This window comes from Oncorhynchus nerka, linkage group LG3, assembly GCF_034236695.1.
Source record: "Oncorhynchus nerka isolate Pitt River linkage group LG3, Oner_Uvic_2.0, whole genome shotgun sequence".
Classification (NCBI taxonomy): domain Eukaryota; kingdom Metazoa; phylum Chordata; class Actinopteri; order Salmoniformes; family Salmonidae; genus Oncorhynchus; species Oncorhynchus nerka.
This window is the reverse complement of record NC_088398.1, coordinates 63,699,922-63,844,100: the sequence shown is the minus strand read 5'-3', so window position 1 is coordinate 63,844,100 and position 144,179 is coordinate 63,699,922. Positions and strand designations below refer to the sequence as shown.

Sequence of the window (144,179 nt, the reverse complement as noted above, 5' to 3'; positions counted from 1 at the left end):
GCTAGCAGACAGCATCGCTATCCCATGTCCTGACCCTCGTGGAACAACTGTGTCAGGATGGGAAAGGAAACTTAACTGGAATACTAACACAAGCGATGTACCATTGGTTCTCAACTCCTGTCCTAAAGCTCGTAAAGGTTGCATGTGTTTTTGTTGTAGACCAGCACTAACACCCAACTCATCATCAAGTTCTGCTTTAAATGTTGGTCTGCTGTTTTGTCTTTAATTCCAAACGAATGTGAGAGTTATCTGTCAGTTTATGGGCACCACTAAGAAATTGAGTTGTGAAGCGTTTTGTGGACAAAACATCATAGACAACTGTCACGTGGTGGGACATGAACGGAGAGAAAGTGTGATCGCAGAAGCAAGACTACTCAGTGAACTTGACCATATAGATAGATAGAGGACTCTAGTGCCCACAATCTTGTTTTATCAAGGGCAGCACCATTGAGGACTTTCATCATTTTGAAGTAGTCAACTAGGTGGGACTTTCTATGCGTTAAGGAAGGATTACATAATTCCATATGGGTCATCAGGATGGATCAGCCAATGATTTATACTCCTGAGCAAACGTTCCACACCTGCAGGTGGCAGTAAATCACCAAACTTGGCTTTATACCTGTTGGCAGTATGCACCCTTTCAGTTTGTTTACTAACTCATAGCATAGTAGAAGAAGAAAATTGACTACATGAAAATGGAGATGCCTCAATGGCGCTGCCCATGCGCTCACCAGTAGCAGTAAGTGGGTAAAATCAGCAGGAAAACAAGCCAGGGAAATAAAGCCATATTACAACCTATGCGTTGTGATAATTGCTTTGTTTGCTCTATAACCTGTTAGTTCATATGCCTTGACACAATGATATGTAGGCCTAAGGCCGAGACAATAAGAAGACACAGTGCCAAAATAAAATCAACCACACCGTTGTTTCATCACAAAACAAGACAGCTACATCTGTCTGAGGAAGTCCACAAAACGTATTGCATGTAATAAACAGTTACATGACCTACAGCATGGTCAAGCAAGTTAAATGTTAGTGTGGATTAGTGTGTGTGTGTGTGTGTGTGTGTGTGTGTGTGTGTGTGTGTGTGCGTGCGTGCGTGCGTGTGTGTGTGTGTGTGTGTGTGTGTGTGTGTGTGTGTGTGTGTGTGTGTGTAGAAAAAAACATGTTGACTCACCCTACTTGTAGAGAAACGCCAATGCCATCCTCCTCTTTCATGTTACCGAAACGGTCATACACACTTTTAATTTTTGTTGTCCTAGGCTACCTGGGTAAAATGCTTGCTCGCTAGCCTAACTTCCTTTCATGGGCAACTATGTGCCAGGCCAGCTAGTTAACATTAGCCTAACGTTTACTACATCTAGCTCCATGTTAAATTTCCATCCTCTCAGGCCAGGAGCACAATTTTTTCCAGTTTTTTTCAGGAGCACAACATATGAATTTATGGTTGGATCAGAATCACCGTTATAATCATTGGCCAATACGGAGAATTAAGTAAAGCCACAAGTCCAAATCTCTATCTCCATCCATAGCTAATTCAGGAAAGGGACGATTTCAGTTAGCTAGCGACTGGAGAACAACGACACAATGGGATGCAACAACTCAAGTTTTCTGTCAATGACGTTTGGCTTCTAATCCAAACTGGCTTCCCTTGAGACTTTTTTGGGGTGTGCCAGGACAATTCACAGCTAAGCTTACTCAGTTTAGGTAAATGCTTATTGGCTATTATTATTGAATTGTTTTTATCAAGGGAACACAAATGCTCGCTGGTTTCCCTTAAATCCAATGCTCAGGTGGCAAAAATGTCATACTCTTTTTGACCAGACAGCATAGATGGGCGACACATACAGAGACCGAGGGGAGCTGTTTCGTTCGCTTGGATGCTTTCTCCGGTGAAATATATTCAGCCTCTTGCAAATGGAAGGACATTTATGAAACACAGCAAGACAAAAGATAAATTAATTTGAATGTTTTTTGGTCATTTTTGGTCTGGCTTCCCTTGGCATCCATGAATGCATGCCACTGGCACTCAGACACCATAATGGGACAGATGAAAAGAGTCCTCTATCGTTCTCTATGGTACACACGCATGGATGCATGCATGCATGCAGGCACACACACACCCTTGTTTTTTAGAAAAAGGCAACAGAATGTAAACATTTCCTTGAATTCAACACCTCCGATTTGCTATTGATAATTCATTAATGTGTGAATGTTCTGTGTGTATTTGTTACTGTAGAGAGTAGTGAAAATCACCTATACTCACTGAGCTTGTCTGATGCTGTAAGATTACGGTTTGATGAAATAAGACAACTGCCTCAAGAGGGCACCAGAGATCAAAATAACCAGAAGAAAACCTAACCTGACCCAACTATTCTCCTCCCGCTCCTGCTGGCTTTTGCAGATTCTGCCATTACTCTCCTGAAGTTGCCGGTAATGGGTTACACGAGGAGTCAGAAACCTTTCTCATGCTGAATGACAATTTATCTTACCGTTTCTAGGGAAGCAGTTTAATTTAATTTATAATAACATCTTCATATCTCAAAATCTGTGTGGTTATGTGGTTAATCAAAATTCTATACAAATCTAAATTAAAATGATGCAATCCTAAAAAGTAACTTCTATTGCCATTGCCAACTATGTAAAAATAGCCTACATAAAGCCAACAAATAAAAACATTGCAGCCTGCAGGAAGAAATTATCCTGAGAAAAATAAATATCCTATTAATCACATTGGCTACATATTGGCTGTCTGCAACGAACTTGAAATATTGTATCAACTATTAACTTGGGTCCAGCCTGAATCTTGCACTAGCGAACTAAAATATTCCAGGCCCTCAGAGTTTCCTGTGCCAGTGAGCTCGGTAATGTTTAGATTTGTATAATTGTGATTTACTGTAGATAGAATATAGATTAACCAGACAATGATTTTGAGATACAAAGACTTATACACTGAACAAAAATATAAAAGCAACATGTAAAGTGTTGGTCCCATGTTTCATGAGCTGAAAAGATCCCAGAAATGTTCCTTAAGCACAAAAATCGTGTTTCTCTCAAATGTTGCACACACATTTGTTTACATCACTGTTAGTGAGATTTTCTTATTTGCCAAGATGATCCACCCACCTGACAGGTCTGGCATATCAAGAATATGATTAAACAGCATGATCATAACATGGGTGCACCTTGTTCTGGGGACAACAAAAGGCCACTCTGAAATGTGCAGTTTTGTCACACAACACAATGCCAAAGATGTCTCAAGTTTTGAGGGAGCGTGCGGGAGCGTGCAATTCGCATGCTGACTGCTGACATGATAACTGCAGGAATGGCCACCAGAGTTGTTTCCAGATAATTTAATGTTCCTTTCTCTACCATAAGCCACCTCCAACATATTTTTTTTTAAATTTGGCAGCAAGTCCAACCGGCCTCACAACCACAGACCACATGTACCCACGTCAGCCCAGGACCTCCACATCCAGCTTCTTCACCTGCGGTATCGTCTGAGGCAGTGTTGAGGAGTATTTCTGTCTGTAATATACGTTGAAAAATGTTTACCAATCAATTGAAGCTATTAATTATGTATCTAGTTAAAAGAATACTCTTGGTGGACCAAGATTTGCTTTAGTCGGGGACGGCCCTAGTAGAAATGCAGGTAATGAGCTTAGATGCCCAAAGAAATTCTGAGGGAGGACCCTCTGCCAGGTTATGTCCCCCCCCCACTTCTAGAACCAAAGTTGAGACCCTGATATATTGTGTCGTTTTAATAACATATTTTCTCTAGTTATTTTTACCACAACTCCAGTATTTTTCCTTCAAAACTTTCTTTTTAAATAGAGAGCCAATTTATTTTCAGTTTTTTATTTCCATGACTGATCAAAACAGACATATGGTGAGCAATATGTTTGGAATATCGAATCGCAATGAAATCACTATCAAATCGCAATACGTAAAGAATCAGGATAATCCTGAGAATCGCAATACATATCATATTTGCACCTAAGTATCGTGATAATATCGTATCGTGAGGTCATTGGCATTTCCCAGTTCTAGTAGAGGTGTGGAGATATCTTCAAGGCAGAGTATCTTCATGGCTATCCTGACCATAGACACCGTGATTATCAAGGACCTCCAGTCAGAGTTCAAGTGTGTGGCTCTCCTCTTCCGTGGAGAGTAATAAACAGTAATAAACTGTTAAAAACATAAACTTCTTCCACTTCTCTGTTGTGTACCCAGACTGGGGGTATATGCAGGAGGCTGATGGTCATTTTCGTGATGTTGTATTGATTAATGTGACGACTGCTGCTCATCAAATGATTAACGGTTCATAATTACGTGATTAAATGAATTAGGTAATTATTAACTCATTAACCTGGGGAACCATGGGAAAGTTTGGTTTTATTGAGTTTCTATTTCCCAAATTAACTCAAAGACTATCAGAATATCGATTTTACAACAGTCGGTAATTAATCCATTTCCTCTACAGTCTCATTCTGAATGTCGCATAATCCGTAGTTCTGCACAAACCCGAGTCTCACCAATGAGTCCGTACCACACCAGTTGAGTTGATTATTTATTTACAAACAAGCTAAAATTATAATATAAGATACACATACACAAACATACAGTCTATTCTATTGATTAGAACCTAGTACAACAAAACAGCTCCCTAGTGGGCCAACACAATATGACACGTGTTACATAACATGGTGATTTAAAAGAGAGAACGAGAGAGAGTACACGAGAGAAAAATACACTTGGGTGCATTTGTCAGCTATGCTTATTTTAACCCTAACCTCTTATGGGTCAGAAAATAATGATGTAATTACGTGTTGAAGGTCTCTGATGGGGGTTTCTGCTTCTCTGATGACGCACTTCTCTGGTGTAACTCTCTGGTTGTCCTCACGGTGTCAATGTCCTTTGTCTTAGTGGTCTATATTCCTTGCCCTTGATCTGAAAGGGGTCTTTTGAGAACAGCCAGCCCTGTAGCTCAGGGCTCACAGCGTAGGGATGAAAGCAATGAAGGCACACGAGTCGATGGAGAGTGGTGACCGGGTGGTCCTGCTTGAATTCACCCTCTACTCATCAGTAAAATAGATAGATAAAAGGTTCCTTTGTCTTCAACCTCGCGTTGCGTTTTGGGGTTGCTGACTACTCAGACCTTGGCTGCAGCTCAGGTCACTTAGTCTGGTTGTAAAATTCTTAACTCACAAGTTGTATACCCTCGGATCAGAAATGGGCATTTTCACCTTTTAGGGCAATTCTCTGGGCGTACCAAGCACCAGGCAAGGTCTGGATTTTACTCAGATCCAATTTAGACAACTAGCTTCACATTTCATCTTTACAAAAACATTCTCTTTGATCTGGACATTTTCCACACAACGTACAATATGCAAACATCCAGCATATACTAGGACAACTCTTAAAGTTACAATGTTTTCGCTTTAACGCCATCCTTTAACTTTTAATAACTTAACAAAAACGAAATTAATTTTCATATTCCATTTATCAATGTGGTTGATGAAACCTATCGTCCCAAAGTCCATTTATAGCATGTTAATGATCTGAGGCTGGTTCTCCATAGTGAGAGGACAAAGGAATTTTGTCTGCTGCATGAGGGAAGGCGGGGTATCACATGCTCTACATTTTTCGGACCTCTGAGAAACCTGCCTGTCTACTTACATAAAAAAGGGTTGACTATTATGAAAATAAAATAAAAGCACAAGATGGTCTACTGTAGGTTGCCTTTGAGTTTGTAAAGAGCTGCCTATCATTTACTCATGACATGCAATAAAGAGAAAAACGATCATGTTTCTGTCCTTTCTGTCAGTATTTATTGAGGTCTGTGTGAATGGTTTGGCTGCACTGATGTTGGTTTGCCAAATGTTGCTGCTACTGCTGTATCTAATCATCTCCCAACCATCTGTTCTCATGACATTTAGACTCTTCTCTGGCACACACCTTCTCATGTTACACAGCTACACACACACACCTGGGGACAAGGTGAGCACGCAGACACACACACACACACCTGGGGACAAGGTGAGCAAGCAGACACCTACACACACACACCTGGGGACAAGGTGAGCACGCAGACACACACACACACACCTGGGGACAAGGTGAGCAAGCAGACACCTACACACACACACCTGGGGACAAGGTGAGCACGCAGACACACACACACACACCTGGGGACAAGGTGAGCAAGCAGACACCTACACACACACCTGGGGACAAGGTGAGCATGCAGACACACACACACACACACACACACACACACACACGAACAGCTTCTAATTAGTTGTTAAACATTTTATTAAAAAGGATGTTTCAAGTGTCAAACTCAACCTGTCCACTGGGAGGCTACAGGCTGCACTTACACTCTGTGACCCCTCAACTACACTAATCGACTGAGTGCAAAGGCAGTTTGTAGTTATATCTACTATAGGCCTACATACAATGTAGATAGTACTGTACCTTTCACTCATGAAAATTATTTATCAACCTTTCAAAAGTCATCATCATTATTCAGTCATTCATAGTCATGCGTTGTTACGGGTGCTTATCTCGAAACAACTATCCTATTTAAATATATGGCTCTGTCTCTCAAACCATGTGAGACATCCACGTTTTGTGTTTGTTTATGGATAGCCTGTCTTCGGATAAATAGCATATTATTTTAATATTAATATTTAATATTAATAGTATATTAATATTAAAAGTTAATATTTTGGGGGGAATGTGCCCACTAGGAACAGATGTCAGTTAAACGCCTAATTTTGATTTACATTTGGTTAAGTTATCAACTAACGTGAATTCAACGCGAAATCAACAAAACATTTCACCATGTTATTGGATTTTGGTTAAAAGTCTGGTGATAAAAAAGGAGGCAGTGACTTTTTCTAAATCAACTCAGTTTTCCACGTTGATTCAGTGTCATCGCATTGATCTTTTTTATTGAAATAACTCGGAAACAACGTTGATTCAATCAGTTGTTGCCCAGTGTGTAACGGTTTCGTCGGGTGAAGGAGAAGAGGACCAAGGTGCAGCGTCGTAAGTGTTCATTTTAATAAACAAAATAAACTGAACACTGAAATGACAAAAATAATAAAGAGCGAGAACGAAAACGAAACAGTTCATTAAGGAATACGCACAAAACAGAAAACAATCACCCACAACCAAAATGGGGAAAACAGGCTACCTAAGTATGACTCTCAATCAGAGACAACGATCGACAGCTGTCTCTGATTGAGAACCATACCAGGCCAAACACACAAATACAACATAGAAAAAAGAACATAGACTACCCCCCCAACTCAAGCCCTGACCAAACTAACACAAAGATATAAAAAAGGAACTAAGGTCAAAACGTGACAGTACCCCCACCAAAGGTGCAGACTCCGGCCGCAAAACCTGAACCTATAGGGGAGGGTCTGGGTGGGCGTCTGTCCGCGGTGGCGGCTCTGGCGCAGGACGTGGACCCCACTCCACCATAGTCTTGGCCAACTTAAGTGGCGCCTTTGGAGCGGCGACCCTCGCCCCCGACCTCATACTGGGGACCCTAACAGCAGGCCCTGAATAGACGGGAGACTCCGTCAGCACCGTAGTGAAGGGCGACTCCGGCAGCGCCGTAGTGAAGGACAACTCCGGCAGCGGCGTAGTGAAGGACGACTCCGGCAGCGTCGGAGTGAAGGGCGACTCCGGCAGCGCCATAGTGAAGGGCGACTCCGGCAGTGCCGTAGTAAAGGGAGACTCCGGCAGCGGCGTAGTGAAGGGCGACTACGGCAGCGCCGTAGTGAAGGGCGACTCCGGCAGCGCCGTAGTGAAGGGTGACTCTGGCAGCGGCGTAGTGAAGGACAACTCCGACAGCGTCGGAGTGAAGGGCGGCTCCGGCAGCTCCTGACGGGCGGCTCTGGCAGCCTCTGACTGACGGGCGGCTCTGGCAGCTCCTGACTGACGGGCGGCTCTGGCAGCTCAGGACAGACGGGCGGCTCTGGCAACTCAGGACAGACTGGCGACTCTGGCAGCTCAGTGCAGACGGTTGGCTCTGTCCGCGGTGGCGGCTCTGGCGCAGGACGTGGACCCCACTCCACCATAGTCTTGGCCAACTTAAGTGGCGCCTTTGGAGCGGCGACCCTCGCCTCCGACCTCATACTGGGGACCCTAACAGCAGGCCCTGAATAGACGGGAGACTCCGGCAGCACCGCAGTGAAGGGTGACTCCGGCAGCGCTGTAGTGAAGGGTGACTCCGGCAGCGCCGTAGTGAAGGGCGACTCCGGCAGCACCGTAGTGAAGGGCGACTCCGGCAGCGCCGTAGTGAAGGACGACTCCGGCAGCGGCGTAGTGAAGGACGACTCCGGCAGCGTCGGAGTGAAGGGCGACTCCGGCAGCACCGTAGTGAAGGGCGACTCCGGCAGCGCCGTAGTAAAGGGAGACTCCGGCAGCGGCGTAGTGAAGGGCGACTACGGCAGCGCCGTAGTGAAGGGCGACTCCGGCAGCGCAGTAGTGAAGGGTGACTCTGGCAGCGGCGTAGTGAAGGACAACTCCGACAGCATCGGAGTGAAGGGCGGCTCCGGCAGCCTCTGACTGACGGGCGGCTCTGGCAGCTCCTGACTGACGGGCGGCTCTGGCAGCTCAGGACAGACGGGCGGCTCTGGCAACTCAGGACAGACTGGCGACTCTGGCAGCTCAGTGCAGACGGTTGGCTCTGGCAGCTCAAGACAGATAGGCGGCTCTGGCCTGGAGAGAGAACCTAGAGGGAGGAGACGGAGAGACAGCCTGGTGAGTGTGGCTGCCACAGGACCCACCAGGCTGGGGAGACCTACAGGAGGCCTGGTGCGTGGAGGAGGCACCGGATGGACCGGGCTGTGGGGGAGCACTGGAGATCTGGTGCGCAGCCTTGGCACCACTCCTCCAGGCTGGATGACCACTTTAGCCCGGACCATCCAGAATGCAGGCACAGGTTGAACTGAGCTGTGGGTGAGCACTGGAGATCTGGTGCATACTACTCGCACCTCCTTTCAATCGCTCCTTTCAACCACACCAGCCAACGCTTGACAATGCGCATGGTGATCTTAGGCTTGTGTGCGGCTGCTCGGCCATGAAAACTCCTTTCATGGAGCTCCCGATTAACAGTTATTGTGCTGACATTTTTTCCAGAGGCAGTTTGGAACTCGGTAATGAGTGTTGCAACCAAGGACAGAGGATTTTTACGAGTTACACACGTCATCTCTCAGCAATCCCGTTCTGTGAGCTTGTGTGGCCTACCACTTCGCTGTTGCTCCTAGACATTTCCACTTCACAATACTGGCACTTACGGTTGACCGGGGCAGCTCTAGCAGAGCAGAAATTTGACAAACTGATTTGTTGGAAAGGTGGCATCCTATGACGGTGCCAACTTGAATGTCACTGAGCAATTCAGTCAGGCCATTCTACTGTTAATGTTTGTCTACAGAGATTGCATGGATGTGTGCTCAATTGTATACGCCTGTCAATAACGGTGTGGTTGAATAAGACAAATCCACTAATTTGAAGAGGTGTCCACATACTTTTGTGTGTAAATAGTGTATATTTAGACCTGTTGTGACACAATATATTGCGTTATTTTATGACTGGTTATGACCCCTACATAAGAGTGTGAAAACCCACAAAACCTACCACACAAGGCAAACATTCTATTACACCATAGCCTAATTGTCAACAGTATGTTTATGTTCTAACTTTTTTTGAAATTGACCATGATAAATCATCATTGTAATTGCGCACACATTGATGTCAGACATGCACCGACCCCAATGCTTTGTTTCTGATGACTGGTGTCATGATGTTGGCCTGGGGGGTTGGTTTATGACAGTCATAAATACCTCTTCCCCCGCTTTGTCCTCTCTCTACACTACTGAGGTTACATTTGCAAAACCCTTGGTTAACATAGAGATTCTGGGAACATCAGTAGGTGGGGGGAAATGAACTATATTCTGGTAATCCGACCAATTGAACATATGCGGTGGTACTTAATGAATATGATGTCAGTTCGGTTGTCATCTGAGACATTCTCATCAATGATAGGATGACAAACTCTACAGTGGAAAATCTACACATCAACGTTATCGGATTCACATGGAATTGTTGTTCAATTTAAATGTTTGAATAGGAAATTATTTGTGATGGGATGAAATGTGATTTTAGCTTCTAAAATGTGAGATTTGGGTTTTCATAAGATAGGCCTCTGCTCAATCAGTGGCACATTTTTGTAAATATTTGAGTATATCTTTTCATGTGACAACACTGAAGAAATGACACTTTGCTACAATGTAAAGTAGTGAGTGTACAGCTGGTATAACAGTGTACATTTGCTGTCCCCTCAAAATAACTCAACACACAGCCATTAATGTCTAAACCGCTGGCAACAAAAGTGAATACACCCCTAAGTGAAAATGGATCACTCTTCCAGAAACTTTAAAATGAGGGCCAGGTTGTCAGGATGGGTAATGTACTGTATAAGTACACATTCATCACATGCAAGTTCCCCTCAAGATGCACTTCATTTTAACTAGCTATATGCTGTGTAACAACTAGTAATTACATTGTACTTAGGCAAACATCACATGTGCTTTGAAATGGTGTGTGATGACACTCGCATTAAATCTGTTTTCGTTAGCTCAACCAAGTTGACCCAGATGGTATGCTTTATTTTATGGGCAAGTGCTAGCAACAACATTGACTGGAGATATATTTTGAACAATGCACATTAATGTTTAAGTAATTAGTGTCTATTGAGCATAGGCTATAATATCTTAGACACCCAGTACATCCACAAGGGATCGCAACCTTTGTCAAAGTTGTTCATGAATCAGATGCAGCTCAGATGAAGCAAAAACACTAAGTTGGTGAATTAGTGTAAACTTGCACCAGGCACAAGTTTTTATTACATTATAACTATAAGTAGTTACAGTTAACTACAAAAGTTGTTACAGTATAAATGCACATGTAATTAAGCATCCTATACCTAGGACCTAGGATCCTAGACCTAGGATGCTAAATTATGATGTACTAGTGTGTTTATTCTCCCACATGATTCTTAGTCACACCACACGGGGAAAGTCTAAATAGGGCCCACTCATTGTGCAGTGCAGTATGCCTATAGTCTGCAGTAGGCCTATCTGCTCAAAGCCTATCTGCTCAAAGTAAAATTATGCTAATTTTGCTCAAATTAAAGAATTGAAATAATAAATCATTGGCCTTTTAAGATAAAATAACGACATTTCAGTTCAAATAGAATTTCATTTAATCTCTAGAATCCACTCTTCATTTTTTTTATTTTTTTTATTGAACCTTTATTCAACTAGGCAAGCCAGATAAGAACTAATTATTATTTACAATGACGGCCTACATGCAGAGGTTAGACAAAAAACTCTTTATCTGTGTTTTCAGATCAAAAGGTCTAGGATGCTTAAAGTTGTCTACCAGATGGTTGGTGTAGACCAAGGCATGCAGGAGAAAGTGTCACTTTGTGAGAAACTGTCCTGCAGCAGAAGTGAGGCTTAAGACTTTTCATCCACAGCAGAAACAACTTACCTGGAGAAGGTAAATTATTTTAGACAGTTCCCTTCCATCTAAGAGGCTAATTTAACAGTAATAAACTGTTAAAAACGTAAACTTCTTCCACTCCTCTGTTGTGTCCCCAGACTGTTGGAGGCTGATGTATTCAGCCGAGCAGGAGGCTGAAGGTCATCCTGACCCCCAGCTCAAGCTCAGGGTCAGGCTCAGGGTCGGGAGGTCAAGGGTCAGGGGGCCAGTGGGCTACTCGTCCTCACTGACCCCTGCAGAAGACTGACTGTCTGTCAGGTGGGGCTCCACCAGGCTCTGGTCCACAGTGAGATGAGTGTCATCCTCATCCAGCTGGGGGATATGGGGGAGGGGGGCTACACAGACCTGCCCCCCAGCCTGCAGCACCTGTTCTGCAAGAGCTCCCCCTTAAGGTGGCATGAGGGAAGGAGGGGTTCAATGTTGCTTAACTCAAATTTTGAGAAGAGGCATTGCGCATGGTGATCTTAGGGTTGTGTGCGGCTGCTCGGCCATGGAAACCCAATTCATGAAGCTCCCAACTAACAGCTTTTGTGTTGACATTGCTTCCAAAGGCAGTTTGGAACTCGGTAGTGAGTATTGCAACCGAGGACAGATTATTTTTACGAGTTACGCACGTCAGCACTCGGCGATCCCGTTCTTGTGAGCTTGTGTGGTCTACCACTTCGCAGCTGAGCTGTTGTTGCTCCTAGATGTTTCCCACTTCACAATAACAACACTTACAGTTGACCGGGCTGCTCTAGCAGTGCAGAAATTGGACAAACTGGCTTTTTGGAAAGGTGGCATCCTATGACGGTGCCACATTGAAAGTCACTGACCTCTTCGGAAAGGCCATTCTACTGCCAATGTTTGTCTATGGAGATTGCATGGTTGTGTGCACCTCTCAGCAACGGGTGTGGCTGAAATTGCCAAATCCACAAATTTAAAGGGGTGTCCATATACTTTTGTATATACTAGTCAAAAGTTTGGACACAACTTCCAGGGTTTTTCTTTATTTCTTACTATTTTCTACATTGTACATCAAAACTATGAAATAACACACAGAAATTTAGAACCAGGAACAGATATAGCCCTTGGTTCTCCCCAGACCTGACTGCCCTTAACCAACACAAAAACATCCTATGGCGTTCTGCATTAGCATCGAACAGCCCCCGTGATATGCAGCTGTTCAGGGAAGCTAGAAACCATTATACACAGGCAGTTAGAAAAGCCAAGGCTTGCTTTTTCAAGCAGAAATTTGCTTCCCGCAACACTAACTCAAAAAAGTTCTGGGACACTGTAAAGTCCAAGGAGAATAAGAACACCTGCTCCCAGCTGCCCACTGCACTGAAGATAGGAAACACTGTCACCACTGATAAATCCACCATAATTGAGAATTTCAATAAGCATTTTTCTACGGCCGGCCATGCTTTCCACCTGGCTACTCCTACCCCGGTCAACAGCACTGCACCCCCAACAGCAACTCGCCCAAGCCTTCCCCATTTCTCCTTCTCCCAAATCCGTTCAGCTGATGTTCTGATAGAGCTGCAAAATCTGGACCCCTACAAATCAGCCGGGCTAGACAATCTGGACCCTTTCTTTCTAAAATTATCTGCTGAAATTGTTGCCACCCCTATTACTAGCCTGTTCAACCTCTCTTTCGTGTCGTCTGAGATTCCCAAAGATTGGAAAGCAGCTGCGGTCATCCCCCTCTTCAAAGGGGGGGACACTCTTGACCCAAACTGCTACAGACCTATATCTATCCTACCATGCCTTTCTAAGGTCTTCGAAAGCCAAGTCAACAAACAGATTACCGACCATTTCGAATCTCACCATACCTTCTCTGCTATACAATCTGGTTTCAGAGCTGGTCATGGGTGCACCTCAGCCACGCTCAAGGTCCTAAACGATATCTTAACCGCCATCGATAAGAAACATTACTGTGCAGCCGTATTCATTGATCTGGCCAAGGCTTTCGACTCTGTCAATCACCACATCCTCATCGGCAGACTCGACAGCCTTGGTTTCTCAAATGATTGCCTCGCCTGGTTCACCAACTACTTCTCTGATAGAGTTCAGTGTGTCAAATCGGAGGGTCTGCTGTCCGGACCTCTGGCAGTCTCTATGGGTGTACCACAGGGTTAAATTCTCGGGCCGACTCTGTTTTCTGTATACATCAATGATGTTGCTCTTGCTGCTGGTGATTCTCTGATCCACCTCTACGCAGATGACACCATTCTGTATACTTCTGGCCCTTCTTTGGACACTGTGTTAACAACCCTCCAGGCAAGCTTCAATGCCATACAACTCTCCTTCCGTGGCCTCCAATTGCTCTTAAATACAAGTAAAACTAAATGCATGCTCTTCAACCGATCGCTACCTGCACCTACCCACCTGTAGGCTCTGACTTAGAATACGTGGACAACTACAAATACTTAGATGTCTGGTTAGACTGTAAACTCTCCTTCCAGACCCATATCAAACATCTCCAATCCAAAGTTAAATCTAGAATTGGCTTCCTATTTCGCAACAAAGAATCCTTCACTCATGCTGCCAAACATACCCTTGTAAAACTGACCATCCTACCAATCCTCGACTTTGGCGATGTCATTTACAAAATAGCCTCCAATACCCTACTCAACAAATTGGATGCAGTCTATCACAGTGCAATCCGTTTTGTCACCAAAGCCCCATATACTACCCACCATTGCGACCTGTACGCTCTCGTTGGCTGGCCCTCGCTTCATACTCGTCGCCAAACCCACTGGCTCCATGTCATCTACAAGACCCTGCTAGGTAAAGTCCCCCCTTATCTCAGCTCGCTGGTCACCATAGCATCTCAAACCTGTAGCACGTGCTCCAGCAGGTATATCTCTCTAGTCACCCCCAAAACCAATTCTTTCTTTGGCCGCCTCTCCTTCCAGTTCTCTGCTGCCAATGACTGGAACGAACTACAAAAATCTCTGAAACTGGTAACATTTATCTCCCTCACTAGCTTTAAGCACCAACTGTCAGAGCAGCTCACAGATTACTGCACCTGTACATAGCCCACCTATAATTTAGCCCAAACAACTACCTCTTTCCCAACTGTATTTAATTAATTTATTTATTTTGCTCCTTTGCACCCCATTATTTTTATTTCTACTTTGCACATTCTTACATTGCAAAACTACCATTCCAGTGTTTTACTTGCTATATTGTATTTACTTTGCCACCATGGCCTTTTTTGCCTTTACCTCCCTTCTCACCTCATTTGCTCACATTGTATATAGACTTGTTTATACTGCATTATTGACTGTATGTTTGTTTTACTCCATGTGTAACTCTGTGTCGTTGTATCTGTCGAACTGCTTTGCTTTATCTTGGCCAGGTCGCAATTGTAAATGAGAACTTGTTCTCAACTTGCCTACCTGGTTAAATAAAGATGAAATAAATAAATTATGTCAAACTTGATCTCTTGGATATATTACGAGAGGACATCAATGCATTATTTGACCGTCTAGAATTCAGCCAATGTCAGATTGATGATCTAAGGAAAGAGAACAGAGCTGAAAGGTGCTGTTGTCGTGTCTTTGGCATCATTAAAAGTGAAGACTTATTTTATCCAAATCAATTCTTTGTAATTATTATTACATGAATAAACTAATCATGTAAATGTAATTAACTAGGAAGTTGGGGCACCAAGGAAAATCTTATTTCAGATATTTTAATATCTGATCAATTAGTCTTCTAATCAATGAATTATTCTTTACCTCGCTTAGTCTCATTATAAACGTTGTAAATTGTTGGTTATCTGCACGAATCCAGCCTTTACTATGAATCATCCATACACCAATTGGCTTAATCATTTATTTATTAACTAACTAAATAATCACAGAAATGCATAAACAAACAACAGTAGATATGGTTACAAGGAAATGAAATAGGAGGTTCCCTTTTGGGCTAAGCTGATATGACTGCTTGGTGTACAAAGTGAAATGGGTGTGGACTGAGAACATGTGGGAAAGACAAAAGGAATCTGTCACGACTTTCGCCGAAGTCGGCTCCCCTCCTTGTTCGGGCGGCATTCGGCGATCGACGTCACCGGCTTTCTAGCCATCGCTGCTCCATTTTTCATATTTCCATTTGTTTTGTCTTATTCCATACACACCTGGTTTTCATTCCCTAATCATACTGCATGTATTTAGTCCTCTGTACCCCTCCATGTCTTTGTGTGAAATTGTTTCGTGTTACGTGGTTATCGTTACGCGCCAGACTGAGTTTTCATGTTTCCATGTCTTTTGCACACAGGTTGTTTATTTTGTACTGCAGTGTCTTGTATTGTACATTTATCGCGCCTTACACTTTTGCCTTGTGGGCTGGAGGTTTTCAAGAAGCTGTGTTCTTCTGTTTTTTTCTCTACTGTCATAATAAATTGTGTGCTTGTTCAATACTCCCTGCTCTCCTGCATCTGACCTCAACCAGCAGCGCACAGCCATAACAGAATTTCACACGAAACTATGGAGTCAGCAGGAGCAGGTACCCCGGTTAGAGGAGTCGAGGAGTGCGTCCAGGAACATTTGGCAATGTTACATCATCTTGGTGCCATGATGGATTGTGTTGTTCAGTCCATGGACCACTGGGAGATACAGGAAGTCTCTCCAGTGCTTCGACCAGCGCAACTGGGGTTACCTCTACCAGTCCCAGTGGGATGCGTCTCTCCCTTCCCAGGGAGTATGATGGGACGGCAGCACAGACTTCTAGGGATTCCTGTTACCACTGGACCTCTACCTGGCTACTGCTCACCCAGCTTCCTCGGGAAGGGATAGAGTGTCTGCCCTCGTCTCATACCTCTCAGGGAGAGCTCTGGAGTGGGCAAACGCCATGTGGGGAGAAGGAGACGCGGTGTTGGACCACTTCGAGGAGTTCACCTGTCGCTTCCAAGCTGTCTTTGACCATCCGCCCAAAGGTAGAGCGGCAGGGGAACAGCTCTTCCATTTGAGGCAGGGGATGAGGAACGCCCAGGAATTCGCCCTGGAATTCCGGACCTTGGCCGCCGGAGCAGGCTGGAACGACAGGGCCTTCATCGACCACTACTGGTGCAGCCTGCGTGAGGACGTCCAACATGTGTTGGCCTGCAGGGATGCCACCATCTCCTTTGAGCAACTGGTGGATTTATCCATCACCCGTGTCCAGAGGGGCTCTGTCGGTGCCATCTTCCAACACCCCCGCTCCCGTGCCCATGGAGTTGGGAGGGGCTGTGCGTAGGGAGGCTGGAGGAGGGGCCATCATGTGCACCATCTGTGGCCGCAGAGGTCCCACTGTCGGTCGGTGCCGGGTGGGTCCCTCTGGGAGTCGAGGCAACAGGCAGGGCACTCTGGCGTCACCCCAGTTGAGTCTGCACCACACTCATCCAGAGTCCCCTGTTGACCACCTGTTTGTTTCCCTGAGTTTTCCCTGCATTCCCAGCATAAGGTGCTCGTCGATTCAGGCGCAGCTGGGAGTTTTATCAAAAGAGCGTTAGTCCTTAGTTTAGGGATCCCCATTATTCCTGTAGTTAGACCTTGCCCGGTTCATGCTCTGGATAGTCGACCATTAGGTTCCGGGCTAATCAGGGAAGCCACCATCTCCCTGGCCATGGAGACGCAGGGGGTCGCAAGGAGAAAATCAGTCTCTTCCTCATTGACTGTCCTGTGCTTCCTGTGGTACTAGGCCTTCCCTGGTTGGCTCATCATAACCCCACTATTTTCTGGCAACAGAAGGCTCTCACGGGGTGCTCGCGAGAGTGCTCGGAGTGGTGTTTAGGGGTTTCCGTTGGTGTTACCACAGTGGAAAGTCCAGACCAGGTCTCCACCATGCGCACCCCCCCCCCCCCCCCCCCAGAATATGTTGATTTGGCTCAGAAGGCGACTCAATTACCACCTCATTGACGGGGGTATTGTGCGATAACTCTTCTGGCAGACGCTGCGCTTCCCAGGAGTCACGTGTATCCCCTGTCGCAAGCAGAGACGGTGGCTATAGAGACACATGTCTCTGAATCCCTGCGTCGGGGGTACATTCGGTCCTCTACTTCACACGCCATGTTCTTTACCCGTTTTGTGTTTACCCTGTCCTACAGACCAGGTTCCCAGAATACGAAGGCAGACGCACTGTCCCGGCTGTATGACACAGAGGAGCGGCCCATGGATCAGACTCCCATACTCCCGGCCTCTTGCCTGGTAGCGCCGGTCATATGGAAACTGGACGCGGACATTGAGCAGGTGTTGCGTACCGAGCCCGCTCCTCTCCAGTGTCCCGTCATGCGTCTGTACGTTCCGTCTGCTGTCCGTAACCAGTTGATCTATTGGGTCCACACGTCACCCTCCTCTGGTCACCCGGGGATCGGTCGGACGGTGTGCTGTCTGACTGGGAAGTACTGGTGGCCCACCTTGGCTAAGGACGTGAGGGTTTCCTCCTGCTCAGTGTGTGCCCATTGTAAGGCTCCGAGACACCTGCCCAGTGGTAAACTACACCCCTTACCCGTTCCACAACGACCTTGGTCACACCTGTCTGTGGATTTTTTAACCAATCTACCTCTTTCACAGGGAAACACTACGATCCTGGTTGTTGTGGATTGTTTATTTAAGTCCTGTCGTCTCCTCCCTCTGCCCGGTCTTCCTACGGCCCTACATACTGCGGAAGCCCTGTTTACTCACGTCTTCCGGCACTACGGGGTGCCTGAGCAAATAGTGTCTGATCGGGGTCCCCAGTCCACGTCGAGATTCTGGAATGCGTTCATGGAATGTCTGGGGGTCTCGATCAGCCTTACCTCGGGTTTTGACCTCGAGAGTAACGGGCAGGTAGAGAGAGTCAACCAGGATGTGGGCAGGTTTCTTCGGTCCTATTGCCAGGAACGGCCGGGGGAGTGGGCGGTGTTCGTGCCCTGGGCCGAGATGGCGCAGAACTCGCTTCGCCACTCCTCCACTAACCTCTCCCCCTTTCAGTGCGAATTGGGGGACCAGCCGTAGAATCAGGGTCAGACCGAGGCTCCTTCGGTGGACGACTGATTCAGGCGCGCGGAGGACACATGGGAGGCTGCCCGTATTCACCTCCAGCGAGCCGCACTTCGCCAAAAGACCAGCGCGGACCATCACCGCAGTGAGACCCCGGTGTTTGCACCAGGGGGCCGGGTCTGACTCTCAACCTGAAACCTGCCCCTTCGCCTGCCCTGCTGGAAGCAGGGTCCGCGGTTTGTGGGCCCATTCAAAGTCCTGAGGAGGGTGAAAGAGGTGTGTTACAGATTACAGCTTCCCTCTGATTACCTCATTCCATGTGTCTCTCCTCAGGCCTGTGGTGGCTGGTCCGCTCCTGGAATCTGAGGTGCGGGAGGTTCCTCCGCCCCCTTTGGACATCGAGGGGGCCCCGGTGTACTCCATTCGTTCCATCCTGGATTCGAGGTGTCTTCAGTACCTCGTGGAGTGGGGGGGGTACGGTCCGAAGGAGAGGTGCTGGGTCCCGGTTGTTTTGGACCCTGAACTGCTGCGGGAGTTTCATCGTCGCTGGCCGGAATGCCCTGCCGCTGGAGCCGCGCGTCAAAGGTGTGAAATTGTTTCATGTTATGTGGTTATCATTACGTGCCAGACTGAGTTTTCATGTTTCCATGTCTTTTGCACACAGTTTGTTTATTTTGTATTGCAGTGTCTTGTATTGTACATTTATCGCGCCTTACACTTTTGCCTTGTGGGCTGGAGGTTTTCAAGAAGCTGCGTTCTTCTGTTATTTTCTCTACTGCCATAATAAAGTGTGCAGTTGTTCAATACTCCCTGCTCTCCTGCACCTGACTTCTCCATTAGCAGCGCACAGCCATAACAGTCAGGATCAATGGTCTCAGGGTTTAACCATTTCCAGCCGTGTAGCCAATGCTCCACATGGTATGGTTAGGAATTCAACAATCATTGCAACCTCAGTGTCCACCGAGGTACGCGTGGTCTAAAGAGGATTTCCTCAGAAGTGGGTTTTATTCGTAACAATAGGAAAGGGCTGTTCCATGACACCGGATCATGTCTGTGCTCACGGGGGCAGGCCAGGTACTTAGTTAAACTTTGAAGGGAATATAATTCTCTCACATTAAAGGTTTAACATCACATTACAAAATTTCACAAATTGTTTCATTTCTACTCATTCATTTTATACAAGAATTAGATGCAAACCCCATAATTGAGAAATGTAAACATTCAGAGATATAGTTAAGTGTGTTTCCTGTCATCAGTTGAAACACACTCGTCATACCCGTCCCTTAAGTGTCCACAGACCATCCCCACCTACTGACAAGTGGACATTTTGTTTCAAATTCCCATTTTGGGGATTTAGGAGTTCGCCATGTGAAATCCTTTGTTCTCCCTGTGTCTCTCTTTCTGCATGGTCAAGGGGTAAGAGTCTCCACCAGGAATTTACGACCTGAGATAACAGAACCTGGGTGTAGGAGAGAGAGAGGGAGAGAGAGAGAGAGAGAGAGGGAAGCCACTATCTATACCCAGAAAGGGCCACGTCATGACTGTAGATTCTATTCATGGCAAGGTGGAGGTGGTGCCAAGGGAGAACAAACTGTGGATTCTATTCATGGCAAGGTGGAGGTGGTGCAAAGGGAGAACAAATAACTTTAAAAAACATTGCTTGTGTGCAGTGTCGATCAATGCGGACAAGCTAATCTTTTCAGGGATACCGGAGAATGACAACAGCAGAAGCTGTGAGGACACAGTCCGAGACTTTATGTCAACTCAACTGAAACTGCCCACTGATGTTGTGTGTAATGTCACTTTCTCCAGACTATGTAATTGGCAAGGCCTCTGGGAATAGGCCACGGGCTAGTATTGCATGTTTTGACAAATTTAAGCAAAAGGAAATGGTGAAGAGCAGGGGCAGAGATTTGGGAATAAATTATCACTTCCCCACAGAGATCAATGAAAGGAGAAAAAACTGTATCCCATCATGAATGAAAAGCATTGCCTGAATCAAAACGTTTCCATGGTTATGAATAAACTTTACATCAACAGGCAATTGTATCTGGACTCTAGAGTAACTCCCTGGCTGTTTTAATTCAATGTTCAAATCTGAGTTTGTGTGTTGTAGTGTATCATGATAACTTCAACTATAACCAATACATGCATCCTTCCCAACAAAATACATGAGGTTTTTAACTTGGTCATCATAAATAATATTCCTATTTTGGCTTTCACTGAAACACATTTAGATGCATCTGTAAATGATGGGCAAATGAACATTCATGGATATAGTCTACTGAGAAGGGACAGGAATAGGAATGGTGGGGGTGTAGCTCTGTACATTCAGAATCATATACCTTTTAATGGGAGGGATGACCTTAATATATGTCAAATAGAGGCACTATAGGCTCAAGTACATCTGCCTCATCAGGCACCCATATTGGTAGGATGTGTGTATAGACCTCCTAGCTCTAAGGTGTCCTATCTGGATAACTTATGCACTGGGTTTGACCAGGTCACAGATAGTAACAGAGATGTATTTATCTTGAGTGATTTTAATATAAATTGGAATGATCATAATAATTAAAAAATAACTAAATGTATGAGATATCCCAAGAACTGTGGTTTGAAACAAATGGTTAATGATACTGCTAGATCATCAACTAAGTTGGGTCATCGTTCAGACACATGCATTGATCTGATCTTCTGTAATATACCATTGCAATTCTTAAAAGCCAGATCAATGCCAGTGGGCTGGACAGACCATCAAATTGTGACCATAACCATGAACACCAAGGTTCAAAAGAAACCCCCAAGAATTGTGGTCAAGAGAAATTTTTAAACATTTAATCATGAGCTATTACAAAATAATTTGGCTGCTGTATCCTGGGAGCTGATGGGAGCTGATTTATCTAGAGGATGATTTAAATCACGCTACAGAATGTTTTATTGATTTGCTCACTGATGTAATGGACCATCATGCCCCAGTAAGAAAGAGTACATTTGGGGCTCATCCATTGATGATGAGTCTTTTTCTCAAAGAAATATGCAAAAGTTTTAGGAGCCAAATCTAAAGTAGAAATTGATTCACAGAATTATGCAGTTAAATTAAGTCATGAGAAAAAAACGTTATTTAACAAAAATGCTTTTTATTTATTGATTTTAAAAATGTTTCTAGAAAGGTTGTCACGGCTGACTAGGTGTGTAGATAGGAATCAGGCGCAGAGAGCAGAGAGTTCCAGGGGAAAGATGCACTTTATTCCGGCACCAAAAGTAAATGCCCAAACACACAGGGCGCAAAACACTGACCAACCCAAAACAACGGGTAACTCGACAACAAAGGGGCAGGTTCCACGCGCTAAATAGGGAAGCAAACCAAGCACACACAAAATAGGAACAGATGTAACTAATGAGACAAAACTAACTGAAAGGAAAAAGGATCGGTGGCGGCTAGTAGGCCGGTGACGACGACCCCCGAGCACCACCCGAACAGGCGGGGGAGCCAACTTCGGCGGGAGTCATAACAAAGGTATGGAATACAGTTAAGTGCTTACTTGGTACATATATCTCATCATGCCCATCTAGTGTCGAGGTTGGTGGCGGGAGAACAATAACAAAACCAGCTGATACTGCCAATAATTTTGCAGTTTTTTTACAAAGAAAATGTATTTACTGAGCGATAATGTAAACACCCATTCTTCCAAACAAGCTGTTGTCCAATGGATTGATGATCATATTATGAGCAACAAAACCTGCTCTTTCTGTCTACAAATGGTGTCAGTAGAAGAGGTGTTAAACCTACTGAAGTCATTACCCGATGGAGAATCTACAGGTTATGCTCTTATGGACAATTTTTTACTTTGCTATGCTGCTCCCCAGATTGCAGCTCCACTGAAGTACATATGTAATTGGTCATTGGAAAAGGGGATGTTTGCAAATGTATGGAAGCACGCTAAACTGTGTCCTATTCCGAAAGACTGCAAAGAACTCATTACTCCTGGCAATAGTTGACCAATTAGTCTACTCCCTTCACTCATTAAGATATTGGAGGGTATTGTGAGTAGACAAATATGGGAGTACATGAAAAAGAATGATCTGATTACAGTCAATCAGCATGCTTACTGCAAAAGCCATTCCACTACCACTGCATTGGTTGACATGACTGACCAGTGGCTCAATGCTATAGATAATGGCAGGTTTGTGGGTGTACTAATTTTTGATTTTAGTGCAGTATTTGATTTAGTGGATCACAAAATTATTTGACAAAATTCTTTCATTGTGGTTTTAAGGAGGTAGCATATAATTGTTTACAGTCTTATCTAACTGACAGAAAACAGTCCACCTATATCAATGGTTCATTTTCTTCCCCTCATACTTTAAACTGTGGAATACCGCAGGGCAGTTGCCTTGGGCCACTTCTTTACTTAATATATACCAACGACCTTCCTTTTGCCTTATCGGAAACTCAAGCTATTATATTTGCAGAACATACTACAATTTATACAGCAAGACAATTGGTTCAACAGGTACAGCAAGCTCTAAAAGTGGATTTGGAAAATATCAGGGATTGTTTTTGCCGGAACAAACTTGTTTTAAACACCAAGAAAACCAAAGTTATGTTGGTCTGTTCCACCAACACAGCATGGGATTACAATTAAGTATGTGAGGAGTACAAATTGAGGAAGTGGCAAAAACAAAAAAATAGGAGTGCAGATAGACAACTGCTTACCATGTTCATCTCAAATAACGAATCTATGTATAAAAAAAAGTATTAAAACTGCATGCATGATCATAAGGATAGCTACATATTTACCTGGAAATATTCTTAAGTAAATAACCCAAGCATTAATTAGGAGTCAGGTGAACTACTGTTCTGTGGCCTGGGGAAATACATCAGCAAGTGAAATTAGGAGGCTGCAGAATGCACAGAACAAAGCAGAAGGATTGTTTTAAGGTGAAGATATGGTTCATCTGTTGTAGTTATGTGCAATGCTCTTGGTTGGTCATCAATCAACAAAAGAATCTTTAAAAACATGCTTATTTTATTTAATAATTTACACCCTTTAAAACGGCCAAACTCTATTCACATCAGTTTTCAGTTGGTAAGAGACAGACATTCAGGAAATACTAGGAATAGATTGTCCACCATCTATGTGTTATCCAGAAGAGAAATAAGAGAAGAGAAAGAGAAATAGGCTAAATAACATTTTGATTTAGAGCAATAAAGAAATGTAATAATGTATCTGAGCAAACCAGAAACCAGACTTTTGGAAGATTAGTCCAAATGAGGACTAAAAGAGATCCTAATAATCAAGTGAAATGTCCATTGCTAGTATTTCTTGGCCCAAGCAAGTCTCTTCTTATTATTGGTGTCCTTTAGTAGTGGTTTCTTTGCATCAATTTGGCCATGAAGGCCTGATTCAAGCAGTATCCTCTGAACAGTTAATGTTGAGATGTGTCTGTTACATGAACTCTGTGAAGCATTCATTTGGGCTGCAATTTCTGAGGTTGGTAACTCTAATGAACTTATCCTCTGCAGCAGAGGTAACTTTGGGTCTTCCTTTCCTGTGGCAGTCCTCATGAGAGCCAGTTTCATCGTAGCGCTTGATGGTTTTTGCGACTGCACTTGAAGAAACTTTCAAAGTACTTGAAATTTTCCACATTGACTGACCTTCATGTCTTAAAGGAATGATGGACTGTCGTTTATTTTGGCTTATTTGAGCTGTTCTTGCCATAAAATGGACTTTGTCTTTTACCAAATAGAGCTATCTTCTGTATACCACCTCTTCCGTGTCACAACACAACTGATTGGCTCAAATGCATTAAGAAGGAATGAAATTCCACAAATTAACTTTTAACAAGGCACACCTGTTAATTGAAATGCATTCCAGATGTATACCTCATGAAGCTGGTTGAGAGAATGCCAAGAGTGAGCAAAGCTGTTATCGAGGCAAAGGGTGGCTACTTGGAATAATCTCAAATATAAAATGTATTTTGATTTGTTTAACACTTTTTTGGTTACTACATGATTCCATATGTGTTATTTCATCGTTTTGATGTCTTCACTATTATTCTACAATGTAGAAAACAGTAAAAATAAAGAAAAACCCTGGAATGAGTAGGTGTGTCCAAACTTTGACTGGTACTGTATAGTGTAGATGATGTCGCCACTGTCTGGGATCAAATCGAAGTTTATTGGTTGCGTACACAGTTTAGCAGGGGTTATAGTGGGTGCAGCGAAATGCTTATCTTATGAGCTCCTAACAATGCAGTAAAATGTCAAACATTTACACAAATAATCAATTTAAAGCAGCAATATGCAACTTTTTGGGCGACCTTACCACATTCACATAGAAATGTGTGTTATAGATCTATCAATCTCATTGAAAGCAAGTCTACAAATCTGTAGGTCTGTTCTATGTGCTCTATGCTTCTCATTCTTAACTGTCATTTTTGCGTCTTTTACTTTCGGTTTTGTACACCAGCTACAGACATCTGAAAATCCAATATTAATATGTTTTGATTTGTTTAACACTTTTTTGGCTACTACATGATTCCATATGTGTTATTTCATAGTTTTGATGTCTTCACTATTATTATCTTCACTATTATTATTCCACAATGTAGAAAATAGTAAAAATAAAGAAAAACCCTTGAATTAGTAGGTGTTCTAAAAGTTTTGACAGGTAGTGTATTTCTATAGAGGAAGAAAATAGAAGAAGCCAATATGTTAACTAAAAGACAGCCCGTGGTCGATCCAGATGCCCAGATATTTGCAGGCAGGGCACGATCTAAGTGGGCACCATCCGAAGTACAAATTCTTAAATAATTTGTGTCCTTTTAACACTCGCTAGAATACAATATTTACTTAGTTTTATGCGGATTCAATACTAGTTTGAGGTCAATAAAGGTTTTCTGTAAAACAATGAAGGCAGACTGTAGATCAGAGAGTCTGCACGGTAGCCTAGTGGTTAGAGTTTTGGACTAGTAACTGAAAGGTTGCAAGTTCAAATCCCCGAGCTGACAAGGTACAAATCTGTTGTTCTGCCCCTGAACAGGCAGTTAACCCAGTGTTCCTAGGCTGTCATTGAAAATAAGAATTTGTTCTTAACTGACTTGCCTAGTTAAATAAAGGTTACAAAAATAAATTAAATAAAAAACAGAAGTGGCAGCAACATACACAGTAGTATCATCTGCAAACAAGTGAAGGTTACTTTTTCTTTCTTTCCTTTTTTTACAGACAAACAAATATTGTTAAAATAGATAGTAAAAAGTACAGGACCCAAAATCGACCATTTTTGGACACCTTTTGTAGCATCAAGGAAACCTGATTTAACATCATTAGAAAATACCCATTTTGTCCTGTCTCTCAGGTCGTTTTTAACCAGTTACATGCATCCTGATCCAGGTCAATTTTGGACAACTTTTGAATTAATAATGAGTGGTCCACAGTGTCAAAAGCCTTTGACAGGTCAATTAAAAGGGCAGCACAATGTTGCCTGCTGTTAACTATATCATTTATAAACAATGATAAAGCAGAGATGGTCTTATGACCTGGCCTGAAGACAGATTGATGAACACTTTGAATACATTTTGCAAACAGGAAAGATCTTAACTGAGAATTGATCAAAGATTCTAATATGTTTGCAAGGCAGGAATGTTTAGAAATAGGGCGATAGTTATTTAGGTCACCAGGTTAAACACCTTTGTGGGGAGGAGGTACTTGGGCTGCCCTCCAAACCCTGGGGATAGTACCAGTTACGATTGTCAGAGTAAAAATACGTGTTAATGATTCAGCAATCAAGACGTGAAAAGCTGCAATAAAAACGGGTCAAGCATATCTACACCAGTGGATTTCTTTTGCATCAATCTTAAAAGCAAGGCAGTTAGCACAAAATAGGTAGTAAGTTGTTGAAATGAAAACAAAGATTCACTAATAAATGATGACTGCCCTCTGGGACTGTGCCTCTGATCCAGCAGCACTGGCTTAGTCTCATTCTCCATGCCTCTTATTGTGCTTAGAACATTACGGTTTACCACTTATGTCAATTGTGTGTGAGACTGCAAAGTCCAAAATATGTTTTTATTCAACTCATTGACTTATAACTGTTTTATAGGTGGTTGTGTTCATCAAGGCCAGTTTTGGATTGTTGAATCACAGCCAAAATCTGCTAATGGTTTCTGTCGAAATATGTGATCATCCAAAGGATCTATCTAAGCAGCATATGTCTGGAACAGTTGTTTTAGTTTTGTCATCACTCTCTCATCATCCAACAACTTCTGCTTGAAAGACATCCATTTCTCAGTCATCAAGTTTATTATAGTTGTGACTGCTGTGCATGTGGATGTTTTGTGGATGTATTTACACATTTCTCTGCATGTTCCCATGTGCTCTTTCCCTAGTCTCTAGTGGGCCCCAGACATGACCATGGCCCCCTGGGCCGACTGCGTGTGTGTGTTTGTGTGTATGCATGTGCATGTGTGTATCAGCAGAAGCCAGCACACTCCCATTCAGATGGGAAAGGGTGGGTGTTTGGGGGTAGTGATGGAGATGATGTTTGGCTTAACAGCTGGCACGGGGCCATAGGAGACCTGCTCCCCGGCTTTGTTCCTCTCTGGCCCCAGTGACATGGCACTCGCCCTGCGGTCCCCCCCTGCCTCCCTTCTCCTCCACGCCCCTCTCTCTGGACCCCCTGAACCAAACAAACCCCTGTCCGAACCCCACCCTTTCAGGGGCAAGGCCAGTGGGGTCCGATCCATCATGAGTTAATCAGAGAGCACTAAAAACAGACACCAGATGCACAATGAATGACAACCACATAGATATATAGATATATAGATAACCCAGGCATGAATCTGTGATCGGCAATGTAGTCACTACCACTGCTATGGGTGTTCAAGGGCTGTCCACCAATATATAGAAAGCATATTAAAAGTGATTGAAGTGAATGACTGGGAATCGTGTGGTGTCACATTTGACCTTGTCTCTGTGTCATATATCATAGTAGTAGAAATGACTGGGGAGGTCTGTATAGGGAGTGTCCGGCCAGAGTCTCTGTTAGGGAGTACACTGGGATTCCTAGTGTGCTAGTCTGACTGGCACATTGTTTCTTGGATGATGAGGAAAGTGTTGTTGTGTTAGGCCATAGTATCTCAGTGAAGTCTTTACTCCTTTTCTCTGGGTTTGTAGGGGAGGAATCCACTCCATCACTATTAACCAACAGTTCTGAATAAACAGCAGGTGGTGGTGGGGGCGGGGGGGGGGGGGTCGTAGAGGTACAATGGACTGGCCTTAGGCCTACTGCCCTCAGGATCACTTAAACCAATGTGCACAAACACACACCACACACACCGAGCATGCACACCCCCAACACAATACTAACAGCCCTCACACATGCTCCCCCCTATGGAGAAGACAGCAAGACTAAGGAATCTAACAGGGCCCCATGCTGTGTATGTTTGCACAATAGAGAGTGTCCATGTGTGGTGGTGAGTAGAGATATAAGGACAGAGCATCAGCTGGGCTTCTGGACTACCTCTTCCCCTTTAGAGGCCCTTGCCTGAAAAAAGTGTGGCACTTGGGTTGAAGAGGAGGCGCTACCAGGTGAATGCCATCCCCCTCTGTCCCCTTCCTTTCTCTGTCTTTTTTCAATCACTGTTCATCTTTTAGTATCTCTTTCTCTGCTACCTTCTTGTGGCATGTCCTTCATTTAAGTCAGTATTGATGGGATGGAGCATCTCTTTCTGTCTCTCTAGATTCTGTTTCGAGAAGGGGCAGTTCGCTCAGCCTAATCAGATATGGCACTTTACAACTACACTGAACAAAAATCTAAATGCAACATGTAAAGTGTTTCGTGAGCTGAAATTAAAGATCCCAGAAATTTTCCATATGCACATAAAGCTGAAAAACAAAAAAATTGCACTCATTTGTTTACATCCCTGTTAGTGAGCATTTCTCCTTTGCCAGGATGATCTATCCACCTGAAAGGTGTGGCAAATCAAGAAGCTGATTAAATAGAACGATCATTACACCGGTGCACCTTGTGCTGGGGACAATGAAAACTCTAAAATGTGCCGTTTTGTCACACAACACAAGGCCACAAGTTTTGAGGGCGTGTGCAATTGGCATGCTGACTGCAGGAATGCCCACCAAAGCTGTTGCCAGATAATTTAATGTACATTTCTCTCCCATAATGTAATGGCTGTTTGAAGAAGAGGACCAAGGTGCAGCATGGTACGTGTTCATGATTTTTAATAAAACTGAACACTAGAACAAAAAATAACAAAGCGGTACAAACAAAAGAGTTCTGTCTGAATGCAGACACACAAAACAGAAAATAACTACCCACAAAACACAGGTAGGAAAGGGCTACCTAAGTATGGTTCTCAATCAGAGACAACGATAGACAGCTGCCTCTGATTGAGAACAACACCCGGCCAAACACACAGAAATAGAAAACATAGAATGCCCACCCCAACTCACGCCCTGACCAAACCCATGACACATAATCTGCCTCCAATGTCGATTTAGAGAATTTGGTACATCCAACCGGCCTCACAACTGCAGACCACGTGTAACCACGCCAGCCGAGGACCTCCACATCCAGCTTCTTCACCTGCGGGATCGTCTGAGACCAACCACCAGGATAGCTGATGAAGCTGTGGGTTTACACAATCAAAGAATTTCTGCACAAACTGTCAGAAACCGTCTAAGGAAGCTCATATGCGTGCTCGTTGTCCTCAACAGGGTCTTGACCTGAAAACAGTTTGTTGTAGTAACCGACTTCATTTGGAAAATGCTCACCTTCGATGGCTACTGACATGCTGGAGAAGTGTGCATTTCACGGATGAATCCCGTTTCAACTGTACGAGGCAGATGGCAGAAAGCGTGTATGGCGTCATGTGGTCGAGCGGTTTGCTGATGTCAATGTTGTGAACAGAGTGCCCCATAGTGGCAATTGGCTTATGGTATGGGCAGGCATAAGCTAAGGACAACATTCCACAGGCCACAATCAACAGCCTGATCAACTCTATGCGAAGGAAATGTGTAGCGCTGTATGAAGCAAACGCTGGTTTTGTGATTCACGCACCTAGCTTTTTTAAGGTATCTGTGACCAATAGGTGCATATCTGTATTCCCAGTCATGTGGACTCCATAGATTAGGGGCTAATGAATTTATTTCAACTGACTGATTTCCTTGTATAAACTGTAACTCAGTAAAATGTTTGAAATTATTGCATGTTGCATTTATATTTTTGTTCAGTGTAAATAAATTCACCTTCTTTTGGATGTGTAACAACATCTTCAAGAGACCAACACATCTTCTTTAATTAAGGATTTAAATTAAACCAAGTGAGGAGAGCAGGTTGCATTAGTTCCCTACAGGCTGAGATGAGCCAGTTAAGGAGAGGAGAACAGCGCGGTGGTGTGTTCTTCTATAAACAGACTAGCGCAGGGTTTGAAAGGTGACCGGCAGGCAGAGAGGAGGAGGAGGAGAAGGAGGAGGACAGCTGTTTATATGGCAGATGGCCAGTTCATGGCTCCCCAGGGGAAATCTGTCAGCTGAGTCACCCACTGCACTGTACCGCTCAGCAACGCAAGTCAAACTGCCAAGGACACCTCGCCCGCCTGCGATTACACATACGTATGGACTTACAGCGTTACACACATACTGTACATAGGCACACACACTCAAATAGGCAACTGCAAACCTTTATGTCCCTCCTCAAACTCACCTTCCAAAAAACACTTTAACATTCATGAAGACCCTCCACACGTCCACTACTGCAGCCCCAAACCTGTTAATACCTACATTCCCCCCAGCATACATATACAGTACCAGTCAAAAGTTTGGACACACCTACTCATTCAAGGGTTTTTCTTTATTTGTTATATTTTCTACATTGTAGAATGATAGTGAAGACATCGAAACTATTAAATAACACATTTGGAATCATGTAGTCACCAAAAAAGTGTTAAACAAATACATTTTGAGAATTTGAGATTCTTCAAATAGCCAACCTTGATGACAGCTTTGCAAACTCTTGGCATTCTCTCAATCAGCATTATGAGGTAGTCACCTGGAATACATTTCAACAGGGAGAAGGGGGAGAGACGGACACCAGTTACGAGAGATAAGAAAGACCGAGCAAAACCGAAGTGATATCTTTGATATATTTATTTTCCGTCTTAGTAAAGTTGTTTTGTGGACTAAAGCCTCCCTGTCTCTTTGTCAATCTCTGTACGCTCAACCCACCACCCCATGGTTTACTACATATGGTGGAGAATGAGGGAAGCTCAGTAGCTTTGGGTGCCGTGGAGTCGAGTGTGCGGAGATTACCATGGAGGAGCTGGTGGTTCAGTTCATCCTCAGCCAGCAGAAGCAACAGGCTCTCCAGGAGGGAGCAAGCACTGGAGGAGCAGCACCAACAAAACCGCAGACTGGTAGAGGCGGTAGCCCAGTTGAAGGTTGGGAGGGCTCAGGAGTCTGGCCCGAATCAGTTCCTGGTTCAGTTAAGGGTGGAAGATGACGTGTTAGTCGTATCTGTGCACCTTCGAGAGGACGGCACAGCGGGAAGGATGGCTTGGGCCCAAGTGGGCCAGTCTGTTGGCACCCTACCTCTCTGGGAAGGCCCAGAAGGCCTACTTTGATTTGAACACGGACCAGGCCGCGAATTATGAGGGACTCAAACGGGAGATACTAAGCCGCTATGGGTTCAATCTCGCACGCCGCGCACAACTGGTCCACGACTGGGCCTTTGACCCCACCCTGTCCCCCTGTGCTCAGATGAGCGACCTTTTGTGGCTGACCAAGGGCTGGCTACTGACGGAACTACCGTCCCTCCCGATGCTCGACAAGCTCATCCTGGATAAATATCTTCGGGCCCTGCCCTACGAGATGAAGGAGACGGTGAGCATGCAGAACTCCCAGAGCCTGGAGGAGTTGCTGACAGAGGTGGAAATTCACCAGAACACCCAGGACCTGCTGAGAAGGTCCGAGCGGAGAGAGGAGACGCGGCAAGGAGTGTGACCAACACAAAGAGAGGCGAGGAGCTGAAGGGGGCCAAGACGGAACCAGCCGAGGCTGTGAAGCGGGAAGGTGACCCAAACTGACGACGTCGGCGGCTGCTGGACCCTGATCAGAGACGCTGCTATGCGTGCGGTGATCCGGTGCAACTTGCGTGGAGCTGTCCCTACCGGGAGGAGGCCATTCCCTCCGCCATGACTGTCCTCTATTCCAGGCACTGTGGAGGAGGGACCTGGGGAGGCGAGCATGGGAGGTAGGAAGAAAAGGAAAAATGACGGTGGCCTGTGCAACCCAACCCCCGCCATGAGAGGTGTCCAGTGGACCCGAGTCGGACCTGGAGGAGGGCGACGACCCCGCTCCGGCAAGTGATCCACCGTGCGAGGAAGACCTCAGGCTCCCCTTTGTGGAGGTGGAGGCCCTAGACGGACCTCCCGACACGGGAATCCTCATGAGTCAGTTCGGGACGGCACAATTAGAAGACCCCAATCTCCAGAACGCTAGGGGCCAGGTGATTGCGGTGGATGGCGTACTGTTACCACTTCGCAATCAAGCATAACTTATTGTATCAGGTAGTAAAGCATAATGGGGAGACCCAATACTCGTTATTCATACCCAGCCAGTATGTTAGGACTGTGCTGCAGCTTGCCCACACCCACCTGCTTGGGGCACACCTGGGGATGGAGAAAACCAGGGAGCGGATCAGGAACCGGTTCCACTGGCTCGGAGTCGAGCGTGCCGTGGAGTACTACTGCCATAGTTGCCCAGAGTGCCAGATCACAGCTCAGAGGGTGCATTATCGAAACCCTTTGGTTCCCTTGCCCATTATAGGAGTGCCATTCGAGCAGGTGGCAATGGATCTGGTGGGTCCGTTGGTGAAGACCGCGAGGGGACACCAATACATCCTGGTAATCATGGACTATGCCACCCGGTATCCTGAGGCGATCCTGCTACGCACGGCGGCAGCAAAAGGTATTGCACGGGAGCTCTTCCATTTATTTAGCCGGGTGGGCATTCCGTGGGAAATCCTGACAGACCAGGGCACCGCGTTCATGTCTTGTGTGATGAAGGATGTCTGCAATCTGTTATGAATCGAACAGGTGAGGACCAGTGTGTACCATCCACAAACCAACGAGCTGGTGGAATGCTTCAATAAGACCCTGAAACAGATGCTGAAGAAGGTCATCGAGAGAGACGGGAGGAACTGGGACCAGCTGCTGCCCCACCTGATGTTTTCAATGCGCGAGGTACCCAAAGCATCCACGGGGTTCTCCCCCTTTGAACTCCTGTATTGCCGTCGGTCCCGTAGGCTGCTGGACCTAGTCAAGGAGGTCTGGGAAGAACAGCCGACCACCCTTCGCAGCATAATAGAACATGTGGAGGAGATGAGGGACAGGATGACGGTGATTTGGCCAGTGGTGAGAGAGCACATGGCCCAGGCGCAATGTGCCCAGGAGCGTGTATATAACTGGGGGGGCCCAACCATGAGAGTTCCAACCTGGTGAAAAGGTCTTGGTGTTGATCCCTACCATGGAGAGTAAATTCCTGGCTACATGGCATGGGCACTACGACATCGTTGAGCGGGTAGGCGATGTCAACTATAAGGTCCGCCAACCGGGGCCGAGAAAACCCCTCCAGCTTTACCATGTGAATTTACAGAAGAAATGGCACGCACGCGAGGCGCTATGAGTGACGTGGACACGGCCACAGCAGGGCCTGCCCTCAGTCAAAGTGGCAATGGGGGAAGATCTCAGCCCGACCCAACAACAAGAGCTCAGAGAGTTGGTCCAGCGGAATACGGCGGTGTTCTCTGAGGTGCCGGGGCACACAGGCCTCGTGGAACATCAGATCTACACCCTTCCGGGAGAAAAAGTGTGTAAACGGCCATACCGGATACCAGAAGTCCGGAGGGTGGCGGTCCAGCTGGAGTCACACAGTGAGTGGTCTAGCCCCATAGTGCTGGTTCCGAAACCGGACGGAACCGTTCGCTTCTGTAATGACTTCCGGGACCTGAACGAGGTCAGTAAGTTTGATGCCTACCCTGGGTGGACGAACTGATCAACCTCTGGGGATGGCAATATACGTCAGCACCTTGGACCTGACGAAGGGGTACTGGCAGGTGCCCCTGGCAGAGGCCTCCCGGGAGAAGACTGCCTTCTCCACCCCAGGGGGGATATACGAAAGAGAATCGCTGTAAGGACAGGAACCAGCGGGTGACACGGTCATTCGTGTCCTTACCTCGTGCCAACCACACAAGGGGGGCATGGTCAGTGATCTAGGCGACCAGTTTTGATAGCCTTTAGCCGCACCCTCATACTACTCCTTCTCTGTTCCGCGGGTGATGTGGAAGTAAACCCAGGCCCTGCATGTCCCCAGGCACCCTCATTTGTTGACTTCTGTGATTGAAAAAGCCTTGGTTTCATGCATGTCAACATCAGAAGCCTCCTCCCTAAGTTTGTTTTACTCACTGCTTTAGCACACTCTGCTAACCCTGATGTCCTTGCCGTGTCTGAATCCTGGCTCAGGAAGGCCACCAAAAATTCTGAGATTTCCATACCCAACTATAACATCTTCCGTCAAGATAGAACTGCCAAAGGGGGGGAGTTGCAGTGTACTGCAGAGATAGCCTGCAAAGTAATGTCATACTTTCCAGGTCCATACCCAAACAGTTCGAACTACTAATTTTGAAAATTACTCTCTCCAGAAATAAGTCTCTCACTGTTGCCGCCTGCTACCGACCCCCCTCAGCTCCCAGCTGTGCCCTGGACACCATTTGTGAATTGATCGCCCCCCATCTAGCTTCAGAGTTTGTTCTGTTAGGTGACCTAAACTGGGATATGCTTAACACCCCGGCAGTCCTACAATCTAAGCTAGATGCCCTCAATCTCACACAAATCATCAAGGAACCCACCAGGTACAACCCTAACTCTGTAAACAAGGGCACCCTCATAGACGTCATCCTGACCAACTGGCCCTCCAAATACACCTCCGCTGTCTTCAACCAGGATCTCAGCGATCACTGCCTCATTGCCTGTATCCGCTACGGAGCCGCAGTCAAACGACCACCCCTCATCACTGTCAAACGCTCCCTAAAACACTTCTGTGAGCAGGCCTTTCTAATCGACCTGGCCCGGGTATCCTGGAAGGACATTGACCTCATCCCGTCAGTTGAGGATGCCTGGTCATTCTTTAAAAGTAACTTCCTCACCATTTTAGATAAGCATGCTCCGTTCAAAAAATGCAGAACTAAGAACAGATATAGCCCTTGGTTCACTCCAGACCTGACTGCCTTCGACCAGCACAAAAACATCCTGTGGCGGACTGCAATAGCATCGAATAGTCCCCGCGATATGCAACTGTTCAGGGAAGTCAGGAACCAATACACGCAGTCAGTCAGGAAAGCTAAGGCCAGCTTCTTCAGGCAGAAGTTTGCATCCTGTAGCTCCAACTCCAAAAAGTTCTGGGACACTGTGAAGTCCATGGAGAACAAGAGCACCTCCTCCCAGCTGCCCACTGCACTGAGGCTAGGTAACACGGTCACCACCGATAAATCCATGATTATCGAAAACTTCAACAAGCATTTCTCAACGGCTGGCCATGCCTTCCGCCTGGCTACTCCAACCTCGGCCAACAGCTCCGACCCCCCCCGCAGCTACTCGCCCAAGCCTCTCCAGGTTCTCCTTTACCCAAATCCAGATAGCAGATGTTCTGAAAGAGCTGCAAAACCTGGACCCGTACAAATCAGCTGGGCTTGACAATCTGGACCCTCTATTTCTGAAACTATCGGCCGCCATTGTCGCAACCCCTATTACCAGCCTGTTCAACCTCTCTTTCATATCGTCTGAGATCCCCAAGGATTGGAAAGCTGCCGCAGTCATCCCCCTCTTCAAAGGGGGAGACACCCTGGAGGAGTGAGGAGCTTCCTACTGACATACATGATGGGGTGCTCCTCACCTTCCTGCTCTTGGGACAAAGCGGCCCCTACCCCGGTGTCAGACGCGTCTGTCTGGACGAGGAGGTTCTTTGAGAAGTCCGGGGTGACGAGTACGCGGTGCGAACACAGTGCATCCTTCAGGGCCTGGAACGCCGCCTCTGTGTCTTCTGTCCATCGCACCGTCTGGGGTAGTTGTGCATTTGTTAGATCTGTGAGGGGAGAAGCTATTGCAGCAAAGTTAGGTACGAATCTACGGTAGTAGCCTGCTAACCCCAGGAATGACTTTACCTGCCTCTTGGTTCGGGGGACTGGCCATCCCCTAATGGCAGCAGTTTTTTTTCTTGGGGTTTCACATTTCCCCTCCCGATCTGAAATCCCAGATACTCCACTTCGGCATAGCCCAGCTTGCACGTGTGGGGGTTCGGGGTCAGACCTGCATCCATTAGCGCTTCAATCATGGCCTGTAAAAAAGTCAGAAATAGCGATATAAAAAATGCCTTACCTTTTGATGATCTTCTTCTGTTGGCACTCCAAAAGGACCCAATTACATCACAAATGGTCCTTTTGTTCGATAATGTCCTTCTTTATGTCCATAAAAACTCAGTTTAGCTGGCGCGCTTCAGTCAATAATCCATCCAGTTTCCCTCCATCAAAATGCATACAAAATTCATCCCAAACGTTACTAATAAACTTTTCCAAACAAGTCAAACAACACTTATAATCAAATCTTAGCTTCCCTAATACGCAAATAAACGATAAAATTTAAGGAGGAGAATAGTATGTTCCTTACCGGAGATAAATAAGAAAGAACGTGCTTTCCTCCACGCGCTTGGAAACACTACAGCAAAATGTGAGCCACCTAGAAAAACTACAATTTCTGGGAAATTTTTCCAAAAACCAGCCTGAAACTCTTTCAAAGACTGTTGACATCTATTGGAAGCCCTAGGAACTGTAATCTGGGAGGACTTGGCCTTATTATTAAAGTTATAGCCATTGAAAATAGAGGTAAACTAAAATGTTTTGGGGGGTGGTTTGCCCACAGGGTTTCGCCTGCCATATCAGTTCTGTTATACTCACAGACATAATTTTATGTGTGTTTTCCATCTAAATTATACACATATCCTAGATTCTGGGCCTGAGTAACAGGCAGATTACTTACGCTTTTCATCCGGACGTGAAAATATTGCCCCCTATCCCTAAGAATTTTTAAACAGGTCAACATTCACAAGGCCGCAGGGCCAGATGGATTACAAGGATGTGTACTCCGAGCATGCCCTGACCAAATGGCAAGAGTCTTCACATTTTAAACCAGTCCCTGACTGAGTGTGCAATACCAGCATGTTTTAAGCAGACCCCCATAGTTCCTGTGCCCAAGAACATGAAGATAACCTGCCTAAATGACTACCGACCTGTAGCACTCACGTCTGTAGCCGTGAAGTGCTTTGAAAGCTGGTCGTGGCTCACATCAACACCATTATCCCAGAAATCCTAGACCCACTCCAATTTGCATACCGCTCCAACAGATCCACAGATGATGCAATCTCTATTGCACTCAACAATACCCTTTCCCACTATTCATTGACTACTTCATTGACTACAGCCCAGCGTTCATCACCATAGTGCCCTCAAAGCTCTTCACTAAGCTAAGGACCCTGGGACTAAACACCTCCCTCTGCAACTGGATCCTGGACTTCCTGACGGGCCGCCCCCAGGTGGTAAGGGTAGGCAACAACACGTCTGTCACGCTGATCCTCAACACTGGGGCCCCTCAGGGGTGTGTACTTAGTCCCCTCCTGTACTCCCTGATCACCCACGACTGCGTGGCCAAACATGACTCCAACACCAGCATTAAGTTTGGTGATGACACAACAGTGGTAGGCCTGATCACCAACAATTATGAGACAGCCTATAGGGAGGAGGTCAGAGACCTGGCCATGTGGTGCCAGGACAACAACCTCTTCCTCAATGTGATCAAGACAAAGGAGATGATTATGGACTGCAGGAAAAGGAGGACCAAGCACGCCTCAATTCTCATCGACGGGGCTGTAGTGGAACAGGTTGAGAGCTTCAAGTTCCTTGGTGTCCACATCACCAACAAACTATCATGGTTCAAACACACCAAGACAGTCGTGAAGAGGGCACAACAAAGCCTATTCCCCCTCAGGAGACTGAAAATATTTGGCATGGGTCCTCAGATCCTCAAAAGGTTCTACAGCTGCACTCTCGAGATCATCCTGACTGGTTGCATCACTGTCTGTTATGGCAACTGCTCGGCCTCCAACCGCAAGGCACTACAGAGGGTAGTGCGTTCGGCCCAGTATGGACAAGTGGTACCGGAGCGCCAAGTCTAGGTCCAAAGAGCTTCTTAACAGCTTCTACCCCCAAGCCATAAGACTCCTGAACATCTAATCAAAGGACTACCGAGACCCCTCTCTTACGCTGCTGCTACTCTCTGTTTGTAATCTTTGCATAGTCACCTTAACTCTACCTACATGTACATATTACCCCAATTACCTTGACTAACCGGTGCCCCCGCACAGTTGACTCTGTACCGGTTCCCCCTGTACATAGCCTGCACATTGACTCTGTACCGGTACCCCCTGTACATAGCCTCCACATTGACTCTGTACCGGTACCCCCTGTACATAGCCTCCACATTGACTCTGTACCGGTACCCCCTGTACATAGCCTCCACATTGACTCTGTACCGGTACCCCCTGTATATAGCCTCCACATTGACTCTGTACTGGTACCCCCTGTATATAGCCTCCACATTGACTCTGTACCGGTTCCCCCTGTATATAGCCTCCACATTGACTCTGTACTGGTACCCCCTGTATATAGCCTCCACATTGACTCTGTACCAGTACCCCCTGTATATAGCCTCCACATTGACTCTGTACCGGTACCCCCTGTATATAGCCTCCACATTGACTCTGTACCAGGTACCCCCTGTATATAGCCTCCACATTGACTCTGTACCGGTACCCCCTGTATATAGCCTCCACATTGAGTCTGTACCGGTACCCCCTGTATATAGCCTCCACATTGAGTCTGTACCGGTACCCCCTGTATATAGCCTCCACATTGAGTCTGTACCGGTACCCCCTGTATATAGCCTCCACATTGACTCTGTACCGGTACCCCCTGTATATAGCCTCCACATTGACTCTGTACCAGGTACCCCCTGTATATAGCCTCCACATTGACTCTGTACCGGTACCCCCTGTATATAGCCTCCACATTGAGTCTGTACCGGTACCCCCTGTATATAGCCTCCACATTGAGTCTGTACCGGTACCCCCTGTACATAGCCTCCACATTGAGTCTGTACCGGTACCCCCTGTATATAGCCTCCACATTGAGTCTGTACCGGTACCCCCTGTACATAGCCTCCACATTGAGTCTGTACCGGTACCCCCTGTATATAGCCTCCACATTGACTCTGTACCGGTACCCCCTGTATATAGCCTCCACATTGAGTCTGTACCGGTACCCCTGTATATAGCCTCCACATTGAGTCTGTACCGGTACCCCCTGTACATAGCCTCCACATTGAGTCTGTACCGGTACCCCCTGTATATAGCCTCCACATTGAGTCTGTACCGGTACCCCTGTATATAGCCTCCACATTGAGTCTGTACCGGTACCCCCTGTACATAGCCTCCACATTGAGTCTGTACCGGTACCCCCTGTACATAGCCTCCACATTGACTCTGTACCGGTACCCCCTGTACATAGCCTCCACATTGACTCTGTACCGGTACCCCCTGTACATAGCCTCCACATTGACTCTGTACCGGTACCCCTGTATATAGCCTCCACATTGACTCTGTACCGGTACCCCTGTATATAGCCTCCACATTGAGTCTGTACCGGTACCCCCTGTATATAGCCTCCACATTGAGTCTGTACCGGTACCCCCTGTATATAGCCTCCACATTGACTCTGTACCGGTACCCCTGTATATAGCCTCCACATTGAGTCTGTACCGGTACCCCCTGTATATAGCCTCCACATTGACTCTGTACCGGTACCCCCTGTACATAGCCTCCACATTGACTCTGTACCGGTACCCCTGTATATAGCCTCCACATTGACTCTGTACCGGTACCCCTGTATATAGCCTCCACATTGAGTCTGTACCGGTACCCCCTGTATATAGCCTCCACATTGAGTCTGTACCAGTACCCCCTGTACATAGCCTCCACATTGACTCTGTACCGGTACCCCCTGTATATAGCCTCCACATTGACTCTGTACCGGTACCCCCTGTATATAGCCTCCACATTGACTCTCTACCGGTACCCCCTGTATATAGCCTCCACATTAACTCTGTACTGGTACCCCCTGTATATAGCCTCCACATTGACTCTGTACCGGTACCCCCCTGTATATCGCTCCACATTGACTCTGTACTGGTACCCCCTGTATATAGCCTCCACATTGACTCTGTACCGGTTCCCCCTGTATATAGCCTCCACATTGACTCTGTACTGGTACCCCTGTATATAGCCTCCACATTGACTCTGTACCGGTACCCCCTGTATATAGCCTCCACATTGACTCTGTACCGGTACCCCCTGTATATAGCCTCCACATTGACTCTGTACCGGCCCCCCTGTATATAGCCTCCACATTGACTCTGTACCGGTACCCCCTGTATATAGCCTCCACATTGACTCTGTACCGGTACCCCTGTATATAGCCTCCACATTGACTCTGTACCGGTACCCCTGTATATAGCCTCCACATTGACTCTGTACCGGTACCCCCTGTATATAGCCTCCACATTGACTCTGTACCGGTACCACCTGTATATAGTCTCCACATTGACTCTGTACCGGTACCCCCTGTATATAGCCTCCACATTGACTCTGTACCGGTACCCCCTGTATATAGCCTCCACATTGACTCTGTACCGGTACCCCTGTATATAGCCTCCACATTGACTCTGTACCGGTACCCCCTGTATATAGCCTCCACATTGACTCTGTACCGGTACCACCTGTATATAGTCTCCACATTGACTCTGTACCGGTACCCCTGTATATAGCCTCCACATTGACTCTGTATCGGTACCCCCTGTATATAGTCTCCACATTGACTCTGTACCGGTACACCCTGTATATAGTCTCCACATTGACTCTGTACCGGTACACCCTGTATATAGTCTCCACATTGACTCTGTACCGGTACCCCCTGTATATAGTCTCCACATTGACTCTGTACCGGTACCCCCTGTATATAGCCTCCACATTGACTCTGTACCGGTACCCCCTGTATATAGCCTCCACATTGACTCTGTACCGGTACCCCCTGTATATAGTCTCCACATTGACTCTGTACCGGTACCCCTGTATATAGTCTCCACATTGACTCTGTACCGGTACACCCTGTATATAGTCTCCACATTGACTCTGTACCGGTACCCCCTGTATATAGTCTCCACATTGACTCTGTACCGGTACCCCCTGTATATAGCCTCCACATTGACTCTGTACCGGTACCCCCTGTACATAGCCTCCACATTGACTCTGTACCGGTACCACCTGTATATAGTCTCCACATTGACTCTGTACCGGTACCCCTGTATATAGTCTCCACATTGACTCTGTACCGGTACCCCTGTATATAGCCTCCACATTGACTCTGTACCGGTACCCCCTGTATATAGTCTCCACATTGACTCTGTACCGGTACCCCTGTATATAGCCTCCACATTGACTCTGTACCGGTACCCCTGTATATAGCCTCCACATTGACTCTGTACCGGTACCCCCTGTATATAGCCTCCACATTGACTCTGTACCGGTACCACCTGTATATAGTCTCCACATTGACTCTGTACCGGTACCCCTGTATATAGCCTCCACATTGACTCTGTATCGGTACCCCCTGTATATAGTCTCCACATTGACTCTGTACCGGTACACCCTGTATATAGTCTCCACATTGACTCTGTACCGGTACACCCTGTATATAGTCTCCACATTGACTCTGTACCGGTACCCCCTGTATATAGTCTCCACATTGACTCTGTACCGGTACCCCCTGTATATAGCCTCCACATTGACTCTGTACCGGTACCCCCTGTATATAGCCTCCACATTGACTCTGTACCGGTACCCCCTGTATATAGTCTCCACATTGACTCTGTACCGGTACCCCCTGTATATAGTCTCCACATTGACTCTGTACCGGTACACCCTGTATATAGTCTCCACATTGACTCTGTACCGGTACCCCCTGTATATAGTCTCCACATTGACTCTGTACCGGTACCCCCTGTATATAGCCTCCACATTGACTCTGTACCGGTACCCCCTGTACATAGCCTCCACATTGACTCTGTACCGGTACCACCTGTATATAGTCTCCACATTGACTCTGTACCGGTACCCCCTGTATATAGTCTCCACATTGACTCTGTACCGGTACCCCCTGTATATAGCCTCCACATTGACTCTGTACCGGTACCCCCTGTACATAGCCTCCACATTGACTCTGTACCAGTACCCCCTGTACATAGCCTCCACATTGACTCTGTACCAGTACCCCCTGTATATAGCCTCCACATTGACTCTGTACCAGTACCCCCTGTATATAGCCTCCACATTGACTCTGTACCGGTACCCCCTGTATATAGCCTCCACATTGACTCTGTACCAGTACCCCTGTATATAGCCTCCACATTGACTCTGTACCAGTACCCCCTGTATATAGCCTCCACATTGACTCTGTACCGGTACCCCCTGTATATAGCCTCCACATTGACTCTGTACCAGTACCCCCTGTATATAGCCTCCACATTGACTCTGTACCAGTACCCCTGTACATAGCCTCCACATTGACTCTGTACCAGTACCCCCTGTATATAGCCTCCACATTGACTCTGTACCAGTACCCCTGTATATAGCCTCCACATTGACTCTGTACCGGTACCCCTGTATATAGCCTCCACATTGACTCTGTACCGGTACCCCCTGTATATAGCCTCCACATTGACTCTGTACCGGTACCACCTGTATATAGTCTCCACATTGACTCTGTACCGGTACCCCCTGTATATAGCCTCCACATTGACTCTGTACCGGTACCACCTGTATATAGTCTCCACATTGACTCTGTACCGGTACCCCCTGTATATAGCCTCCACATTGACTCTGTATCGGTACCCCCTGTATATAGTCTCCACATTGACTCTGTACCGGTACACCCTGTATATAGTCTCCACATTGACTCTGTACCGGTACACCCTGTATATAGTCTCCACATTGACTCTGTACCGGTACCCCCTGTATATAGTCTCCACATTGACTCTGTACCGGTACCCCCTGTATATAGCCTCCACATTGACTCTGTACCGGTACCCCCTGTATATAGCCTCCACATTGACTCTGTACCGGTACCCCTGTATATAGTCTCCACATTGACTCTGTACCGGTACCCCCTGTATATAGTCTCCACATTGACTCTGTACCGGTACACCCTGTATATAGTCTCCACATTGACTCTGTACCGGTACCCCTGTATATAGTCTCCACATTGACTCTGTACCGGTACCCCCTGTATATAGCCTCCACATTGACTCTGTACCGGTACCCCTGTACATAGCCTCCACATTGACTCTGTACCGGTACCACCTGTATATAGTCTCCACATTGACTCTGTACCGGTACCCCCTGTATATAGTCTCCACATTGACTCTGTACCGGTACCCCTGTATATAGCCTCCACATTGACTCTGTACCGGTACCCCCCTGTACATAGCCTCCACATTGACTCTGTACCAGTACCCCCTGTACATAGCCTCCACATTGACTCTGTACCAGTACCCCTGTATATAGCCTCCACATTGACTCTGTACCAGTACCCCCTGTATATAGCCTCCACATTGACTCTGTACCGGTACCCCTGTATATAGCCTCCACATTGACTCTGTACCAGTACCCCTGTATATAGCCTCCACATTGACTCTGTACCAGTACCCCTGTATATAGCCTCCACATTGACTCTGTACCGGTACCCCCTGTATATAGCCTCCACATTGACTCTGTACCAGTACCCCTGTATATAGCCTCCACATTGACTCTGTACCAGTACCCCCTGTACATAGCCTCCACATTGACTCTGTACCAGTACCCCCCTGTATATAGCCTCCACATTGACTCTGTACCGGTACCCCTGTATATAGCCTCCACATTGACTCTGTACCAGTACCCCCTGTACATAGCCTCCACATTGACTCTGTACCAGTACCCCCTGTATATAGCCTCCACATTGACTCTGTACCAGTACCCCCTGTATATAGCCTCCACATTGACTCTGTACCAGTACCCCCTGTATATAGCCTCCACATTGACTCTGTACCAGTACCCCCTGTTTATAGCCTCGCGTGTTATTTTACTGCTGCTGTTTAATCATTTGTCACCCATTTTCAATTTTTTTACTTATCTATTTTTTATTTAACAAGTCTTTTTTTTATTCTTAAAACTTCTTAAAGCATTGTTGTTTAAGGGCATGTAAGTAAGCATTTCACTGTAAGGTCTACCTGTTGTATTCAGAGAATGTGACAAATACAATTTTATTTTATTTTATTTTAAATTTACTGCCTTCATGTGCTCGTCGCAAATGGAAAATGTTCAAGTCGTATTTCTGACATTGTGTTCAAGGGCTTTTGATGTCTGAACAACTCTCAAACCAATAATATTTCAGTCAATTAACATTGACAATATGGTCAAAATAGCTTCTTAACCAAATGTCTATCTTTGTAAACTCAGCAAAATAAGAAACGTCCCATTTACAGCACCCTCTCTGAACAAGGCAGTTAATCCACTGTTCCAAGGCCGTTATTGAAAATAAGAACTTGTTCTTAACTGACTTGCCTAGTTAAATAAAAAAATGTATGAACATGAACCTGTGGAACGGTTGTTAAGACACTAACAGCTTACAGACGGAAGGCAATTAAGGTCACAGTTATGAAAACTTAGGACACTAAAGAGGCCTTTCTACTGACTCTGAAAAACACCAAAAGAAAGATGCCCAGGGTCCCTGCTCATCTGTGTGAATGTGCCTTAGGCATGCTGCAAGGAGGCATGAGGACTGCAGATGTGATCGGGGCAATAAATTGCAATGTCCGTACTGTGAGACGCCTAAGACAGTGCTACAGGACGGACAACTGATCGTCCTCACAGTGGCATACCACGTGTAACAACACCTGCGAGACAGGTACAGGACGACAACAACAACTGCCTGAGTTACACCAGGAATGCACAATCCCTCCATCAGTGCTCAGACGGTCCTCAATAGGCTGAGAGAGGCTGGACTGAGGGCTTGTAGGCCTGTTATAAGGCAGGTCCTCACCAGACATCACAGGCAACAACGTCGCCTATGGGCACAAACTCACCGTCGCTGGACCAGACAGGACTGGCAAAAAGTGCTCTTTACTGACGAGTCGTGGTTTTGTCTCACCAAGTGTGATGGTCGGATTCGCGTTTATCATCAAAAGAATGAGCGTTACACCGAGGCCTGTACTCTGGAGGGGGATCGATTTGGAGGTGGAGGGTCCATCATGGTCTGCGGCGGTGTGTCACAGCATCATCAGACTGAGCTTGTCATTCTAGGCAATCTCAACGCTGTGCGTTACAGGGCAGACATCCTCCTCCCTGATGTGGTACCCTTCGTGCAGGCTCATCCTGACATGACCCTCCAGCATGACAATGCCACCAGACATACTGCCTGTTCTGTGCGTGATGTCCTGCAAGACAGGAATGTCAGTGTTTTGCCATGGTCAGCGAAGAGCCCAGATCTCAATCCCATTGAGCATGTCTGGGACCTGTTGGATCGGAGGGTGAGGGTTAGGGCCATTCCCCCCCAGAAATGTCCGGGAACTTGCAGGTACCTTGGTGGAAGAGTGGGGTAACATCTCACAGCAAGAACTTAATGTACTTAATGCAGCTGTTGGCCACACCAGATACTGACTGTTACTTTTGATTTTAACCCCCCCTTTGTTCAGGGACACATTATTCAATTTCTGTTAGTCACATGTCTGTGGAACTTGTTCAGTTTATGTCTCAGTTGTTGAATCTTGTTATGTTCATACAAATACTTACACATGTTAAGTTTGCTGAAAATAAACGCAGTTGACAGTGAAATGTGGGTTTATTTTTTTGCTGAGTTTTGTTGTCAAAAATTGATTTCTTGTCATCTTTTGGTTGAACAGGTGAAAGGTCAGTGATGAAAAGTCACAATTCGGGAAAACTCAGGTAATTACGAGTCGGGGTGTAGTTCAAGCTAATCTTTTGAAACTCATGTTTTTAATCATTCTGAAGGCACCATTAGGTGTGAAGGCACCATTAGGTGTGAAGGCACCTTTAGGTGTGAAGGCACCATTAGGTGTGAAGGCACCATAGGTGTGAAGGCACCATAGGTGTAAGTAAAGGTACCATTAGCAACAGATCTCAACAGGACTAGAAATAGATACGCATCACTGGTTTTAGTGCATTTCACTTTGTCAACACTTTCTTTTTATCCAATTAAAACGTGTTGGAGCACCTCTAAGATGCCTTTTGTGAGACTGTATTTTTTTTAGATGTAAGGCATGAGTTTGCTTGTTCTGTGTTTTGTTTATGCAGAGGAAGAATCCAACATCTACGTCTCTCTATTGTTTGTTAAAGCGGTGTGGAGAGTTGAGTTTGGCTTTGTGCCTGGGAGATATTGCATTTGGGGTTTCTGCGTTATATGCAAATATGTGTCTGTAGGTGATAATGGGATACATGTTGTCACAGTAACTGGAGAGGAAATGTAATGCGACATCTCCCTGGCTCTCAGGGACAGAGAGTTACCAACCCCAGTTGTTTAACTGTTGCCTCACACTGACTCTTTGATAACCTCAAAGTCCAAAAGTAATTAAATCAAATCAAATCTAATTTATTTATATAGCCCTTCGTACATCAGCTGATATCTCAAAGTGCTGTACAGAAACCCAGCCTAAAACCCCAAACAGCAAGCAATGCAGGTGTAGAAGCACGGTGGCTAGGAAAAACTCCCTAGAAAGGCCAAAACCTAGGAAGAAACCTAGAGAGGAACCAGGCTATGTGGGGTGGCCAGTCCTCTTCTGGCTGTGCCGGGTGGAGATTATAACAGAACATGGCCAAGATGTTCAAATGTTCATAAATTACCAGCATGGTCGAATAATAGTAAGGCAGAACAGTTGAAACTGGAGCAGCAGCATGGCCAGGTGGACTGGGGACAGCAAGGAGTCATCATGTCAGGTAGTCCTGGGGCATGGTCCTAGGGCTCAGGTCAGTTGAAACTGGAGCAGCAGCATGGCCAGGTAGACTGGGGACAGCAAGGAGTCATCATGTCAGGTAGTCCTGGGGCATGGTCCTAGGGCTCAGGTCCTCCGAGAGAGAGAAAGAAAGAGAGAAGGAGAGAATTAGAGAATGCACACTTAGATTCACACAGGACACCGAATAGGACAGGAGAAGTACTCCAGATATAACAAACTGACCCCAGCCCCCCGACTCATAAACTACTGCAGCATAAATACTGGAGGCTGAGACAGGAGGGGTCAGGAGACACTGTGGCCCCATCCGAGGACACCCCCGGACAGGGCCAAACAGGAAGGATATAACCCCACCCACTTTGCCAAAGCACAGCCCCCACACCACTAGAGGGATATCTTCAACCACCAACTTACCATCCTGAGACAAGACTGAGTATAGCCCACAAAGATCTCAGCCACGGCACAACCCAAGGGGGGGGTGCCAACCCAGACAGGATGACCACAACAGTGAATCAACCCACTCAGGTGACGCACCCCCTCCAGGGACGGCATGAGAGAGCCCCAGTAAGCCAGTGACTCAGCCCCTGTAATAGGGTTAGAGGCAGAGAATAATCCATGTCTGTCGATATCCGATTCCTTTGAAAAGAGTGCACCATTTTGTTGAAGTGTGTCCAAACAATTACGACCCCCCTGCCCTCATCCCCCTCTCTCTCTTTCTCTCTTGCTCTCCCTCTTTCTTTCTCTCTGGACCTCCAATGAAACTGAACATTTTTGCAGTGTCTCCCTTCACTTGTAATTACAAGTTGGGGTGTAGTGATTCTGAAGGCACCATTAGGTGTGAAGGAAACATTAGGTGTGAAGGCACCATTAGGTGTGAAGGCACCATTAGGTGTGTAGGCACCATTAGGTGTGAAGGCACCATTAGGTGTGAAGCCACCATTAGGTGTGTAGGCACCATTAGTTATGTTTCCTGACAGAGAGATATCAACCCTCTCTCTCTCTGGACCTCCAATGACACTGAAAGCTTTTGCAGGGTTTCCCTCCACAACCCCATCTTAACTTTTCCCCTCTTTTTTCCTTCTTTCCCATCCTCCCATTCCCCATTCCATCTCTTCTAACACCATTTAGGAATATGCACTACTTTTAACATAATTCAGCTCATTGTCTGCCCACCCCCACCCTCTGGGGGACAAGGGGCCAAGGGAGACAGTGGTCCCCAGTGAGCCAGGTGTTCCCACTCTGTAATGGCTGCAGCTTGGTGCTTCTGCAGCTGCCTGCCGGCCGGGACCCTTTTGTTTGACTGCCATTGTCAGTGCACGCCCCTTGTCCATTCATGGCTCGAGCTGGAGGGGTGGAGGGAAGGGAGAGGTGCTTATTTTTTTGCCATATTGGTGTGTGTGGGTTTGTGTGTGTTGATGGGGGGGGGTTAGGGTGGTGTGTGTGTGTGTGTGTGTGTGTGTGTGTGTGTGTGTGTGTGTGTGTGTGTGTGTGTGTGTGTGTGTGTGTGTGTGTGTGTGTGTGTGTGTGTGTGTGTGTGTGAGTGAGTGAGTGAGTGAGTGAGTGAGTGAGTGAGTGAGTGAGTGAGTGAGTGAGTGAGTGAGTGAGTGAGTGAGTGAGTGAGTGAGTGAGTGAGTGAGTGAGTGTGTTTATGTTTGCGTGTGTGAATAAATGTGTGCCGGAGTAGACGGCTTGGTGGTGGTCACTGCTGTGCTCTTATTGGTCACTAGGCAGACTGTGTGTAATGGGGACATGAATGGTAGACACTGCAGCTCCATCTGTTCACACTCACATTGTTCAACCCTCCTGCCTTAGGACCAGACTGCAGCACTACCAAACCTAAAAGGGCATTGAGTTGAGTTGAGTTTGGACCACTGTGCTACAAGGAAGCTTGATTCACTACACCTCCGTTTGGATTTTTTGTCACTTTATTCATTCTCTGCTGGATACATAGAACCTGGATTTGTACGTACAAAAATTAGAAAAAGCTGAGAAAGTCCTTCTGGCATGCTGGAATGACCAAAGCTATTCTGTCCAGAGCATATCTTTAGGAGTTCCTTCTGTATTTGTGTTGCTGTTCTTTTCTTCTTCCTTGAAGCCTGTGGTAAGTCTTTTAATAAACATTTGTATAGGCAGTTATATACATTCATTTTATAGTTACAACAAGTGTAAAAACTACATCTGAAATCAACATTTTCTCTGTCTGATCCTGACCGTTGCACAGTTTAGTGCACAATTGTTCATTGTCATTGATTATGTGATTTACTTTGTGTTTGATAAGTGTTTTTGTTTTCCGAAATCTTGGTTGGAAACAATGTTAAATATATCTAATGATAGATAAGCTTTATCCCAGTTTGATTATTTATTCATTTGATATCTATGATAAATGAATTGATAAATAGACTACAATCAATAATACCGGTATACTATCAGTAAAACAGCAAAGATGTAAGATGCTAATTGTCCTAAACATAGATATGTGGTCCTCAGTTGGTAGCGCAGGGTGCTTGCACCACCAGGGTTATGGGTTTGATTCCAGGGGCCACCCATATGTAAAATGTATGTATGCATGACTTTAAGTTGCTTTGGATAAAAGTGTCTGCTAAATGGCATACATTATTATGTTTATACTCTGAACATAGCAACCAGGGAATCCCTACCCCATTGAAGTTTACATTTACAATGGTTAAGGTTAGTGTTAGGTAAGGGTTATGGGTATGGATGGCCCAAGGATCCCAGATAGCTCTAACCCATAAAACAGTGTTGGAGTAGACAATACAAGATGGAGTGTGTTAGTGTTGAAGCTTTTCATTTCACCTTTGGGCTAAAGATACAGTTTATGTTTGAAAGATCAAATTGTTCAATCCATGTAGTCAGGCGCTTTCAGAGTCACCAGTTGTTGCTGCCAATGAAAATAAAACATACTTTCACATACAGTATATTATGATACAGTGAATATTTTGTCTGAGAGAGCGAGAGAGAGAACCTGTCCACTGTCGCTATGTACAGACACAGTGAGCGTTGTTATTGATAGAGGCCACTTATAGGCAGACCTGGCTCTCAAGAGAAGACAGACTGTCACACCCTGACCTTAGACATCCTTTTTATGTCTCTATTTTGGTTTGGTCAGGGTGTGATTTGGGTGGGCATTCTATGTTCTTTATTTCTTTGTTTCTGGCTGAGTGTGGTTCCCAATCAGAGGCAGCTGTCTATCGTTGTCTCTGATTGTGGATCATACTTAGGCAGCCCTTTTCCCTCCTTCTGTGTGGGATCTTGTCTTTGTTTGTGTGCAGGTAGTTTGCACAACGAAGCTGGTCGGTTGTTGTGTTCTTTATTGTTTTGTCTTTTCTAAAGTTTCAGTTCGTTAATAAAGTATGTGGAACTCAAAGTACGCTGCGCCTTGGTCTCATCCTTCATCCGACGACACCCGTGACACAGCCTATGTGCACACTGCCCACAATATGAGGTGGAAACTGAGCTGCACTTCCTAACCTCCTGCCACAGATTACACAGACTCACAAAGAATTTTAAAACAAATCAAAAACTGATAAACTCACATATCTATCTGTCAGGCGAAATACCACAGTGTGCAATCACAGCAGTAAGATTTGTGGCACATTGCCACGAGAAAAGGGCAACCAGTGGAGCACAAACAACATTGTAAATAACACCAATATTTATCTGTTTATTTATCTTCCTCTACTATTCGTACTATAAGTATTTGCACATTGCTAAAACACTGTACATAGCTGATAATATAACACATGAAATGTATTTTTGAGTGCAATATTTACTGTTACATTTTAATATTTAAAAATGTTCACTTTTGTTTATTGTTTATTTCACTTGTTTGGCAATGTTCCCATGCCAATAAAGCCCCATTTAATTTAATGTAATTGAGAGAGCGAGCGAGCGAGAGAGAGAAGCAAGTGCAAGAGAGAGAGAGAGATGGGTGGGGGGGGCAGAATATAAAATGAGTGAAGGACTGGGCAAATGGAAATTTGTGTTCATGTCTGTGCTGAGGGGTGAAAGTGAGGTCCATTACCGGGTCACATGACAGTGGTGATATGTATCAGCCTTTACTGAGCGCCAGTTTCCTTGGTCCCCTGTGGTTTCAGTAGGCATCTGTTGCCCCTGCTGCCTATACACTCCCCCTGTCCCTCCTCCCCCCTCTCTTTCACTCCTCTTACCTCCCTTTCTTTGTCCCTGGCTCAGTGCAGACTTCAGAGTGTCATGGCTCAGCATTCAGAGGGGAATAGGTCAGGTCTTCCCCAGCCCCAGGGGAGAGAGCAGGGCCTAAGGGGGCTAACCCTGGCTCTCTCCCCCAGCCCCAGGTACAACCGTCTCGAACACTGAGGAGGAGGCCGCAGCATCTGCTCACTGTAGTAGGACCTTAACGCCCAGTTCCATCTCTGTCTCTATCTCCATGTCTAGATCTAGCTTGCCTTTTATTTCCATTTTTCCATATCATTCTTTGTCTTTATTTGTATCTCTCTCCAGCTGGAAGTATAGCTTTACATTTACTTCCACTCATCTTTGCTGGAGACTGAGGCAGCACAGAGAGAAGAGCAGTTGTGGCGTTTCTAGGACTGCTAATGTCTGTGGTTATTGTATGCTAAATAAAATGTGCAACCAGGGTCACTTATTTTCTAAATAGCCATTCAAGTTTCTCTTCATCTCTAATACAGAATTGTTCTGGTTTCTGTTGTTGTGTTTAATAAAACAAGATTACACTTAAATCATCATATAAATAAGTAAGGTCCTCTATAAATGAGTCAAAGGACCTTGGGCATTTATTGATCTGATCTCAAAGCCTTGGAACTCTCTACATTGTAATTTAAATGCAGTGTCTATTCAGCCATGGTCCTTTACATCTGACTACAGTAAAATCAATGGACTGAGAACTGCACTGTACTACTTATCTTCATGGGGAGAATGAGTATATCTATGATGTGTAGAAACATGGAAATAATCTGACCCCCTTATCCACTGCTTATGGAAGATTTTAATGGTGTCTGTATTTGTTTGGAAGATTGTTTGGGTAAAATTTGGAGGTTGTGTGTTTGTGGTTAAAGAGAGAGAGAGAGAGTGTGTGTGTAGTGTTGGTGTGTGTGTAGTGTTGGTGTGTGTGTAGTGCTGGTGTGTGTGTGTTCGTGTTGGTGTGTGTGTTCGTGTTGGTGTGTTTGTGCTGTGTGTGTGTGTGTGTGTGTGTGTGTGTGTGTGTGTGTGTGTGTGTGTGTGTGTGTGTGTGTGTGTGTGTGTGTGTGTGTGTGTGTGTGTGTGTGTGTGTGTGTGTAGTGCTGGTATGTGTGTGTTCATGTTGGTGTGTGTGTTGGTGTTGGTGTGTTTGTTTGTTTGTGTTTGTGTGTGTGTAGTGTTGGTGTGTGTGTGTTGGTGAGTGTGTTCGTGTAGGTGTGTGTGTAGTGTGTCTTATCATGTTTAAACACTTGCGGATTCCATCTGATGAGCAGTGACTCAGGCCCGCACAAGTACATCTGTTCTGATTTTAATGGGGTAATTGTATGTGTGTGTATGTGGTGTGTGTATGTGGTGTGTGTGTGGTGTGTGTGTGTGTGTGTGTGTGTTTGAATAGCCCCATCCTCTATCTGTGCACACCGCACGCCGCTGTGGAACAATGCTCTGTCAGAGGAGTCCAGATTGGGATGGCAGCAGCATTGTTTGGGGACGGCAAGCCAGACACACTTTAGCCCCCCCATATCACCCTCCCACACACACACTCTCTCTTTCTTTGTTTGTGCCCCTTTTGTTGTTAGAGGACTAAATTATTTCAGCCATCTTGTGGCATTCATAGCGACCCACAATGGGGCAGCAGCTTGGATACTGAGGGGCAGGTCATTAGGAGGCCTTTTTTCCAGTACTGAGATCCCACCTTTACCCTACTTATACATGCAGACACACACAGACATATACACACTCATACATCACTCCACACACACACACTTATACACACTCATATATCACTCCACACACACACACACTTATACACACTCATATATCACTCCGGACACACACTCATACACACTCATATTTCACTCCACACACTGAAACACACTCATATACCACATTTAACATTACATTTAAGTCATTTAGCAGACGCTCTTATCCAGAGCGACTTACAAATTGGTGCTTTCACCTTATGACATCCAGTGGAACAGCCACTTTACAATAGTGCATCTAGGTCTTTTAAGGGGGAGGGGAGAAGGATTACTTTATCCTATCCTAGGTATTCCTTAAAGAGGTGGGGTTTCAGGTGTCTCCGGAAGGTGGTGATTGACTCCACTGTCCTGGCGTCGTGAGGGAGTTTGTTCCACCATTGGGGGGCCAGAGCAGCGAACAGTTTTGACTGGGCTGAGCGGGAACTGTACTTCCTCAGTGGTAGGGAGTCGAGCAGGCCAGAGGTGGATGAACGCAGTGCCCTTGTTTGGGTGTAGGGCCTGATACCACTCCAGACAAGTGGGACACAATCATGAAGTGGAACGACATTTATTGGATATTTCAAACTTTTTTAACAAATCAAAAACTGAAAAATTGGGCGACGTTATCTGCCCGAGGGAGTTATCCAGCTGGCTCCTCCGTCTTGACGTTACCTGAACGCCCATCTGCGGTCCGCTAATCGTTAGCTGTCTTATCGGCTGCTATCTGAATAGACCTATCGGACATTTTTTTTTTCTTTCTTGGGCCTCTATAACTATATCTATTTTTTTTTTTGCGAATTGGATTGATCCCCTCTACCACACGGAACCCTACTAATCCTAACAACTACCTCTTTCCCTACTGTATTTATTTTATTTATTTATTTTGCTCCTTTGCACCCCATTATTTTTTATAACTATATCTATTTTTTTTTGCGAATTGGATTGATCCCCTCTACCACACGGAACCCTACTAATCCTACCGACAGAAACGCACGACGTGGCTAAAATCAGACCTCCATCCTATGCTAGCTTGCTACCGATGGCCCGGCTAGCTCTCTGAATCGCCGTGACCTCAACCAACCTCACTACTCACTGGAACCTTTTGATCACTCGACTAAGCATGCCTCTCCTTAATGTCAATATGCCTTGTCCATTGCTGTTCTGGTTAGTGTTTATTGGCTTATTTCACTGTAGAGCCTCTAGTCCTGCTCACTATACCTTATACAACCTATTAGTTCCACCACCCACACATGCGATGACATCTCCTGGTTTCAATGATGTTTCTAGAGACAATATCTCTCTCATCATCACTCAATACCTAGGTTTACCTCCACTGTATTCACATCCTACCATACCTTTGTCTGTACATTATACCTTGAAGCTATTTTATCGCCCCCAGAAACCTCCTTTTACTCTCTGTTCCAGACATTCTAGATGACCATATCTCATTGCTTTTAGCCGTACCCTTATCCTACTCTTTTCCTCTGTTGATGTAGAGGTGAATCCAGGCCCTGCAGTGCCTAGCTCCACTCCTATTCCCCAGGTGCTCTCTTTTGATGACTTCTGTAACCGTGCATGTTAATGTTAACATTAGAAGCCTCCTCCCTAAGTTTGTTTTACTCACTGCTTTAGCACACTCTGCCAGCCCGGATGTTCTAGCTGTGTCTGAATCCTGGCTTAGGAAGACCACCAAAAATTCTAAGATTTTCATCCCAAACTACAACATTTTCAGACAAGATAGAACTGCCAAAGGGGGCGGTGTTGCAATCTACTGCAAAGATAGCCTGCAGAGTTCTGTATTACTATTCTGTATTACTATCCAGGTCTACTTTTAAAAATCCACCTCTAAAAGCAAGTCTCTCACCGTTGCCGCCTGCTATAGACCACCCTCTGCCCCCAGCTGTGCTCTGGACACCATATGTGAACTGATTGCCCCCCATCTATCTTCAGAGCTCGTGCTGCTAGGCGACCTAAACTGGAACATGCTTAACACCCCAGCCATCCTACAATCTAAGCTTGATGCCCTCAATCTCACACAAATTGTCAATGAACCTATCAGGTACCACCCCAAAGCCGTAAACACAGGCACCCTCATAGATATCAACCTAACCAACTTGCCCTCTAAATACACCTCTGCTGTCAAACCAAGATCTCAGCGATCACTGCCTCATTGCCTGCATCCGTAATGGGTCACTGTCAAACGCTCCCTGAAACACTTCAGCGAGCAGGCCTTTCTAATCGACCTGGCCGGGGTGTCCTGGAAGGATATTGATCTCATCCCGTCAGTAGAGGATGCCTGTTTTTTTTTTTTTTAAATGCCTTCCTAACCATCTTAAATAAGCATGCCCCATTCAAGAAATTTAGAACCAGGAACAGATATGGCCCTTGGTTCTCCCCAGACCTGACTGCCCATAACCAACACAAACATCCTGTGGCGTTCTGCATTAGCATCGAACAGCCCCCGTGATATGCAGATTTTCAGGGAAGCTTGAAACCATTATACACAGGCAGTTAGAAAAGCCAAGGCTAGCTTTTTCAGGCAGAAATTTGCTTCCTGCAACACTAACACAAAAAAGTTCTGGGACACTGTTCTGGGACACTGTAAAGTCCATGGAGAATAAGAACACCCCCCTCCCAGCTGCCCACTGCACTGAAGATACTGTCACCACTGATAAATCCACTATAATTGAGAATTTCAATAAGCATTTTTCTACGGCTGGCCATGCTTTCCACCTGGCTACCCTTATACGTGGACAACTACAAATACGTAGGTGTCTGGTTAGACTGTAAACTCTCCTTCCAGATCCACATCAAACATCTCCAATCCAAAGTTAAATCTAGAATTGGCTTCCTATTTCGCACCAAAGCATCCTTCACTCATGCTGCCAAACATACCCTTGTAAAACTGACCATCCTACCAATCCTCGACTTTGGCGATGTCATTTACAAAATAGCCTCCAATACCCTACTCAACAAATTGGATGCAGTCTATCACAGTGCCATCCGTTTTGTCACCAAAGCCCCATATACTACCCACCATTGCGACCTGTATGCTCTCGTTGGCTGGCCCTTGCTTCATACTCGTCGCCAAACCCACTGGCTCCATGTCATCTACAAGACCCTGCTAGGTAAAGTCCCCCCTTATCTCAGCTCGCTGGTCACCATAGCATCACCCACCTGTAGCACGCGCTCCAGCAGGTATATCTCTCTGGTTACCCCCAAAACCAATTCTTTATTTGGCCGCCTCTCCTTCCAGTTCTCTGCTGCCAATGACTGGAACAAACTACAAAAATCTCTGAAACTGGAAACACTTATCTCCCTCGCCAGCTTTAAGCACCAGCTGTCAGAGCAGCTTACAGATTACTGCACCTGTACATAGCCCACCTATAATTTAGCCCAAACAACTACCTCTTTCCCTACTGTATTTATTTTATTTATTTATTTTGCTCCTTTGCACCCCATTATTTTTATTTCTACTTTGCACATTCTTCCACTGCAAAACTACCATTCCAGTGTTTTACTTGCTATATTGTATTTACATTGACACCATGGCCTTCTTTTTGCCTTTACCTCCCTTATCTCACCTCATTTGCTCACATCGTATATAGACTTGTTTCTACTGTATTATTGACTGTATGTTTGTTTTACTCCATGTGTAACTCTGTGTCGTTGTATGTGTCGAACTGCTTTGCTTTATCTTGGCCTGGTCGCAATTGTAAATGCAAACTTGTTCTCAACTTGCCTACCTGGTTAAATAAAGGTGAAATAAATAAATAACTCCTAACCCTAATTGTTTATTATATTGCGTATACCCCTGAGTCCAGGTTTCCCTGGGTGCCTAGATTAGTGTGTCACCGTGTTCAGATGATGCTGTAATACATGTCCCTTTTAAAGGGGTCACTGAGAAATTAGGAGGCTGGCCAATTAGAACAGGTCTTTCTTTTTTTCAGCCAATCACAAACCCCAGCACACAACCACTGATCCAAGTTTGAACATCAGGTGGTGGATGTAAAGAGTCCCCTTTAAATCATGTCAAGACAAAAAAATACTATCCTGCATTCTCCTATATGGGTGTAGGTGCAATGCAGAGTATGTTATTGAGTGTCAATTCTGCCAGGTTTGTGTGTCTTAGCACGGTGTGTTGTTAACACCGACGTTGATGAGAGCTTCTCTGACTGCTGATCTCATCGCTGCTAAAATGCAAATCAGTTGAAGTGAATGATGGAAACGATGGTTTTAAACCTGCCCTTTTGGAAATGCATCTGGTGTGTCATTCAGCCTAACGCTTAATAAGCTCTACAGCTCAGGTTACTCAATTTAGAGCTCTTCAAGGTTACCTACCGCCTGCAGCATGGGAAGTGCTGGGCTCAGTGATTTACTCTGGCTGTTATAAAGTATCTCAACAAGTTAGGAAATAGGAGTCAAATCACTTGGGGGTTAATTGTAACATTACGAAAGGTTCAGATAGAAAAGTATTGAGAATTCCCCAGATTTACAGGAGGAAACCAGTCTGACCAATGCACCTCCTTCTCCCCCAGGCTTCTGTCTCAGGATTGGTCAGAGAGCAGCCTATCAGCAGCAGTGACATTGGGGTCGTCAGGGGTCAGAGGTCCGGTGTTAGATACTGGATGTATGAGACGGCTTAATGGGCCTGAAGGACCATCTGGAGGATGAAACAGGCCACATCCTCAACCTGGGGCTGGATTTGGACTACCTCCACGTGGAAGGCACCGACCGCCAGGCCAGCTTGAGTGCCACAGTTGGCACCCACTCAGGAGCCTTGGAGGGGGACGAGACGGAGGTAGGAGGCACCCATAGCAGTGTCAGTAGTAGCAGCATCAGCAGTAGTAGTAGTTGTAGTAACTCCTCTGAAGAGAGTGCTGCGTCGGACAGCGAGGATGAGCGAGGGGTCCAACATGGCTCTGGTTCTGACGCTCAGACCACCCACCCACACCCCTGTCACCCAGCTGGGCAGGGCCCGGCACAGAGCCCCCATTCTAGAGACCCAAAACACTCCACCAACCCCTTCACAGAGTATCGCTCCAAGATGGAGTTTGCCCTGAAGCTGGGCTACTCTGAGGAGCTGGTTCTGCTGGTTGTGCGGAAGCTAGGGCCCGACGCCCTCATCAATGACATACTGGGAGAACTGGTCAAACTGGGCACCAAGTCAGAAATGGATCAGGCTGGGGGATCAGCCACCCACTCACCCTCCTCCTCCTCCTTATCCTCCTCCTCTCTGGACTCCTGCAGGCTGGACTGCTCCTCCCAGCTGCTGTTGGATGACAAGGAGAACATCAGGCCTGTGGTGGTAGATGGGAGTAATGTAGCCATGAGGTGAGTCAACACAAACTGCTGCTGCATTCAGAAACACTTTACTCAGGTTCCTTTTCACTCTGAAAAACCTTATCCACTAGTTCTTCTAATCTTTATTCTGTAGTATTATAGAAATAAACGAAAACGCCAAGAATTTCATGACCATGGATTTGTGTATGTTTTTCCACAGCCATGGGAATAAGGAAGTGTTCTCCTGTCACGGCATCCAGCTGGCAGTTGATTGGTTCCTTGAGCGAGGTCACCGTGACATCACTGTGTTTGTGCCCGCCTGGAGAAAGGAACAGTCCAGACCGGACACCCTTATCACAGGTTAACCAGCATTTCCACGTGCACCCTCAACATTCCATAACTCTCCAAACCCCCACCTTATTTAGATTAAACTCCACCCTCACTCCTGTTTTAAATCACCTCTTTCTCCCAACATTTGTGTCTTCCCTTTACTGTCAAAGGACAGTAACACCAATAACACATTTGAGGTAATTGAGGATGCTCAAATCTCAGGACATTAACCCTTAAAAACCGTGATCTATCCTCCTGAGACCCCCAAAAATGTTTGGAATTGTTTTTTTTTTACATAACATAAGTGTTTGGGGTGGAAAAAAACATGTCACCAAAAATGTATTTAGAATTTTTTTTTTTGTTATTTAAAAAAGAAAGAAGTTATTTATATTTCATGGTAAGAGCAAAATTGTCCATTGTCCTCTGTAGTGGTCATTAGGATTTAATTATGAAAACATGTACAGTAAGGGTGAAAAATGTTTTGAGAATAACATAAATATTAATTTTCACCAAGTCTGCTGCCTCAGTTTGTATGATGGCAATTTGCATATACTCCAGAATGTTATTAAGAGTGATCAGATGAATTGCAATTAATTGCAAAGTCCCTCTTTGCCATGCAAATAAACTGAATCCCACAAAAACATTTCCACTGCATTTCAGCCCTGTCACAAAAGTACCAGCTGACATCATGTCAGCGATTCTCTCGTTAACACAGGTGTGAGTGTTGACGAGGACAAGGCTGGAGATCACTCTGTTATGCTGATTGAGTTCGAATAACAGACTAGAAGCTTCAAAAGGAGGGTGGTGCTTGGAATCATTGTTCTTCCTCTGTCAACCGTGGCTACCTGCAAGGAAACCCATGCCGCAATAATTGCTTTGCGCAAAAAGGGCTTCACAGGCAAGGATATTGCTGAAGTAAGATTGCATCTATATCAACCATTTATCGGATCATCAAGAACTTCAAGGAGAGTGGTTAATTTGTTGTGAAGAAGGCTTCATGGTGCCCAAGAAAGTCCAGCAGGCGCGAGGACTGTCTCCTAAAGTTGATTCAGCTGCAGGATTTGGGCATCACCAGTATAGAGCTTGCTCAGGAATGGCAGCAGGCAGGTGTGAGTGCATCTGCCTAAAATTTTCTCTGATGAATCCCCTTTTAAATTGTTTGGGGCATTTGGAAAAAAGCTTGTCCGGAGAAGACAAGGTGAGCGCTACCATCAGTCCTGTGTCTTGCCAACAGTAAAGCATCCTGAGACAATTCATGTGTGGGGTTGCTTCTCAGCCAAGGGAGTGGGCTCACTCACAATTTTGCCTAAGAACACAGCCATGAATAAAGAATGGTACCAACACATCCTCCGAGAGCAACTTCTCCCAACCATCCAGGAACAGTTTGGTGATGAACAATGTCTTTTCCAGCATGATGGAGCACCTTGCCATAAGGCAAAAGTGATAACAACGTGGCTCGGGGAACAAAACATCGATATTTTGGGTCCATGGCCAGGAAACTCCCCAGACCTTAATCCCATTGAGAACTTGTGGTCAATCCTCAAGAGGCGGGTGGACAAACAAAAACCCACAAATTCTGACAGACTCCAAGCATTGATTATGCAAGAATGGGCTGCCATCAGTCAGGATGTGGCCCAGAAGTTAATTGACAGCATGCCAGGGCGGATTGCAGAGGTCTTGAAAAAGAAGGGTGAACACTGCAAATATTGACTCTTTGCATCAACTTAATGTAATTGTCAATAAAAGCCTTTGACACTTATGAAATGCTTGTAATTATACTTCAGTATTCTATAGTAACATCTGACAAAAAATATCTAAAGACACTGAAGCAGCAAACTTTGTGGAAATTAATATTTGTGTCATTCTCAAATCTTTTGGCCACAACTGTACATTACAGTCAATGGGCACAGTTGGTGAAAAACATCATTGTGGCATCTGGGTGTCCACTATAGAGGGCATTTCTTAATAAGCTCTTACTTAGCTCTTATTTAATGTGAAACAATTATTACACAGTCCTGCCAACTCATTTAACCTCTAGTGACTCCCCATCCCGCACGAGGGAGCAGAATCATCGACTGACACTAATTAGCATAACGCAACAGACATAAATATTCCTAGAAAATATTCCTATTCATGAAAATCACAAGTGAAATATATTGAGACACAGCTTAGCCTTTTGTTAATCACCCTGTCATCTCAGATTTTCAATATATGCTTTACAACCAAAGCTAGACAAGCATTTGTGTAAGTTTATCAATAGCCTAGCATAGCATTTTGTCCAGCTAGCAGCAGGTAACTTGGTCACGGAAATCAGAAAAGCAATCAAATTAAATTGTTTACCTTTGAGCTTTGGATGTTTTCACTCACGAGACTCCCAGTTAGATAGCCAATGTTCCTTTTTTCCAAAAATATTATTTTTGTAGGCGAAATAGCTCCGTTTGTTCTTCACGTTTGGCTGAGAAATCGCCCGGAAATTGCAGTCACAAAAACGTCGGAAAATATTCCAAATTAGCTCCATAATATCGACAGAAACATGGCAAAACTTGTTTTTAATCAATCCTCAAGGTGTTTTTCAAATAGCTATTCGATAATATATTCACCGGGACAATTGTTTTTCAGTAGGACTGATTGGAATAATGGCTACCTCACAATGCTGTAGATACCTTGGGGAATACGGAGAAAAAGTAATCTGGTTGATAGCCCATTCACTGCTCAATAGGGACGCATTGGAACGCAGCGCTTTCAAAACATGAGGCTCTTCCGGATTGGATTTTTCTCAGGCTTTTGCCTGCAATATCAGTTCTGTTATACTCAGACAATATTTTTACAGTTTTGGAAACTTTAGAGTGTTTTCTATCCTAAGCTGTCAATTATATGCATATTCTAGCATCTTGTCCTGACAAAATATCCCGTTTACTACGGGAACGTTATTTTTCCAAAAATGAAAATACTGCCCCCTAGTCACAAAAGGTTTTAACTATTCCTGGGATATTCACTCGTTAGAAGTAATTTGAATATCAAACTTACAAAAATGATAATTATTAATTACACATTTCTTTTCAAATTTCCCAAAAATGTGCTGATTCTGACGACAGCCATTTTCTTCTAACAGGAAGATAAAGTTGTCAAGGTCATACCACCACACGTGATATAATTGAACATCCCAGAATGTCCTCTCAAAGGGACAACATGACTTAATACAGTGGCTTGCCTGGCCTTAGAGATACGGACCAAGAACTGATGTTCACTAGAGAGGACAAAAATGGAGGATAAGATTAATGATTTCCCTTAATTGAAATTGAGTAACACCAATGATACTTTGTTTCAAGGCATAAACATACATTTCTGCAGTATAAAAGACTTGCATTATGTTTTATCATTGATAAAAGTTCAATATAAACACAAACATATATGATGTGTAACTATATGTCAATTTTAAAGTGTTTTTCATGGTTGCAAAGGCGAGGGATGCACACCAATTCAAGGACAAACACTTTAGACTGTTATAGACTTGTCTAACATTTTACCGATATCATTGCTTATTGTCATATAGGTGGGAATTGCGTACTTTTACATTCTCTATAGGCACAAGCCGAGCCCTGGTGTTGGGCTACTTGACATTTAAATGTTTCATCAGAAAAGAATCACAAACAAACGCTGGGTGGCTTTGTTCATGAATTCAAATCAAATCAAAATAAATGTTATTGGTCACATACACATGGTTAGCAGATGTTATTGCGAGTGTACTGCAAAGTTTCCAAAGGACGAGAAGTGAGGCAGCCCTCTCTGTCGTTGCCATCTTAATCCATTGGTTTTTACATGTCTCACCAGAGTAAAAGTCTGAAGCCATAGTCGATTTCTGCACCTAAGTTCCTAGTTTATATTATACTGTATAAGTTCAATCAATCAATCAAATGTATTTATAAAGCCCTTTTTACATCAGCCGATGTAATTGCTATACAGAAACCCAGCCTAAAACCCCAAACAGCAAGCAATGCAGATGCAGAAGCACTGTGGCTAGGAAAAACTCCCTAGAAAGGCAGGAACCCAGGAAGAAACCTAGAGAGGAACCAGGCTCTGAGGGGTGGCCAGTCCTCTTCTGGCTGTGCCGGGTGGAGATTATAAGAGTACATGGCCAAGATGTTCAAACGTTCATATATGACCAGCAGGGTCAAATAATAATAATCACATTGGTCATAGATGGTGCAACAGGTCAGCACCTTAGGGGTAAATGTCAGTTGGCTTTTCATGTGTCCGGGTGTCAACCACGGGTTGTCACGTCAACCCGGGTGTCACGTCAGTGACTCAACCCACTCAAGTGACACACCACTCCTAGGGACAGCCTGGAAGAGCACCAGTAAGCCAGTGACTCAGCCCCCGTAATAGGGTTAGAGGCAGAAAATCCCAGTGGAGAGAGGGGAACCGGCCAGGTAGAGACAGCAAGGGAGGTTCGTTGCTCCAGTGCCTTTCCGTTCACCTTCACACCCCTGGGCCAGACTACACTCAATCATAGGACCTACTGAAGAGATGAGTCTTCAATAAAGACCTAAAGGTTGAGACTGAGTCTGCATCTCTCACATGGATAGGCAGACCATTCCATAAAAATGGAGCTCTATAGGAGAAAGCCCTGCCTCCAGCTGTTTGCTTAGAAATTCTAGGGACAATAAGGAGGCCTGCATCTTGTGTAGGTATATACGGCAGGACCAAATTGGAAAGATTGGCAGGAGCAAGCCCATGTAATGCTTTGTAGGTTAGCAGTACAACCTTGAAATCAGCACAAGCCTTAACAGGAAACCAGTGTAGAGAGGCTAGCACTGGAGTAATATGATCACATTTTTTAGTTCTGGTCAAAATTCTAGCAGCCGTGTTTTGTTTTTTTAAATGTATTTATTTAACCAGGTAGGCCAGTTGAGAACAAGTTCTCATTTACAGCTGCGACCTGGCCAAGATAAAGCAAAGCAGTGCGACAATAGTCAACAACACAGAGTTAGACATGGGATAAACAAATGTACAGTCAATAACAATAGAAAAATCTGTATACAGTGTGTGTAAATTAAGTAAGGAGCTTAGGCAATAAATAGGCCGATAGTGGCGAAGTAATTACAATTTAGCAATTTACACTGGAGTGATATGTGCAGATGAGGATGTGCAAGTAGAAATACTGGTGCGCAAAAGAGCAGAAAAACAAAAACAAATATGGGGATGAGGTAGGTGGTTGGTTGGATGGGCTATTTACAGATGGGCTGTGAACAGCTGCAGCGATCGGTAAGCTGCTCTGACGCTGACGCTTAAAGTTAGTGAGGGAGATATAAGTCTCCAACTTCAGTGATTTTTGTTCCAGTCATTGGCAGCAGAAAACTGGAAGGAAAGGCGGCCAAAGTAGTTGTTGGCTTTGGGGATGACCAGTGAAATATACCTGCTGGAACGCATGCTACGGGTAGGAGTTGCTATGGTGACCAGTGAGCTGAGAAAGGCGGAGCTTTACCTAGCAAGGACCTATAGATGACCTGGAGCCAGTGGATTTGGCGACGAATATGTAGCGAGGACCAGCCAACAAGAGCATACAGGTTGCAGTGGTGGGTAGTATATGGGGCTTTGGTGACAAAATGGATAGTACTGTGATAGACTGCATCCAATTTGCTGAGTAGAATATTGGAGGTTATTTTGTAAATGACATCGCCGAAGTCAAGGATCGGTAGGATAGTCAGTTTTACGAGGGTACGTTTGGCAGCATGAGTGAAGGAGGCTTGCGAAATAATAAATAGAAAGCCGATTCTAGATTTAACTTTGGTTTGGAGATGCTTAATGTGAGTCTGGAAGGAGAGTTTACAGTCTAGCCAGACACCAAGGTATTTGTAGTTGTCCACATATTCTAAGTTAGATCCGTCCAGAGTAGTGATGCTGGTCGGGTGGGTGGGTGCGGGCAGAGATCGGTTGAAGAGCATGCATTTTGTTATACGAGCATTTAAGAGAAGTTGGAGGCCACGGAAGGAGTGTTGTTTAGCACTAACTGAAGTATTTTTAGTGCTTTATCCAGGTAGACGGAAAGTAGAGCATTGCATTTGTCTAATCTAGAAGTGACAAAAGCATGGATGAATTTTTCTGCATCATTTTTGGACAGGAAGTTTCAGATTTTTGTAATGTTATGTAGATGGGAAAAAGCTGTCCTTGAAACAGTCTTGATATGTTCGTCAAAAGAGAGATCAGGGTCCAGAGTAACGCTGAGGTCCTTTTATTTGAGACAACTGTACAACCATCAAGATTAGTTGTCAGATACAACAGAATATATTTTTGTTTCTTGTGTCCTAGAACTAGCATCTTTGTTTTGTCCAAGTTTAAAAGTAAAACATTTGCCACCATCCACTTCCTTATGTCTGAAACACAGTCTTCCAGGGAGGGAAATGTTGGGGCTTCACCATGTTTTAATGGAATGTACAGCTGTGCATCGTCCGCATAGGAGTGAATGTTAACATTATGTTTTTGAATGACATTACCAAGAGGTAAAAATATATAGTGAAAACAATAGTGGTCCTAAAACAGAACCTTGAGGAACACCGGAATTTACAGTTGAATTGTCAGAGGACAAACCATCCACAGAGAAAAACTGATATCTTTCATGACAGATATGATCTAAACCAGGCCAGAACATGTCTGTGTAGACCAATTTGGGTTTCCAATCTCTCCAAAAGAACGTGGTGATCGATGGGATCAAAAGCAGCACTAAGGTCCAGGAGCACGAGGACAGATGCAGAGCCTTGGTCTGATGCCATTAAAAGGTAATTTACCACCGTCACTAGTGCAGTCTCAGTGCTATGAAGGGGTCTAAAACCAGACTGAAGTGGTTCATATACATGATTTGCCTTCAGGAAGGCAGTGAATTGCTGTGCAACATTTTTTTCAAAACATTTTGAGAGGAATGGGAGATTCGATATAGGTCGATAGTTTTTATATTTTCTGGGTCAAGGTTTGGATTTTTCAAGAGAGGTTTATATTACTGCCACTTTTAGTGAGTTTGGTACACATCCAGTGGATATGGAGGCGTTTATTATGTTTAACATTGGAGGGCCATGTACAGGAAGCAGCTCTTTCAGTAGTTTAGATGGAATAGGGTCTAGTATGCAGCTTGAAGGTTTAGAGGCCATGACTATTTTAGTCAATGTGTCAAGAGATATAGTATTAAAAACTTGAGTGTCTCCCTTGATCCTAGGCCCTGGAAGTGTTGCGCAGACTCAGGACAACTGAGCTTTGGAGAAATACGCATATTTAAAGAGGAGTCCGTAGTTTGCTTTCTAATTATCATGATCTTTTCCTCAAAGAAGTTCATGAATTTATCACTGCTGAACTGAAAGCCATCCTTTGCTTGGGGAATGCTGCTTTTTAGTTAGCTTTGCGACAGTATCAAAAATAAATGTTGAATTGTTCTTATTCTCCTCAATTAATTTGGAAAAATAGGATGATCGAGCTGCAGTGAGGGCTCTTCGATACTGCATGGTACTGTTTTTCCAAGATAATCGGAAGACTTCCAGTTTGGTGTAGTGCCATTTCCATTCCAATTTTCTGGAAGCTTGCTTCAGGGCTCTGATATTTTCTGTATACCAGGGAGCTAGTTTCTTATGACAAATGTTTTTTGTTTTTTTGTGGTGCGACTGCATCTAGGGTATTACACAAGTAAAAAAAATTGTACTCTGACGTTTTTGGGTAGGTGGAGGGAGTCTGGAAGGAAATTTAGGAATCATTGGGTTGTTCAAGAATTTATAGCACGGCTTTTGATGACCCTTGGTTGGGGTCTGAGCAGATTATTTGTTGTGATTGAAAAAGTAAGAAATGGTGGTCCGATAGTCCAGGATTATGAGGAAAAATATTAGATCAATATTTATTCCACAGGACAAAACTAGGTCCAGAGTATGACTGTGGCAGTGAGAAGGTCCGGAGACATGTTGGACAAAATCCACTGAGTCGATGATGATGAAAGCCTTTTGGAGTGTGTCTGTGGACTTTGTAATATTTGTAACTTTGTAATGTAATATTATCTGCCATGACTACAAGGTCCGAAAGGAATTCAGGGAAGAATGCTGAATAAGGTCATTTTATGGGGGGGGAGGTGAAATTTGCTATCGTAAATGTTAGCAACACATCCGCTTTTGCGGGAAGCGCATGTTTCAGTTAGGCCAATCACATCAAGACTATGATCAGTGATGAGTTCATTGACTATAACTGCCTTGGAATTGAGGGATCAAACATGAAGTAGCCCTATTTTGAGATGTGAGATACTGTATCACAATCTCTTTCAATAATGACAGGAATGGAGGAGGTCTTTATTCCAGTGAGATTGCTAGAGCAAACACTGCCATGTTTAGTTTTGCCCAACCTAAATTGAGGCACAGACATGGTCTCAATGGGGATAGCTGGGCTGACTACACTGACTGTGCTTGTAGCAGACTCCACTAAGCTGGCAGGCTGGCTAACAGCCTGCTGCCTGGCCTGCACCCTATCTCATTGTGGAGTTAGATGAGTTAGAGCCCTGCCTATGTTCATACATAAGATGAGAGCACCCATCCAGCTAGGATGGAGACCATCACTCCTCAGTAGGCCAGGCTTGGTCCTGTTTGTGGGTGAGTCCCAGGAAGAGGGCCAATTATCTACAAATTCTATCTTTTGGGAGGGGCAGAAATCAGTTTCCAACAGCGATTGAGTTGTGAGAATGCTGTCGAGCTCATCATTCCCCCTAACTGGGAGGGGGCCAGAGACAATTACTCGATGCCGACACATCTTTCTAGCTGATTTACACGCTGAAGGTATGTTGCGCTTGGTGACCTCTGACTGTTTCATCCTAACATTGTTCGTGCCAACGTGGATAACAATATCCCTATACTCTCTACACTCGCCAGTTTTAGCCTTAGCCAGCACCATCTTCAGACTAGCCTTAACGTAGGTAGCCCTGCCACCTGGTAAACAGTGTACGATCGCTGATCGATTCTTTACTGCAGGTCTAATACTGAGAGTAATGGAGTCGCCAATGACTAGGGTTTTCAATTTGTCAGAGCTGATTTGTCAGAGCTAACCATGTGACATCTCACCATTAAATGCGCTGCATGGTCTAACTGACATCTTTATTGGCCTTGCATGCAGCAGTAAATAACAATAGTGTGGCTTTATACAAGGAGTACCGGTACAGAATCAATGTGTCAATGTGCGGGGGCACCGGCGTCAAGGTAACTGAGGTAATTATGTACATGTAGGTAGAGTTATTAAAGTGGCTATGCATTGATAATAACAGAGAGTAGCAGCAGCGTGGGTGGGGAGGCAATGCAAATAGTCTGGGTATCCATTTGATTACCTGTTCAGGAGTGTTATGGCTTGAGGGTAGAAGCTGTTTAGAAGTCTCTTGGACCTAGACTTGGCACTCCGGTACCGCTTGCTGTGCAGTAGCAGAAAGAACAGTCTATGACTAGGGTGACTGGAGTCTTTGATAATTTTTAGGGCCTTCCTCTGACACCGCCTGGTTTAGAGGTCCAGGATGGCAGGAAGCTTGGCCCGAGTGATGTACTGGGCCGTACGCCCTACCCTCTGTAGGGCCTTGCGGTCGGAGGCCGAGCAGTTGCCATACCAGGCAGTGATGCAACCCGTCAGGATGACCTCAATGGTGCAGCTGTAAAACCTTTTGAGGATCTGAGGACCCATGCCAAATCATTTTCAGTCTCCTGAGGGGGAATAGGTTTTGTCGTGCCCTCTTCACGACTGTCTTGGTGTGCTTGGACCATCTTAGTTTGTTTGTGATGTGGACACCAAGGAACTTGAAGTTCTTAACCTGTTCCACTCCACTACAGCCCCGTCGATGAGAATGGGGACGTGCTCGGTCCTCCTTTTCCTGTAGTCCACAATCATCTCCTTTGTCTTGATCACGTTGAGGGAGAGGTTGTTGTCCTTGCACCACACGATCAGGTCTCTGACCTCCTCCCTATAGGCTGTCTCATCATTGTATGTGATCAGGCCTATCACTGTTGTGTCATCTGCAAATTTAATGATGGTGTTGGAGTTGTGCCTGGCCATGCAGTCATGAGTGAACAGGGAGTACAGGAGGGCACTGAGCACGCACCCCTGAGGTGCCCCTGTGTTGAGGATCAGCGTGGAGGATGTGTTGTTACTTACCAATACCACCTAGGGGCGGCCCATCAGGAAGTCCAGGATCCAGTTGCAGTGGGAAGTGACCAGCCTTTCAAAGCATTTCATGGCTACAGACGTGAGTGTTACGGGTCGGTAGTCATTTTGGCAGGTTACCTTAGTGTCAAAGAAGTGACCTACCATCAACCAATCATGTGAATGGGGAGCTATATGGAGCTATACAGAGCCCTACGCATTATTACAAAATTTGAAAGGCGCATGGCGATGTGTTACGGTCCTCAATTTGGCCTCTGCAATTGCGTTACATAATGCATACCTCTCTCTCTCTCTCTCTTCTCTCTCTAGACCAGGAGATATTGCGGCATCTGGAGAAAGACAAGATCCTTGTGTTCACTCCCTCTCGTCGGGTCCAGGGCCGCCGGGTGGTCTGCTACGACGACCGCTTCATCGTCAAGCTGGCCTACGAGTCTGACGGCATAATCGTCTCTAACGACAACTACCGGGACCTGGCCAATGAGAAGCCAGAGTGGAAGAAGTTCATTGACGAGCGGTTGCTCATGTATACGTTCGTCAATGACAAGTATGGAAGTCCCACCAACACAGTGGACAAAGAGCCTATCACTATTAGTATCTGGAGTTGTTTTTCCAAGGGGATTGATCTGTGGATATCTGATGGTGTGTCTGGTATGTGGTTGTGTCCAGGTTCATGCCTCCTGATGATCCTCTGGGTCGCCATGGTCCCAGTCTGGAGAACTTCCTGAGGAAGAGACCAGTTATCCCAGAACACAGGAAGCAGCAATGTCCCTATGGTAACACCTAGCCATTCTCTCTTATAAGTCATTCATTCAGCCTCTTTTGGTTTGTCTCAAAATTGAGAGTTAACCATCCTGTATTCTCTCCTTAGGGAAGAAGTGCACTTACGGCCACAAGTGTAAGTTCCTCCACCCTGAGAGAGGCAGTCAGCCCCAACGCGCTGTGGCCGACGAGCTGCGTGCCAAGAACTCCTCTTCATCCTCTACGTCTTCCTCCAAAATGGTGGGCGAGGCTCTGATGGTGAAGAGTCACAGCATGTCCAGCAGCTCCAGGGTAGACGGGATGCCAGACGCCCACCAAGCTCTCCCAAAGAGACAGTCGGACCCCAGCCTTTGCGTCCCCTCCTACAACGACCTCCTGGAAGAGCGTCTGGGCAGGAGGACTAAAGCAGAGGCCCACAGAGGGAGTAGCAGCAGCAGTAGCAGCAGCAGCAGCCTCCTGGCTTCTGCTCCTGGGGGACCTCCTTCCAGCCACGGCTTCTCTCTTCAGGACTGGGGGAACACCTCCTCCAGAGCTCCAGGGCTGTCGGGGCTTGGTCACTCAAAGTCATACTCCACCTGTGAATCCCCAGAGCTAAACTACCACTCCCTGATGGGGGCTTACTCCAGCCTAAGCCTGGTAGTGCCGCGGAGCCCCGATCGGCTGTTCCCATCTGACCTACGGATGGGCTCAATGGTGTCTGACTGCAGCAGCGAGGGCAGCGTGAGCTCAGACTCCTTCTCCCCTGATCCCCTGCTGGATGACAGCCTCAAGTGCCACTATCCCCACCCCCATCACCACCACCATCACTGCCCTAGCTGCTACCCACATCACCCCAACCACCCACCCCCTGGTTTTACCCAGCACCCCCATGGAGGCTCCCACCATGGATACCCTCTAGCTCAGAGCAGCCTGGAGGATCCTCCCTCCTCCCTCCACCACTTCAAGGCCCAGCTCTCCTACCTTCCTCCCCATATTCAGCAACCGTCTGTGGGGAGCCACTCTGGCTGTTCTGGGAACTACCCTCCCCAACCTCTATCCCAGACCTCAAGCCCCCATTCCCACTCTCACAGCTCTCCTCTGGGGCATAACCTGGGGGGCTCCACCTGGCAGGACAACAACAGCCTCTACAAGCAATCCCCTGTCCACCCAAGGAGGATCTACCCTGAGCCAGGACAGGAGCAGCGACTGGCCAGATGGGACCCCCACTACAAGCATCCCCCCCAGGCCTGCTACGAGCCTTTCACTTTCCAGTCCCTGCCTGAGGGCCGCAAACAACCCTGGCACTCGCCCTGGCCCAGGGGGACACACTCTCCCCATCCTCAATCCCTTTCCTCCTCCCATCTTCCACCTCTTACCCACCACTCTACGGCCCCCCAGCACCAGGAGCCCCCTGCCCTGGGCAGATACCAGAACGTCAGGGAGAATGTGTTTGTCAACCTGTGTAACATCTTCCCCCCAGAGCTGGTGAGGGTGGTGATGGTGAGGAACCCCCATGTGATGGACGCCCAGCAGCTGGCTGCAGCCATCCTGGCTGAGAAGTCCCAGGCTGGCTACTGAGTACCGACACTACTGTAGCAGAGGAAATAAGTGGCGTGCTCAACTCTATAGTCTCCCCAAAACATCTACGATGCAGGGGAAGATGCTTTATCTTTTTCCATCAAATATTATTTTTTCAACCTTATTGGGGTTTTTTTCACTGCCCTGCTCGTTCATTACTGTTGTGTGGTATGAGAACACCTTCAGCACTAAGGTCAGGATTCCGGAGATTCTGAATGGGATGTGTTGCTTTAATTAATTTATTTTGTAATATATTTTAAATTATTTCTATAGTTTTTCATATTTTTTAATGGCACTTTTCATAGATTTATTTATGATTTTTATTTTATTTTTGGAAATCATATCATAGTGTAAGGAGGGCTCAAGTGTTTCAGGGTGCTTCAGAGTTAGGGAAAGTCCTGAGGTGTCAAAACAGGGTGAATTCTGGGATTCCAAATCTAGGGTATGGTTTGTCGTCATAAAATTACACTTCCAAACATTTCAACTTAAAACTTAAAACTTACAAAGCAAATACATAAGTCCAAGCTACACTGATTTCATTTTATCCCTGTCATTTCTCATCAGAGAATTGTTAAAACAGGTGGTGAATTTGATATCATTGTTGAAAGATTTAATGAATTTCCCCTTTAGAGAAGTGAAACGCAGGAACTCCAACTGTTAAAGGCCTAATAAAGTTCATGTGAAAACCCCAGATTATTGTTTACTCTTACATACAGGAGCAAGTTCCTCTCTGGGGAGAGACCAAAAACTTACTTCACAGCATGGAAGATTGCGATATTGATTTTCTTTTCCTTTTTTTAATCATTTTTCTTTGTCCTCCAAAAAACATTCTGGCCATTGAAATCATATCAAGATGGTTCTTGAGGATATTCAAACTAGTGCAGGTGCACTGTTCGTTTTAACAGTTTTTTTAATATATATTTTCTTTTACGTATGAATGTGTTAATTTATTTGTCCCTTTGTCATTTTCATTATGAGTAAGAGTATTTTAGTTAAAGAGGGTATCATTACAAGAGAAGACGTCTGGTGTAACCATCCAGACAGACAGACAACTGTAACTTCAGTCTGTGGACAGGGTATTTCTAAACCCTACCTCCTGGCTTAGAATCCATTGTAAATTGTCACTATCACTGAGTGAATATAATAAATAGTTAGGCAATGACACCTCTCACACAGCAGTCCAAAACACTGGACTTGTGTTGCCAAGGTAACCTGACCACCACATACTTTAGTGAACAAGAGAATGCCTCTCCTCGTTGATACAAATTGTATCCTATTAACTTAAACCAGATCATTGTTTTATATGAGAATATTTATACAAAAGGTATTTTGAGTATATGTGGCGTAATTGGTCACATTTGTTACAGTTCTAAAATATACTGAACAAAAATATAAACGCAACATGTAAAGTATTGATCCCATGTTTCATACAAGATCCCAGATATTTTCCATAAGCACAAGAAGCATATTTCTCTCAAATGTTTACATCCCTGTTAATGAGCATTTATTTTTTGCCAGGATAATCCAGATGTGGCATATCAAGAAGCTGATTAAACAGCATTGTCATTACACAGGAGCAACTTTTGTTCAGTATATATTTTGTGATTTAAAAAAATTGTGTTTTAAGAAGTATTTGTGAAAGAAAAGGGCATCAAATGCAATTTCTTCAAACTACTGTACTGTGATTGATGATCAGCATACAGAGAGGACAGAAAAAGGTATGTGATATCCGGGTTCCTTGGGACGTCCCTACTCCATTGAAGTTGACATTTGAAATGGTTAAGGTTTGGGTTAGGTAATGGTTAGGATGGAGGTGAGGGTTTAAGGTAGGGATGTCCCAAGGATTCCGGATAGCGCTGATCGACAGGAAAAGGTGGGTTGTTGTTTTATTATTGTTGAACTGAAATTGTGTTGGGTGGTCTCAGTCATGTGAGTGTGACTGTGGGGGTCAGCTTTATGGTGAAGCCATTATTTGTTCACCATCAGCCTCTATTGACAGTCATGATCTTTCTCTTAATATATTTCTGTACAGTGGTTCTCAGCTCTCTCTTCAAACTAAGGCTATCCCTTCAGAGGATCAGTGGAACACCGCTGACTTGACAAAGACAGCACTTAGTCTCTGGAACCAGTTTCTCAACATGACAACAGCCAAAAGTGAATTATTTTAGCTGAGCAACGTGTAGCACCTTCTAGGGCACTATGTGCCAGTGTGCTTGTGTGTGTGGCAGAGTATTAAATGCCTCTACATGGCATTGTGCTTCTTTTAACCACATCTGATGATAGTCTGAACCATGTTCAGTTAAAAAATGTAATATTTTTCCATGTTCAGATTTTTTAAAGAGATGTTTTTGGAATTCTGTGTGATGTTTTGAAATTTTTATCAGCATTAAGATATTTGAGGGGAATTGTTTGGGTGGTTTTCCTCAGTGTCACTGGATATAGCCTGTGCTGTACTCTACTGTTAATCTCTGCTATAATGAAACACCCTTTGATGAGGTGACTTGTTCGGTTTGTTCGGTTTGCAGACAGTGTATGTATACTGTATGTCAGTGGAGGCTGCTGAGGGAAGGACAGCTCCTAATGCTGGCTGGATTGAGTAAATGGAATGGCATCAAACATGGAAATCATGTATTTGATACCATTCCACTTAATCTGCTCCAGCCATTACCACGAGGCCGTCCTCCCCAATTTAGGTGCCACCAACCTCCTGTGGTATATGTGCTGGTTTTTGTATACAGTACTTGGTTGAATTTCTTCCACCAATTTTTTTATCATTTTGGAATTTGGTTAATTTTATTTTATCTGACTGGTTAGTATATTATTCTATTTGACTGTTTGTTTCATTGTGTCCGTCTGTATCCAAGGCCTACAATTCAGGTTTAAAAAACAGTTTGTCAGACACCTCTCCAAATACCATGTATAATTTATTTAAATATTCATCCCTGTTGTGCTTTAAATCCAACATAATTTGTGCTACAATAAAACTGTTAAATCTAATAAATGCCTTATAAAAGTGCGAAAAATAAGGTTGGGATGCAGTATTCCGTCAGGGACCAAAGCAATTGGCAAAATGATTGAGGGTTAGCCTATGTTATGTATGTATTATGATGATCCTCTCTTCACAGGTCAACATGGGTCATTTCAAGCCAAAATGTAATGGAGGAAAATGGAGAACTGTGACCTGATATGATGTTGATGTTCTTGCCTTAGTGACTGTACAGTATGTGAATGGGGGGGGGGGGGGGCAACGCATGTTAAAACAATGAGCTTTAAGTACCGTAACCCCAGAGCACGTGACTCTTTATAATACTCTGGCATGTGTAGCAGTCTTACTTGCTGATTCAGGGAACTGAGGCCAAATGGAAAATGTTGACTCCTCATGAGTTATGAATAATAAAGCAATAAAGCCTTACTCAAGGTGGTGACGATGAGTCTTTTTCGGGGGGAAAGGAATGGGTTTGCTGCCTAAATTGTTCTCAGGTTAATTTAGATACAGTAGGATGCTAGTGAGGCATGTGTGTATCATGTGATAATGAAATTTCAACACTCGGGGGGCATATGTCAGACATGTAGTGTAGCCTACACTGAATGGGATGACAGGTTAATGACACTTAATAAGAAGCTCGTCATTTCAACATCATGATAATAATGCTACTTTCCTCCACTTTTGCATGTCAATTCAAATAGGCCTACCTGAAATATTCTTCACAAACTTTTATATCTATTTTTTTTATTATTGTCATACTGAACGGAATGTCTGAAGATGATGCGTACATAAATAAACTCCAACATCTGAAATTACATTTAAAATCAAAACAGTTGTTACATTTACTGTGGTGATGAAGTTGAATGAATAACCTGGTGTGTTGTCATCCACAACACTACACATGTACTTTGGAAGGGTTACCACCACTTTAGTTATGGGTTTAACTTAAATGATCACATCTAGAAGAGGTCAGTACATATAGTACATACTGTACTTTGGTTGACATTTAAGGATAACACAGTTGACATGACTATTTGACCTAGTCTTAGATTTCCCAGACTGGAACATTGGTTACATTGTGGGAGGCAACCCGTCAGTCTAGATAGAGACTGTTTTACCAGTTGTAGGAGGAGCTAGACAGATCATTGGTTACATTGTGGGAGGCAACCCGTCAGTCTAGATAGAGACTGTTTTACCAGTTGTAGGAGGAGCTAGACAGATCATTGGTTACATTGTGGGAGGCAACCCGTCAGTCTAGATAGAGACTGTTTTACCAGTTGTAGGAGGAGCTAGCCAGATCATTTGTTACATAACCTTAGTGTCAAAACCATGATTTAGACTACTAAAATGTCTCAGGTGGTTTTATGGTTATTTTCCCTTCACTCATTCTTGAAATGCCTGGAAGGTGATTCATCTGGAATGTTCAAAATAAACAGTTCCTCATACCACTCCGTCCATATAATATTGAACTGCTGCCTCCCTCCCATTCTACCCTCATCCAACCTGGGATAAATACTTTAACTGACTGGAAGTAAGAAATATACATGGATTCTTTATTGTGGACCAAAATATATGTTAACAAAACCGTCAATGGACGGTGAATAACACAAACGTATAGGTTTGAAGGGACAAATAAAAAGCTGTGTTCAAATTCTGAAGGAATTAAACCACTGGTTCAACATCAGCTGACCCATGACTAGAGCACAGCTAACTCACCACAGTTAAATATGAAACCAAAACTGAAGTAATGTAAATGAAATGAGACGAATAAGGCAGTTTAAGAAAACCATTTAAATACTTGATCACAAACAAAAAAAAGTAAGGTACGATATTTAAAGCTTTACATACATGCTTGTCAACGACATCAAAAAGCTACAAATGGCAATTCTCTCAATAAAAGCAAGATATTCACTAATTTCTCTCTACATTATTTAAAAAAAAATCCATTCTTACATCAGACATGCAAGGGTTAAATTGTCCTTTGCTCAAGGAGAAGTTCATTTCGGCAGGATATGTTGCTTGTCATTCCAGATTGGATGATTCCAGATGTGGTTGGGTGGAGCTCTAAGCATGGAGCGGTTTGATTGGCCAACCGCTAGTGGGCAGAGCTTTGGCAAGGAGTAGTGGGTGGGACATTGAATCCACACACCTCTGGCCTTTTTGCAAGTACGGATTTGGGGGAACGGGGTGGGAACGAGCAGGGTCGGCTATCCAAGAAAGTGAGCTGTTGTCATGGCAACGCGGGGGTGGGAGGGCGCTGACTCTTACATGGACTCGAACTCGTCAATGCGCTGCTTGGTGTTGCCCTGTCGGATCTGGCGCAGGGTTTTGTACTTGTCCCTCCCAGCCTTCACATTCTCCGCATGTAGCATGTCATTCTGGGTCTTCTTGGTGTCGTCCCTCGCCTGAGCCAACTCTGAACTCAGAGCCTGACAAAGAGGGAGAGGGGAAGTTGCAGACAGATGGTGTATTGTTCAACATATTATCAGCAAACTGTTGATCTACTGACCCAAACACTAGCCCTAAACATAACCCTACATTTTTTTGCAGTTGATAGCTACAAGCATTTCGCTACACCGACAATAACATCTGCTAAATATGCGTGTGACCAATAAAACAGTATTTGATTTTTATATTTTGTTGAGCCTGTATGGGGTCTATCCATCCTAATGATGTGAGGCCACGTCTTCCTGAGCCTACCTGCAGCTGTTTCTTGACGCGTTCGTTCTTCTGGGCCTCTGTGACACGTTCCTCCTCGCTGCGGTGGCTGGTGACCCCGTCACTGTGCAGCTCGGTACTGCCCTCTGCGTTCGTCTCATCTTGCTCATCGTGCTCCGGCGCCGGGGGTGATGACATCACAGACTTCAGCTCCTCTTTAGTCTTTTCCAGGTCTTCCTGGGCTGAGATGGCCTGGCGGGAGGGTTAATGTGGGAATAACTGTTTGTCATTTGGTGTTCAATAAACTACTCATCTATTGTATCATATATAAAAATCATACAGTACTGACACATTTCAATATTCTATTTGGAACAGGAAACACAAAAACATTATTGCTTACACACACACACACACACACACACACACACAAACCAACACATTTCAAGACAACTTTGTCAAAAGACAGGGACACCTGTATTTAAAGTGCTTGCCGGTGTGGGACCTGAGTAGACCAGAGACTTTCCAAAAACAATAAAACACTCACGCAGACACACACATACTAAACTAGGGGTTAACATGCAAATAAGGGACACAATAACATCTTAAAAACATATTGTTCTGGCTCAAGCACACAATTTTAAAAACTCAGCTCTTACTCATACATATACTGAACAAAAATACAAAGGCAACATGCTACAATTTCAAAGATTTTACTGAGTTACAGTTCATATAAGGAAATCAGTCAATTGAAATAAATTCACTATGGATTTCACATGACTGGGAATAAATATATGCATCTGTTGGTCACAGATACCTTAAAAAAAAGGTAGGGGCGTGGATCAGAAAACCAGTCAGTATCTGGTATGACCCCTACATGCAGCGTGACTTCTCTCCTTTACATAGAGTTGATCAGGCTGCTGATTGTGGCCTGTGGAATGTTGTCCCAGTCCTCTTCAATGGCTATGCTAAATGGTTGGATATTGGGGGGGGGGGGGGGGGGGGACTAGAGCATACTGACGTACATGTAGATCCAGAGCATGTTCAATGGGTGACATTCCTGGTGAGTATGCAGTTCATGGAAGAACTGGGACATGTTTAGCTTCTAGGAATAGTTTACAGATCCTTGCGACATGGGGCCATGCAGAAACATGAGGTGATGGCAGCGTACGACAATGGGCCTCAGGATCTCATCACGGTATCTCTATGCATTCAAATTGCTATCAATAAAATGCAATCGTGTTCCTTATCCATAGCTTATGCCTGCCCATACCATAAGGCCACCTCTACCATGGGGCACTCTGTTCACCCACACAATGCCATACACGTGGTCTGCGGTTGTGAGGCCGGTTGGACGCATGGCCAAATTCTCTAAAATTATGTTGAAGCCGGCTTATGGTAGAGAAATTAACATTAAATTCTCTGGCAACAGTTTTGAAGGACATTCCTGCGGTCAGCATGCCAATTGTGTGCTCCCTCAAAATTTGAGACATCTGTGGCATGTGACAAAACTGCACCTATTAAAGTGGCCTTTTATTGTCCCCAGCACAAGGTGCACCTGTGTAAAGATAATGCTGTTTAATCAGCTTCTTGATATGCCACACCTATCAGGTGGATGGATTATCTTGGCAAAGGCGAAATGCTCACTAATAGGGATATATATACATTTGTGCACACAATTTGAGAGAAATAAGCTTTTTGTGCGTATGGAACATTTCTGGGATATTTTATTTCAGCTCAAGGAACATGGGACCAACACTGTACATGTTGCCTTTACATTTTTGTTCAGTGTACATTATGAATGCTGTTAAATTATTTGGTTTGAGGGCATACAGCCCCACACATTTGAATACAGACACTATTATTTATGTGTCAGTCCCAGGGGGCAGAGCAGTGGAGGCTGCTGGGGACGGCTCATAATAATGGCTGGAACTGAGTGTTCTGGCTGGAATGGAGTGAATGGAATGGTATCAAACACATGAAAACCATATGTTTATGTTTGATACCATTCTATTAACTCTATTCCAGACATTATTATGATCCATCCTTCCCTCAGTAGCTGCCACTGGATCAGAGAGAGGTAGCCGTTACTTTGTGTTGCCATTCAGTCGCCTCCTCTTCCTTCTTCCTCTTGGCCTCTTCAAGCAGAGCGATTTTGGCAGTGAATTCTCCTAGCTCAGCGGCCTGCGAGAGACAAGCACAAAGCACTCTTCTGTCAGACATACACACCAACACACTGGCCACCAGACTGCAAGAGCTGACCATGGCGCCCATGAGGTTTAATGGGCCAACCAGTATGAAAATGTAATTGACACATGGTTTCATGGTGAGTACTGTTAACCATGTAATACCACCCATTAAATATTCTTTGAAATACCAAAGAGAGAGTGGGGGGTGGTGAGAGCAGAGAACTTCCCCTGGGGCACGCCGTCTGCACATTAACACCTCAATCACAGATATCTGTCAGCACCCAGAGATTATATTTAGTTATCATTGCAAAATAGGCAGGTAGCCTGGCGGGTAGGAGCGTTGGGCCAGTAACTGAAAGGTTGCTGGATCAAATCCCCAAGCAAGGCAGTTAACCCACTGTTCCCCGGGCACTGATGACGTGGATGTTGATTGAGGCAGCCTCCAGCACCTCTCTGATTTTGATGGGTTGGGTAAAATGCGGAAGACACATTACAGTTGAATGCATTCAGTTGTACAACTGACTAGGTATCTCCTTTTCCCTTAAAGGTTACTGCCTCAGGGCCTTCCAACACTGTATAAATGTTATTTCCCTACACCCAATGACAAGGTGTCTAGTCTCTTTGGCTTATTGTCTCCCTCTCTCCGTATCACTCGTAACTCTACCAACTTGGCAGTACTTTTTTGGGATGTTATTTCACACCTTATTACTGTAGCTCAGAACGCATCCTTTGCATTATTACATACAGCCGGAAATAACGTTTGGATATTAGTGGTAACTCACCAGCATTTTGTTACAAGCATTTTGCTACACCCGCAATAACATCTGCTAAATATGTCTATGTGACCAATCAAATTTGATGTGGAAACATCTACATGAGCAATAAGCCTACTGTCAGTCATTTGGAGCTGTAAGCCATTAGTAGAGCTATGGGATTCCAGGTTAAATACCATGAGGAATAACCAAATCACCTTTGGAATGCATGTCGTAAAAGCATCCATACATTTTCTGTAAGCAAGGGAGGTGTTTACAAGAGGTCAGTCAGTGTCACTCATTTACATAGAACCATAGGTATTGACGTGATAATAATTTAGCAGGTACAGTGCAGATATGTTGTAGGTTAGAGTGTTTACAAAGGTTTTAGTGTGTTGGACAATCCAGAAGAGACCGATGGCTTAGAGAATTGCTGTATACCTGTCTACAGTAGGTATATGTACATCCTTCCTTCAGGTAATCAATCAATAGGAAGTTGAGTAGGGTGTCTATTATATTGCATTCATCAATCATTTAATATAAAATCAGTGATTTCTTCAAGGAAGGAAGGAAAGAAGGATGCACTGAAAGTATGTTAACAGGACCCTGATCAAAAGTGGTGAAGTGAAGTGTTACCAGTTGTTCCTGGTTCTTCATCTGGTCAGCGGACTGTTTAGCCAGCGCTGCCTTGGCCTCCTCTGCTGCCTGTCTCTCTCCCTCCAACCTTTCCGCCTCCTCCTTCGCTCTCTTCCTCTCCTGGTCCAACTCCAGGGCCCTGCGTGTCTGCTCCTCCAGCTCTGTGTGCACACACACACACACACACACATTACAACAATGTTACTGTATAACAAATATAATCAGATCTTAGCGAGAGTCGCACCTGTAGCGTTTGCTTCCAACTCACACTCTCAAATACATAGATCCCCTGAACGCAACTCACTCTCCAGATCCCAATCACTTGAATTCTGATCACACACTTGTATGTCATTATCACACACTATTTGGTTCAGTTCTTTGCACCCCATCATTGTGAGGTATTGTTTGTTTTGTGACACACTTCTATTCGGAGCTCTGTTTTTCCCATAATGGAAACCTCCCGTGTATGATAGTTTTTGCCTGCCTCACTAATGACCCCTTTTGCCTATTCCCTGCCTGTACTTTATCAGATTTCCTGTTATCTACCCATTGCCTGATCTCCCGGATGACGTTACTAGTCTTTTCCCTGCTTGTACTGTTGCCTTTTTGGACCCCCTGTGTATGACCTTCTGCCTGCCCCTGGACCCAGCTACCTGCCGCCTCCTGTAGTCCTTTACAAATAAACACCTGCTGCACCCTGCTCTTGAAACCAGCTCTCTGTCTCCCATCGTGTTCATTACAGCACCCATCTTTCCTGACACACATTCACACATTCATCTCATGAAACACAAGAGGAGGACTTGAATAATCTCCCAATAATCTGGAACACAAATGTTTATATAGGGAGATACCTCTGAGAAAGGCCCGACCTATATTTGATGAGAGCATTTCTAGAGGCAACATTCTGTAGAAATCAATCATTCTGATTGGAATGGCCCTTTCAGGATCAAATAATTTTTTATATTAGCCAAGCAAACTCTTGTCTTTTACCAACAGAATGGCTCTGCAGTAATTCGTTAGATCTGCTGGGGATTTCAGGGCTGTAGCTAACTCTCTCCCTCCAGCCGTTCACTATGTAAATACCCCCCAGGTGTGTTCTGTCCTTTTCGGTTATGACAGCCGTGGTGCTAGGGCCAACACTATAGAGAATGAATGTTCATGTCCCCCTACCTGTAACATGATAAAACAGCTAACAGTCCTCCTATGGTCTCTAAATGATAGCCCATTCCTCACTCCTCCTAATAAGAGCTAGTATGCAAATCCCAGTGTTGCGTACTATAGCGGTGAACTTGTCTGAACACCAGCTGTGAACTACAGCGGGTGTAAGTGTTACTCCAGGGTGTTGGTTGCATGATAACCTATGACATGTAAAATAAGTGAGATGATCAGTCCCATTTACATTGTTCCTCTGAAGTTGTATCCGTTGTTGGTGTGTGTGTGTAATGCATGTGCATGTCATTTGTGTGCATTTATGTAATGTAAGTGTGTGTGCGCGTGTGTAATGCATGCATGTAAGTGTGTGTGCGAGCGTGTGTAATGCATGCATGTGTGTAATGTTCATGCGCTTGTCGGGAAGTTTACATACACTTAGGTTGGAGTCATTAAAACTTCTTAGGGATCAAATCCCATTTAACTGGATCAATTTGACAACATCCGGTGAAATGGTAGAGCGCCAAATTCAAATGAATTTATTAGAAATATTTAACTTTCATACAATCACAAGTGCAATACACCAAATTAAAGCTTTACTTCTTGATAATCCAGCCACCGTGTCAGATTTCAAAAAGGCTTTACGGCGAAAGCAAACCATGCTATTATCGGAGGACAGCACCCTAACAAACAAACACAGACAATAATATTTCATCCAGCCAGACGCGACACAAAACTCAGAAATAACGATATAATTCATGCCTTACCTTTGAAGAGCTTCTTCTGTTGGCACTCCAATATGTCCCATAAACATCGAAAATTGTAATTTTGTTCATTTATATCGATTATATCGTTATATCTCCAAAATGTCCATTTATTTGGCGCGTTTGATACAGAAAAACATTGGTTCCAACTCGCTCAACATGACTTCAAAATATCTAATAAGTTACCTGTTATCTTTGTTCAAACAACTTTCCTAATACAACTTTAGGTTGTTTTAAACGTAAATATTCGATACAATTTAAGACGGGATAAAATGTGTTCAATAGCGGATAAAAACAAAGTGCTGCGAGCTTCAGGTCATGCGCCCCAACCACAACAGTACACTAGACTCAACCCTCGTTCTGAAAAGCCCTACTTCTTCATTACACAAAGGAAAAACATCAACCAATTTCTAAAGACTGTTGAGATCTGGAAGCGATAGGAACTGCAAGCAAGTGCCTTAGAAATCTAGATTCACATAGAAAAAACATTGAAAACACTCACCTCAACAACAACAAAAATTCCTAGATGGTTTGTCCTCGGGGTTTCGCCTGCCAAATAAGTTCTGTTATACTCACAGACATCATTCAAACAGTTTTCGAAACGTCAGAGTGTTTGCTATCCACATCTACTAATAATATGCATATCCTAGCTTCTGGGCCCGAGTAGCAGGCAGTTTACTTTGGGCACGCTTTTCATCTGGACGTGAAAATACCGCCCCTAGCCTAGAGAGGTTAAAACTAATTTTTCAACCACTCCACAAATTTCTTGTTAACAAACTATAGTTTGCAAGTCAGTTAGAAGATCTACATTGTGCGTGACACAAGTAATTTGTCCAACAAATGTTAACAGACTATTTCACTTATAAATTAACTGTATGACAATTCCAGTGGGTCAAAAGTTTACATACACTAAGTTGACTGTGCCTTTAAACAGCTTGTGAAATTCCAGAAAGGGATGGCATGGCTTTAGAAGCTTCTGATGGGCTAATTGACATCATTTGAGTCAATTGGAGGTGTACCTGTGGATGTCTTTCAAGGCCTACCTTCAAATTCAGCGCCTCTTTGCTTGACATCATGGGAAAATCTAAAGAAATCAGCCAAGACCTCAGGAAAAACAATTGTCGACCTCCATAAGTCTGGTTCATCCTTGGGAGCAATTTCCAAACACCTGAAGGTATCACGTTCATCTGTACAAACAATAGTACGCAAGTATTAACACCATGGGACCACACAGCTGTCATACCGCTCAGGAAGGAAATGCGTTCTGTCTCGTAGAGATGAACGTACTTACATTTACAGTACTTGTGCAAATCAAAGTGCAAATCAATCCCAGAACAACAGCAAAGGAACTTGTGAAGATGCTGGAGGAAACAGGCACAAAAGTATCTATATCCACAGTAAAACGAGTCCTATATCGACATAACCTGAAAAGCCACTCAGCAAGGAAGAAGCCACTGCTCCAAAACCAAAACCCAGACTACGGTTTGCAACTGCACATGAGGACAAAGATCGTACTTTTTGGAGAAATGTCCTCTGGTCTGATGAAACAAAAATAGAACTGTTGGCCATAATGACCATCGTTATGTTTGGAGGAAAACGGGGGAGGCTTGCAAGCCAAAGAACACCATCCCATCCGTGAAGCACAGGGTTGGCAGCATGATGTTGTGGGAGTTCTTTGCTGCAGGAGGGACTGTTGCACTTCACAAAATAGATGGCTTCATGAGGGAGGAAAATTATGTGGATATATTGAAGCAACATCTCAAGACATCAGTCAGGAAGTTAAAGCTTGGTCGCAAATTGGTCTTCCAAATGGACAATGACCCCAAGCATACTTCCAAAGTTGTGGCAAAATGGCTTAAGGACAACAAAGTCAAGGTATTGGAGTGGTTATCACTAAAGCCCTGACCTCAATCTTATAGAAAATGTGTGGGCAGAACTGAAAAAGTGTGTGCAAGGAGGCCTACAAACCCGACTCAGTTACACCAGCTTTGTCAGGTGAAATGGACCAAAATTCACCCAACTTATTGTGGGAAGCTTGTGGAAGGCTACCCGAAACGTTTCACCCAAGTTAAACAATTAAAGGCATTGCTACCAAATACTAATTGAGTGTATGTAAACTTCTGACCCACTGGGAATATGATGAAAGAAATAAAAGCTGAAATAAATCATTCTCTCTACTATTATTCTGACATTTCACATTCTTAAAATAAAGTGGTGATCCTAACTGACCAAATACAGGGAATTGTGAAAAACTGAGTTTAAATGTATTTGGCTAAGGTGTATGTAAACTTCCAACTTCAACTGTAGATACCTTTCTGGGCCTTTAGCGTCTGTTGCTCAATCTGTCTGAGCCTCTCGACAAGCTCGTCCTTCTCCTTCTCTATCTTCGCCCTCTCCTTCTCCGCATGCTCTCGTTTTCTCTTCTCGTTCTCTAGCTGGGCTCTGTAAAACAAAAGAGGCATAGTTCAGTTGATGAAAATGCCTGGGCTAATAATATATTCAAATTAAATGTAATTAATTGTTGAATATCTTACTCATATCATTCAATATTTTGTTGTATAAAATATGATCACAACACTGGTGCAACTTTCTGGAACTTCAAGATGCTTTACAAAAAGGTAAAACACAAAAATGCACATAAGAGCAATACAGAGATATCCAGTCCATAGCTGTCTCCAAATAGCCTCATTAGACACACGAGAGCAGTGATAGGATGGTGGATCGGCCTAATATTTCAATTGGATTTCTGTAATTCCCAATATCCGCTCTTCTCACCTCCTTTGAGGAATCAAGGGAATACAGAGATCCACCCTTTATATAGCTCTGGTACCGAGATATTTTATACAATGCTGCCCCCTTCTGGTCAGAATCACAACTACATGTTTGCATGTGTTCTTTCTGTACCTTTCCATCTGTTTGTGGTGTTTCTCCTCCCTGGCCTGGGCCTTCATTTGCTGAACCTCAATGGTGTCAGGCTTCCTCCTCCTCATGTACAGTTCGTGGTTCCCCATGCACAGCGCCAGGATACGCTTGTTGATCCGCAACCGCGGGGCATAGAACACAAAATCCTATAGAGAGAGGAGTGGAGAGGAAAAGGGGAGAGGAGGGAGAGGCAGGGAGGAGAGAGGAGGGGCGATGAGGGAGAGGCAGAGAGGAGAAGGAAGAGGCAAGGAGGAGAGGAGGGAGAGGCAGGGAGGAGAGAGGAGGAGAGGAGGGAGGAGGAGAGGAAAAGAGGAAGGGAGAGGAAAAGAGGAGGGGGGAGAGGAAAAGAGGAGGGGGAGAGGAAAAGAGGAGGGAGGCAGAGCAGGGAGGCGGAGGAAGGGGAGAGGAGAGGCGGAGGAAGGGGAGAGGAGAGGCGGATGAAGGGGAGAAGAGAGGCGGATGAAGGGGAGAGGAGAGGCGGAGGAAGGGGAGAGGAGAGGCGGAGGAAGGCAGGGAGGAGAGAGGAAAGGAGTGGAGGGAAGAAAAGGAAAAGAGAAAGGGGTTGACTCATTTTGCAGGTAGATTAGTGCAATGTCTTTATTATATTATCAATGTTTATTGTACATTGTGTTGTATTGTTTCCTCCCGCCTTCCCCAACCTTCCCAGTAGACTGACCAACCCTAAACCTTCCCCAACCTTCCCAGTAGACTGACCAACCCTAAACATTCCCAGTAGACTGACCAACCCTAAACCTTCCCCAACCTTACCAGTAGACTGCCAAACCCAAAACCTAACCCATCCTTCCCAGTAGACTGACCAACCCTAAACCTTCCCAGTAGACTGACCAACCCTAAACCTTCCCCAACCTTCCCAGTAGACTGCCCAACCCTAAACCTACCTTCCCAGTAGACTGCCCAACCCTAAACCTAACCCTACCTTCCCAGTAGACTGACCAACCCTAAACCTATCCCTACCTTCCCAGTAGACTGACCAACCCTAAACCTTCCCCAACCTTACCAGTAGACTGACCAACCCTAAACCTAACCCTACCTTCCCAGTAGACTGCCCAACCCTAAACCTATCCCTACCTTCCCAGTAGACTGACCAACCCTAAACCTACCTTCCCAGTAGACTGACCAACCCTAAACCTAACACTACCTTCCTGGTAGACTGACTAACCCTAAACCTAACCCTACCTTCCCAGTAGACTGACCAACCCTAAACCTTATCTTCCTAGTAGACTGACCAACCCTAAACCTAACCCTACCTTCCCGGTAGACTGACTAACCCTAAACCTAACCCTACCTTCCCGGTAGACTGACTAAGCCTAAACCTACCTTCCTGTTAGACTGACTAAGCCTAAACCTAACTCTACCTTCATGGTAGACTGACTAAGCCTAAACCGAACCCTATCTTCATGGTAGTCTGACTAAGCCTAAGCCTAAACCTAACTCTACCTTCATGGTAGACTGACTAAGCCTAAACCTAACCCTACCTTCCTGGTAGACTGACTAAGCCTAAACCCTACCTTCCCGGTAGACTGACTAACCCTAAACCTAACCCTACCTTCCCGGTAGACTGACTAAGCCTAAACCTACCTTTCTGTTAGACTGACTAAGCCTAAACCTACCTTCATGGTAGACTGACTAAGCCTAAACCGAACCCTATCTTCATGGTAGTCTGACTAAGCCTAAGCCTAAACCTAACTCTACCTTCATGGTAGACTGACTTACTGGAGCTTTCTTGTCGATGGGTTTGATGACAAACTTCTTGTCGCTGAAGGAGATGTTCCTGATCTCGCTCCAGGGGAAGCCAATCTTTGGTGTCAACCTGGGGAGAAGGGAAGGAAAAATACGGACTGTCTCAACACTATGCTAGTACAGTACTATGCCATGTGAAGGTAACTACCTACCCATATCAGTGTAGTATTAAATTAAGCTAGAGGCACCATCCATGCCCAGCAGAGGGCGATAGTGTCATGGAGTATATCTGACAAGGCCATGCTCAGTTATGCTCTCTTACGTTCCACCTTAGTGGATGAATGGCATATTCCACCTTCCACTCTAAAATAACAACAACAAAAAACTGTATATCAGTATTGCGTACTTGTCCTCGTGTTCGTAGATATTGAGTCCCAGTGCATCCACACCCAGCCACAACTCTGTTCCCTTCTTGTTCTTGATCTCAAAGTAGTTGACGCCATACATCTCCAGGTCCTGGGCTATCTTCAGATACTCCATCACTGAGTCCTCGCTGTGGACACAAACACACATTACAACTTGTGTAGAGAAGCAAGTTTGACACTAACAGACTCATAAAGAAACACACATATAGAGCCTTATACAAAGCCCTACCTGAGCATGCCTCTGTGTTCCTCATGCCAGGTCTGTATTCTGTCCTCCCACTGCTCCTTAGTCAACTTGTGCTGCTCCAAGACTCTGCAGGACACACAAAAACATACAAAGGGTTATTCAAACAGGGTTATTCAAAAAGGGCCACCCTAGAGGCCTAGCATCAAAAGACAGAACAGATTTATAGTGAGGGAGGGGCAAGCCACTGTACTGAAGAACAACTCCTTTACAAAACCACACAATCCCTCCCTCCAGCACACACTAACGGGGGAGTATGGAGAGAATTCATTAAGTAGCAGGCCATTCCAGCCTCCTCAACCATTGTAGGAGCAATTTCAATAGAGATTCTGAGTTACTATGACAGCAAGACTCTTCCCCTGGTATTCTTTGAGTGGGACAGAGAGGGGCAGAGGAAGTGAAGGTGGAAATGTGGAGGTCTCTTCTGTACAGAGAGGGTTAGAGAGGGGACAGAGAGGTGCGTGTGGGGTACGGACCTCTGTGGCAGCAGGCGGTCGGAGGTGAGGTAGCCAGGCCTGTGGAGGTCTCTGTTGTAGTCTGCGTACTTGGCCTGGACAGAGTAGGAGGCCAGCAGCACGGCTGTCTCTGGAGGACAGTAGTTCTCATCATTCAGGATGGCCTCCTTTACCTGGCATGGGCAGGGAACACACACACACTTGTTTAAGTACTTTGTTTGGATTTGCAATGTACATTGTGAGTATGAAGGACACCAATAAATAGTGAACAAAAATAAACGTAACATGCAACAATTTCAAAGATTTTACAGTGACAGTTCATATAAGGAAATCAGTCAATTTAAATAATTTCATTAGGCCCTAATCTATGGATTTTACATGACTGGGAATACAGATATGCATCTGTTGGTCACAGATACCTTTAAAAAAAGGTAGGAGCATGGATCAGAAAACCAGTCAGTATCTGGTATGACCACCATTTGCCTCATGCAGCTTGACACATCGCCTTCGCATAAAGTTGATCAGGCTGTTGATTGTGGCCTGTGGAATGTTGTCCCAGTCCTCTTTAATGGCTGTGCAAAGTTGCTGGATATTGCCGGGATCTTGAAATCACTGTCGTACAAGTCGATCCAGAGGATCCCAAACATGCTCAATATCTGGTGAACTGGGGCATTTTCAGCTTCCAGGAATTGTGACATGGGATCGTGCATTATCATGCTGAAACATGAGGTGATGGTGGCGGATGAATGGAATGACAATGGGCCTCAGGATGTACGGTATCTCTGTGCATCTCTGTATCTCTGTGCATTCAAATTGCAATTAATAAAATGCAATCGTGTTCGTTGTCTGTAGCTAATGCCTGCCCATACTATAACCCCTCCGCCACCATGGGGCACTATGTTCACAACGTTGACATCAGCAAACCACTCGCACACACACAAAGCCATACACGCTGTCTGCCATCTGCCCGGTACAGTGAAACCGGAATTCATCCGTGAAGAGCACACTTCTCCAGCATGCCAGTGGCCATCGAAGTTCAGCATTTGCCTAATGAAGTTGGTTACGACGCCGGACTGTGGTCAGGTAAAGACCCTGGTGAGGACGATGAGCACGCAAATGAGCTTCCCTAAGATGGTTTCTGACAGTTTGTGCAGAAACATTTCAGTTGAGCAAACCCACAGCTGCCCGGATGGCTGGTCTCAGAGGATCCCGCAGGTGAAGACTTCAGATGTGGACGTCCTGGGTTGGCGTGGTTACGTGGTCGGTTGGACGTACTGCCAAATTCTCTAAAACAACATTGGAGGTGGCTTATGGTTGATAAATTAACATTAAATTATCTGGCAACCGCTCTGGTGGACAATCCTGCAGTCAGCATGTCAATTGCACGCTCCCTCAAAACTTGAGACATCTGTGGCATTGTGTTGTGACAAAACTGCAAATTTTAGAGTGGCCTTTTATTGTTCTCAGCACAAGCTGCAAATAATCATGCTGTTTAATCAGCTTCTTGATATGCCACACCTGTCAAGTGGATGGGTTCTTGGCAAAGGAGAAAAGCTCACTTACTTACAAAACATGTGACCAACTATTTACATGTTCCGTTTATATTTTTGTTCAATATAAGTGTGTGTGTGTGTGTGTGTGTGTGTGTGTGTGTGTGTGTGTGTGTGTGTGTGTGTGTGTGTGTGTGTGTGTGTGTGTGTGTGTGTGTTACCTGCAGGAAGAAGAGTCTCTGCGTGATCTCCTGGATGAGTTCCTCAGACACGTCCTCAGGGAAGAACTTGGCTCTGAACTTAAACTGCAGAGGGTTCTCCTTCTTCACATCCTGCTGCGTCACCTTCTTGTTGAGTTTGAGCCACGTGCTATAGCCTTTACTGTCTGTGTACTGCAGGCCAAAGAACCACACCTCCCGGAGGCCCACTGTCTTCACCACCTGAAAACACAATATGTGTCAATGGTTAGCAGGTTAGGCCTCACGTAGCACTGAGAACCCAGATTCACCCTAGCCCAAAGCCTGCTCACCATTGGAGGCTCAAGTGTGTGAGCCACCTCACTGTTTCACCCATAAGTGGGAGAACATCACTTTTTTTACAACACTCCTCTTTTCTCCATTCACACGACATCTCTTTCTCTCTCTCAGAAAGGCCCCTGAGGGTGTGTTCTCTCAGTTGCCGGCTCAACCATCAGGCCTGATGTGATTTACAGTCAATAGAGCACCGCTGACCAGGGACATCATTCACTAACAACACATCATTAACTCTCCTCTCAATCTTACTCTGTCCATTTCTCACTCCCTCTGTGGCCCCATTCTCTCAAACACACACTTGTATTGAACGAAGCCTGTTTGTGTTTTATTATTATTTCATTATCATCGGGGACACACACACCCATTCAAAAGTTTGGGGTCAGTTAGAAATGTCCTTGTTTTTTAAATCAAATTGATCAGAAATAGTGTAGATATTGTTAATGTTGTTATTTACTATTGTAGCTGGAAACAGCTGATTTTGAATGGAATATCTACATAGGCGTACAGAGGCCCATTATCAGCAACCATCACTCCTGTGTTCCAATGGCACATTGTGTTAGCTAATCCAAGTTTATCATTTTAAAAGGCTAATTGATCATTATAAAACCCTTTTGCAATTATGTTAGCACAGCTGAAAATTGTTCTGATTAAAGAAGCAATAAAACTGGCCTTCTTTAGACAAGTTGAGTATCTGGAGTATCAGCATTTGTGGGTTTGATTACAGGCTCAAAATAGGCAGAAACAAATCACTTTCTTCTGAAACTCATCAGTCTATTCTTGTTCTGGGGTTGAAGGCTATTTATTCCATGTGAGAAATTGCCAAGAAACTGAAGATCTCGTACAACACTGTGCTACTCCCTTCACAGAACAGCGCAAACTGGACCTAAACAGAATAGAAAGAGGAGTGAGAGGCCCTGGTGCACAACTGAGCAAGAGGACAAGTACATTAGAGTGTCTAGTTTGAGAAACAGACACCTCACAAGTCCTCAACTGGCAGCTACATTAAATAGTACCCTCAAAACACCAGTCTCAATGTCAACAAAGAAGAGGCGACTGACTCTGGGATGCTGGCCTTCTAGGCAGAGTTGCAAAGAAAAAGCCATCTCTCAGATTGGCCAATAAAAAGAAAAGATTAAGATGGGCAAAAGAACACAGACACTGGACAGAGGAAGATTGGAAAAAGGTGCTATGGACAGACAACTCTAGGTTTGAGGTGAAAAGTGAAAAGATGCTGGAGGAGTGCTTGACGCCATCTGTCAAGCATGGTGGAGGCATTGTGATGGTCTGGGGGTGCTTTGGTGGTGGTAAAGTGGGAGATTTGTACAGGGTAAAGAGATCTTGAAGAAGGAAGGCTATCACTCCCTTTTGCACAGTCACCGGATCTCAACCCTATTGAGCTGTTGTTGGAGAAGCTTGACCGTATGGTACATAAGAAGTGCCCATCAAGCCAATCCAACTTGTGGGAGGTGCTTCAGGAAGCATGGGGTGAAATCTCTTCAGAATACCACAACAAATTGACGAATAGAATGCCAGGATCCTAGTTGGAGGATTCTTTGAGGAGGATTCTTTGACGAAAGCAAAGTTTGAAGAACACAATTATTATTTAAATTAAAAATCCTTATTTATAAACCATGTTAACGTCTTGACTATATTTCCTATTCATTTTGCAACTAATTTAATGTATGTTTTCATGGAATACAAGAACATTTCTAAGTGACCCCAAACTTTTGAACAGTAGTGCATATGTGTACATTATGATTCATCTCAAAACAGGCCTCCTAGATCACAGAAATGGAGGGGTAACTCCTGAGGTATGTTAGTACTAATATTGACATGCATAACACCATAGAGCCTTTCTTTTTCATTTCACCTTTATTTAACCAGGTAGGCTAGTTGAGAACAAGTTCTGCGAAATGGCCAAGATAAAGCACAGCAGTTCGACACATACAACAACACAGAGTTACACATGGAATAAACAAACAGTCAATAATACAGTAGAAAAAGTCTATACACAGTGTGTGCAAATGAGGTAAGGTAAGGGAGGTAAGGCAATATATAGGCCAATAGTGGTGAAGTAATTACAATATAGCAATTAAACACTGGAGTGATAGATATGCATAAGATTAATGTGCGATTGTGTGTGATTTTTGCAGTTCATTCCAGTCATTGGCAGCAGAGAACTGGAAGGAAAGGCGGCCAAAGTAAGAATTGGCTTTGGGGTGACCAGTGAAATATACCTGCTGGAGCGTGTGCTACGGGTGGGTGCTGCTATGGTGACCAGTGAGCTGAGATAAGGCGGGGCTTTACCTAGCAAAGACTTGTAAATGACCTAGAGCCAGTGTGTTTGCGAAGAATATGAAGCGAGGGCTAACCAACGAGAGCGTACAGGTCGCAGTGGTGGGTAGTATATGGGGCTTTGGTGACAAAACGGATGGCACCATGATAGACTGCATCCAATTTGTTGAGTAGAGTGTTGGAGGCTAGTTTGTATATTACATCACCGAAGTCGTTGATCGGTAGGATAGTCAGTTTTACGAGGGTATGTTTGGCAGCATGAGTGAAGGAGGCTTTGTTGCGAAATAGGAATCCGATTCTAGGTTTAATTTTGGACTGGAGATGCTTAATGTGAGTCTGGAAGGAGAGTTTACAGTCTAACCAGACACCTAGGTATTTGTAGTTGTTCACATATTCTAAGTCAGAACCGTCCAGAGTAGAGATGGACGGGCGGGTAGGTGCGAGCAGCGATCGGTTAAAGAGCATGCATTTAGTTTTACTTGCATTTAAGAGCAGTTGAAGGCCACGGAGGAAGAGTTGTATGGCGTTGAAGCTCGTCTTGAGGTTAGTTAACACAGTGTCCAAAGAAGGGCCAGAAGTATCCAGAATGGTGTCGTCTGCGTAGAGGTAAATCAGAGAATCACCAGCAGCAAGAGCGACATCATTGATGTATTCAGAGAAGAGAGTTGGCCTGAGAATTGAACCCTGTGGCACCCCATAGAGACTGCTAGAGGTCCAGACAACAGGCCCTCCGATTTGACACACTGAACTCTATCAGAGAAGTAGTTGGTGAACCAGGCGAGGCAGTCATTTGAGAAACCAAAGCTGTTGAGTCTGCCAATAAGAATGTGGTAATTGACAGAATCAAAAGCCTTGGCCATGTCGATGAATACGGCTGCACAGTATTGTCTCTTATGATGTGGTTATGATATCATTTAGGACCTTGAGCGTGGCTGAGGTGCACCCACGACCAGCTCTGAAACCAGACTGCATAGCGGAGAAGGTACAGTGGGATTTGAAATGGTCGGTAATCTGTTTGTTAACTTGGTTTTTAAAGACCTTAGAAAGGCAGGGTAGGTTAGATATGTCTGTAGCAGTTTGGGTCTAGACTGTCTCCCCCTTTGAAGAGGGGGATGACCGCGGCAGCTTTCCAATCTTTGGGAATCTCAGACAATACGAAAGAGAAGTTGAACAGGCTAGTAATAGGGGTTGCAACCATTTTGGCAGATCATTTTAGAAAGAGAGGGTCCAGATTGTCTAGCCCGGCTGATTTGTAGGGGTCCAGATTTTGCAGCTCTTTCAGAACATCAGTTATCTGGATTTGGGTGAAGGAGAAATGGGGAGGCGTGGGCGAGTTGCTGTGGGGGTTGCAGGGCTGTTGACCGTGGTAGGGGTAGCCAGGTGGAAAGCATGGCCAGCCATAGAAAAATGTTGAGAATTTCAATTATCATGGATTTATTGGTGGTGACAGTGTTTCCTAGCCTCAGTGCAGTGGGCAGCTGGGAGGAGGTGCTCTTATTCTCCATGGACTTTATAGTGTCCCAGAACTTTTTTGAGTTTGTGCTACAAGGCCTACTCACTGAAGTGTTTTAGGGAGAGTTTGACATTGATGAGGGGTTGTCGTTTGACCGCAGACCCATTACGGGTGCAGGCAATGAGCCAGTGATCGCTGAAATCTTGGTTGAAGACAGCAGAGGTTTATTTGGAGGGCAAGTTGGTTAGGATGATGTCTAGGAGGGTGCCCGTATTTACGGATTCTGGGTTGTACCTGGTAGGTTCATTGATAATTTGTGTGAGATTGAGGGCATCAAGCTTCGATTGTAGGATGGCCGGGGTGTTAAGCATGTCCCAGTTTAGATGACCTAGCAGCACGAGCTCTGGAGATAGATGGGGGGCAATCAATTCACATATGGTGTCCAGGGCACAGCTGGGGGCAGAGGGTGGTCTATAGCAAGCGGCAACGGTGAGAGACATGTTTCTGGAAAGGTGGATTTTTAAAAGTAGGAGCTTGAATTGTTTGTGCACAGACCTGGATAGTGAGACAAAACTCTGCAGGCTCTCTCTGTTATCTCTGCAGCTTCTTTGTGCTATTGGGGAAAATAAATATTAGATTGATGAAATATGTTACTGAATTTTATTTGGAATTCAGTTTAATTTCAGTTTTCAGACCTGATTTGCTCGTTTTTATTTAGTCGTCTAAAAATATATCTATTTTGTTATAATATGATTTAGTTTCAGTTTTCGTGTTCGGTTCAGAAAGCATGCATGGGCCAGGCTAGGAGCCATGTGTGTTGAAAAGTGTTTTTTGGGGATGTCACTAATGGGGGGCAGTAATACAGTCATGACCAAAAGTTTTGAGAATGACAAATATTACTTTTCACAGAGTCTGCTGCCTCAGTTTGTATGATGGCAATTTGCAAATACTCCAGAATGTTATGAAGAGTGATCAGTTGAATTGCAATTAATTGCAAAGTCCCTCTTTGCCATGCAAATGAACTGAATCCCAAAAAATAATTTCTACTGTATTTCAGCTCTGCCAGAAAAGGATCAGCTGACATCATGTCAGTGATTCTCTCGTTAACACAGGTGTGAGTGTTGACGAGAACAAGGCTGGAGATCACTCTGTCATGCTGAATGAGTTTAAATAACAGACTGGAAGTTTCAAAAGAAGGGTGATGCTTGGAATCATTGTTCTTCCTCTGTCAACCATAGTTACCTGCAAACACTCATTGTTTTGCACAAAAAGTGCTTCACAGGCAAGGATATTGCTGCCAGTAAGATTGTACATAAATCAACCATGTATCGGATCATCAAGAACTTCAAGGAGAGCGGTTCAATTGTTGTATAGAAGGCTTCAGGGTGCCCAAGAAAGTCCAGCAAGCGCCAGGACCGTCTGCTAAAGTTGATTCAGCTGCGGGATCGGGGCACCACCAGTACAGAGCTTGCTCAGGAATGGCAGCAGGCAGGTGTGAGTGCATCTGTGTGCACAGTGAGGCAAAGACTTTTCGAGGATGGCCTGGTGTCAAGAAGGGCAGCAAAGAAGCCACAGGGACAGACTGATATTCTGCAAAAGGTACAGGGATTGTACTGCTGAGGACTGGGGTAAAGTCATTTTCTCTGATGAATCCCCTTTCCGATTGTTTGGGGCATCCAGAAAAAAACTTGTCCGGAGAAGACAAGGTGAGCGCTACCATCAGTCCTGTGTCATGCCAACAGTAAAGCATCCTGAGACAATTCATGTGTGGGGCTGCTTCTCCGCCAAGGGAGTGGGCTCACTCACAATTTTGCCTAAGAACACAGCCACGAATAAAGAATGGTACCAACACATCCTCCGAGAGCAATTTCTCCCAACCATCCAGGAAGAGTTTGGTGACTAACAATGCCTTTTCCAGCATGATGGAGCACATTGCCATAAGGCAAAAGTGATAACTACGTGGCTTTGGGAACAAAACAATGATATTTTGGGTCCATGGCCAGGAAACTCCCCAGACCTTAATCCCATTGAGAACTTGTGGTCAATCCTCAAGAGGCAGGTGGACAAACAAAACCCCACAAATTCTGAAAAACTCCAAGCATTGATTATGCAAGAATGGGCTGCCATCAGTCAGGATGTGTCCCAGACACTAATTGACAGCATGCCAGGGCGGATTGCGGAGGTCTTGAAAAAGAAGTGTCAACACTGCAAATAGACTTTTTGCATCAACTTCATGTAATGGTCACTTATGAAATGCTTGTAATTATACTTCAGTATTCCATAGTAACATCTGACAAAAATATGTAAAGACACTGAAGCAGCAAACTTTGTGAAAATTAATATTTGTGTCATTCTCAAAACTTTTGGCCACGACTGTACATAATGAGGTGATGGGTCAGGTCATAGGTTAGGCTGAGTTTCATCTCTCGTGGACAGACCAGTTCAACAGAAATGGTACCATAGATCAGCCATGGTACAACAGGATGCATTAGACAAAAAGCAGTATTAGTTCCGGTGCTTTGAACAAATCACGATTTCGGAAGAGGAGGGAACAATCGGCCATCAGACTTGGATCAACAGTTGGCCCAGTGCGGTGTGTGTGAGAGTGTGTATGTGAGTGAGTGAGTGAGTGAGTGAGTGAGTGAGTGAGTGAGTGAGTGAGTGAGTGAGTGAGTGAGTGAGTGAGTGAGTGAGTGAGTGAGTGAGTGAGTGAGTGAGTGAGTGAGTGAGTGAGTGAGTGAGTGAGTGGAGTTAGAGAGAAATTATTTTGTAGAAAATGCAACAGAGTATCTTGTAGTGTGTGTGTCTTTGTGTGTGTTGCAGCGATTATCACATGGTGTGCATGCAAGAGTGTAAGTAAAGGTCATTGGAGTCCAGTGACTGAGTGTGTCATTGGAGTCCAGTGTGTCCACTGATATGACTCTGCCTGCGTGACCAGCAGAGTCAGCAGAAGAGGATGCCTGCTGAGTCAGAGCTGGGCTCCAGTCCAGCACTACAGAGATAACTAGTTTCTAACAATCAGACTAGAATGGAGTCGCAAATTGAACTGACTGTCAACGTAAACCACATTACGAGTTAAAAGGTTTTGAATATCAGCATTTCCTCGACTCACGTACATAGCCATTTCCTGTCTCAATCAGCTTCCATGGCAAACACATGCAAACAATATCTGTCTCTACATCTCTCTGCCTATCCCTCTCTGCTGCTCCAGCAGTCTCCTGTAGCCCACCCGAGTTCTGCTACTGAAAGCTGCCCTTTCTTCACACAACACACACACTGGCCTCCCACCTCTCTGTCTCAGTCTCCACTGGCCTCTCTCTGTCACTGCTCTGCACAATGACTGCTTTGTTTCTCTGTCTCAGTCTCTTCCTCTCTGTTCCTGACAATACCCATACAGGCTCTAACTAGACCAGCTCCCAGCCTTGTTGACCCTCTATAGTGTGTGTGTGTGTGTCTGTTCTAAGTCAACCCCATGCTTACCTGGTCAAAGAGCTGTTTGCCGGTGGTGTTGGGCTGGATGGCAAACTCCAGCTCTGCATCCATGGTGGTGACCCGCACATTGATCTACATAGACAGACAGAATAACCATTAGTAACTCATATGTTCATAAACACAGACAGTACTTTAAGCAAAAGGAGAGGAAACATTTGTGCACAGCAGGGTAATTCTCTTCCAAGGTGCTGGTTTTGACGAGACCAATTTGAGCACAGCAAATTCAGAGGAAACAGATACACATGTTAATGTTCCACAGATATGTGTGTCACACAGAACCCACTTGGCAGCATGCTCCCCCTCCCTTCCCCCTCCCTCCCTCAGCCAGTCTCCTTATCTGCATCCCTCCATCTCACAGCTGGAATGAAGAGAACACATACTGTTAATGTACAGCAGTAAAAAGTGAGAGTCCATGACACTGATACACCACCACTGCTGGGTAACTGAAAAGAGAGGGCCAAGAACTTTAGCGGCATATACTGTAGCCTAACGTGTGTTCACGTGGATGTTGGAGTTATCGGACTGTGTTGAGTGGGCACCTGTGCAGTCTTCTGCTGAAGACATGTAAGTGTGTGTGCTCCACTTCTTATCATTCTTCTAGAAATATCTCTAACCTCTTGTAGGACATCTACTCAAACACTCCATATGCACGCCACGAGCACACAAGTCAGACAGGCTCTCATTCTCATAGAATTTATGTCAACTACCCCTTTATGTGACTGCTTAGTTAAATAAAAAGGTTAAATAAAAAAGAACAACAAAAAAAGTTGCGCAACGATGCATCCAAGAGGGCTGTGCCACAGACATACCCCCTGAGGACGAAACACACACACACACACACACACACACACAAAATAACTCCTGTCAATTCACATGATGCAGCTCATAAGACACAAAATAAGCCAGAAAGTGCTCTGGGCCAGAATCTAAGTGAGTCACACTTGCTCTGTTGAAATGATCCCCTCTCTCACTCTCTCTGTCCCATTTCTCTCCCCCTCTCCTCTCGTCCCGAGGCACTGAGCTTCACAGAAAGAGGGTACAATAGCAGTCATTTGGCACCAGAATAGCAGCAGCAGCCATTTGACTGAGGATTCTCTGATGGCCCTTTAGCGCACTGGTTCTCAATCCTGGTCCTGGGGACCCAAAGGGGTGCACATTTGTTTTTGCCCTAGCACTACACAGCTGATTTAAATTATCAACTCATCAAAAGGATTTGATGATTTGAACAGGTGTGTAGTGCTAGGGCAAAAACAAATGTGCACCCCTTTGGGTCCCCGGGACCAGGATTGAGAACCACTGCTTTAGCGCGTCAATGAGTAAATACCTCTGCTACAGAAACAGAACTCTGGGTTTGAATTACTCACCGCTTTAAAAATAAATCCTCAATGCCAGCTGAACTTGAGGAGTGAATAGTGCAGTGTAGTTCTGTTCTAGGTGCTGAGATGTAGGCCAAAGACGGAGATTAAATAAATTATTTCAGATTTGCACAAGGGGCAATAATGGACTCAATCCAATGCAATCCAGGATATCAGAACTCTGTTTGCGCCAAAGCTAAAAGTCATAAGACGCTTTTAACCGTTAATGAAAACATACGCCATCTTAATCACATATATAGAACACAGAGGCCTCAGAACAGGCAGACAGCAGTAGCAATACAGAGATATAACATCTTCAGAAAAGACAGGAATGCCTACAGAGAGGTGTTGCTGCATATGTTCAGAGCCATATTCCTCATATTTGATCTCATGTTAAATGTTTTTGAAGTGTTGTAGTTGAAAGTTCACCTGCCCCATCTAAAGCCTATTATTTTGTGGTGCTGCTATTTGCCATCAAGTGCTAACAGTCAGTATTTGTATAACGTGTTAGAGGTCGAACGATTATGATTTTTCAACGCTGATATCGATACCGGTTATTGGAGGACCAAAAAAAGCCGATACCGATTAAATTGGACGATTTTTATATACACTGCCCAAAAAAATAAAGGGAACACTTAAACAACACAATGTAACTCCAAGTCAATCACACTTCTGTGAAATCAAACTGTTCACTTAGGAAGCAACACTGATTGACAATAAATTGTGCAAATGGAATAGACAACAGGTGGAAATTATGGGCAATTAGCAAGACTCCCCCAATAAAGGAGTGGTTCTGCAGGTGGTGACCACAGACCACTTCTCAGTTCCTATGCTTCCTGGCTGATGTTTTGGTCACTTTTGAATGCTGGCGTTGCTTTCACTCTAGTGGTAGCATGAAACGGAGTCTACAACCCACACAAGTGGCTCAGGTAGTGCAGCTCATCCAGGATGGTACATCAATGCGAGCTGTGGCAAGAAGGTTTGCGGTGTCTGTCAGCGTAGTGTCCAGAGCATGGAGGTGCTACCAGGAGACAGGCCAGTACACCAGGAGACGTGGAGGAGGCCGTAGGAGGGCAACAACCCAGCAGCAGGACCGCTACCTCCGCCTTTGTGCAAGGAGGAGCAAGAGGAGCACTGCCAGAGCCCATCAAAATGACCTCCAGCAGGCCACAAATGTGCATGTGTCTGCTCAAACGGTCAGAAACAGACTCCTTGAGGGTGGTATGAGGGCCCGACGTCCACAGGTGGGGGTTGTGCTTACAGCCCAACACCGTGCAGGACGTTTGGCATTTGCCAGAGAACACCAAGATTGGCAAATTTGCCACTAGCGCCCTGTGCTCTTCACAGATGAAAGCAGGTTCACACTGAGCACATGTGACAGATGTGACAGAGTCTGGAGATGCCGTGGAGAACGTTCTGCTGCCTGCAACATCCTCCAGCATGACCGGTTTGGCGGTGGGTCAGTCATGGTGTGGGGTGGCATTTCTTTTGGGGGCCACACAGCCCTCCATGTGCTCGCCAGAGGTAGACTGACTGCCATTAGGTACCGAGATGAGATCCTCAGACCCCTTGTGAGACCATATGCTGGTGCGTTTGGCCCTGGGTTCCTCCTAATGCAAGACAATGCTAGACCTCATGTGGCTGGAGTGTGTCAGCAGTTCCTGCAAGAGGAAGACATTGATGCTATGGACTGGTCCGCCCGTTCCCCAGACCTGAATCCAATTGAGCACATCTGGGACATCATGTCTCGCTCCATCCACCAATGCCACGTTGCACCACAGACTGTCCAGGAGTTGGCGGATGCTTAGTCCAGGTCTGGGAGGAGATTCCTCAGGAGACCATCCGCCACCTCATCAGGAGCATGCCCAGGCGTTGTAGGGAGGTCATACAGGCACGTGGAGGCCACACACACTACTGAGCCTCATTTTGACTTGTTTTAAGGACATTACATCAAAGTTGGATCAGCCTGTAGTGTGGTTTTTCACTTTAATTTTGAGTGTGACTCCAAATCCAGACCATGGGTTGATACATTTGATATCCATTGATAATTTGTGTGATTTTGTTGTCAGCACATTCAACTATGTAAAGAAAAAAGTATTTAATAAGAATATTTCATTCATTCAGATCTAGGATGTCTGAACAGGCAGTTAATCCACTGTTCCTAGGCCGTCATTGAAAATAAGAATTTGTTCTTAACTGACTTGCCTGGTTAAATAAAGGTAAAATAAAAATAAATAAAACTGAATGAAGACTTATTTTAACTTAATATAATACATCAATAAAAATCAATTTAGTCTCAAATAAATAATGAAACGTTCAATTTGGTTTAAATAATGCAAAAACAAAGTGTTGGAGAAGAAAGTAAAAGTGCAATATGTGCCATGTAAGAAAGCTAACGTTTAAGTTCCTTGTTCAGAACATGAGAACATATGAAAGCTGGGGGTTCCTTTTAACATGAATCTTCAATATTCCCAGGTAAGAAGTTTTAGGTTGTAATTATTATAGGACTATTTATCTCTATATCATTTGTATTTCATATACCTTTGACTATTGGTTGTTCTAATAGGTACTTCAGGTGTTGCCAGCCTAATCTCGGGAGTTGATAGGCTTGAAGTCATAAACAGCGCAATGCTTGAAGCACAGCGAAGAGCTGCTGGCAAATGCGCAAAAGTGCTGTCTGAATGAATGCTTACGATCCTGCTGCTGCCTACCATCGCTCAGACTGCTCTATCAAATCATACTTAATTATAATAAAACACAGAAATATGAGTCTTAGGTCATTAATATGGTCAAATCCGGAAACTATCATTTCGAAAACAATATGTTTATTCTTTCAGGGAAATGCGGAACCGTTACGTATTTTATCTAACGGGTGGCATCCCTAAGTCTAAATATTGCTGTTACATTGTGCAACCTTCAATGTTATGTCATAATTATGTAAAATTCTGGCCAATTAATTACGATCTTTGTTAGGAAGAAGTGGTCTTCACACAGTTCGCAACGAGCCAGGCGGCCCAAACTGCTGCATATACCCTGACTCTGCTTGCACAGAACGCAAGAAAGGTGACACAATTTGCCTAGTTAAAGAAATTAATGTTTGCAGGCAATATTAACTAAATATGCAGGTTTAAGAAAGGCATTGATGTTTATGGTTAGGTACACATTGGTGCAATGACTGCTTTTTTCGTGAATGCGCTTGTTAAATCACCCGTTTGGCGAAGTAGGCTGCGATTCAATGACAAATTAACAGGCACCGCATTGATTATATGCAACGCAGGACAAGCTAGATAAACTAGTAATATCATCAACCATGTGTAGTTAATCAGTAGTTATGTTAAGATCCATTGTTTTTTATAAAATAAGTTTCATGCTAGCTAGCACCTTACCTTGGCTCCTTGCTGCACTCGCATAACAGGTAGTCAGCCTGCCACGCAGTCTCCTCGTGGAGTGCAATGTAATCGGCCATAATCGGTGTCCAAAAATGCCGATTATCGATTGTTATGAAAACTTGAAATCGGCCCTAATTAAATCGCCCATTCCGATTAAAATCGGTCAACCTCTACTATGTGTGCAAAGCTTGATAATGTGTGTGAAGTCAACAGAGAGGTCTATTTTCTGGGTGACCTGAACATTGACTGGTTAGAAACTAGAGTTGAAGTTGGACGTTTACATACACCATAGCCAAATACATTTTAACTCAGTTCTTCACAATTCCTGAAATTAATCCAAGTAAAAATTCCCCGTCTTAGGTCAGTTAGGATCACCACTTTATTTTAAGAATGCGAAATGTCAGAATAATAGTAGAGAGAATGATTTATTTCAGCATTTATTTCTTTCATCACATTTCCAGTGGATCAGAAGTTTACATACACTCAATTAGTATTTGGTAGCATTGTCTTTCAATTATTTAACTTGGGTTAAACATTTTGGGTAGCCTTCCACAAGCTTCCCACAATAAGTTGGGTGAATTTTGGCCCATTCCTCCTGACAGAGCTGGTGTAACTGAATCAGGTTTGTAGGCCTCCTTGCTCGCACACGCTTTTTCAGTTCTGCCTACAGATTTTTTATAGGATTGAGGTCAGGGCTTTGTGATGGCCATTCCAATACCTTGACTTTGTTGTCCTTAAGCTATTTTGCCACAACTTTGGAAGTATGCTTGGGGTCATTGTCCATTTGGAAGACCCATTAGCGACCAAGCTTTAACTTCCTGACTGATGTCTTGAGATGTTGCATCAATATATCCACTTAATTTTCCTTTCTCAATTATGCCATCTATTTTGTGAAGTGCACCAGTCCCTCCTGAAGCAAAGCACCCTCACGACATGATGATGCCACCCCTGTGCTTCAAGGTTGGGATGGTGTACTTCGGCATGCAAGCCTCCCCCTTTTTCCTCCAAACATAACGATGGTCATTATGGCCAAACAGTTATATTTTTGTTTCATCAGACCAGAGGACATTTCTCCAAAAAGTACGATCTTTGTCCCCATGTGCAGTTGCAAACCGTAGTCTGGCTTTATTATGGCGGTTTTGGAGCAGTGGCTTCTTCCTTGCTGACCGGCCTTTCAGGTTATGTTGATATAGGACTTGTTTTACTGTGGCTATAGATACTTTTGTACCTGTTTCCTCCAGCATCTTCGCAAGGTCCTTTGCTGTTGTTCTGTGATTGATTTGCACTTTTCGCACCAAAGTACATTCATCTCTAGGAGACAGAATGAGTCTCCTTCCTGAGCAGTATGACGGCTGCGTGGTCCCATAGTGTTTATACTTGCGTAGTATTGTTTGTACAGATGAACGTGGTACCTTCATGCGTTTGGAAATTGCTCCCAAGGATGAACCAGACTTGTGGAAGTCTACAATTATTTTTCTGAGGTCTTGGCTGATTTATTTTGACTTTCCCATGATGTCAAGCAAAGTGGCACTGAATTTGAAGGTAGGCCTTGAAATATATACACGGGTACACCTCCAATTGACTCAAATGATGTCAATTAGCCTATCAGAAGCTTCTAAAGCCATGACATGTTCTGGAATTTTCAGAGCTGTTTAAAGGCACAGTCAACCTAGTGTATGTAAACTTCTGACCCACTGGAATTGTGATACAGTGAATTTATAAGTTAAATAATATGTCTAAACAAAAGTTGGAAAAAGTACTTGTGTCATGCACAAAGTAGATGTCCTAACGGACTTGCCAAAACTATAGTTTGTTAACAATAAATTTGTGGAGTGGTTGAAAATGAGTTGTAATGACTCCAACCTAAGTGTATAAAAACTTCTGACTTCAACTGTAGCTGATGTCTCAAGAGGAAACTTCTAACTGTGCCTAATGCCTGTAATCTAACCCCGATTATCACTCAACCATCTTGAGTACATACCAATAGTGTTGGATCTGTAACATCCACTTTGATCATATCTTCAATAATGCTGAATAACTTTGCTCCAAAGCAATATTAGTTTTCATTGGCTGTAGTGACCATAACATTTTGGCAATAACAAGGAAAGTCAAAGCTCCAAAGGTTGGGCCTAAAGAAATTCATAAGAAATCATACAAAATGTTTTCTTAGGATTCTTTTGTTAAAGAATGTATGTTGGTCTGATGTGCATGAGGAAGTGAATCCAGATGCAACACCGGAAGTATTTGTACAATTATTCATACAAATGATTGACAAGCATGCAACTGTGAGAACCATTAGAGCCCCCTGGATTAATGATGAATTGAAAAATGGTATGGTTCAAAGAAATAATGCAAAAGAGGTGGCATGCTCAGATGATTTTTTATTTTTTTTCTCAGATGATTGTTTGACATACTGTGAATTGAGAAATGTGGTGACTAAACTTAAGAAAATTATACATTATATTACCAAACAGATATAAATGACATAAAACAAAATAGAAAAAGACTTGAGTACCTTGAATGAGCATCATGGTCAGAAAACCCAATACATCTACATCGTTCATTGAAGTTGATGGGTCATATAAAACAAAACCTTTTGATATTGCCATTAATTTCAATTGCTATTTCACTAGTGAAATTAAATTACATTGAACAGTGAAGCATCATATTTTGGTATGAAATATCTAATAATGAAAGAGAAGGATTGCCTTTTTGAATTTGGTCAAATTAGTGTGGGAGAGTTGTAAAAACTATTGTTATCCATTAATAATGATAAGCCACCAGGTATAGACAACTTGATGGAAAACAAAAAATAGCAAAGCACTTTGCTGGCTCTAACAGCCGCCCAATCAGTTTGCTGCCTGTTTTTAGTAAACTGATGGATTATAGTGTTTGACGAAATACAATTATATTTTTCAGAGAACAAGGTAACTACAGACTTTCAGCATGCATCTAGAAAAGAGCACTCAACTTGCACCACTGACTCAGATGACTGATGATGGTTATAAGTTGATAGTTGGAGCTGTATTGTTAGATTTCAATGCAGCCGTTGATGTTATTGACATAAATAACACATACTTGCTATGGCTTTACATCAACTGCCATCACATGGTTATTTATCCTATATAACCCAGAGAGTGTTCTTCAATGGAAGCTTCTCTAACATCAGATATGTACAGTGCAGTGTCCCTCAGGGCAGTTGCCTTGGGCCATTATTCTTCTCTATTTTTTATGATTTGCTACTGGTCTTACACAAAGCTAGAATGACTATGTGTGTGGGTTATTCCACACTCATGTCAGCACCCAAAGCCAGTGAGCTCACTGAAAATCTGAGGAGTTATAGTCAGTATCATAATGGTGGCTTATTAATCAAATGGACTTAAATACATCTAAAACTAAACGCATTGTATTTGGTTCAAAACATTCTCTAAGCTTTAAACACCAGCTGGAGTTGTTAATAAAGGTTGTGACCATTGAGCAAATTGAGGAAGCTGAACTCCTAGGTATAACATTGGATGGTCAATTATCATTTGCAAGTCATATTTACAAAGTCGTTGTGACGATGGGGGGGGGGGGGGTCTGTTATAAAAAGAGGTTCTGTGTTTTTGACACAAAAATCAACTGTACTAGTTGTTCAGGCGCTGGTCTTGTCCCATCTTGATTACTATTTGGTAATATGGCCAAGGGCAGCAAAGAAAGACCTAGCAAAGCTGCAGCTGGCTCAAAACAGAGCAGCATGCCTTTATCTACACATGCAGAACTAACATCCACAACATGCATGCCAGTCTTTCCTGGTTGAGGGTTGACAAGATATTAACTGCTTCTCTTATAGTATTTATGAGAACTTTTAATGTGACAAAAATTCCAGATTGTCTGCATAATCAAAAAATTCAACTCAGTTATCCATACATACACCACCTAACATACCACCAGGGGTCTCTGCACAATTTTATACAGAGCAACGATCGCATGGAACTCCGTTCCATCTCCAATTTCTCAAGCAAACAGCATAATTACCTTTTTTTTAATTATTAAAAAACAACTCATGGAACAGCGGTGACTGTGAAGGGACAAACACACATTGTTTGTAAATTGTTGTATTTTACATTTCTGTGACTGTCCTTGTCTATCAATGTATCAGTGTTTTGTTACTTGTCATGTTCTGTGTTTAATTGTAGACCCCAGGAAGAGTAGCTGCTTCTTCTGCAAAAGCTAATGGGGATCCTAATAAACAAATAAATAACAACAAGTCTCATAACCAAACATCAATATTAATTTAGCCCATCATAACTATATGGGTCATTTGTAGCTTCAGCGCCAATATGTGGCCATCTATTTCCCAGTCAGTGTATAATAACTTCCATTGCTTCAGTGTGTGTCTGTGACTGCAGCAAGTCAGGCTCAGCCAGAGCCAGTGGTACAGTATCAACCGGATATAACCTAAGGGAGGAAGGAAGAGTAGAGGCTGGTAGAAGAAAGAGACTGGCACATGGAGAGAGAAGAGAGATGAGAGAGAGAGAGAGAACAGACTCAGTGAGCATAGCCTTGCTATTGAGAAAGTCCGCAGTAGGCAGACCTGACTTTCAAGAGAAGACCGGCTATGTGCACACTGCCCACAAAATGAGGTGGAAACTGAGCTGCACTTCCTAACCTCCTGCCAAATGTATGACCATATTAGAGATACATATTTCCCTCAGATTACACAGACCCACAAAGAATTCAGAAACAAATCCAATTTTGATAAACTCCCATATCTATTGTGTGAAATACCACAGTGTGCAATCACAGCAGCAATATTAGTGACCAGTTGCCACAAGAAAAGCGCAACCAGTGAAAAGACACCATTGTAAATACAACCTATATTTATGTTTAATTATTTTCCCTTTTGTACTTTAACTATTTGCACATCATTACAACACTGTATATAGACAGATGACATTTGAAGTCTTTATTCTTTTTTAACTTTTGTGAGTGTAATGTTTACTGTACATTTTTATTGTTTATTTCACTTTGTAAACATATGTTTCCCAATAAAGCCATTAAATTGAAAAAGAAATTGAATTGAGAGAGAGAGCAAGTCAGAGCCGAGCGGAGATCTGCAATAAGACGTGTGACAGAGGGAGTAAATATCCCAGTGCATAGTTAGCCAACTCAGCAGACAGACTGACAGCACTGGCCTTGCTATATACAGTACATCACCGCCAGCAGCAGCAGCAGCTGGGGACAATTCACTAGCAGTAAGAGGGGTGTGCATGCCAGAGACAGAAGCTTGAAGGGCATGCACACACTTAGAGCAGTGTGCACAAGCGGAGGATGTGCCTTTTGATTGTGCACTAGGAAAGAGGAGCAAGAGAATATGCTAAGGAAGTCAGGCTAAAGGAGTGTGCACAAGGAGAGCGGATCTATCAGGAGCGTGCACAAGGAGAGCGGATCTATCAGGAGTGTGCATGAGGAGAGGGGACCTATCAAGAGTGTGCATGAGGAGAGGGGACCTATCAAGAGTGTGCATGAGGAGAGGGGACCTATCAAGAGTGTGCATGAGGAGAGGGGTGCAATGCTAGAAGAGCATGCACATAGAAAGCAGTAGGTCAGGTATTATTAGAGGAGGATGTTGACATGTTGGTAGTCAGTGAATTAGCAGGTCAGGACAGGGCTGTCGGAGGTTTAGTGGGTCACGGCTTTGGTGTCTATATATACAGTAAGTACTTTGTCTGTATGTGTTGTGTAAATTAGGGTTACGGAGGGTTAGGATGGGGCTGTATGAAGGGTTTGGTTCGTATATAAGTGTCTTCAGAAAGTATTCATACCTCTGGACTTATTCCACATTATGTTGTGTTACAGACTGAATTCAACATTTATTAAATAGTTATTATTTTCTCACCCATCTACACACAATACCCCATAATTACAAAGTGAAAACATGATTAAAAAATAATTCCACTTTGACATTATGGGATGTTGTGGGTAGGCTAGTGACAAAAGAAATCTAAATTAAATCAATTTTAAATGCAGGCCTTAACACAACAAAATGTGGAAAAAGTCAAGGGGTGTGAATACTTTCTGAAGGCACTGATATATATACAGTGTATTGGGAAAGTATTCACACCCCTTAACATTTTCCAAATTTTGTTTCGTAACAACCTTAATCTAAAATTAATTAAATTGTTTATTTTTCCTGGTACTGTATATACACACTACATGACCAAAAGTATATAGATACTAGAGGTCGACCAATTAATCGGAATGACCGATTAATTAGGGCCGATTTCAAGTTTTCATAACAATTGAAATTGGTATTTTTGGGTGCCGATTTAGCCGATTTAAACAAAAGTCAGCTAAGAACACATTCTTATTTTCAATGACGGCCTAGGAACGGTGGGTTAACTGCCTTGTTCAGGGGCAGAACGACCGATTTTCACTTTGTCCGCTCGGGGGATCCAATCTTGCAACCTTACAGTTAACTAGTCCAACGCTCTAACCACCTGCCTCTCATTGCACTCCACGAGGAGCACAGCGCTGGTTATGACTTCAAGCCTATCAGTCTAATGGCTGGTGTAACCGATGTGAAATGGCTAGCTAGTTAGCTGGGTGTGCGCTAATAGCGTTTCAAACGTCACTCACTCTGAGACTTGGAGTAGTTATTCCCCTTGCTCTGCAAAGGCCGCGGCTTTTGTGGAGAGATGGGTAACACTGCTTCGAGTGTGGCTGTTGTCGATGTGATCCTGTTTCGAGCCTAGGTAGGCGCGAGGAGAGGGACGGAAGCTATACTGTTACACTGGCAATACTATAGTGCCTATAAGAACATCCAACAGTCAAAAGGTATATGAAAAACAAAATGGTATAGAGAGAAATAGTCCTATAAATACTATATTAACTACAACCTAAAACCTCTTACCTTGGAATATTGAAGTCTCATGTTAAAAGGAACCACCAACTGTCTCATGTGCTGAGCAAGGAACTCAAACGTTAGCTTTTTTTACATGGCACATATTGCACTTTTACTTCAACATTTTGTTTTTGCATTATTTAAACCAAATTGAACATGTTTCATTATTTATTTGAGGCTAAATGGATTTTTATTGATGTATTATATTAAGTTAAAGTAAGTGTTAATTCAGTATTGTTGTAAGTGTTATTATTACAAATAAAAAAACGTTTTATTTAATTTTGTTTAATTATTATTATTATATATATATTTTTTTTAAATCGGTGTCAGCTTTTTTTTGGTGCTCCAATAATCGGTATTGGCGTTGAAAAATCCTTATTGGTCGACCTCTAGTAGATACAGTGGGGCAAAAAGGTATTTAGTCAGCCACCAATTGTGCAAGTTCTCCCACTTAAAAAGATGAGGCCTGTAATTTTCATCATAGGTACACTTCAACTATGACAGACAAAATGAGGGAAAAAAAATCCAGAAAATCACATTGTAGGATTTTTATGAATTTATTTGCAAATTATGGTGGAAAATAAGTATTTGGTCACCTACAAACAAGCCAGATTTCTGGCTCTCACAGACCTCTTCTTTAAGAGGCTCCTCTGTCCTCCACTCGTTACCTGTATTAATGGCACCTGTTTGAACTTGTTATCAGTATAAAAGACACCTGTCCACAACCTCAAACAGTCACACTCCAAACTCCACTATGGCCAAGACCAAAGAGCTGTCAAAGACACCAGAAACAAAATTGTAGACCTGCACCAGGCTGGGAAGACTGAATCTGCAATAGGTAAGCAGCTTGGTTTGAAGAAATCAACTGTGGGAGCAATTATTAGGAAATGGAAGACATACAAGACCACTGATATCTCCCTCGATCTGGGGCTCTACGCAAGATCTCACCCCGTGGGGTCAAAATGATCACAAGAACGGTGAGCAAAAATCTCAGAACCACACGGGGGGACCTAGTGAATGACCTGCAGAGAGCTGGGACCAAAGTAACAAAGCCTACCATCAGTAACACACTACGCCGCCAGGGACTCAAATCCTGCAGTGCCAGACGTGTCCCCCTGCTTAAGCCAGTACATGTCCAGGCCCGTCTGAAGTTTGCTAGAGAGCATTTGGATGATCCAGAAGAAGATTGGGAGAATGTCATATGGTCAGATGAAACCAAAATATAACTTTTTGGTAAAAACTCAACTCGTCATGTTTGGAGGACAAAGAATGCTGAGTTGCATCCAAAGAACACCATATCTACTGTGAAGCATGGGGGAGGAAACATCATGCTTTGGGGCTGTTTTTCTGCAAAGGGACCAGGACGACTGATCCGTGTAAAGGAAAGAATGAATGGGGCCATGTATCGTGAGATTTTGAGTGAAAACCTCCTTCCATCAGCAAGGGCATTGAAGATGAAAAGTGGCTGGATCTTTCAGCATGACAATGATCCCAAACGCAGTTGCAAATGAGAACTTGTTCTCAACTAGCCTACCTGGTTAAATAAAGGTGGGGGGGGATAATACTTTTTAATTAACCGCCCGGGCAACGAAGGAGTGGTCCTGGAGTGGCCTAGCCAGTCTCCAGATCTCAACCCCATAGAAAATCTTTGGAGGGAGTTGAAAATCCGTGTTGCCTAGCAACAGCCCCAAAACATCACTGCTCTAGAGGAGATCTGCATGGAGGAATGGGCCAAAATACCAGCAACAGTGTGTGAAAACCTTGTGAAGACTTACAGAAAACGTTTGACCTCTTTCATTGCCAACAAAGGGTATATAACAAAGTATTGAGATAAACTTTTGTTATTGACCAAATACTTATTTTCCACCATCATTTGCAAATAAATTCATTAAAAAAACACCTGGCCATGCTGCTGTTCCAGTTTCAACTTCCACCTGACTGTGCTGCTGCTCCAGTTTCAATTGTTCTGCCTTATTATTATTCGACCATGCTGGTCATTTATGAACATTTGAACATCTTGGCCATGTTCTGTTATAATCTCCACCCGGCACAGCCAGAAGAGGACTGGCCACCCCACATAGCCTGGTTCCTCTCTAGGTTTCTTCCTATGTTTTGGCCTTTCTAGGGAGTTTTTCCTAGCCACCGTGCTTCTACACCTGCATTGCTTGCTGTTTGGGGTTTTAGGCTGGGTTTCTGTACAGCACTTTGAGATATCAGCTGATGTACGAAGGGCTATATAAATAAATTTGATTTGATTTGATAAAAAATCCTACAATGTGATTTTTTTTCTCATTTTGTCTGTCATAGTTGAAGTGTATCTATAATGAAAATTACAGGCCTCTCATCTTTTTAAGTGGGAGAACTTGCACAATTGGTGGCTGACTAAATACCTTTTTGCCCCACTGTACCTGCTCATATTACATCTCATTCCAAAATCATGGGCATTAATATGGAGTTGTTACCCCCTTCGCTGCTATAACAGCCTCTAATCTTCTAAGAAGGTTTTCCACCCCTATACATTGCTGACGGGACTTGCTTCCATTCAGCCAGAAGAGCATTAGTGAGGTCACGCACTAAAGTTAGGCGATTAAGCCTGGCTCGCAGTCGGCTTTCCAATTAATCCCAAAGGTGTTCAATGGGGTTGAGGTCAGGGTTCTGTGTAGGTCAGTCAAGTTCTTCCACACAGATCTTGACAAACCATGTCTATGAAGTCACCACAATAATAATAAACAAGCAACTTTTGCTAGTCCCCACAAGGTCAAATGCTATTCTAGGGGGTTAAGGGTTACAGTTAGGCTTATGGTTAGTTTTAGGTTTAGGAGCTAGGTCTACTGTAGGTTTAGGGTTAAGGTTAGGTTTTAAGTTAAAGGTTAGGGTAAGGAGCTAGGGTTAGTTTTAGGTTCAGGGCTAGGGAAAATATTATTTTGAATGGGACTTAAGGTTATTTATACAAGACTGTGTGTGTGCGCACACACACACGTGTAAGCGTGTCTGCACATATGCATGTGTGCACGTGCGTAACAGGTGGCTGACAACGTGGCAGACACCTTGCGGGCTTGCTTTAATGTAATTGTAAAAAGCTGCCCAACACCACTAAACAGGGATTTAAACACTGACTGGGGCACAGAAAACAATGACTGTAGGATTAACCTATTAGGCTGGGAGATGGGACCTTAGTAACACTGCATCATTAACGCATGATGGACCACTTTAAAACGGAAAGGTTGCACGATATATATTCCACAAATCTAACATAGATTGATTATGTTCGATCTAAACGGTCTTTATTAAAAAGTTTATACAAATATATATAATTATACACTTCAATAGCTACAGGACTAGCTACAGAAGTCTTGCAGGTAGACCACTTTTAACCCTTCAAGAAATGATTGTGTGGCCTAGATCCTGGTATTGGAGGTAATTCTGGTGCGTTGTAAAGATAATTTCCTTTGTGTCGTAGCAGTACCCATCCTATAGCCCATCAATAGCTTATTTCTATAAGGAAATAATTTAATATGTTTGTGTATGCGTGTTCGAGAGCAAGAGAGAGCGAGAGAAACTGAGCAGGAGAGAAACTGAGCGGGAGAGAAACTGAGCGGGAGAGAAACTGAGCGGGAGAGAAACTGAGCGGGAAAGAAACTGAGCAGGAGAGAGGGGGAGCAAAACTGAGCAGGAGAGAAACTGAGCAGGAGAGAAACTGAGCAGGAGAGAAACTCTCTACTGAGCTGGAGAGAAACTCTACTGAGCTGGAGAGAAACTCTCTACTGAGCGGGAGAGAAACTCTCTACTGAGCGGGAGAGAAACTCTCTACTGAGCGGGAGAGAAACTGAGCTGGGGAGAGAGGGAGAGAAACTGAGCAGGAGAGAAACTGAGCAGGAGAGAAACTGAGCAGGAGAGAGAGGGAGCGAAACTGAGCAGGAGAGAAACAGAGGGAGAGAAACTGAGCGGGAGGGAGGGAGAGAAACTGACATATACTGTAGAATAGAACAGCAAACAGAGCAAGATGTCTCAGAACTGATAGGGGCTGATCACCAACTGACAAAACACAGAGACAGCAGTGCACAGTGAATACTAGAACCCTCCATTCTCTGACTGCAACTCGGCTATAAATACAGTAGCAACGTCTGCTAGTTAGCGGTCAATTCCGTTTCTTTGCAGCTAATTCAGGAAGTAAATTGGAAATGGCATAGAAAACCAGGCAACAAAAAAAACCGATAACACAATCTTTATGCTTGAGTGGCTATTTCTTTTTGTCCAGTGACCCCCAAAGCAAAGGTAGCCCGTTACATATCCCCAACCCAAGCAACACTTGATAAGTATTGGTAAAAATTGGTTAAAGATGGACAGCTGTGACTTGTAGATAGCAAAATAGTTGTGAAGAGATGTGCCATTGAATCGGTACATGGTTTGTGAACTGATACACAAGACAACGCTGGATTCAAAACCTTTCAGTTTAACTGATTATACAAAATTATTGCAATCAATAGAATGTTATATACATGTATATGGGGTATAGAACCATCCCAGCTCTGCAGATTTTGCTGCGAAGAGACAGAATCATTAGATAATTATTTTTACTACTGGCCATATGTAGCTTGTTTTTGGTCGCAGGTTCAAGAATGGCTGAATAATTGCAACATTTACCTGGGGCTAACTCTGCAAATAGCACTGCTAGGTGATTTAAAAAGTCATAGTCAATCGATCAATAACAATTATACTCATAAGAAAAATGTTTCTTTAATTTACAATATGTAGAATCTATGAGAATAGAAAGGTTCAGAACTTTTATGAAAGTTCTGAAAAACAAACAAAAGATAACTATTGTAAACTATACTCCGTCTGTGAACATGTATACAGTACGTACGTAGAAGACGGAACTAGAAGCATAAGTCTTGTTGTCCATTAGTTTACTCCAATTAGGGGAGGGGTGGTAGGGTTAGGAGAAAATATATAACAAAATTGTGGAATAATAGTGAAGATATCAAAACTATGAAATCATGTAGTAACCCAAAAACGCCCTTTGCCTTGATGACTGCCTAGTGTGCAAAGCTTTCTCCCAACCAGATTCACCTGGAATGCTTTTCCAAAAGTCTTGAAGGAGTTCCCACATATGCTGAGCACTTGTTGGCTGCTTTTCCTTCACTCTGCAGTCCAACTTGGGTTGAGGTTGGGTGATTGTGAAGGCGAGATCATCACTCTCCTTCTTGGTCAAATAGCCCCTACACAGCAGGTGTGTTTTGGGTCATTGTCCTGTTGGAAAACAAATGATAGTGGGACTAAGTGCAAACCAGATGGGATGGTGGATCACTGCAATATGCTGTGGTAGCCATGCTGGTTAACTGTGCCTTGAATTCTAAATAAATCACAGACAATGTCACCAGCAAAGCACCCTCACACCTACTCCTCCATGCTTCACGGTGGGAACCACACATGCAGAGATCTTCCGTTCACCTACTCTGCGTCTCACAAAGACACGGGGTTGGAACCAAAAATAACTTATCCTCTGCAGCAGAGGTAACTATGGGTCTTCCTTTCCTGTGGCGGTCCTCATGAGAGCCAGTTTCATCATAGCGCTTGATGGTTTTGCAACTGCACTTGAAGAAACTTTCAAAGTTTTTGAAATGTTCTGCATTGACTGACCTTTATGTCATAAAGTAATGATGGACTGTCGTTTCTCTGCTTATTTGAGCTGTTCTTGACATAATATGAACTTGGTCTTTTACCGAATATCTATCCCCTACCTCGTCACAACACAACTGAATTGCTCAAACGCATTAAGGAAAGAAATTCCACAAATTAACAAAGCACACCTGTTAATTGAAATGCATTCCAGGTAACTACCTCATGAAACTGGTTGAGAGAATGACAAGAGTGTGCACAGCTGTCATCAAGGCAAAGGGTGGCTACTTTGAAGAAACTCAAATATAAAATATATTTTGGTTTCTTTTTTTGGTTACAACATTATTCCATATGTGTTATTTCATAGTTTTGATATCTTCACTAATATTATACAATGTAGAAAATAGTAAAAAATAAAGAAAAACCCTTGAATGAGTAGATGTGTCCAAAATTCTGACTGGTACTGTATATTTACAAAATATATATATAAGGGGGATTGGAAATTATGCATTGTGGCTTCCATCAATCTGCAATATTCAATCTGATATACCCCCAACCCCACCAAAAATATAAAACCTTGACGAGTACGGATTTTCCATATGGTAAACTGTGTGTGTGTGTGTGGTACCAGACAGGCCTAATTAAATGCACAGCTGTTTGTTGCTAAGCCGGTTACCAGGGGCTTTAAGGCATAGAGGACCCGGCTTTACCCCTCTTCACTCCCTCCTCCTCTACCGCACCTCTCTTCACCCATCCTCCTCCTCTACCTCATCACACTTCACCCTCTGCCTAATCCCTCTTCACCCTCACCCATCCCCTTTACCTCCATTACCTCACCCTCTCCTCTTGTCCGGGATCTACTAGATTTGTTTTACCTAGCAAGACATATAATAGGAAAGATACAGAAACGGATGTAGGGACATACGGCCAAGAGAGCACGGGTTGAGTGTTTCAAGATTTTGGGTCCAAACTGCTGCAGAAGACTCTTGATTTACCACCACCAGCTGTCCTACTAGGCACCACAACACCAAGTCCATGTTTTTCTGGGAGATGCAGCTTTCTCCCTACATGAGAAACTGAGTCGCCCTTATCCAGATATGTTGATAATAGAATGTTGGAATCAATTTTTCTATTTCTAATTTCCCTTGTTACTGTATAGATGTATGCACATCTGTATGAGAAATGCCATTTTATTAAGGCTTTTGGAATATGGTTCTGGAATTATTTTTTTTATTTTTTTTACCAAATAGGCTATATTTTATATCTAACATATATTCTTATTATCTCTCATTCACAGGTGTCCATCTCAATGAACCTGGGCGTACCTACAACTACCGCCACTCTTGTTGTCATAGAGAATGCATTCGGCATCATGGCTGCAAGGATGAGGACTCTTGTTCGGCTAATCGAGTGTACCCCTGAAAAGGCTAAGGACATTCTGAAGGCTTGTCTTGCCTTCCACAACTACCTGTCCTCCACAATTGAAGCTCTTGAACCGAAACGAAAGATAAGTGTCTCCCGCTTTTGGGGACACTCCCTCCCTTCTGGCAACTACCAACCTGGAGAGTGGAAGTGGGTTGTGGCCTGGGGACAACAATCTCCAAGAGCCAGGTAGACTCTCCCGTGCCAGGGCGACACAGCTTGCAAGCAAAACAAGAAACAAGCTCAGGGATGTCTTCTCCCCCCCCCCCCCGCATGTGTGCAAAAAGACATGGTTAGGAGAGGACAACTCAACCCATGACCAGCCAATCATGCAGAATAGGACTTTGTTTGGACTGCTCACACACACACCCCTTGATGGAGGCATGCATTCTTTGTGTGCACTGTGAACCAAAGTATTTCGTACTAAAATGTAGTTTTAATCTTGTTAATGAATTGAAACCACATTTTATGATGTCTGTGTGCGTTAATTTAGATTGAACTACACCACACAAAAGATAGCCTGTAAGGTCTGCAGCACACAGCTCTTCCAACATTGTCAGTACTTGATTATCAAATAGAATGCATTGAAACACCTTGTATCGAGATGAAGAAACAGAGCTTTTTCAGCACACAAAAAAAATTAACCTTATTCTTGCATCTGGGCTCTGAAAGTAAACCACAATACAACAGTGTCTGCTAAGAACAGACATGTAAACAACACATCAATGAAATATCATTAAAGTGTCAGACAAATTAATTATTTGAAGAATAGTACAAATGTGTCTGTGAAAAACAGACACGCAAACAACAAGACAAGTGTCTATGGAATAAAATTGTCTCGAGTCTGACTCCTGAGATGTCTGAACAACAAGTTGTTAATTTCACTGTGGTCCCAGTCGTTCGGGGCATGTCTTCTTGAAGTCATGCACAAATTCATGCAGCTGGTGATCGAATTCCAACCAGAGTTGTCAATAGTTCATCCATGAAATGAGCTATAGGTGCCAGGGCCCTGTGGAGAGGATGAGAAGAGGGGGGACATGTTAGGAGTGTCTGTGGCAAGCAGTGTGCATGGTGAGGAGAGGAGGGGAAAAGGACAACAAAAGAAAGGAAAGGGTATCAGAATAAAGGAGGAGAGTCTGAAATGATTTACCTCTGGGTGGCTCAATGCATGACGTTCTCCAGATCTTGAGATCGGTCTTTGCAACACCTTTACGGGTGATGTGTCTGAGTCTGCAGCTCTTTTCTCACTTCTTCTCACAGTCCTGCTACTACTGCTGCTGCTCTGTGGCATTGGTGAGGAGCAAGCCAGTGGAGTAGGTATTGGAGGTGGGCCCAGGATAGGGTTTCCCAGGTCCTTCATTGAGATGGTTTTCCATTCTGCACTGCAGCTCAGTGCGGGAGATGGGCTGGGGGTTAATGACCAGTCAGTGCTGGGGGCCAGTGAAGAGGCAATGCTGGGGAGCAGAGAACAAAACCTGGTGCTGTCCCCATTCACTGGTGTTTGTGCCTTGGAAAAGAAAAAAGTAGAGGGCTTTTTAGTTCACATAATCAAACCATCCAAAACAACCAATGAACAACATATCAAATATCATTAACCAAGACTAAAATAGACTATAATGTTGCAAATGTTTGAGCAGAGTTGAGTTGGCCTAGCTAGACATTTGCAACATTTTAGCTAGCTGGACCTTGATACCGAACTTTGACTTAGGTGTTACCAATGTGGGAAGCTTATGATTTTCTTTCTCTGACAAAATTATGTTTAATCAAAAGGTTGTAAAGATCTTTAGTTTAATTGGTTGGCTTGCTTGCTTTCTATACATGAGTATGCTGCTAAGATAGAGCTAGCTGGCTGGGTTTAGTTCGCAAACATGGCTACTCTTTTCCTCGACTACAATAGAAAATACAACATACCTCATTCTCTGGTGAAGATGGCATGTTGCTTTCCGTCTTGCTTACTTCTGTCCCTCCTTGGCTAAGAAACGCTTGAAGTTGTCGTTCGCCATGTTGAATCACACTGAGTTTTCGGACTAAATCGAGAAAAAGAAACTCGTGCCACCCCTACAGTTGACCAATCGCCAACGAAGGGGTGTAGACTTCGGCTAGCTTCGTCAAAACATTTTGTGTGCACGAACAGATTAACAAAACCCTTAACAAAGACCAAAACTAACCAAACTATCACAAAATATCTTCATAATATATGCACAAGGAGAAACTAGGAGAGGATGAAAATAGAGAGGGAGGACTAGAAGGACATCAAAAGGTATTGAGAAAATAAAGAGCAGGGGAGAGCGACGGTAGACGTGGAGAGTGGAGGATTAGGTAGAGCCTACATTTTTCTATGTGTTTGGGCTAAGGTAAGGTTGAGGGAAAGGGATGGGTGACTGAACTTCACACTTGATAATTAGATTTAGTGACTTGGATAATTCCCATTATATTAATGAAAACCGGCTTATGAAATATTTAAAGCCTGCCTGTGTCCCCGGCGGGTGGGCGCAGGCATGCTGGTGTGGAGCAGGGAAAGTAGTGAGGCGAACCAGAGGGGCGACATGTGCAAAACGTTTCAGTAAATCAATAATGCATTAAGTCCCACCACGCCCCACACCATAGTCCTACAATGGTGATACATGCTTACAAGCGACACAAATATACAGATGAAGTACACACACAACAAACAAGTACTCACTAACACACATACAACAACCCCCCCCCCCCAAAAAAAAAAAAAACTGCAGACACTCGGCCCTCCGTGGAATGAGTTTGACACCTCTAGTTTACAGTGATTGACGGACTATAGAGTGGAGGGTTTACAGTGATTATGGAGACTCTCTGGAGCTCTCCATCAGTCTGTCCCCAAGCTCTGAGCCTGTTACAAACTAAATAAGCCTGTGTGTGTGTGTGTGTGTGTGTTCAAAATAAGAGTAAAAGATGCCTTTGTGTTTTCTCCAAACAGGTCTGAAATGGGTAATCAGGACTCTGTGTTTTTGTTTGTGTGTTAGGGGGGGGTACTGTGTGGTTGTCAGTGGAGGCTGCTGAGGGGAGGACGGAGCAAATGGAATGGCATCAAATAGGTGTGTGATGTATTTGATGCCATTCCACTAATTCCGCTCCCGCCATTACCATGAACCTGTCCTTCCCAATTAAGGTGCCACCAACCTCCTGCGGTGTATGTGAGTGTTTGCTACAGTCAGGTTACTGTGTCCTAACATGTGGCTGCTGTTCTTGGATGGTGTGAAATATACTTTGGGACAAAGCCTGAGGTGTTGTGGTGGAAAATACATTGTGAAATTCACAACACAACCTGAACTTTCACGCCTCCTGTAAATATTGTTTTCCCCAATGTGTTTATACATCTAAATTTTCATAATTTTTTCCTGAGGTGAGTCTCACCGGTTTGGGCATCTTTGTCCTCTCTCCAGCCTTGCCCTTTTGCTGAGAAAATGCAAAGGAAATCGTCCTCCGTCTCGTTGACTCGCCCTGGGGTCCACTGCCTGTAGGAGAGAGCAGATAAGTTATTATTAACACTATAAATAACAAAGAAAAGTACAGATCAGTTACCATTAACACAGAGAAAGAAAAAAAATGATCTAACATCAATGTCAGTGATAATTGACAGTTCAGGATAACAAAACTCATGTAAAAAAAAAAAAAAAAATTTATTGATATAGCGCTTCTTACATCAGCTGATATCTCAAAGTGCTGTACAGAAACACAGCCTAAAACCCCAAACAGCAAGCAATGCAGGTGAAGAAGCACGGTGGCTAGGAAAAACTCCCTAGAAAGGCCAAAACGTAGGAAGAACCCTAGAGAGGAACCAGGCTAGGAGGGGTGGTCAGTCCTCTTCGGGCTGTGCCGGGTGGAGATTATAACAGAACATGGCCAAGATGTTCAAATGTTCATAAATGACCAGCATGGTCCAATAATAATAATCATAGTAGTTGTCGAGGGTGCAGCAAGTCAGCACCTCAGGAGTAAATGTCAGTTGGCTTTTCATAGCCAATCATTAAGCGTATCTCTACCGCTCCTACTGTCACTAGAGAGTTGAAAACAACAGGTCTGGGACAGGTAGCACATCCGGTGAACAGGTCAGGGTTCCATAGCCGCAGGCAGAACAGTTGAAATTGGAGCAGCAGCACGGCCAGGTGGACTGGGGACAGCAAGGAGTCATCATGCCAGGAAGTCCTGAGGCATGGTCCTAGGGCTCAGGTCCTCCGAGAAAGAAAGAGAGAATTAGAGAGAGCATACTTAAAATTCACAGGACACAGGATAAGACAGGAGAAGTACTCCAGATATAACAGACTGACCCTAGCCCCCCGACACAAACTACTGCAGCATAAATACTGGAGGCTGAGACAGGAGGGGTCAGGAGACACTGTGGCCCAATCCGATGATACCCCCGGACATGGCCAAACAGGCAGGATATAACCCCACCCACTTTGCCAAAGCACAGCCCCCACACCACTAGAGGGATATCTTTAACCACCAACTTACCATCCTGAGACATGGCCGAGTATAGCCCACAAAGATCTCCGCCACGTCACAACCCAATGGGGGGCGCCAACCCAGACAGGAAGATCACACCAGTGACTCAACCCACTCAAGTGACGCACCCCTCCAAGGGACGGCATGGAAGAGCACCAGTAAGCCAGTGACTCAGCCCTTGTAATAGGGTTAGAGGCAGAGAATCCCAGTGGAGAGAGGGGAACCGGCCAGGTAGAGACAGCAAGGGCCAGACTACACTCAATCATAGGACCTACTGAAGAGATGAGTCTTCAATAAAGACCTAAAGGTTGAGACTGAGTCTGCGTCTCTCACATGGATAGGCAGAACATTCCATAAAAATGGAGCTCTATAGGAGAAGGCCTTGCCTCCAGCTGTTTACTTAGAAATTCTAAGGACAATTAGGAGGCCTGCGTCCTGTGACCGTAGCGTACATGTAGGTATGTATGGCAGGACCAAATCGGAGAGATAGGTAGAAGCAAGCCCATGTAATGATTTGTAAGTTAGCAGTAAAACCTTGAAATCAGCCCTTGCCAAAACAGGAAGCCAGTGTAGGGAGGCTAACACTGGAGTAATATGATCAAATTTTGGGGTTCTAGTCAGGATTCTAGCAGCCATAGTTATTACTAACTGAAGTTTATTTAGTGCTTTATCCGGGTATCCGGAAAGTAGAGCATTGCAGTAGTCTAACCTAGAAGTACCAAAAGCATGGATTAATTTTTCTGCATCATTTTTGGACAGAACGTTTGCAAAATTCAATGTTACATAGATGGAAAAAAGCTGTCCTTAAAACGGTCTTAATATGTTCGTCAAAAGAGAGATCAGGGTCCAGATTAACACAGAGGTCCTTCACAGTTTAATTTGACACGACTGTACAACCATCAAGATTAATTGTCAGATTCAACAGAAGATCTTTGTTTCTTGGGACCTAGAACAAGCATCTCTGTTTTGTCCGAGATTAAAATCTTGCTCCAAGATGGCATAGCAGTCAGACGTCTTTTGTACTCGTCTTGTCCCGTATATATTTATTTATTTACAACTTTCTTCGCATACCTTTTTATATATATTTTTATTTTCCATAAACTCATCTTCAAAACACTCTCCTGCAACCCGCCTCACCAATTTATATATTTTTTTAAAGAAAGTATTATTTACCTCAAATCTGTAATCCTCCATAGAAGCTAGCCAGAAGCTAGCCAGAAGCTAATCCAGAAGCTAATCCAGAAACTAATCCAGAAGATAGTTAGCTTCTTTACTGGCTAATCGTTAGTATTCAGCTAACCACAGTTTGTGGTCATCAGCTATCCTTTAGCTCGAAAATCTATCGCCTGTTTTGTAAGGCGCAGCTCGGACCGGAACATACCGGACCTATTTTTCTCTCCATGTCCCCGGATTTCAACCGCTAACTCTGGACATTTATACCTGGATCTTGCAGCTAGCTAGCTGCTATCCGTGTGACTATTGGCTTACGTCGATTCCGGAGCAAACATCAATTATTCCGGAGCTAGCCAGCTGAAGAGTTCCGTCAGTCACTCCTGGGCTACAATCACCTATCCGGACCCGTTTTACTGCCAGCGAGGAGCCCCACCGGGCCTTCACAACTGGACTACCGACGTTATCTGCCCGAGGGAGTTATCCGACTGGCTCCTCTGTCGCGTCATTACCTGAACGCCCATCTGCGGTCCGCTAATCGTTAGCTGTCTTATCGGCTGCTATCTGAATAGACCTATCGGACAATTTATTTATTTTTTTCATTTATTTTTTCTTGGGCCTCTAAATATATCTATTGTTTTTTTTTGCGAATTGGATTGATCCCCTCTACCACACGGAACCCCACTAATCCTACCGATGGAAACGCACGGGGTGGCTAAAAACAGACCTCTCGATGGCCCGGCTAGCTGTCTGAATCGCCGTGAACCCAACCAACCTCACTACTCACTGGACCCTTTTGATCACTCGACTAAGCATGCCTCTCCTTAAGGTCAATATGCCTTGTCCATTGTTGTTCTGGTTAGTGTTTATTGGCTTATTTCACTGTAGAGCCTCTAGTCCTGCTCACTATACCTTATCCAACCTATTAGTTCCACCACCCACACATGCGATGACATCTCCTGGTTTCAATGATGTTTCTAGAGACAATATCTCTCTCATCATCACTCAATACCTAGGTTTACCTCCACTGTATTCACATCCTACCATACCTTTGTCTGTACATTATACCTTGAAGCTATTTTATCGCCCCCAGAAACCTCCTTTTACTCTCTGTTCCAGACGTTCTAGACAACCAATTCTTATTGCTTTTAGCCGTACCCTTATCCTACTCCTCCTCTGTTCCTCTGGCGATGTAGAGGTGAATCCAGGCCCTGCAGTGCCTAGCTCCACTCCTATTCCCCAGGCGCTCTCTTTTGATGACTTCTGTAACCGTAATAGCCTTGGTTTCATGCATGTTAACATTAGAAGCCTCCTCCCTAAGTTTGTTCTATTCACTGCTTTAGCACACTCTGCCAACCCGGATGTTCTAGCTGTGTCTGAATCCTGGCTTAGGAAGACCACCAAAAATTCTGAAATTTTCATCCCAAACTACAACATTTTCAGACAAGATAGAACTACGAGATGCCTGATAGATTATATTTTTTTAAATGCCTTCCTAACCATCTTAAATAAGCATGCCCCATTCAAGAAATTTAGAACCAGGAACAGAGAGCCCTTGGTTCTCCCCAGACCTGACTGCCCTTAACCAACAAAAACATCTGATGGTGTTCTGCATTAGCATCGAACAGCCCCCGTGATATGCAGCTGTTCAAGGAAGCTAGAAACCATTAAACACAGGCAGTTAGAAACGCCAAGGCTAGCTTTTTAAAGCAGAAATTTGTTTCCTGCAACACTAACTCAAAGTCCTGGGACACTGTTAAGTCCATGGAGAATAAGAACACCACCTCCCAGCTGCCCACTGCACTGAAGATAGGAAACACTGTCAGCACTGATAAATCCACTATAATTGAACATTTCAATAAGCATTTTTCTATGGCTGGCCATGCTTTCCACCTGGCTACCCCTACCCCGGTCAACAGCACTGCACCCCCCACAGCAACTCGCCCAAGCCTTCCCCATTTCTCCTTCTCCCAAATCCATTCAGTTGATGTTCTGAAAGAGCTGCAAAATTTGGACCCCTACAAATCAGCCGGGCTAGACAATCTGGGCCCTTTCTTTCTAAAATTATCTGCCACAATTGTTGCCACCCCTATTACTAACCTGTTCAACCTCTTTCGTGTCATCTGAGATTCCCAAAGATTGGAAAGCAGCTGCGGTCATCCCCCTCTTCAAAGGGGGAGACACTCTTGACCCAAACTGCTACAGACCTATATCTATCCTACCCGGCCTTTCTAAGGTCTTCCAAAGCCAAGTCAACAAACAGATTACTGACCATTTCATATCTCACCATACCTTCTCTGCTATGCAATCTGGTTTCAGAGCTGGTCATGGGTGCACCTCAGCCACACTTAAGGTCCTAAACGATATCTTAACCGCCATCGATAAGAAACATTACTGTGCAGCCGTATTCATTGATCTGGCCAAGGCTTTTGACTCTGTCAATCACCACATCCTCATCGGCAGACTCGACAGCCTTGGTTTCTCAAATGATTGCCTCGCCTGGTTCACCAACTACTTCTCTGATAGAGTTCAGTGTGTCAAATCGGAGGGTCTGCTGTCCGGACCTCTGGCAGTCTCTATGGGGGTGCCACAGGGTTCAATTCTTGGACCGACTCTCTTCTCTGTATACATCAATGATGTCGCTCTTGCTGCTGGTGAGTCTTTGATCCACCTCTACGCAGACAACACCATTCTGTATTCTTCTTGCCCTTCTTTGGACACTGTTAACAACCCTCCAGGCAAGCTTCAATGCCATTACAACTCTCCTTCCGTGGCCTCCAATTGCTCTTAAATGCAAGTAAAACTAAATGCATGCTCTTCAACCGATCGCTGCCTGCAGCTGCCCGCCTGTCCAACATCACTACTCTGGACGGCTCAAACTTAGAATACGTGGACAACTACAAATGCCTAGGTGTCTGGTTAGACTGTAAACTCTCCTTCCAGACCCACAGCAAACATCTCCAATCCAAAGTTAAATCTAGAATTGGCATCCTATTTCACAACAGAGCATCCTTCACTCATGCTGCCAAACATACCCTTGTAAAACTGACTATCCTACCAATCCTCGACTTCGGCGATGTCATTTACAAAATAGCCTCCAATACCCTACTCAACTAATTGGATGCAGTCAATCACAGCGCAAACCGTTTTGTCACCAAAGCCCCATATACTACCCACCATTGCGACCTGTACGCTCTCGTTGGCAGGCCCTCGCTTCATACTCGTCGCCAAACCCACTGGCTCCATGTCATCTACAAGACCCTGCTAGCTAAAGTCCCCCCCTTATCTCAGCTCGCTGGTCACCATAGCATCACCCACCTGTAGCATGCACTCCAGCAGGTATATCTCTCTGGTCACCCCCAAAACAAATTCTTTCTTTGGCCGCCTCTCCTTCCAGTTCTCTGCTGCCAATGACTGGAACGAACTACAAAAATCTCTGAAACTGGAAACACATCTCCCTCACCAGCTTTAAGTACCAGCTGTCAGAGCAGCTCACAGATTACTGCACCTGTACATAGCCCACCTATAATTTAGCCCAAACGACTACCTCTTTCCCTACAGTATTTATTTTATTTATTTATTTATTTTGCTCCTTTGCACCCCATTATTTTTATTTCTACTTTGCACATTCTTCCACTGCAAATCTACCATTCCAGTGTTTTACTTGCTATATTGTATTTACTTTGCCACCCTGGTCTTTTTTGCCTTTACCTCCCTTATCTCACCTCATTTGCTCACATCGTATATAGACTTGTTTATACTGTATTGTTGACTATTTTTTTACTCCATGTGTAACTCTGTATCGTTGAATGTGTCGAACTGCTTTGCTTTATCTTGGCATGGTCGCAATTGTAAATGAGAACTTGTTCTCAACTTGCCTACCTGGTTACATAAAGGTGAAATAAATAAAATAAAAAAATACTAAATTAAAGTAGAAAGTTTGCAGCCATCCACTTCCTTATGTCTGAAACACAGGCTTCTAGCGAGGGCAATTTTGGGGCTTCACCATGTTTCATTGAAATGTACAGCTGTTTGTTATCTGCATAGCAGTGAAATTTAACATTATGTTGAGAGATCTAGGCCAATATTTTTTAAATATTTTCTGGGTCAAGGTTTGGCTTTTTCAAGAGGCTTTATTACTGCCACTTTTAGTGAGTTTGGTACACATCCGGTGGAGAGCGCTGTTTATTATGTTCTACATAGGAGGGCCAAGCACAGGAAGCAGCTCTTTCAGTAGTTTAGTTGGAATAGGGTCCAGTATGCAGCTTGAAGGTTTAAGAGGCCATGATTATTTTCATCATTGTGTCAAGAGATATAGTACTAAAACACTTGAGTGTCTCTCTTGATCCTAGGTCCTGGCAGAGTTGTACAGACTCAGGACAACTGAGCTTTGGATGAATATGCAAAGAGAGTCCGTAATTTGCTTTCAAATGATCATGATCTTTTCCTCAAAGAAGTTCATGAATTTATTCCAACTGAAGTGAAAGCCATCCTCTCTTGGGGAATGCTGCTTTTTAGTTAGCTTTGCGACAGTATCAAAAATACATTTTGGATTGTTCTTATTTTCCTCAATTAAATTGGAAAAATAGGATGATCGAACAGCAGTGAGGGCTCTTCGATACTGCACGGTACTGTCTTTCTAAACTAGTCGGAAGACTTCCAGTTTGGTGTGGCACCATTTCCGTTCCAATTTTCTGGAAGCTTGCTTCAGAGCTCGGGTATTTTCTGTATACCAGGGAGCTAGTTTCTTATGACAAATGTTTTTAGTTTTTAGGGGTGCAACTGCATCTAGGGTATTGCGCAAGGTTAAATTGAGTTCCACAGTTAGGTGGTTAATTTTGTCCTCTGACGTCCTTGGGTAGGCAGAGGGAGTCTGGAAGGGCATCAAGGAATCTTTGTGTTGTCTGAGAAGTTATAGCACGACTTTTGATGCTCCTTAGTTGGGGTCAGATTATCTGTTGCGATTGCAAACTTAATAAAATGGTGGTCCGATAGTCCAGGATTATGAGGAAAAACATTAAGAGCCACAACATTTATTCCATGGGACAAAACCAGGTTCAGAGAATGACTGGGACAGTGAGTAGGTCCAGAGACATGTTGGACAAAAACCCACTGAGTCGATGATGGCTCCGAAAGCCTTTTGGAGTGGGTCTGTGGACTTTTCCATGTGAATATTAAATTCACCAAAACTTTGAATATTATCTGCTATGACTACAAGGTCCAATAGGAATTCAGGGAACTCAGTGAGGAATGCTGTATATGGCCCAGGAGGCCTGTAAACAGTAGCTATAAAAAAAAGTGATTCAGTAGGCTGCATAGATTTCATGACTAGAAGCTCAAAAGACGAATTGATTATTGATATTGATTGAAATGTGCTATCGTAAATGTTAGCAACACCTCCGCCTTTGCGGGATATGGTCACTAGTGTAACCAGGAGGTAAGGCCTCATTTAACACAGTAAATTCATCAGGCTTAAGCCATGTTTCAGTCAGGCCAATCACATCAAGATTATGATCAGTGATTAGTTCATTGACTATAACTGCCTTTGAAGTGAGGGATCTAACATTAAGTAGCCCTATTTTGAGGTGAGGTATCACGATCTCTTTCAATAATGACAGGAATGGAGGAGGTCTTTATTCCAGTGAGATTGCTAGAGCAAACACTGCCATGTTTAGTTTTGCCCAACCTAAATTGAGGCACAGACATAGTCTCAATGGGGATAGCTGAGCTGACTACACTCACTCTGCTAGTGGCAGACTCCACTAAGCTGGCAGGCTGGCTAACAGCCTGCTGCCTGGCCTGCACCCTATTTCATTGTAGAGCTAGATGAGTTAGAGCCCTGTTTGTTGGTAGATAAAATGAGAGCACCCCTCCAGCTCGGATGGAGTCCGTCACTCCTCAGCAGGCCAGGCTTGGTCCTGTTTGTGCGTGAGTCCAAATTATCTGAAAATTCTATCTTTTGGGAGGGGCAGAAATCAGTTTTCAACCAGCGATTGAGTTGTGAGATTCTGCTGTAGAGCTCATCACTCCCCCTAACTGGGAGGGGGCCAGAGACAATTACTCGATGCCAACATCTTTCGAGCTGATTTACACGCTGAAGCTGTTGTGCTTGGTGACCTCTGACTGTTTCATCCTAACATCGTTGGTGCCGACGTGGATAACAATATCCCTATACTCTCTACACTCGCCAGTTTTAGCCTTAGCCAGCACCATCGTCAGATTAGCCTTAACGTCGGTAGCCCTGCCCCCTGGTAAACAGCGTATGATCGCTAGATGATTCATTTTAAGTCTAATACTGCGGGTAATAGAGCCGCATATGACTAGGGTTTTCAATTTGTCAGAGCTAATGGTGGGAAGCTTCGGCGTCTCAGACCCTGTAACGGGAGGAGTAGAGACCAGAGAAAAATCAAATCAAATTTTATTTGTCACATACACAGAGAAGGCTCGGCCTCAGACTCAGACTCGCTGCTTAATGGGGAAAACCGGTTGAAAGTTTGTCGGATGAATGAGCGACACCGGTTGAGCATTCCTACAGCATTTCCCTCCACAAGCCATGAGAACGTTGTCCAGCTGCGGGGACCGTGCAAGGGGATTTATACTAACGTTACAATCTGTACTTACTGGTGGCACAGACGCCGTTTCATCCTTTCCTACACTGAAATTTCCCTTGCCTAACGATTGCGTCTGAAGCTGGGCTTGCAGCACAGCTATCCTCGCCGTAAGGTGATCGTTCTCCTGTATATTATGAGTACAGCGACTGCAATTAGAAGGCATCATGTTAATGTTACTACTTAGCTTCGGTTGTTGGAGGTCCTGACGAACCACGCCCTGATAAATCGTCCGGAGTGAAAAAGTTGAATGAAAAAAAAAGTTGAGTGAGGGAAAAACTAAAAATATAAACGGTAATAAAAAGTAAAAACCGTAAAGTTGTCAGGTAGCAAAGTGAGGTTGGCAACAAAACGCACAGCAACACGTAAACAGCTCTAAAAGTTGTGACATCACATTTCAACTTATTTTGTATTGAGGCAGTTGTAGTGGTTACTACACTTCCCAACTGGAAACATATGCTGGCTCCTGAACAACAACTCCAAAAAGTGAAAAGAGAAAATGGGGGGGAACGTACATGGCGGGAGGGAGGGGGAGGGCTCGGCCTTGAAGTAGTCCCTGTGGTGACAGAGCCCTGAGATGGCAAAGGCCAGAAATAGGCTCTGCTAATGAAGTAATGAAAGTCAGCCCAGAGAGATGTGATAGCAGCCAGCCAGGCAGGCAGGGCTGCAGAACTAAGCAGGAAATGAGGAGCAGGCTTACTGAGGAACGGTAATCTGACTCTACCTTTACCTCTCTCTCTCCCTAGCAGAGACTGGGGGAACAGATATACTGCAGTGTGATAGGGGAGGTAGAGAACCCAAGCTGAGCCTGCCCCACTTACCTGGTACAGAGGAGATAAAAGAGTGGACAGAATCACTAGAGAATGATGGAGGAAGAAGGGGCAGAAGCTCCACATTGCTTCCTAACTTAAACTTTCTCCCTAATTGAGCACGAAGGAAGAAAGAATAACCTTTATTTAACTTCAGAGTAATAATTACCCTTTTGAAGGACACATGAACTATTTTAGATAAGGTATCGAGTCCAAATAGACATTTCATGCTATTCCTCTACTTTTTAATCTCCCTTTTATCTCCCTCAAATTATAGGGTGTAGTCAAGTCCCTGGACTCCCTGCGTTTAGTAGGGCACAACGTTGTGGTACGCTGAGATAGAAATATATCAGGCCAGACATGCCTCTCTAACATGTAGAGGAAGCAATCATATCTATTACCGTCCTCAACGTGACACAGGTGCTTAGATTTCATCCCTAGAGCAGGACTGGTTTCTATATATTCTAGCTATATTAGTCTCTATAAAGGACCTCCGGTGGGTCTTTGGGAGAAAGATGACCTAGGATTTCCCCACCCACCTCAGAGCAGCCTTAACCTGCGACTTTGTGAGGTCATTAATTAGCATTCGGTGCCAAATACTTTCACTTTCAGGCAGAGAAAAGCTATAATCCGGTCTGCAGTGTGTGTGTGTGTGTTACCTGACCCTTCCATTCACCAAATCCTGAGCGTCACTCTCAAACGGATACAGCTTCCAGGTCACCATTCATGCAGAAAGTAACAGGCTCTGCTCTCCACACACATTACTCTTTCATCTCGCTCCCTTTGTATTTTTCTTTCGCTCTCTCTGACGCAGTAGCTTTTAACAGGACATGGCTTATAGCTCTCATAAAACTAGTTACAGGCATCTAAGTGACAAGCCTTTTCCACACCCTGTCAGTGTACTCCTCACGAATCCTGTTTCCCTCCTCTCCATTCCCTTGTTCCCCTCATTTCATACTTTCACTGCAGTGGTACAAGCGAGTGGAGAAGGCCTGCTGAACACATGGGCCAATGGGTTTGCGGGGTGTGCGTGTGTGTTTACAGATCTGATGGCCACATCTCTAGTTGCGGTGTGAGTGATACTACAGAGTGTATACAAACAAAGGAGATGTAGAACCCACTACAACCAGAAACTGTACTAGGCTCTCCTTATGGGGGCATTACAATTTCCAGAGATTTGGGTGAAAGGCTCACAAGAGTGACACTGTGTACGATCTCTGTCATAACCTCGCCTGATGGTTCCAAAGAAAAGTTCACCCCCCCAAAATATATTACACATCAAACCTTGTTACTTTTGCCAAGCCCATCAAGAAAGACGCTGATTGGCTAACCACTGCTCCATTCACAGCTATTTTTGTCTGTTGGCAAGGATACTCACATAACAGTGTTTTCAACTTATATATTTAACACACTTTGACATACATTATTACATTGTGCATGTTCATTTACACAGTATTCAACATGTCCTCTTGGTTCACATCTTGCTGCTATGCCACCATGTCAGTTATCATTAAGTTCATTTGAATATTTTCTCGTCATTGATGTAAGGGCTTAGTTATCTAATGTTGATGGGGCATATTAACCTGTTTTAAGGATACTCCTGAATCAAATCAAAGTTTATTTGTCACGTGTCATACAAAAGGTGTAGACCTTACAGTGAAAATGCTTACTTACAGGCTCTAACCAATAGTGCAAAAGGGTATTAGATAAACAATAAGTAAAGAAATAAAACAGTAAAAAGACAGGCTATATACAGTAGCGAGGCTATAAAAGTAGCGAGGCTACATACAGACTGGTTAGTCAGGCTGATTGAGGTAGTATGTACATGCAGATATGGTTAAAGTAACTAGATATGGTTAAAGTGAACACTATGATCAATAATAGTTTTTCTTAAGTGTACCTTTAACAGAGCTGACATTCAAGTGCCTTCACGCTATTGCTTACCCCTATCAAGTTGTTTCAGATCTACACAATTGCCTAGGGAGGAGGGTTTACGGTTTCTTCTGGACAAGGCATAACTGTACTGGCCCAATTAGCACATGCCCTAGAGATATCCCTTACTGGGACAGTGGTTAAGGTGTTTGTCATTGGTGCTAGTGGCCTGGGTTTGCGACCCACTTGGGGAATCCCCCTACGCTCACATTCTTAGCAATATACACTGCTCAAAAAAATAAAGCGAACACTTAAACAACACAATGTAACTCCAATTCAATCACACTTCTGTGAAATCAAACTGTCCACTTAGGAAGCAACACTGATTGACAATCAATTTCACATGCTGTTGTGCAAATGGAATAGACAACAGGTGGAAATAGGCAATTAGCAAGACATTTACATTTACATTTAAGTCATTTAGCAGACGCTCTTATCCAGAGCGACTTACAAATTGGACAACCCCACTAAAGGAGTGGTTCTGCAGGTGGTGACCACAGACCACTTCTCAGTTCCTATGCTTCCTGGCTGATGTTTTGGTCACTTTTGAATGCTGGCGGTGCTTTCACTCTAGTGGTAGCATGAGACGGAGTCTACAACCCACACAAGTGGCTCAGGTAGTGCAGCTCATCCAGGATGGCACATCAATGCGAGCTGTGGCAAGAAGGTTTGCTGTGTCTGTCAGCGTAGTGTCCAGAGCATGGAGGCGCTACCAGGAGACAGGCCAGTACATCAGGAGATGTGGAGGAGGCTGTAGGAGGGCAACAACCCAGCAGCAGGATCGCTACCTCCCCCTTTGTGCAAGGAGGAGCACTGCCAGAGCCCTGCAAAATGACCTCCAGCAGGCCACAAATGTGCATGTGTCTGCTCAAATGGTCAGAAACAGACTCCATGGGGGTGGTATGAGGGCCCGACGTCCACAGGTGGGGGTTGTGCTTACAGCCCAACACCGTGCAGGACGTTTGGCATTTGTCAGAGAACACCAAGATTGGCAAATTTGCCACTGGCGCCCTGTGCTCTTCACAGATGAAAGCAGGTTCACACTGAGCACATGTGACAGAGTCTGGAGACACCGTGGAGAACATTCTGCTGCCTGCAACATCCTCCAGCATGACCGGTTTGGAGGTGGGTCAGTCATGGTGTGGGGTGGCATTTCTTTGGGAGGCCGCACAGCCATCCATGTAACCTGACTGCCATTAGGTACCGAGATGAGCTCTTCAGACCCCTTGTGAGACCATATGCTGGTGCGGTTGGCCCTGGGTTCCTCCTAATGCAAGACAATGCTAGACCTCATGTGGCTGGAGTGTGTCAGCAGTTCCTGCAAGAGGAAGGCATTGATGCTATGGACTGGCCCGCCCGTTCCCCAGACCTGAATTCAATTGAGCACATCTGGGACATCATGTATCGCTCCATCCACCAACGCCACGTTGCACCACAGACTGTCCAGGAGTTGGCGGATGCTTTAGTCCAGGTCTGGGAGGAGATCCCTTAGGAGACCATCCACCACCTCATCAGGAGCATGTCCAGGTGTTGTAGGGAGGTCATACAGGCACGTGGAGGCCACACACACTACTGAGCCTCATTTTGACTTGTTTTAAAGGACATTACATCAAAGTTATATCAGCCTGTAGTGTGGTTTTCCATTTTATTTTTGAGTGTGACTCCAAATCCAGACCTCCATAGGTTGATAAATTTGATTTCCATTGATAATTTTTTTGTGATTTTGTTGTCAGCACATTCAACTATGTAAAGAAAAAAGTATTTAATAAGAATATTTCATTCAGATCTAGGATGTGTTATTTCAGTGTTCCCTTTATTTTTTTGAGCAGTGTATGTTAATGTCATTAGGTCCGAGGTAGTAGTGTTGCTTCTGATAGAATCATGGTCCGAGGTAGTAGTGTTGCTTCTGATAGAAACATACCCAGAACATGGTTGCCATATTCTCAGAAATGTTTATATTTACAGTAGCATGTCTGTACTCTCACATTTGCCATTTAAGCAATGATGCCAGTTATACCAAAACAATAAACACAGAGTTCCATCTCTAACTTTTAATGTGGAAAAATAGACAAATTGCAACAGAATCACTTCGGACCAGTATTGGGGGTAATATATTACTTTTATAGTTAGGCCCTGTCCAGAAGGGACCTTAACCCCTCCTCAATAGCAGTGGGGTAAAGTATTTTATTTTCATTTATTTAAACTTGGAAAGTCAATTAAGAACAAATTCTTATTTACGATGACGGCCTACCAAAAGGCAAAAAGCCTCCTGCGAGGACAGGGGCCTGGGATTCAAATATTTTTTTAAATAAATACAATATAAATATAGGACAAAACACACATCACAACAAGAGACACAACACTACATAAAGAGAGAGTAAAAAAGTAAAGTAAAAACACATTAAAGTACTACTTAAGTCTTTTTGGGGGTATCTGTACTTTATACTTTTTATATTTTTGGCAACTTTTTTTGACAATGCCTGTTACATTTTGAACGCTTAGCAGGACAGGAAAATTGTCCAATTCACACACTTATCAAGAGAACATCTCTGGTCATCCCTACTGCTCCTGATCTGATGGACTCAATTTACAAACAATGTATTTGTGTTTATGTCTTGAGTTTAGGAGTGTGCCTCTGGCTATCCATACATTTTAAAAAGCTGTCTGGTTTGCTTAACATAAGGAATCTGAAATAATTTATACTTTTACTTTTGATACTTAAATATATTCAAGTAGTATTTTACTGAGTGACTTTCATTTTCACTTAAGGTACACTATAGTGAAGGGGTGTCCACAAAAGTATGTGGACACCCCTTCAAATTAGTGGATCCGGATATTTCCGCCACACCCGTTGCTGACAGGTGTATAAAAATCAAGCACACAGCCATACAATCGCCAGACAAACATTGGCAGTAGAATGGCCTTACTGAAGAGCTCAGTTACTTTCAATGTGGCCCATCATACCCCTGTCTGCGCATTATGCCCTGAATATATTCTACCATGCCCAGAAATCTGCTCCTTTCATTCTCTGTCCCCAACGCTCTAGGCAACCAGTTTTGATAGCCTTTAGCCGCACCCTCATACTACTCCTCCTCTGTTCTGCGGGTGATGTGGAGGTAAACCCAGGCCCTGCATGTCCCCAGGCACCCTCATATGTTGACTTCTGTGATCGAAAAAGCCTTGGTTTCATGCATGTCAACATCATCAGAAGCCTTCTCTTCTCAGAAGCCTTCTTTGTTTTACTCACTGCTTTAGCACACTCTGCTAACCCTGATGTCCTTGCCGTGTCTGAATCCTGGCTCAGGAAGGCCACCAAAAATTCTGAGATTTCCATACCCAACTATAACATCTTCCGTCAAGATAGAACTGCCAAAGGGGGAGGAGTTGCAGTCTACTGCAGAGATAGCCTGCAAAGTAATGTCATACTTTCCAGGTCCATACCCAAACAGTTCGAACTACTAATCTTGAAAATTACTCTCTCCAGAAATAAGTCTCTCACTGTTGCCGCCTGCTACCGACCCCCCTCAGCACCCAGCTGTGCCCTGGACACCATTTGTGAATTGATTGCCCCCCATCTAGCTTCAGAGTTTGTTCTGTTAGGTGACCTAAACTGGGATATGCTTAACACCCCGGCAGTCCTACAATCTAAGCTAGATGCCCTCAATCTCACACAAATCATCAAGGAACCCACCAGGTACAACCCTAAATCTGTAAACAAGGGCACCCTCATAGACGTCATCCTGACCAAATGGCCCTCCAAATACACCTCCGCTGTCTTCAACCAGGATCTCAGCGATCACTGCCTCATTGCCTGTATCCGCTACGGAGCCGCAGTCAAACGACCACCCCTCATCACTGTCAAACGCTCCCTAAAACACTTCTGTGAGCAGGCCTTTCTAATCGACCTGGCCCGGGTATCCTGGAAGGACATTGACCTCATCCCGTCAGTTGAGGATGCCTGGTCATTCTTTAAAAGTAACTTCCTCACCATTTTAGATAAGCATGCTCCGTTCAAAAAATGCAGAACTAAGAACAGATATAGCCCTTGGTTCACTCCAGACCTGACTGCCCTCGACCAGCACAAAAACATCCTGTGGCGGACTGCAATAGCATCGAACAGTCCCCGCGATATGCAACTGTTCAGGGAAGTCAGGAACCAATACACGCAGTCAGTCAGGAAAGCTAAGGCCAGCTTCTTCAGGCAGAAGTTTGCATCCTGTAGCTCCAACTCCAAAAAGTTTTGGGACACTGTGAAGTCCATGGAGAACAAGAGCACCTCCTCCCAGCTGCCCACTGCACTGAGGTTAGATAACACGGTCACCACCGATAAATCCATGATTATCGAAAACTTCAACAAGCATTTCTCAACGGCTGGCCATGCCTTCCGCCTGGCTACTCCAACCTCGGCCAACAGCTCACTGGTCACGATGGCAATACCCATCCGTAGCACGCGCTCCAGCAGGTGTATCTCACTGATCATCCCTAAAGCCAACACCTCATTTGGCCGCCTTTCGTTCCTGTTCTCTGCTGCCTGTGACTGGAACGAATTGCAAAAATCGCTGAAGTTGGAGACTTTTATCTCCCTCACCAACTTCAAACATCTGCTATCTGAGCAGCTAACCGATCGCTGCAGCTGTACATAGTCTATTGGTAAATAGCCCACCCATTTTCACCTACCTCATCCCCATACGGTTTTTATTTATTAACTTTTCTGCTCTTTTGCACAGCAATATCTCTACCTGTACATGACCATCTGATCATTTATCACTCCAGTGTTAATCTGCAAAATTGTAATTATTCGCCTACCTCATGCCTTTTGCACACAATGTATATAGACTCCCCTTTTTTTTCTTCCTATTGTGTTATTGACTTGTTAATTGTTTACTCCATGTGTAACTCTGTGTTGTCTGCTCACACTGCTATGCTTTATCTTGGCCAGGTCGCAGTTGCAAATGAGAACTTGTTCTCAACTAGCCTACCTGGTTAAATAAAGGTGAAATAAAAAAACTTTAAAAAACTGTAGGATGTCACCTTTCCAACAAGTCAGTTTGTCAAATATCAGCCCTGGTCAACTATTGTGAAGTGGAAACAGCTCAGCCGCGAAGTCATGGGCCACACATGCTCACAGAGCAAGACTGCCAAGTGCTGAAGTGCGTAGCAGGTAAAAATCGTCTGTCTTCGGTTGCAACACTCACTACCGAGTTCCAAACTGCCTCTGGAAGCAACGTCAGCACAAGAACTGACTGTTATCTGGAGCTTCATGAAATGGGTTTCCATGGCCGAGCAGCCGCACACAAGACTAAGATCACAGTACGCAATGCCAAGTGTTGTCTGGAGTGGTGTAAAGCTTGCCGCCATTGGACTCCGGAGAAGTGGAAACGCGTTCTCTGGAGTGATGAATCATGCTTCACCATCTGGCGGTCCAACAGACTAAACTGGGTTTCGCAGATGCCAGGAGAACACAACCTGCCCAAATGCATTGTACCCCATATTGTAGTTTGTAGGATCTGAAGTATTTGGTGCCCTGAGAACAGTGTTGCCATGTTCGCTGTTTTCCTGCTAAATTAGGCTCATTTAAAAACGATTTTGCAGGTGAAAATATAATTGTTGCAGGTTTTTGGGCTACTTCTAAGTTGCACCGTGGCCGTCATGGCATTCCTCTTAAATATAGATTTCACTGTGACCTGCTGCTGAGGCATTGAGGCAGGCTATTGATGAGTGAGTGGTGGGTCAGGCCGGAAGTGTGTGTGTGTGTGTGTGTGTGTGTGTGAGAGAGAGCAGCACGCATGCATGTTGTGACAACTTATTACCAGTTGACAGTGGCGGATTTAGACATAGGCGAAATGGGCAGCCGCCCAGGGCGGCATCTTCACACGAGCGGCATGGGGCGCCCACACAAAAAAAACTCAAATATATATATTCCGAAAGGTGACTTTTGCGTGGTCGGTTTTCTATCGCTCCTTTGATATCATGTCACTGTTTGGGAATGCGGGCCAATTAACCTTGTCGGAGTGGGCTCGCTGGGAAGGTCTGCCACTCAGAAGTACGAGCTGGGGAGGGGGCAGGGGTAGGTTGACCTCAGGTCTCCCAACTGGAAGCCCGAGGTAGGGGGAGAATCTATCAAATAGCACACCTCTAACTTTGTACAGTACTAAAGCAATAAGTTGTGCAATATAGTTTGTGTGTTTCTTGTTTGAAGTGCAGTAGTGTAATAATCAGGTTCTCTTCTTTATAAGTGTGTTATTTTATTTGTGTGATAAGATTTGTGCAATTTAGTTTTATTTGTGTGGTTTTTGTTAGCAATAGGGTAATAGTGTAATCATTTATTACTACAATTTGTTTCTATTTGTCTTTGCTACTTCTTTTTGATATTTATGAGTCTTATTTTTGTATATATTTTTATATAGTTTTAAATGTTATGATTATTTGTGTTGTTCCAAATGTCTGAATAAAAATGAGTTAGTTCAGAATTTGAATGAATAAAAATTACAGTTAGTTCAGAATTTGAAGGGGGGGGTTCACCCAGGGAGCCATACAAGCTAGAACAGCCACTGCCAGTTGTATGTAGGTTATTTAGATTGGTGTCTCCATAATGACAATTTCCAACTCTTTAAACATAAAACATTAATATGCTAAAACGGATGCACATCAAGAAATAATGGAGACAAAGCACTGGAAAAATACTTTGGGCACACTAGATGAAGTCGGCCGTAGTTGGTTTAAAGTGCAGTCTAATGTTTAATGCTGAAAGAAAACGGTATCAAGCGAAGTGCTTATGCATGCTTAGCTCTTGGATATTGGGGAATTTTGAAATGGAGGTTATGGAACTTCCTCATGTGGCTCTTTTTATGGAGAAAGTCCTCAATGAAACTGACAGTAGGCTAAATCTGAGGAATGATACATTTGCCTCTGTCGGTCATCAAGTAGCCAATTAATGTATGTGCCATTGTCGGCTACCATTTGATACAATAAATATGAAATGACTATATCACTGGAGTCATTGCAAATCAATTTGTGCAATGAAACTTCAGTTTATTGTTGTTGTAGCCTTGTGTTATTATGCAATTATTAATGGACATGTTGGTTAATTAAATTGGAAATTATCAAAGCTCTATCGCAATTGTTAGAATGCATTAGATTGACGGTAATAGCAGTCAGATTGTGCTACAGGTAAAACAAATTCTAAAATTTAAACACTGGCTGTTGACAAGCATATTCAGTTCATATACATATTATTAATATTTATTTCAGTCATTGAAATGACCCCATCCTCAAGTAGCCTATTCCAGCAGGCTATTGGGAAACAAACACTTCTTACCTCTTAATCGCCCCGTTATTCATGTTGAATAAATTAGTCAGTTAATTTGAACTAAGCAAGCTGTTAAATTGTTCCGTTTTCATCATGCCTATGTAGCCGATGTGAAATGGCTAGCTAGTTAGCGGTGGTGCGCGCTAGTGGCGTTTCAATCGGTGACGTCCCTTGCTCTGAGACCTTGAAGTAGTGGTTCCCCTTGCTCTGCAAGGGCCGCTGCTTTTGTGGAGCGATGGGTAACGATGCTTCGAGAGTGACTGTTGACGTGTGCAGAGCGTAAAGTCTATACTGTTACACCTACATCTTGTCTAGGCTAACTGAAATGAGATGTAGGCCTTGTTTAACCAAGTTTTCCTTGCTCAGAGATTGAGATCCTCTGTCCAACTCTCCTGTCAGATGTATCTACAGTTATGCACATGCGCAAAGGGGATTTATTTACAATTATAAACCTGGTTCGAGCCCTGAATGCTGACTGGTTGAAAGATGTGGTATATCAGACCATATACCATGGGTATGATTAAACATAACTTTTTACTGTTCTAATTACGTTGGTCACCATTTTATAATAGCAATAAGGTACCCCAGGGGTTTGTGATATATGGCCATTATACCACGACTAACAGCTGTATCCAGGCACTCCACGTTGCATCATGCATAAGAACAGCCCTTAGCTGTGCTATATTAGCCATATACCATACCCCCTTGTGCAAATGATCTGGTGAGGTTAATAAGGGCGAATTCTCTTCTCTTGCCACATATTCAAATTCCTTTGTTATGTCATGTCATAGCTTGCAATAATTATAATTTTGAAAACCAAATTTAGCTTTAAACCCAAGTTACCATTATATTCCTTCTTATTGGTCTCGATAACTCTGGAAAAGGGGTTTATTGTGTAAATATGGCAACGCCTCTGATGTGAAAAAATTCATAAATGGTCTAGTTCAGACCTTTTGGGACGGTTTTGAATGGTCATTGGGCTAGACATTTTAGCTTAACCTGGCAACCCTGCTTGAGGAGACAAGTGAAATTTGAATTAAGTTACTAACACGAAAATAAATCTAAAGCCCAAGAAAAACACTCCACTGGCAAGCTATTTTGAGGACCCTGGACCCTGGTCTTTTGCAAGAGTGCAAAAAGAAACCGCTGTTACAAATGCTGCATATAATCACTTGCAACAAAGTTGCACAACGTTGTTTCGACTATGCCACAATGGGGAGCATGTTATGAATCTCATGAATTCTAAAATTGTATATATTTCTAAATAAACACTTAACTCCTTATCTATGCCAGTACAATTAATTAAATGTAACGTTTTAAAGTGTATGAAGTTTCCAATTAGCTTAATGTTGATTCACAGTAGCCTAAGGGTGCAACACTAGTCATGAAGCGCTTATCTAATTAGATAACTTTTGAAATGTTTAGCGCTTAAAATGTTGTTCTATTGTCGATGGACCACAGTAATTTCCTTGAATAAAACGTGGAACATGATACCAAATATTTACACAATTACAACAACAAAAAAATGGGATTAATACCAATGCATATAGAGCGCACGTAGACTATATGTAGGTAGGCAACAAGCCTGCGTAACGACGACAAACAGCCACGGTCGAGCACAGGGCAAATCCTCTTCATTCTGAGCTGTTTAGGAGCCACCAGCGAAGAAATACACCCAGTAAAAACTCACCTCAGTAGATGGACTGCGTTCAGAAAATGGTAAACTGCCTCTCCTGGGCCCACAGGGTAGTCTACTTTATATATCCAACGCGACCAAAATAGATCGATTTTTTTTTACCGTTAGACACTCCGCTGTTTCTCAGCCTTGGTATGGACTGTGATGTATGAAGCGACTGAGCCAGTTTCACCGCCGGGCAAGAGAGGAGGTGTAGACAGTCAATATGGCCGTCGAACTTTACCGTGCGTCGCGAGGCGTGGTTGAGCCGGGGGCATAACGTGTGCCGCGAAATTCAGACACGCTCCCTTCAAACTGAGTTGAGAGAGGAATACACGTACCCGATTAGCCACCAATCACCCCATTAACACACACACACACACAAACGTAAATATAACAAAAGAGTCAATTTCAAAATATCCTACAATAACCTGAAGGTAACCCATAGAAAGATGGACTAGACTACAGCCAATATAAAATATTTCTGAAAAAAGTAATTATTTTATACAGGTTAAGTGTTGAGATCAGTATATCATTTCAAGGTAGTGTTGTTTCTTTGAATATATTTTTTTCAGGGGCTAAAATGTCATTATCTTTTATATTTTTATTTAAGGTCTAATTAAATATAGCCTTCATTTTGTGAGTTACATAATCCACATACTGTAGTTTACAGACTAGACCAGTTCCAGGCATGACATATGACTGACTTCCAAGATCTGCTTGTGAGGATGACACTTCAGAAACATAAGACTACTGCACTACTGTTCCACTGGATGTCATAAGGTGAATGCACCAATTTGTAAGTCGCTCTGGATAAGAGCGTCTGCTAAATGACTTAAATGTAAATAAGACCTACCAATTTATTCACTGACATATTGCTTTCTTCTATGAGTACTATACTGCATTACCAGCTTGTGTGAGCAGAAAATTTGACTCACTGATTATGAACATCCTAATGATGACAACATATGACTGCAATTTGTTGTGACACCTGTGGTTCCTAAACCTGTCTTCTCTATGGACCTAGGCCAACTCATACTTTTCTAAGAATATAATAAGCCTACATTTCATGCACTTGATCAAACATGTCCCGGTTTACACACACTTTCTTCTCCTACAGTCGTGGTCAAAAGTTTTGAGAATGTGGAAATTAATATTTGTGTTAAAGTTTGCTGCTTCAGTGTCTTTAGAAATGTTTGTCAGATGTTACTATGGAATACTGAAGTATAATTACAAGCATTTCACAAGTGTCAAAGGCTTTTATTGACAATTACATGAAGTTGATGCAAAGAGTCAATATTTGCAGTGTTCACCCTTCTTTTTCAAGACCTCTGCAATCCGCCCTGGCATGCTGTCAATTAAATTCTGGGCCACATCCTGACTGATGGCAGCCCATTCTTGCATAATTCTATTTTTTATACTGTTATTTTACCAGGTAGGTTGACTGAGAACACATTCTCATTTACAGCAATGACCTGGGGAATAGTTACAGGGGATGAATGAGCCAATTGTAAGCTGGGGATGATTAGGTGACCGTGATGGCATGAGGGACAGCTTGGGAATTTAGCCAGGACACCAGGGTTAACACCCCTCTTACAATAAGTGCCATGGGATCTTTAATGACCTCAGAGAGTCAGGACACCCATTTAACAACCCATCCAAAAGACAGCACCCTACACAGGGCAATGTCCCCAATCACTGCCCTAGGTTGTTGTTTTTTTAGACGAGGTAAGAGTGCCTCCTACTGTCCCTCCAACACTACTTCCAGCAGTATCTGGTTTCCCATCCAGGGACTGACCAGGACCAACCCTGCTTAGCTTCAGAAGCAAGCCAACAGTGGGATGCATAGTGGTAAGCTAATCAATGCTTCAAGATTGTCAGAATTTGTGGGGTTTTGTTTGTCCATCGTCCTCTTGAGGATTGACCACAAGTTCTCAATGGGATTAAGGTCTGGGGAGTTTCCTGGCCATGGACCCAAAATATTGATGTTTTGTTCCCCCGAGACACTTAGTTATCACTTTTGCCTTATGGCAAGGTGCTCCATCATGCTGGAAAAGGCATTGTTCGTCACCAAACTGTTCCTTGATGGTTGGGAGAAGTTGTTCTCGGAGGATGTGTTGGTACCATTCTTTATTCATGGCTGTGTTCTTAGGCAAAATTGTGAGTGAGCCCACTCCCTTGGCGGAGAAGCAACCCCACACATGAATGGCCTCAGGATGCTTTACTGTTGGCATGACACAGGACTGGAGGTGAGGGCCCTCGGAGTGTGGTGTCAGAAAAATAACCTCACACTCAACGTCAACAAAACGAAGGAGATGATTGTGGACTTCAGGAAACAGCAGAGGGAGCACTCTCCTATCCACATCGATGGGACAGTAGTGGAGAGGGTAGTAAGTTAAGTTCCTCGGCATACACATCACAGACAAACTGAATTGGTCCACCCACACAGACAGCGTTGTGAAGAAGGCGCAGCAGCACCTCTTCAACCTCAGGAGGCTGAAGAAATTTGGCTTGTCACCAAAAGCACTCAAACTTCTACAGATGCACAATCAAGAGCATCCTGTCGGCTGTATCACCGCCTGGTACGGCAACTGCTCCGCCCACAACCGTAAGGCTCTCCAGAGGGTAGTGAGGTCTGCACAACGCATCACCGGGGGCAAACTACCTGCCCTCCAGGACACCTACACCACCCGATGTCACAGGAAGGCCATAAAGATCATCAAGGACAACAACCACCCGAGCCACTGCCTGTTCACCCCACTATCATCCAGAAGGCGAGGTCAGTACAGGTGCATCAAAGCAGGGACCGAGAGACTGAAAAACAGCTTCTATCTCAAGGCCATCAGACTGTTAAACAGCCTCCACTAACATTAAGTGGCTGCTGCCAACACACTGACTCAACTCCAGCCACTTTAATAATGGGAATTGATGGAAATTGATGGAAAATATATCACTAGCCACTTTAAACAATGCTACTTAATATAATGTTTACATACCCTACATTACTCATCTCATATGTATGTGTATATACTGTACTCTGTATCATCTACTGCATCTTTATGTAATACATGTATCACTAGCCACTTTAAACTATGCCACTTTGTTTACATACCCTACATTACTCATATCATATGTATATACTGTACTCGATACCATCTACTGCATCTTGCCTATGCCGTTCTGTACCATCACTCATTCATATATCTTTATGTACATATTCTTTATCCCTTTACACTTGTGTGTATAAGGTAGTAGCTTTGGAATTGTTAGGTTAGATTACTCGTTGGTTATTACTGCATTGTCGGAACTAGAAGCACAAGCATTTCACTTCACTCGCATTAACATCTGCTAACCATGTGTATGTGACAAATACATTTGATTTGATTTGACACAGGACTGATGGTAGCGCTCACCTTGTCTTCTCCGGACAATTTTTTTTCCGGATGCCCCAAACAATCGGAAAGGGGATTCATCAGAGAAAATGATTTTACCTCAGTCCTCAGCAGTCCAATCCCTGTACCTTTTGCAGAACATCAGTCTGTTCCTCATGTTTTTCCTGGAGAGAAGTGGCTTCTTTGCTGCCCTTCTTGACACCAGGCCACCCTCGAAAAGTCTTTGCCTCGCTGTGCACAAAGATGCACTCACACCTGCCTGCTACCATTCCTGCGCAAGCTCTGTACTGGTGGTGCCCCGATCCCGCAGCTGAATCAATTTTAGGAGATGGTCGTGACGCTTGCTGGACTTTTTTGGGCGCCCTGAAGCCTTCTTCACAACAATTGAACCTCTCTCCTTGATGTTCTTGATTTTCTGATAAATGGTTGATATAGATGCAATCTTACTTCAGCAATATCCTTGCCTGTGAAGCCCTTTTTGGGCAAAGCAATTATTACGGCATGTGTTTCCTTGCAGGTAGCCACGGTTGACAGAGGAAGAACAATGATTCCAAGCACCGCCCTCCTTTTGAAGCTTCCAGTCTGTTATTCGAACTCAATCAGCATGACAGAGTGATCTCCAGCCTTGTCCTCGTCAACATTCACACCTGTGTTAACGAGAGAATCACTGACATGATGTTAGCTGGTCCTTTTGTGACAGGGCTGATTCAGTTCAGGGATTCAGTTCATTTGCATGGCAAAGGGGGACTTTGCAATTAATCTGATCACTCTTCATAACATTGTGGACTATATGCAAATTGCCATCATACAAACTGAGGCAGCAGACTTTGTGAAAATTAATATTTGTGTCATTCTCAAAACCTTTGGCCACGACTGTAGTCACACATTCTCACATGTAGACTACACATTCTCATTATTACTTAGTCACTGTTCTCTGACTGTCCCTCACACTACCACCAGATCGTAACTGCCCCCATGTTGTGTTGATGAGTCATACCTAGCCTACCTACTGATGTGGTTACTTCACACTCCATTACCAACGCCTTATGAGGTGACATTTCTTGATTTGGTTTTATATATTTTTTATTTTTTCACTGTTTGACATCATACTGCATTGCGGTGCTTATTTTAGAAATTGGAAGGTGCTGGAACAAGTGAACTGTGGATGGGGTACCTGGGGGTGTTGCCTGGGGGCCTCTGAGGT

General features: G+C 44.2%; 2 protein-coding genes and 1 long non-coding RNA gene across 4 annotated transcripts; 1 reads left to right on the top strand and 2 right to left on the bottom strand.

Moving 5' to 3' along the window:
- The first annotated feature begins 57,339 nt into the window (after window positions 1-57,339).
- Window positions 57,340-70,860, top strand: LOC115116566 (probable ribonuclease ZC3H12C). The gene is made up of 5 exons (XM_029645064.2): window positions 57,340-58,036; window positions 58,206-58,345; window positions 68,783-69,017; window positions 69,140-69,246; window positions 69,342-70,860. Exons 1-5 carry the CDS (start codon window positions 57,348-57,350, stop codon window positions 70,787-70,789), a joined length of 2,619 nt encoding a protein of 872 aa, XP_029500924.1. The 5' UTR covers window positions 57,340-57,347; the 3' UTR covers window positions 70,790-70,860.
- Window positions 70,861-74,020: 3,160 nt separating this feature from the next.
- Window positions 74,021-139,849, bottom strand: LOC115112370 (radixin). 2 transcript variants are annotated; one of them, XM_065014569.1, is made up of 15 exons: window positions 139,599-139,849; window positions 118,989-119,089; window positions 113,631-113,810; window positions 96,919-97,002; window positions 89,379-89,597; window positions 87,689-87,840; window positions 87,198-87,281; window positions 86,950-87,096; window positions 86,577-86,673; window positions 84,825-84,988; window positions 84,232-84,362; window positions 80,008-80,168; window positions 78,522-78,614; window positions 76,476-76,685; window positions 74,021-76,204 (listed from the first exon to the last, which is right to left on the bottom strand). In XM_065014569.1, exons 4-15 carry the CDS (start codon window positions 96,979-96,981, stop codon window positions 76,040-76,042), a joined length of 1,686 nt encoding a protein of 561 aa, XP_064870641.1. In that variant the 5' UTR covers window positions 96,982-97,002; window positions 113,631-113,810; window positions 118,989-119,089; window positions 139,599-139,849; the 3' UTR covers window positions 74,021-76,039. The 2 variants fall into 2 exon arrangements, with proteins under 2 accessions (XP_064870641.1, XP_029495253.2); XM_029639393.2 differs by lacking the exon at window positions 113,631-113,810.
- On the bottom strand, window positions 113,819-118,271 carry LOC135567072 (uncharacterized). The gene is made up of 3 exons (XR_010462252.1): window positions 117,513-118,271; window positions 116,752-117,108; window positions 113,819-116,610 (listed from the first exon to the last, which is right to left on the bottom strand). It is a non-coding gene; the product is annotated as an uncharacterized LOC135567072 (long non-coding RNA).
- Window positions 139,850-144,179: the final 4,330 nt, after the last annotated feature.

Excerpts from the sequence above, each read along its gene's own strand:
- LOC115116566 (XM_029645064.2), top strand. The coding sequence starts at position 57,348 with ATGGGCCTGAAGGACCATCTGGAGGATGAAACAGGCCACATCCTCAAC. Across the intron at positions 58,346-68,782 it reads ACCGGACACCCTTATCACAG|ACCAGGAGATATTGCGGCAT; the intron begins GTTAACCAGCAT and ends TTCTCTCTCTAG. Across the intron at positions 69,018-69,139 it reads TATACGTTCGTCAATGACAA|GTTCATGCCTCCTGATGATC; the intron begins GTATGGAAGTCC and ends GGTTGTGTCCAG.
- LOC115112370 (XM_029639393.2), bottom strand. Across the intron at positions 87,841-89,378 it reads AGAGACTCTTCTTCCTGCAG|GTAAAGGAGGCCATCCTGAA; the intron begins GTAACACACACA and ends TGCCCATGCCAG. Across the intron at positions 84,989-86,576 it reads CCATCGACAAGAAAGCTCCA|GATTTTGTGTTCTATGCCCC; the intron begins GTAAGTCAGTCT and ends CTCTCTCTATAG.